The 106,540-nt window shown below is 44.7% G+C and overlaps 4 protein-coding genes across 5 annotated transcripts; 2 read left to right on the forward strand and 2 right to left on the reverse strand.

The window, feature by feature from the left end:
- Positions 1 to 343: 343 nt before the first annotated feature.
- Positions 344 to 2,806, forward strand: NDUFB4 (NADH:ubiquinone oxidoreductase subunit B4). Its single transcript, XM_080603510.1, has 3 exons — positions 344 to 594; positions 858 to 1,004; positions 2,655 to 2,806. Exons 1-3 carry the CDS (start codon positions 394 to 396, stop codon positions 2,712 to 2,714), a joined length of 408 nt encoding a protein of 135 aa, XP_080459636.1. The 5' UTR covers positions 344 to 393; the 3' UTR covers positions 2,715 to 2,806.
- A 3,502-nt stretch (positions 2,807 to 6,308) lies between these two features.
- On the reverse strand, positions 6,309 to 26,212 carry HGD (homogentisate 1,2-dioxygenase). Its single transcript, XM_080603493.1, has 14 exons — positions 26,015 to 26,212; positions 21,304 to 21,375; positions 19,633 to 19,721; positions 18,912 to 19,017; positions 16,305 to 16,364; positions 15,973 to 16,064; positions 15,366 to 15,400; positions 14,431 to 14,510; positions 14,146 to 14,245; positions 11,761 to 11,885; positions 11,065 to 11,169; positions 9,966 to 10,092; positions 7,271 to 7,452; positions 6,309 to 6,672 (listed from the first exon to the last, which is right to left on the reverse strand). The coding sequence occupies exons 1-14, from the start codon at positions 26,027 to 26,029 to the stop codon at positions 6,541 to 6,543; spliced, it is 1,320 nt and encodes a 439-aa protein (XP_080459619.1). The 5' UTR covers positions 26,030 to 26,212; the 3' UTR covers positions 6,309 to 6,540.
- A 10,211-nt stretch (positions 26,213 to 36,423) lies between these two features.
- On the reverse strand, positions 36,424 to 50,698 carry RABL3 (RAB, member of RAS oncogene family like 3). 2 transcript variants are annotated; one of them, XM_080572358.1, is made up of 9 exons: positions 50,540 to 50,698; positions 50,270 to 50,361; positions 48,966 to 49,095; positions 45,869 to 45,983; positions 43,772 to 43,922; positions 42,718 to 42,789; positions 42,073 to 42,139; positions 41,627 to 41,665; positions 36,424 to 39,006 (listed from the first exon to the last, which is right to left on the reverse strand). In XM_080572358.1, the coding sequence occupies exons 1-9, from the start codon at positions 50,583 to 50,585 to the stop codon at positions 38,870 to 38,872; spliced, it is 849 nt and encodes a 282-aa protein (XP_080428484.1). In that variant the 5' UTR covers positions 50,586 to 50,698; the 3' UTR covers positions 36,424 to 38,869. The 2 variants fall into 2 exon arrangements, with proteins under 2 accessions (XP_080428484.1, XP_080428485.1); XM_080572359.1 differs by lacking the exon at positions 42,073 to 42,139 and having other exon boundaries at positions 50,540 to 50,697.
- A 48-nt stretch (positions 50,699 to 50,746) lies between these two features.
- Positions 50,747 to 106,080, forward strand: GTF2E1 (general transcription factor IIE subunit 1). The gene is made up of 5 exons (XM_080572310.1): positions 50,747 to 50,898; positions 60,137 to 60,614; positions 95,863 to 96,064; positions 100,852 to 101,096; positions 104,337 to 106,080. Exons 2-5 carry the CDS (start codon positions 60,167 to 60,169, stop codon positions 104,765 to 104,767), a joined length of 1,326 nt encoding a protein of 441 aa, XP_080428436.1. The 5' UTR covers positions 50,747 to 50,898; positions 60,137 to 60,166; the 3' UTR covers positions 104,768 to 106,080.
- The last annotated feature ends 460 nt before the right edge of the window (positions 106,081 to 106,540 follow it).

Here is a 106,540-nt window from a genome sequence, read left to right on the forward strand (position 1 = left end):
AGGGATCGACTTCCTTTTGCTGTGAGCACCTAAAAAAGTAAAAATAAAGAATAAAAATTCACGTGAGCCCTCCAGAATTACCCCACGAGAAAATGATTAGGTGGGCAGCAGCTTGTGAGAGGAAGGCACAACGATCCTGTTCCCCCCCCCGCCCTCTGCCGCCCCCCTCCCTGCTCCAGCACGCCTCCAACTGCTGCGTGGCGATGTTTCAGCAGCCTTTGTGCTTTCCACCACAACGCAGCCAGCCCGTTTTCGAGCAGCCCCGAACGTGAAACCCCAAGACACCCTAACGCAGCCCCTCCAGGCCGGGGGGCGGCAGCAGGGAGCGCCGTCCCCTCATGGCGGCCCCGCCCGCCGCGGCTGCGCGCTGCTGCCGAGCGAGGGCTGCTCAAAATGGCGGCCGGGCCGCCCCCGACCGCGGCCAAAGGGTACGGGCCCAGCCAGTTCGTCTCGCTGCCGGCCGAGCTCGACCCCGCCGACTACGACGCGTCGCTGGAGAAGCGGCGTGCCGAGGCCGAGCGCTTGGCCATCCGCGCCCAGCTCAAGCGGCAGTACCAGCTGCAGCTCAACAGCCCGAGCCCGCCGGCCGTCATCGTGAGTGTGGGGCGAGGGGCGCCGGGCATGGCCGCCCGGCCTCGGGTCTCGCAGCGGGGTCGTTCCTCGGGGTGCGGGCTGGTGCGGGCGGTGCGGTGCCTTCCCCTCCTCACGGTGACCTTGGTGTCCTCCCTGGCTTCGGGACGGGGATTTGTAGGCCGCGGTGCTGCGGCGGGGGCAAATGGGGTTGTGCGACATGGGGTGCCCACCGCTGGACCCCTGGTCTGTGAGGGCAGGGGTTCAGTGTTGTCCTCCCGACACAGGAAGATCCTTCCTTGCTCCGCTGGGCCCATGCGAAGACGCAGAACGTCTACCCTACTTTCCGCCCGACGCCCAAGACGTCCTTTATGGGAGCTTTGTTTGCAGTAGGACCGATCCTCTTCTGGATAGCTGTCTTTAAGACTGACAGGGTGAGTCTGTTGATGGCACCGAGTGCAAGTGAACAGCAGGTTGTAAAACAAAGACTTTTCTGGGGATTTAATTAGTGGGGTCTCCTTGTGTCTAAGAATGCTTTATGCCAGTAAAGTAACAAGGGAGGGCAAGCTAGTGCTGAATCTACAATCCCAGAGGTGCCTAATAGCTTGCAAATTCCTCATGTGGTAAGAATTCTGTATTGTACCCACAGATACAGGCAGTTAGTTTCTCTGTTCAAGATACTTTGTTATAATAAAGCTTTTCATACCACTGACTGTGTAGATTAATCATAAGAGACTACTATTTTCCGCTGTTGGCACGCTTTAGGTGTGTTCACAACTTAAACGAAGTATTAGGTACTACGATTAGCTACTACGATGGGGAGCTTATGGGTGGCAGGCCTAGCAAGGTCTCTGAATTGTGTGGCCGTTTGTCCAGCCCCATGAAGCAAATGGGGAGGAGTACTTATGCTGAATACAGGGTCGGACCTCACCCAGATTTTTGAGCTTTTGGAAGGCATATCTTGCTTCTGTTCTGAATCCTGAAAGGTGGGTGTCAGAATCTGAGCAATAGTAGATCATTCTGAAGATACTTAGCTATATATGTAAGAAAATGGTAGGCAACTGGCAGACAGTGGCTGTTATTTTAGATCAAATCGTAAACCAGGAAGCACCGATGTCAATTGAAATTAATAGAATACTTGTAATTAATATTATTTTATAGGATAAACCTGAAATACAGGTTTTAACAGACTTACCAAACATGTTAATACAGTTTCTTTTCAGACTTCAGTGTTCCTGCAGTATTTTGTTGCAGTGGTTTTGTTACGTATGCTAAACCACGCTTGCGCTTAGCTAAAAAGTGTGGATTAGTATGTGAGTACTTGAAAATAAACCTGAATGTGTGTGAGGGACATCTAGATATACTTGCCAGGGAATACTTAAGCTGGAGTCTTTGATATAGTCTTCGGGATAATGCATCTTGCTCTATTCCAGTTCCTTTACTGATGTTTGGGGATTTTTCTTTGTTTTACAGTGGAATATAAAGCACGGTAGTAGTCACGCTCCTCTCTGAGGAGTGATTGTTGTGTGTCTGGGAAGGCAGCAGAGAAATTTAAACTGCTAAGTCTTGAGCATTTCTTCTGGATTATTCCAGCAGAAGTAGTTTGGACAATACCTTCTGTGTGCCATAACAGTATTCTTCTGTGGAATGGTACTTGACTGCAAAGTGAGATACAAATGGGCTGAAAGTGAACACGAGAACATTTAGGCAAGTTGCTAAGAAGTTTCTCCATAATTGGGTTTTTAAACCAGATTATTCAGCCAGAAGGAGGAGGTAGAGACTAAGTATATAAGTTAACTGGAACACAGCTGGTTTGGTGAAAAGTACATCAGAGCACTTGGTCTGTGCTGGCCAATGAGAGGAGACTGATCTGCAGAGATCAGTCTGAGCATCTTTCCTAGCAGATAGGTGAAGGTAAATGCCTTATTTGTTTTTATTTTTGAATTATGACTGTTAGCAGTATTTGCGCTTATGTGATGTGATCTTCCTGTATTCCAGGCTGAAACATTAGAATAGCTTTTCTGTTAGCCTAGGCTGATTGAAGCTTCTTCTAATAGAATAATGATGTGTTTTCTCTTCCACAGGATCGTAAAGAGAAGCTTATCCAAGAAGGTAAATACGAGCGACCGTTCAGTGTTTTTTAAGTTGCTGGAATCGCAGTGCTGCTCTTGGGACATGAATAAGATGTACTGTATGCTGACACTTCTCCTTCATAAGAATAAATCTTAATTGCTCATTGGTTGGCTTGCATCTTTAATAATTACGGAAAGTACAACAGTGTGGGATCTTTATATCTAATACAAATAGATATGGAGAGGATGTCCTGAGCTCACCAGTTAAGTTCTTTGGTCTACATACAAAGGCTCCTTTTAAGCTGTGGAAGTTGCTGCTGTCAGAGCAGCTTGGGCTGAAGTTTAAAATTAGTAGCAGGCTAAATAATTAAGCAATCTCACTGCAGTTTCCTAAAGAACTATTGCTCATGTACCAAGTATTTCTTCTGGTGTTGGTTTAACTATGTAGATTGCCAAAATCAGATTATAGGTGACTCCTGTGGTATATTTTAATCATCTTTTTAGGAGCCTGCCTGCATGGTCTTTAAGTTGAGTTGGTTTTTCCTTTCCCTAATAAAATACAAGCCTAAACCCTGTATATTTGTTTATTGCAATAAACTTCTCACTAAAATTGCTGCAGCGATTCTGGAAATGGTGCCTGGGCATCATTGTGTTATATGTGACTAAGAGCATTTTCACTAATTTTGTGATTCTTGTGAGTGGAGGAGCAAAAAGTAAAGATGTAAGGCATTTTTGATTCCTTTACAGTATAGGAGCACTCCACTTATTTATTCCATGGCCCCTGGAAATAGGCTGTGAATTGAAAAATAAAAATACCACATCATGCATGACTGAACCTTGTATCTGCAAAGATATCTTCTCTGCTTATTCTTACAAGAGCACAAATCTCTTCTGCTCAGGTCAACTGGTATAGGGCAGCTCTGAAATTGTCACTGTCCAGGGTAGTGAGACTTGAGTGCGGAAAAAAAATCTTAATTCTGTCTTGAATTTTCACATGGCCTCTAGGTGCTGTCACAAACCAAACCACCCCTGTTCTTCAGACATTGTAAAGGAGTTTTTTTTTTTTTCTGGAATGTAGGGGTCAATGCCAAAAATGCGATCTTACACAAGTTAAAACTCCTGTGTATGCTGTGAAAGCAGCCTGCGTTATTGACTGAAGCAAGAAAAGCTCTGCTGAGCATGCTGCCCTGCATGACTGGGATGTAAATACAGGCCATTGGAAGTCCCTCTCCATCAGAGTGAATCGATGAGCTTCTTCACATAGTCACAGAGCAGCTGGCTTGGAAAGGACCGTTGGGGGTCATATCCTAGCCTTCTGGCACAAGCAGGGTAACCTAGAACGAGTTGGCTGGGACTGTCTGGAAGGCTTCTGAGTATCTCTGGAGTACGAAGGGAGACTCTGAGATGTCTCTGGGGAACCCGTTCCTGTGTTGTCACTGTCACAGCGACAGTGTGTTTACTGATGTTTTAGAAAAGGGTTTTAAAAAGTGCTGTTTTTGCTCTTCACTTTCCTGTCTGGGTCATGAAATACTCAGGCTGGGGGGGGCTTGGTGCTAATTGTGTGCAGCAGCTGCTCAGGACTATGGTCTGCTTTTTCAATCCCGTATGTGCTCCCAGCAACCCTTCTGCACCTGCCTATGACTCGTTCTACCTTAGCTAAAGCACACCCAGATTATTCTCTCTGCAGAACTGCTTCTAAAAGGTTGTCACAAATGATATCACAAGATACGGCTGTGGGTCAATGCGGGAGAGAGGCATCAAGACATGGAGAAAATAGTATTTAGGGAAAGAAATAATTGCTTGTCTGAGCATGCTAAATTAACTATCTTCCTGCTGCCACAAACTAATTTGATCTCCCAGGACCCATTTCCTCGGCTAATTGGAACTTGAGTTGCCACACATGTAAATTCTTCCTCGCAGCTGTATTTGTTTCAGGACGGTTGAACAAATTGTTCAGGATGGCTTGTAGATCAGAACAGCGCCTCTGGACTTTTAGGCCAGCATTTGGTTGGCGTGCTGCACCTGCCTCAGCCCTTGCCTTTGCAGACAGGAGTGCCTGATGCTACCTCCCTGCAGATTTGAACACGGTGCTTGGAGGAAAGCTGCCCTACTTTTCCCTCTTGCTATTTGCAGAACCCCCTGGGCTGTTTTCTTAGGAGGAAAAAAACATGCTGTGCTACTGGGGGTAGGGTTGGTGGTTTGAGTAAGTGATGCTGGGCGAGTAGGGAAAGGAAAGAGGTGTTTCCCTTCAGAAAATGGAGAGTGAAGACAGAAGAGTGAGTGTGCCTGATGGAATTTTACCCTTACTGATGTGTAACCACCCGTGTCTGCTTCAGAGGTGAGTCGGTAGCAAGAGAAACCCAAGCCTGCAGGTCAGTGGATCATAATTTATGTCCCAAACAGAAAACAAGTTTTTCCCTCTGCCTGTGAAACATTTAGATCTCATTTATCCCTGGGTCAGTCTGATTAAATCAACTTCTCTGGTACATTGAACCTCCTGATCATCCACTTCTGAGCTCGTTATTTTAGAGTTTTCCCTGTAGATTTTATAATGTAATACTTTGCTCCAAGCTGGTGCTTTTTTTCCCCCCAGAATCTGGTGCAGATCCAAATCTGGTGGTGGATATAGCTGACTGAATTTAGGTGTTACAGGTCTGCATTTCCTTCTTTTTTGTTAAATTGGAGATCATATCTCTGGGGAAGTAGGAAGCATAGATCCTCATGGTACCAAACGCAGTAACTGTTTCACGTCCTAGACTGAAACACTTACCCAAACCTCCTCTTAGTTTTGGCAGGCTCAACAGAAGAAATCAATTTCACCAGAAGATGAATGAGGAGTGTGAGTTGTGAGCAAACCAGTTCAGCGTATGCGCACAAGAGAGACAAATGGCTTGGTAGCAACATCTATCACATACCTGTCTGGATAAATTCTCCGAATCCTGTTTTGATATGATGAAAAAGTGGGTATGTGCTAAAGCAGAGGCCTGAGGGTTGGGGTGCCTGGTTGTGTGCCTGGTTCCTAGCCTGTTTGGTTGGGGCTGCCCTTTCTGTCTCCACCCTGTTGTGGAACAGGAGAGTGGCTCGGACTCGCCACCTAGGGCTGAGGTGTGAATGTTTCAGTGTTTTTTGAGGTCCATAAAGGTGTGTCTGCACTTGGCCTTTCTTCCAGGTAGCTTCCCAGGAGCAAACGTTTGGGCTGGCCAGACAAGCCCTTTGACATCCGCTGAGCTGCAAATCAGCACTAGGGAGAGATATTGTCAATTGTAGGCAATCAAGTTGATTTTGAAGGATGGCTAGAATGAGATTGAAGAGGAAACTTTCCCTCACTTAACAGTGAAGCACTTTGGATTCTCTGACCTTTTTTAATTTGCAGAATGCTTTTCTGACAGTAAAGGCTCTTCTTGGCAACCCTCCACAGACCAGCAGGTTGAAATGCCCTGGAGGGGCATTTCCTGTAGGAGGCTTAGATCTGGTAGAGCCTTCAGCTCTGTTTGGAAAGATCTTCCCTTGCAGACAGCATTAAATGCTTCGTTGATCTCTAGCTTTTCCCTGTGAAAGACACGTCACACCATATATTCAGGAGGCTCTGGAGTGGTGACTGCCGCCTCGTATCCACCCAGGGTATAGCATTCACACCAACTACACATGGTGAAAGCCATGCAAGTATTTCAGCTTCGGTGTGTCACCAGGAGGGCTTTAATTGGGTACTTGAAAGCTAAGAATAGCGGTTTTTATTGCATTTCCCAAGTTACATAAGCATGATCATTTTGGTGGTTCGGTGGCTGCTGGAAATGCCATTCTTGGAGCACTCGTTACCTGAGTTGGCTGTGCCACCACATGCAGGTACGCTGGATTTGCCTGTCTTTGGTCGTGTATCGCAAGCAACAGGTAAGTCTCTTTACTTGCGGTTGGGGTTGAAATGGCTTTTCAGAGGTTCCCAGCACTTGTAGTAGTTTTTATCTAGGCGGTTGGAGGTCTTGAGGCCCCACTTGGTAACAGCCATGCTGAGGGAAGATTCAAACATGAAGGCCTGGTGGGAACAGGAAAGGTAGATTAGGGCAAGAGAGTTTGAATCCAAGCAAAGGGGCTCTAGCACAAACAGCAGTACTTGGTCCAGCACCACCAAATTCTGCCTCCAGCCTGGTCAGTCTAGGGGGAGAAAGCAACTCCCAGCAGAGATGGTGAAATCTCTTCAGAGCTGGCATTGCAGTACTGATATTAACTAGGACTCTGCATACACTGAACGCCAGGTTGTTCCAAAAGCTCTATTTCAGAGCCTGTTTGTGATCATCATATTTTAGGGGGTAAGAAAGGAGGACAGTCATGGTCTTGCCTTTTTTGCTCATAGGCTGAGACAAAAAATAAATCAATCAGCATGAAAATTCCCAGCCTCCTGCTCAGGCAACAATTTATGTGGGCAGATGATCAGAGCTGCCTGGCATCTAATGTCTCCAGAGGAGCTCCTGGGAGCTGAGCAACGTTGATCAGTATGGGGTGTGAATGCTGCAGCAGTTTGGTCCAAGCACTTTCCAACTTTCCTGCAAGAAGGTAGGCTGTACTTTGGGAGTGCCACAGTGGCAGTATACTGTGTTGGGTACAAAACCTTAGTGGCTCTCTTGGCTCCTTACCATAGTCCCTTCTGCAACCCTCTCAGGCTCCAGCTTGGCTTTGCTCGCCTTCTCGAAACAGTCAGCATCCGGCCCGTGAGGAGTCATCATGCTGTGCAAGCTGGCCCCTCCAGGCTGGAAGCCTTCCTCCTTTGCTTCGTAGTGGCCTTTGATGAGCCCCATGAACTCACTCATGCAATTCCCTGTGGAAGGCATAGAGAAGGGGTTGCAACGCAGGAGGCGCACAGCTGGTGGGGAGCTCCTTGAAACCCACAAGCCTGGCAGGATGTGGAGTGAAGGTTCCTAAGCAGGGCGTCACAAGAGAGGACATCAGGAATCCTACAGGCAGTGCTGTACAGGTTTTATTCCACTCTTAATTATTTGGATTCAGAAACTGACAGCTCCCTGATATGAAAGTGCATTGATGTTGGTAGACCTGTGCTTTTCCTACTGCCTTGAGTTGCGTAAGTACTGAAACTGCGTACAGACTCCATGGGCAACTTGATATTTACAGACTCAGATTATAGAGATCTGAAAGCACTGGAAAGGCAGTTCAGTGTAATCACCTCTGTGTTATAGGCACTGAGGCACAAAGCTCATAGCCTGCAGTCTGGTGAGAGCCTGGTCTGCTGTCCCAGGTCATAAGCACAAAATCATTTTGTTTGATGTTCTTCCACCACCTCCAGTCCAGCCAGACACTTCCAAAATTTATGCTTTTGATTCATGCAGGAACTGCTTAGTTCTTGATAGCCACTGTATGCCCAAAGACAGGGACCCAGATTCTGTCCTTCCCTGAGGAAGAATACTTTAAGCAGACCCTCTGAAACCAACAGTGACATACCACTAACTTAGCTAACAATGGCTAAATCTAATCACACAGTGCTTATTAAGTTATGCTCCCTGCTGAGGAAGTACTTTAACAACTGCCATCCCAGTCTTTAGTAGACCTGATGTGACTAAACGTTATGGCAACTTCCAGCTGCGTGGTCTGATTTTTGCAAAACCAGAGCATGCTTGTGCGGCTCTGCTATATATAACCCTTTTTTTGCCACTAGTTCAATATATGACTCTAGGACACAACCTTCAGGCACGTGGAAAGGTGACCAAGAGAAATCAATATGTATGAGCTGCACGGCCACCTTTGTATTGAAATTGTTCTGGTGTCTAGAGGTGTCTGTTAAGATGGGAAATTTTTGGAACACTGTGTCTATAATTCACACGTGGGCTGAAGTTAAGGCATCGGGAAAACTGTGACTCTGAGTGCACCAAAGCTCTCTGAACACAGGCTTTTTACTGCACATGAGCAGTGCTTGGGGGTTTCTGGAAAAAGAACTAGACCTCTTGAAAAATGGTTGGAAGAGGAGAATTACTGAACAAGTGCTACTCCTACCCCAGAGCTGCTCTGTCCTGCATCTGCAGCGGTACAAGGTTCTTGTCTTGAGAACTGTTTGCACAGGTACTCTTGGCTCACGACATGGAGAAGAGGATGAGAGTTATCTCAGCTGCCTCTTGCCCCACACTACACAAGGCTTCATGTTTGTTACAGCTTATAACGCACAAATTTAGCACAGCTCTGCTGATGTGCAGCAACTTCATCACTGCAAACAAGTGATGTGCCTCACCTCTTGGGGTCTAAAAGAAGAGGTATCTGTGACCTGGCACTAGCCCGGCTGGTCAAGATGTGTTTCCACTTCACGCTCATTATTGGGAATGAAAGCAGAGGGGCAGGACAGGAATTTGCCTATGGGATTTACTCAGTTGACAGCACAGCTGCCTACTGTGCTTGCAAGCACCACTAATTCTGCCAGCCCCCAAGATGCTTAGAAACATGTCTAAGAAGCAGGAGGGAATGGCTCTTAAACTATGGATAGAGAATGTGCAGAAGGCCTCCCAGCACTTCAAAGTGACTGTAGGGAGACCTTGATGGGGCCTTTTATCTGCTGACAGAAGGGCTGCAGGATGGGCAGGCTATCCCCAGACTCATAGGGCCTCATCCACACCCCGCAAGGGTAATCACATGTGGAGAACAGGATTTCTAGCATCCATTCAGTCTGACGGGTGGCTATGCTCAGGGACTACCAAAAAGAAACCACCTCTGGTGGTGGCAACCAAATCACCCCAAATGCAGCCAGTTCTCTGCGAGGGAGTCCAGTTCCTGACCTCTGGCTTTCCTAAATGCTGGAGGTACCTCCACCACCACCACCATCAGCTCAGGAGAGCCAGTTCAGTCCTTCACTGCAAGCCCAATCTCACCCTGTAAGATCTTGGTCAGCTCTGCATCTCTCAGTGCTTCTTTCCACCTGTGCTGTCGTATTTTTGTTTCTCCTGTTCTTTATGAGATGTTCTTAATGTTCTAATGAGATGCGAAGCAATTCATGGCTGGATGACAGGACGATTTCTGATGTGTCTGTGCAGTGCCAAGTTCGATATGCACCCGATCTCAGCGGGAGCCCCTTGAGTACAGACACATCCATCTACGCAGACACAACCAGCCCATCACCTCCGAGTTTTCCGGAGGTGCTGTAAATAGGAACATCTTTGGTTTTGTTCATTTTCCAAGGAGGACTCACTGACTCCAAGAAGCTGTATGTGACCGTGCCAAGGGCAACAAACTGGGCTGCTTCTTCCCTGACCATGCTCTCAAATAAATGGACGCTTGGTTTTTTTATTTTCTGCACTCCTGTACTCAAGCACAACCCACAAAGAGCAGACGTACTGTGGTAGTATGGTGGTCGGAAGGTGTTGTTGGCCACCCCCCATCGCGGGGGGAATATGACAAAGTCAGCAATCGCCACTCCAGGACGGGTCGACTTGGCTGTCAGGACAGTGAAGATGGAAGGGTCCTGGAAAAAAAATAAATAAAAAGGTAAAAAGCACGAAACAGAGCAGGGCTCTGCTCAGGTCATCCCACTGGCAAATCTGACTACTGCAGCCTCTCCCAAGCCGAGGACTTCAAGGTAATTTGTTTTCCCTCCCCTCTCCCCTTAATAGCTCAAAATTCCCCTTTGAGTAGAGGGCAGGGACATCCTACCAGAGGCTCTTTGCCTCACAGCCCCGCTGACTGACAAACATGGAGAACAAAGGGCAGAGGAATTGTCACTCGCTTCAAGGATTTTTGAGGTTTCCAGTCCAGTAAAGTGATTTTCTGGGCTTCGATCCCAAAACCATCTTTCTCCTGGCAGGTTTTTCCGGAGTTTAAACAATACTTTCTGTTAGTTGTCTCGCTAGAAGTGCTCCTGTCTCCTTGCACACCCACTTGCGGAAGCAGTGCCAGGAGATGGCATCGCTGCGGGCACCTCTCCCACTGGGCTGGTTTCCTTTTCAGAAGAGCTGCTCACATTGATTTTGGCTTTAGTTATTTTCCATAAGATCTAGAAATTATTGCAATGAAAGCTGCCAGCTCTTCAAATGAATTTCAGCGCTGGGCTCAGAGGTACAAGGGGAAGGAGCCTGTACAGTTGTAATAAATAAACCAAGGCAATAATTGGAAGCAAAGGTCTTTTCTCAGAGTTGCATGGTGCATATTGGCTCAGTATTCAGCCCTCTTTCAGGGCACAGAAATGCTATACTAAGCTGCATAAAGCAGGTTAAGAAGCTGATCAGCCTCCAGTTCTGTCATGGTACCACTAAAGAGGTTGTATGTCTTTGCAACATCTTGTTTCAGGCCCAGAAAAACAAGCACAAGAGATTTCACACTATTTCTTATAGAACAGCGTATTTTTTTAACAGGCATTGAATCCCTGGAGCTCAGGGTGAATTTGGATGGTACAGCAACCACAAAGCATAGCTCTCCTTTGCCTAGCTCCAGGACTTACCGCGTGGTCAAAAGCAACAGAATTAATGACCATGAAGTTTTCCAGATTGTATTTGTACGGTGTGTAGTTCCCATGCCAGGCTACAACGTTGAAGGGGGAGAAATCCTATCAAAGCAATAGGGACAGAGTCAGAGGATTACCTCCCACAGCCCTCCAACTTGCTGCACATACGCAGGGCACTGCTCTTTCCCAAATTAAAAATGGGTTTAGTGCTGGTGAGAAGTACAGTGAGAGTGTGAAGCCCTTCGGGCACAGCCCAACACTGCGAGGACATGGTTTTCCTCAGCATTTCCACCTGGTGACCCTCAGCCCTCCCTCCAGGGATCAGTCTCTGAGGACTTTTGGATGCCCAAGCAGTGCTTGAACAAGGTGGGCTCCAACACTATCATTTTGGTATAGAAAACTTGGATTTTCCCAGTGGACTCAGTTAGTTTTTTTCTGCTCAATGGGCAAGTGGAAACAGGGAGGCAAAGACTATCGCTGAGTCTTTGGGTTAACCAAATTTCCACAGACACGTTTTCCAGACCGAGGAGCTTCAGCTGGAGAGATGAAGAAGCCAGGAAGGCAAGGCCTCAGCCCTGCTCCACTTCCCCCAGCAGGACGTCCTGGGACTACATGCATGATAGTGAGTTGTAGACCCCAGGTAATACACTGGTGGTCCCTTCCATGCCCTCTGTTCTCCTGGGGCCTCCTCACCTGCTGGGCTGCAAAGAGCTTGCCCTGGTACTTGCTGATCACCGTGTAGCCCCCCGGCACTCGCCGGTCCTCATACCACGCCACCGGCACCAAGAAGTCGCGTGGATTAGCCAGGCCATTGGCTCCTGCGAAAGAAAGAGAAACACCAAAAAATCTTTGGTCAAGGTGCAAACAAGGTGGCTTTGTGGATGCCCTTCTGCATTTTGAAGGACCTTACTGCTTCTTGGCACATCACGAAACCTGTGATATTCGTGTACTTTTATTGCTCCTACAAGTAAGTAATTATAACACATCCTAGCATTTCAGTCCTTGCTCCCTTACGTGACTAAGACAGGTCTCCCTCTGTTCTTTTCTGAACAGGATTAGCCCTTCATCCTCAATTAAAGGCATGTAACAATTGGGAATTAAGCAAAAAACGGAGGATGAATTGCTTTCAGTTCCTGAACATCCAGCTGCTTGGACACTTAGCCACGCAGAGGCTATGAAGCATGTCGTGAGAGGGCCTAATACATTTCTGAACACTTGAAAAAAAAAAAAGTAATAAAATAAGGGCTAGTGATACTTATAGACTCTGGGCATACTGAGGGGTTGGTTGGTGCAAGGAGTGCATTTTCAAAGTGCAAAGCACTGTATGGGTGCTGAAGTATTCTTCTTCTCATTAGGATTATTGTTGCAAAGTGTTTTGAGTTTCTTGGATAAAAATGCCAGACATTACTACCTGCTGCTAAGGTTTAACAGTCAGTGCTTTTCTCCAGCTGTCATTTTTCAAGTGAAAAGTGAAGTTAGAATAAAATAAGAATGAAATACAAAGGATCATGGTCTCTGAGGGGAAGCCAGGTAGGTGGTGAGAAGAGGAGCTCTTATAATTACCATCTCCTGAAAAGATTTACAGGCAAGCACACTCCTTTTCTTTTCTCCAGAAAGTAAATGTTATAACAGATTCCTGCCTTCTTCAGACTCAAAAAAAAAGCTCCTTCCAACAGTGTCTGAAAAACTAGCTAATGGGAAAACTTCTTACCAATAGGCAGGTGTAACAATATCAATAATCAAGTGGAGAAGGCACAGGGCACAAGAAGCATGGTAAAGGCAGGAAATCCCAGCTTGCTAAAAGGAGAGCTGCTGAAAAACCTCTGTAGGCTCAGAGCAGAAAGAGCATGGGAGAGATGCTGAAGGTTGGGTCGGTTCCTGCCTGTGGGAATGGCCAGCACCAGCTCTTGTAGTTATTTTAGCTCTTACAGGGGAAGTGAAGCTTCCCTGTGACAATCTCAGCAGCATTAACCAGGACAAGGGAGTAGGAGGTGTTTGCTCAGCAAGAGATGTCTGGAGGCAAGCCCTCCAGGGATGAGGAAGGTGAAAAAGCCCGAGCCGAGCACCCCAGGGGAGCTGGCTAGGAGATCACAGCGGGGTTCAGATGCTCTCACAATATCTTTGTCATGGCAGCAAGAGAGCGTGTCTGCTCAGCCTGTGACAGCTCACAGGCCGGGAAGCAGCTGGCAGGGAGGGTCTGTGATTGATGGGAGCCTCAGCCCTGTGCCGCCTGGAAGCAGGCCTGCCCCAGCAGCGCAGCGTGGAGACACGGGTGCATTGCTGCTCTGAGCCTTGTGCTGCTCCTCCCACCGCCCCAGACATTAATTTAGAAGTAGAAAATTAACTTAAAATGTTATTTTTCAAGCTACAGACAATTTAGCAAATCTTTCAAGTTCCTTAACCAGAAAGGAAGGTTTCGTCCACCACTGTGGTCCACAAGCAAATGTTAATGAGCTTTAATGGAGAGTGGTGCCTGTATGGGCAGCAGCAAGGTGCTCAGGTTGCACAGGCAAACACTGGCTTGTGCACACACATGGGCACTTTATTTTCCCTCCTTTTCATCTGGCGTTTCTGTTGTGCTGAGGCTCAGGCTGTGCTTTAGGAAACTGAGTATAGCCATGGGGACAGAGGTGTTAAGAGAGGTGGGGAGAAAGATGCTTGATTAAATCTGAAATGGGTCTTCAAGAGTATCTCTTGCCTCTGAACTCCACCTCTCCTTTTACCAGGTAAATTCTCTCCAGTTACCCCATATCTGTAAGTAGGGATCATCACTGGCGGCCTTTTGAGTTGCTTGTGGTAGGGAGAGGTTCAGAGTCAGCAGTCCAGACCAGAAGGTGGAAAAGGGGGGAAATGGGCCCTTCAGCCTCAGGGGAAGCTCAGGATGGCTGGGCCATCACAGCCTTTTGGAGGTTTGCTTGCTCAGTTGAGGGATAACTGTGCTAGGATGGAAAGCACCTTTGGGGAGGAGTGCATGCATGGGAGGATGGATTACACAGGAGATAAGAGGGTGGTTTGGGGCTGGTAGTTCCTCACTCTGTCCCTTTGAAATTCACTGTGGGTCTGATGGGAGATAGCTACCAATGGGTCCCAGGTCAGGCAGCTCAAAGTGTGCCCCATACACCTCCAGGATGTAGCCTCTGGTCTCTCCGAACACCTCCACGGTAAAACGCATTCCTTGCTGGAAAACAAAGGAAGAAACCAGGATCATCCCGGGACTTGGCTGACAAACCAAGGGCAGCTGAAGGCTGGGTTCTTCTGGGTCCATCCAGCTGCCAGAGCTCAGCAGGGGCCATGCATGTTTTAGCTGTCTGCTTCAACACCGTGCTCTGAGCCCCCTCACCTCCCGGATAACACAGCCCTTACCTGGATAACACAGATTTCATTGGGCTCCACTAGCATCTTCCCAAACTCGGTCGTGATGAGCAGTTTTCCTTGCTGGGGCACTGTGGATGCAAAGTGCAGGTAGAGGAGGTGAAGGAGGCTGGCACTGGGTGTGACGGCTTGCAGGCCTTCCTCTCTGTCCCCCGAGATGGGGGCACGTATATTAGGTAGGGAATAATGTCTTCTGGAACTAAAGAGCTCACATTTTGACTTGAAAAACCAGCAAAATTGCAGAACCTGCCCTAGTATTTTTATTTCATGGTAGTGAGGGAGGTGAGCACGAACAACTCAGTAACTATTTTATGGGAGAAATGTTTCTGTTGGTGACCCCAAGGCATTTCTGTCCCTCGGTCAAGAAAGATGTAAGTAAATATCAGGCTCGCAAGGTCCTGATGCTGCTCAGAGCGTTTTTCTGCGTGCGCTCACTGTATGTGCCAAGCTCAGCACTCATTGTGGCAGTCTGGTTGCCCGAGGCTGGTGAAGTGCGGGAGCTGAGCTGCCATGCCAAATCGTCCTGGACTGAAGCAGTGAAGGCGTCTCACTGTAAGCTGTTCAGAAATCCTAGGGCTTCTGTTTTCCAGAAAACCTCCACAGCGTTCCTGATACTGATCTGGGAAGCACTGGGGGGAGATCTCTGAGCACCAGGCTGGGAAAGCTGGGTCACTGCTCAAAAGCAGCATTGGGTTTTGGCATAGATGCCAAAAGCAGCCCTCTGAGCTGCTTGGGAGCCATGGGAAAAGCCTGACAGCCCAGCTGCTGCCAAGCCACCAGATCTGGATGGCACGCGGGTGAAGCCAACCCTCCTCAAGTCCCTGCAGCTGGCTGTCAGGCCCTGGCTCTGGAGGAGGAAAGAGGCAGGTGGGTGGCAACCCAGATATGCTCTGTGGGGGAAAGGAGAAGCCAAAGCATCCACTCACCAATCAGGAAGTCACCGTCTGAATTGTAAAGGCATCTAAAGAAAAAGAAGAGGAAGGTCACGATGTCAATAAATAAATAAATAAATAAATAAAACAGGCATTTGCACACACTGTCACAGAGTCACAGCATGGTTGGGGTGGGAAGGGACCCCTGGAGGTCACCTGGTCCAACCCACCTGCTCAATCAAAGCCACCTAGAGCTGGTCGCCCAGGACCATGTCCAGACTATGACCATAGCTGGGAAGTTTTGAGCTGGGAGCCAAACAGAGATCTCCCCTTTAGCACCAGAAATGCAACTCATGGGTCAGTAAATGCAACACGTGGGCAGGTGCTGTGAAATCAGGGAGGTTTGATGCACATGGTCCAGAACCAGGACCTCTTGGCAAGATTTTAAGATCTCCTTGGCAAGTTCCCTGCCTTTGTGGCCTTGGGTGAAGCAGCCCTTAGTCAATGGGTAGTGATGCCCACCAGAGGCTGCATGTTCACCTCCAGGGAGCAACTCCGGTCCCTGGGACAAAAGCACCTGGACGCAGCATAACCCCACTGGCCGCACCCCCGTGCCCAGCTCCCTCCTTCATCCCGAGCCTCCGGCAGACCAGCCCCTGACCTGTCGAGCATGGAGGTGTTGCAGACGAAGATGTGGACGGCGATGCCGTGGCGTCCTCTGGGCTCTCCGGCGCCGCACAAGGTGTGCAGTCCCTGCGGGCAGACCCCCAGCAGCATCAGGAGTGAGCGGCAGGCAGCTGGCAGGGGCAGCCCCCCTCCTGCCTCATCCCATCCCTTTGCTGGGGCTCACCCCCATTTCCCACAAAGGCACCTGCCTTGCCCCATCTGGCTGTGGCCGAATACGTTGTTGGCTTTTCTTTAAAATCTTTAGGTGTTTTTAGAAGCCCGGGACAAAGCATGGGGGGCACCCGGCTGCCACGGTCCCCCACTTACGCTCACAAAGTCCAGCTTGTTCTGGGGGGCTTTCGGGATCTCGAAGGGTTTCCATCTCAGCTAGGTCGCAGCACACAGAAAGCAAGAAGAGAACACTGGTGGTTATAAAGCAAATGATAATAATTCATAAGAAAGTAGACATACACACCCACACCCCTCGGCTTGCTGAGATAGCTTTCCCTTTCCTCTTTGCCTTGCTTAATTTGGTCTGCAGGTTTCTTTTGATTTATGGAGCTTTTTCGCTTTGAGCTGTAATTTTGTAAAATCATTGGCTGGCCTGTGTGGGTGCCAAGGTTTTTTAAAAAAAATCCTATTTAAAATCTGTCTCCTCCACTATTGCTAACAACATTGTCGAGAGCAGGAAATTTCAAATGATCTGGCTTTCCACAACCAAATTTCCCTGCTCCTGCACTCTGTGCTGCACCAGGCCATTCATCCCTCCATGACTCGAGCACGTTTCTGCACGCTCCCCCTCGTTTTCCCCACACCCAGAGCAGGCATATCCCTGCCCGCAGGACTGGGGGCTGCCAGCTGCACTGATAACTCCTCCCAAAGCCTGCTGAGACCCTCAGGCAGAAGATGCTGGGGGAGTCCAAGGTGTTCATTACCGCTAATAGCATCATCAGGGTCTCTGCAGCTCTTGGTTAACAGCACCACAGCTGAGAGCCCCTCACAGGTGGGATTTTGGTGCAAATTCACCCAAACATCCGAAATCCTCATGACGGGGCTGGCTTTTGGCCAGATCCTGCTGGCACCAACCACTAGAAATGTTCCCTGCACGGATGTGCTGTACCCCAGGTGAAAGTGCCAGTGGTCCTGGGCATCCAAGACGATGCCTTCTGGCTTTCAGCTACAGGGCCTGGAAGGTCTTGGCATGTTTTTGGGCTGGTTCCCAAAGAAAAAAAAAAAAAGCTTATAGAACTGTGTGTCTGTGGCAGCTGTTTCCAAAAATTCTGAACTCCATGGACAAATTTTTGCTCAATTTGAAAGGAGTGAAAAGAGATTCAATCTCCCCATGCCTCAGAGACGTTTTTCAAGCCAAAACCAAAGTGTGGGGCCCCAAGTGACTTGTCAAGCTCTCCTTGCAAGCCTGCCTCGGGGGGAGCAGAACCACTGCCGTGCTGGACCCAGCAGGTGCATCTCTGCACGAACTGAGACAAAGCAGGGGCTCATCGCTAATTAGCCAGCAGCACCCCAGGCCTGGCCCCCAGCTCTGCTCTCCAAAGCCATCTGCTTCCCAAATGATTCTGCTAATGACTGTTTGAAACCTCTGTGGTTGGGAATTGGGAACCACTGGCAGCAAGGACACACAAAGGGATAACAAGAGGAGACACAGAAGACAGCAGGGAGAAAGGCTGAGTGGGGAAAAGAAGAGAAATAAATATCAGGAATGGAGGTGGCCTAAAGGGAAGCAAACTTTCTCACTGGGGAGTATTGAAGATGACGGTAAGTCTACAGGTTAAATAGTAAGTATAGTGCAGTTCCTGTATAACATCTTCATTTTCACTTTGGTCTCAGAGTGGGTCCTTGTTGGGTTTGGGTTTCACCAGTGCAAGAGCAGCAGAACAGGGGCCCTGAGCCAGAAGAGAAGTCCAAGTGGGTGCTTGAAACAGAGACGCTTTCAGTGTTGATTCATTTTCTCCTTGCCTGTCAGTCATAGTTTCCTTTTGTCACCTCTTTTTAGGCTGGAGAGCTTTCTTCAGCATTGGCATTTCTTGCACCCCTTATTTTTTCATCATCTTTGTCCTCTTTTATGTTTTGTGCACTGTATCTTTTATAATTCTACCATTGTCCTTGAGCAAGATTCCAAGTTTAGAGATTTTTTCCCATTGACTTCAACGAGCTGTGCATAAGACGCATCCATATGGTGATCCCTTTAGATGGATGACAGCGGGGAAAGCTCCTGAAGCGAGCTGGGCAGACCACAAAACACCACAGGGAGCTGAGGATGGGCTCTGTGGCAGGCTGTGAGCGCTGCCGCAGCCAGCCAGCACGGCTGCAGCAAGATTCATTGGGGAAGGAGCACCACGGGCACCTAAATGCAAGCCTGTCACCGCTGCTTGGTCAGCGGTTAGAAAACATATTCCAGCAGAAATTGGAAAGTATTTAGACAAATGGCGAGGCTGCCGGGAGGCTGGAAAATGGCTAAAGATGATGCATCAAAGGGCAAAACCTGAGAGGAGCTGAAACCAATGAGCATGAGTTTGTGTTGAGAGGACGGCAGCTGGGGAGAGTCAGGTTAGCAAAGCCAAATGTCCCGGGGCTGGCAGGAAAGAAATTATGATTAAGGATGATGGCGGGGCCGTAACAGAGGAAGACAAATGCTGTGCCTCTCGAGAACGAAGCCTGATTTCCCACGAGGGCAGCCGAGAAACGGGCTGGCAGCCAGCAGCCTCCCCGAGAGCATGGGGAAGGAGGGGACGGGCAGCAGAAGCACAGGGCGGCTCAGCCCCATGATGAGCCTTTAGCAGGGGAAGGAAGAGAGGAAGAGAGAGCAGCCTAGGTGGTGGAAATGAGCCCAGCCCAAATCCTGCACCCCTACACCCATCGAGGGTTGTCCTCCCCTGGCCAGCCGGCGGGCAAGGAGCCAGGCCCCAGCGTGGTTACCTGGTTGGGGTCGGGCTCCACCTCGTCCCAGCTGTGTGTCAAGTGTCCCTCCTGCAGGGGCTGGAAGGGCTTGTGGCAGACCGAGGGCAGGATCCTATAGAGCCAGCTGCGAGGAAGGAAAAGGCGAGGATGAGCCTGGGGAAGTGGTTAGGTCCTCCGGCGGATCGAACCCCTACGGGCCGAAGTACAGATATATGCTGTTACAGCTGGGTAAATCTCTCTATGTGTGTTTACATATGCTTACGCTCACGGACATGCATAGGTATATAAAAAATTAAAAAATACAACTTTTTGTGGAGCTTTCTCCTGCCACTGGCAAAAAAGACACAACCTGTGGCTGAAATAGGGCTATCTCTGGGGTGGGAAGCCAAGGCTACTCAAACGCAGCAGTTCAGATGGGGCAGGGATGAGCACAGTACCTAACTGAAGGCCTAGGAGGGCTTCAGAAGATACAGGGTCACAGCCAGTACCTGGTTTGGGGTGGGTTACTGAAAGCAGCATGCTGAGGCTGATTATACCCATTGAGATCATTAACGAGCCCATGTGGTGAAGACCAGATGGAGGCAGCGCTGCAGGCAAGACGTTTGCTCCAGGGCTCCACAAGCTGGTTCCCAAATCAGTCATGGCTCAAGTAAGCCCTACACCAGGTGATGGTTTTGCCCTCGCTGCGCCAACCTCCGTGCCCCAACGCCCCCCAAAACGCCCCCCTGGCCCGTGGTACCTCCTCCTGTTGGTGGGACGGGGACAGGTGAAGGCCGAGCCCGAGAGCTGCTCTGCGTAGAGGCCGTAGGGGCAGACCTGTGGGTTGTTCTGTGGGGGGAGAAGGAGAAACCAGCAGTGAGGGGCAGCCCCATTTGTATCATTTTATTATTTTTATTATTTATTACACCATTTTTAGTTTTATTTTGAACACCAAACATTCAGAGGGGCTGCCCCAGCACAGGGAAGCACCACGTTTCTTGCTTTTTCCCTTCTATGCACTAAGCATCCCTGGCCCTTCTGTCCTCTGCCCAGGGAGGGATGCCCAGAGCAGGCATTTTGGTGGTGTAGAGCTTCCTCCTGCCACTGGTAATTGTTGCCTGAGAGTGAGAGCAATCTGCATGGGATCCCTTGCTTTTCTGTGCAGCATTAAGGGCATGCTTTCGCCTTTGCGGAGCCATGGGTGCGACTGGCACAGCTTTAACACCTCTGGCAAGTTCATAACCGAAGGACAGACACCTTCTTTACAGAGAACATGAACTAAACATTTTGGTTTAAGTAGGCCAAGCGCCTCTTTGCTTGAGATCAGCAGGAAGCAAAGGCATCTGCGTACCGCAGAAAATGCCCTGGTGGGACAGCCACACACCATTTCCTAGCCCACCTCCCTGCCAGAGGCTCTGGTTCAGCATCCTGTCCCCTGCTGTGGCTGGGCAGAGGGCTCACCCTGCAGCATCACCTGCTGCCCGGGCAGGTGAGCCTGAGGAAGAGGCAAAATGCCTGGCACGTAGCTCCCGACCCTAAAACTTTGTCTTGTTGGCACAGGCGTGCAGCGGAGCAGGGGGATCAATAGCCCTTGTCATTTTTATCTTAGCCAGCACTACTGCAGATGCCAATCTTACAAACACTGCAGAGGAGAAAGGATCCACCCCTGGGACTGGAGATTTTTCGTCTAACTTGCGTCCAGGTTTTCTATTAACTCTTTCAACACCGAGCCCAAACTCAGCCCAGCTGAAGGCACCTCATTCGACCCCGGGGCGGGCACGGCCAGCCTGGAAATTTGTGCTGGAGTAAGGAGACAGGCGTAAAGGAGAGGAGGGAGTTTCAGTTCTTCAGGGGTTCCTCCTGTATCTGCAGACTGAGCGGGTAGCACCAAGTGGGAAGTGAATCTTTTCTTTAAAACAACCCAATATGATGTGTTTTAATCGACCTGTTCATGGCTGCAGGCGTTCCTGTCCCCTCCCTGCAGGGAAGCTGCCAAAGGTCAGTAACCCAGAGGAATCTAAACCCATTCCTGCAGAGATCTGCAAGCGTGAGCACGTCTCTGTGCCAGCCTTGGGCTTCTGCTCCGGCTCATCCCAGCGCCAATTCCCTCGTCCTCAGCGTGCCTGAGCCGCTGTCATTCCAAAATCCTTTCTGAGAAGCTGCTGCTGAGCAGCGGCAAGCCAGGCAAGTCATAACCCCCAGGTGAAACTTGGAGTCTCTCAAGTAACTTAAACATAGAAGGTATGAAAAGAAATACTCAAATCTGATTTTTGCCAGCATCTTATTATTCTTGTCCTGCATAAGGGAGGCTCCTGAAGACTTCTGTGGCAGCAGAGAGAAAGGAAATACATTAATTTAAAAAGAAGCCCAGGGAACAGATATTCATTCCACTCCATGTCATTTTAATAAAGCACTTTAACAAACTCAGTACCTGTCCCTCTGGTAAAGCTCCAGGACAGCGTGGATCCTCAGAAACGTGTTCGTTTCCAAACCCCGACATGTACTGTAAAATAAACCACACAACTCATCAGTGTTTTGAAAACACAAACAAAACCTCCCCAAACAACTCATCCATCCCATCCTCGTCTTTTCTTTTTTTTTTTTTTTCTTCCCATACTCTTTGCACACATTGAGACTTTCCCCAAGCGATCTGCTTGATGCTTTCCATGCTCCATTTTCCCAGCTCCTGGGTTAGGTTCATTAGCTAACCGTGTGGCGGGCTAGGAGGCACTGACGGGATTTGCTCTTCTGTTAGGTCTACGTGTACATTTTGGTGACACTCTGTGGCACGAAGGCACTTGAGAAATATGCCAGATATCTCAGATATGGTCGGACTCCAGACCAACGGGGTGACGGCACAGGAAGAAACATGTCCCAGCATTACGGAGAGTCACCCAGCGGGGTCTGAACTGCCTGCCGTGGCAGCAAGCAAGAATTAGGGTGACGACCTAGGCTCCTCGGGCGATGTGTAGCTGAGGGATGTGTGGAAGGAGCAGAGCTGCCTGCCTTCCTGCGGCTGTGCTCCGAGGGAGGGCATGGCTGGCAGCTGCAGGACCCCAGGGGATGCTGCAGGACCCCAGGGGATGCTGCTCGCAGCTTTGCAGGGCCAAGGACAGCCCTGCAGCAAACCTCAGACATGCAAAGGGAAGAGGCAGAGCCCTCAGCTTCGCGTTGACAGAAATGTGAATACGGCCCCTTCAGGTCACGAAGCACCTCCGCCGAACCCTGCGTGAACGCAGAGGTATTTCGGCAGTGATCAATGAATGGCTCAGCCCCGTGGCCCGGAAGAGAGTTAAATATTAATGCTCCCTTCTACCCTCCTCCTGCTCGCCTGCAGCCTGAAGGCGCTCGTGGTGTTGCTGAGAGAGGGCTTCTTCACTCAGACCTCCCAACTTTAGGTCGACCTTTTTTTTAAATTCTTTACTTTCGTTGTGTAAACCGCCCCCCACCAGAGCACAAATTGCTGCAGCCCCATCTCCCAGGGCATTTAACACTGGTAGATACGAGTTTGCACCAACGCTTGCCCTGCTCTCTGGGACAGCATCGCCCCGGGCAGAGCCTGACCACACTACTGTGGTGCCTGCGTTGATGCCCCCAGGGGTCCTCAGCCTTCTGCAGGCTGCAGACCCCTGGAAATTTCCCGGTGCAGGAGACACAGTGCAGGCTGAGCTCCCCTGACAAAACGTGTGCTTTTCTCAGGTGCCTGTTGGGTATCTGCGAGTAAAGTCCATTCCCAGAGGGACCCGGGCTGGCCAGCAGCCCTGCGTGGCCCGAGCCTTGGTTCCTGTAGGATTAGGAGGATGTTTCTCTCCTTGCACACATCGCTGGGGCTCTGCTCTCCACCCGCTTCTGCGCAAAGCATATTGATATGCAAAGCAGCAGGTCACCTAAGCAGCCTTGGCAAGTGTAGCATGCTGGTGCATTTCTGTCCCATTTGAAGGGAAATGCAGCACTATCTGGTGGGACTGCAGCACTTCCAGCTGAACCCAGGCCTCCACGCTGCATTCTCCTTCACCAGCACCGTAAAGACAGCAGGAGGGAGCTTTTTCCAGCAGGGCAATCTTGGTGAAAAGGGGAGGGAAGTGGGCAGGGGAGGATGCTTATTTCCTGAAATCACAGCCAGTGAGGCCCGCAGATTGCCATCAGCACAGCGAGGGGATGCTTAATGCATCTGCTTCGGAGAATCACCCCTGCCTGCAAAACACTCCAGCTTAAGGCAGGTGGAGAGCGGGGAGGGTACGGCAGGTGGCTTTTTGGGGAGCAGGGTGCTGTGGTGAGGGCACAGAGCCCTGCAGAGCTGGCCTGCCCCGTTAGCTGCACCCCACCTGGGCTCCCCCACAGCCCCTCTTCTCCTGCTTGATGGCGTAGGGGAAGGACTAAAAAAATAAAATAAAAGCTCAGCACAGGGATTTGGTGAGGAAGAGTGTGCATTTGGGGGGTGGTCACATCCCTTTCATTGCTGGACCCCGTGCTGCCATCCCCAGCGGTGAGCGCAGAGAGAAGCTGCTGCATCATTGTTTGGGCAAATCATTTTTTCCCTGCTTAGGAAAAAATAAAAAAATCTTCAGGTAACTGCATTGGAGGCTGAAAAAAAAAATACAATTCCTTCTGCCGGGCAGGACTGCAGCTGCAGGAGGGGAGGTGGTGTCCTGACAGTGATTTATCACCCTGAGGTTTTGTCACTTCAGGGTTTTGCCTGGCTGTTCCATGTGGCTTTTCTCATTCACTCACTTTATTCTGTCTTCCCCTACACCAGAGGCTTGTCTCCTCTCCTTTCCCTCGAGGGTCAGTGCGAAAGATGACGTGGTTTGCAAAAAAAAAAATCTCTCACAAGCCCCCACGTGTAAATGCAGGGCTGGTGAGCTGGAGCCTGCTATTTGCATCATCACATTCTGTCTGGGGGGTAGAGCTTTTGTCTTCTTCCTGATTTTATTTTTCCTGGCGGTTTGTTTTCCAAATAAATCAGTGCTGAGAGGTGGTAAAAATGTCAGAGGGCTCAGATGTTTCATATGGAGGGAAAAACAGTGCTCGGGTCCAGCTTTGAGCCCAGCTGGGGCAGGCTGAGATGCTCCTAACAAATGGCTTTCCTTGTTCGCTGCCTCCAGAGAGTGGCCGCAGTGGCTGTGCCAGCCAGGGGGGCAATGGGGCTGTGCTGGTGCATTGCAACTCATCTTCCTCGCGATCAGCCCTTCTTCTCCACAATCAATCCTTCATCTCCACGACCAACCCTTCATCTCCACGACCAACCCTTTTTCGCTGTGCCCAACCCTTGGTGCCCATGACCTATCCTTCTTCCCCATGACGCAGCACGGGGTTTTTAGTCCAAAGTGACCTTCTGCTGGGTCACTGCTTTCGCTCCACGTCTCCTCCCGATCAGGGACTATTTTGGTAATTGGAGAGGTGGTTTCTCTGTGAAACAAAAAGTTCTCTGCGGTGCTTTACTTCCACTTCTGCTTATAATTACTCTTCTTATTATTTTGCTCCTGATCCCACAGCTTTTTATGAAACAGGATCTTAGGAATTCATCCAATTCCACCTTGTTTTTGTTTTGTTGCTCTTCAGTAAAATGGGAGAGATGAAAGCCCAGCGCTACATAAAAAATTCAGCAAAAATCATTGATTGGGATAACTGGGATGCAAAGCAGAGTGCTCGCAATGGGTGTCACGATCTGACCTATAAACCACAACCTTTTGCTCACCGGATTAGACAGCAGGGATGGGGAAAAAAATGCATTTGAAGTCTGAACACATGGGCTGCAAAATAATTAAGGCCCTTCTTCAAACGCTGCATAATATATTTCTCTATCCGCTGCTGCTGCGGGATGCAGGGAAGTGATAACCATCCCTGCACAAACCACACAGCACCATGTCTCAGCTCGGGTGGGCCAACACGGGCACACCCAACACAAACCCAAAAGGAGGTGGATGAGTACTGGGGCAGCAGCAGGGTGAAATCTGGGGGTTCAGGGTCTGGCAACGGGATGCACGGCAAAATTTTACTGTATGAGGAAGGATCAAAAAGGCAGGACTCTTCAGAGATGAGTAAGACGTACATATATTACATACACACCTATATAAGTAAAATAATGAATGTTGCAGAAGGTGGTGCAGAGCTGTTGTGTTCTGTCACAAAAGAAAAAGGGATGTTCAATGTGACAAAAACACAGCCTGTTTAAAATCAAGCCAAGGAGGGAGGTCTTTTCCCTCACAACTGCAAGAAGCCAGTGGAAACTATTGTTATATGGTATTGCAGGGCCATAAAGGATGGGAAATGTGTGCATGTACATATACGTATATGCATGCATTTTTGCACACAACCACATACATATCTAAGGGATATACTAAAAATGACAGCCCCTGAGTATGGGGAGCAACACAGAGGTGAGCTCTCCACCACCAGAGTGGTCTTGGGGCGAGGCCTCACCAGCTGCAGGGATGGTTTGGGGCAAATGTCCCCCATACTAAAATAGTGGGGTGCTGGCACAAATTGGGATTGCAATCCTATAAATGAACAATAAACCAACACCCCACCCTTCTTCCAACCCACCCTGTGCTGGGAGAGCATGATATGGCTTGCTGGGAGAAGCCAGTGCTGGATTTTCCAAGTGAACTGAGAAATTGCCCCGGGATGGAGCTGCTGCTTCCCTGGGCTGCTGGGGAAGATTGCAGCAAGGGTTGCAACAGCTGGGCAGATGTTAGTGGCCAGATTTCATAGGCTGAGGGGGAAACACCCCCTGGCAGCCAGGGCAGGAGGGAGCAGCGGAAGAACAAACACGGTGATGAAGAGGTCCTGAACTGGCCCTGACCGATCAAGGATGATTTCCAAAAGAGGAGAAGAGAGCAATAAAAGCTCATTCAGGTGAAGCATAGCAAAATCCGTTATCCCCAGAGAGCTTTAAAACACACCTCGAAACAAAAAGAGGAGCACATTAAAACTAAATGAGACATGCTATCTCCGGCCAAAACAGCAGCCCAGACCTCAGCTGCACACCTCAGTCCCAGCCTGAGGTCATCCTACCACTTCATTGCCACCAGCCCCCGTCCAAAGGGACCATGTTTGGGTGGTCTGGTACCAAGCAGAGACACGGGGGGGGGGGGTGCTGTGGGCAGGCAGCCCCACCACCATTGTGCACGGCCCCTTACCTTCAAGCCCAGCATCCTGCTCCTGGTCCTCCTCCTCTTCTAGCAGGTGCAAACCCCAAGCAGACACTTGGCCAATGCAGCCTGACGTGGCTTCTTCAGGCGAAGTCTGCGAGCAGGTGTTTGTCCAGCAAGGGGGGCTGCATTCACCGAGACAGGCTGGCCGTGGGCTGGAAGTGAGAAAGTCCAAGGGAGCTCTCAAACTGTTTGCTCAGCCCAGTCTGTGTTTAATCAAACACCGGCCTTTCTGCCCAGGACCAATCCCACGAGGGATTTGGAGATAAGAAACAGGGGGTGAGGGGGACACCGATTCCTCACCGCTCCTTTTTCTCATCAGCTGCCAAACACAGGATCACCGTTCTCACATATGAGGGAGAAGAAAGGACAAGGCATTTAAGAACAAAGAAAAGACATTTTTGATTTTTTTTTTTATGAGCCTCTTTTGTAAATTATACCTCTGGCACTGTTTGTACATGACCCTCTAAATGAACACATTTGTTCATTTTGCTTCTGAGCCGCACTGTGTCTGGTACTTAGGGGATAGAAAGGATCACATCCCTGCGCTGGTGAAGACAGTGATACTTGTGAAACAGTGTGCGGCAACATTACACAACATTTTGGGGTGAAACAGGGGAGGATTCTGTATTCCCGACACTAGAGCTGGTGAAAAGAACTTGCAAAACTCTGAAATGTTAATATTTCAGGAAAGCTGTTGCTGAGAAAGAAGCAGAAGCACGCAGGTAGCAACAGAATACTAATGAAAACAAGGCCGCATTTCCAGAAGTTGCAGAAACAAAAACGAATGATTTAAAATAAAAACAACAATAACAACAAAAAACTTTGAATTCTCTTCTCTCTTCCAAAAAATAAAAAATAAAAAAGTAGCCATATCTTTTTCCTTCCTGTGGCCGGCTCTAAGGCTTGCATTGAAATTCAGATGTACCCTGCAGTTGATGTCTCCCCCTCTCCTGGAGCACCCTGGAAGCCCAGAGCAGTTACTGGTTACCTCCTGCCGTGGCAGACAGCGAGGGCCCTGGCTGCAAGAAGGTCAGAGTGTAGCAGTTTGTCTTCTCCAAAAACACCCTTACACCACCCTGAATAATATACCAGGGACACTGAGAGCTGCTGCTGGTTAAGGTCTGCAGAGAAGGGGCTGCCTTTGCTTAGTGCCAGTTCTAGGCATAAATATTTCCCTGAAGCAGCTATTTTCTGTGACAAAGTGTATCTAGCTTTGCTGCCTACTTTTCCAGCACCAATGCACCGGCAAACTAGGCACATGGCTACAAAGGAGAAGGTTGGGTATATGAAAACAGTGGTTACTGACTGGACAGAGGGAGAGCTAATTTTCCTTGGATGTCCCCTCTGGTCTTAGGATCCCAGGATCATGCAATAATTTAGGTCAAAAAGGACTTCAGAAGGTCCCTAGACAGGTCTTTGGCTTGAATCAAGGTCAGCTCTGAGATCTGACCAGGACTTTATCCAGTCTTGTCTTGAAGACTTCAAGGATAGAGACTGCTCAGCCTTACTGGGCAGCTTGTTCCACTACTTGATGTCCTCGTGGTCAAAAAGCTTTTGTTCTATGCAGCTTGATCTTCCCATGTTTCAGTTGGTGGGAATGTTTTGGAGAGATGAACTAAGAAAGGAAGTGTCCCATCCTCTTTTAAACTCTTTGGGGACTTTCTGCCTGCTTGGGATCCAGCCTGACCCATTGTCTCCAACTCTCCTTGCTCAGGGACAGATCAGGGGCTGAGCTTAGCTCCTCTGATTTCATGAAACTAGTGTTTTCGTCCCATATTCACCAGGAACAGACCAGCTAATGTGGTTGTACAGTATTAGGTAGCAGTGCCTAATTGACATTTGCTCTAAAACAGATCAAAATTTAACCATATTACAACATGAGTACACTGGCAACAAGTTCACCTAGGAATGTTGATCATTTTATTATGGCAGTACCTGAAAGTCTGAACCACAGACCCGGACTCCCTTGTGTTAGACTCTAGAAGAATATAGACATAGCAATCTCCAAGTTACAAGCCTTCTGTAGGTCTCTGTTATTCCTTCCATCTGACCACATGGCCACAAAGGCTCTCTCGCTACCCTGGCCTCTACCAGCTTTGCCATAAAAAAAAATCTTACCAGCACTATGCAATTCTCCAGCTCAAGGAGAGCTGGAAATAATTTAGTTCACCCTGAGTAGTGATTCATCACCGCCAAAGAAATAAAGTACCCAGCACCTGCCACCTACCCTTGAGACTCCTCTTCTACCAGACAATATGTAAGAGTAGAGTTCTTCTCACATTTCTGACAGTGAAGAATTACCCATTTGACTACAGTTGTGGAAACCAAAGTTGCAGAGTTTCAGGGACTTCAAGATTCCCTGATTCCCTGATTCCCTTATCCCTCCCTGAGCCATGCAGCAGGAGAGGTAATTTTAGCTTACGGTCCCCTTCGAGAACCTACGTTACTCTTTGCTCACACCTCTTTACAGTTGCCGCTCTCTTGTCTTGTCCTTGTGGAACAGGCAAAAATAAAGGTTTGTTTTTTAACTGTGGGTAGACCTACTTCCTGCTTGTTCTTGCTTTCTTCTCTAAAGTAAGGAAGGACATGCTACGATCGCATTACTCACTTGACACGCTATGTAAATGTTTCAAAGCTTATTAGGTTGTCTAACCTTGCTTTTCCATTTCGTTCAGGGAAAAATATAACTTAATGAGATGCTGTTAAACTGACGCTGTTGGCCTTTGTGATTTATTGACCTTCAAATTATATGAAATGCACAAAAGAAGGATTCTTAATGCTTCTGGGATGTTTCTGACTTAGCCCATCACATTTAAGAGAGAAATCATAAATCCATGCTGACTACTCCTCGTCATCTTCTTGTCCTTCATGTGCCTGGAAATGGTGTCCAGGATTCATTGTTCCCCCACCATCTCAGGGATGGAGGTGAGACTGGCTGGCCTGTAGTTCTCTGGAACTTTGCCCTTTAATGTGAGTATTAAGTAATGGTCAAACACCGCAATATGTTGCATGGAGAGGCTGTGTATTCTCCAGCTGTGAAGATAGTCAAAACCCAGCTGGACACGGTCCTGGGCAACCTGCTCCAGTTGACCCTTCCTGAGCATGGGGGTTGGACTGGATGATCTTAGGACATCCCTTCCAACCTCAGTGATTCTGTGATTCAGCTTTAGCCAACTCCCTTAGTTTCAACCAAGTTTCAACCCCCTTAGTTAGGTGCATTGACTCTTACATATAGATCTTATGAAATATTAAGTATAGAGGTACTTCATTTACGTTATAGCAACTACCCTTTTTGCTATATGAATCATAAATATGATTCATAGTCACAGTGAATTGCTATCACATAAACATGATTCATAAACACAATGAATAACGGGTGAAAGAATAAGCCTTAAAAGCGTACAGTGTCTTCTCAGCTATCTTTCTGGGTTTGTGACTTCTGCCTGTGCATGGCTCCATGTAGCCTTTACTCCAAAGAGATTCCAGCCAAAATTTATGACAAGACCCAAGAGAGATACGTGAAGAAGAATGTCACCAGTATTGGCTGCCTCATGATGTACTTGCGTCTCCACGGTACCTGCATACCAGCAGCTTACTGCCAGCTTACTAGGTGAGAGCTATCCTCATAGGCACCGTGAGGTAGCTTTGCAAAGATATGCAAGGAGCTCATCTACGTCAGAGAAGCAGAATGAGAGGAAGCACCAAGGGGCTTGCTTGAAAATGTAACAGCTTGAAAACGGCATCTGGCATTCAACATTTCAACGTGAATGGAAGATGGGGAGAATGGAAAAAGCCTTTTAAATAGAAGATGAGGCAGCTTATATTTCACCAAATAGACAAAGGGGACTCAAATAACTAGGCTTCATAGCATGTACCTTAAAAGACCTTTCATTTCCTGATGAATCTCCTTCAAGCTCAGGGCACTGAGGGAGTGAACGGTCTGGAAGAAAAGGGAGGGAGAGAAAAGGAACTTTGTTTCCCTATGCTCCCCACTACTATTTTCCTGTGCAACGTCGCATGACAGAGGCAAGGCTGTGTGATCTTCCGTGTCCCTTTACATTAACACTTGTCTAGCATGGTGTACATTTTCCAAGAGTAGGGCCTGCACCTTCTTAGGTTCCCATATGATGCCTAGCACAGTGCTTCCCAGCAGGAGCTGCACTCTCTCAGCACTGCTAAGATCACTGCTCACCATCACTTCTTGTAGCAAGTGGATGTCCAACCCCAAAAGCAAAGCTGTTCTGTCCTGTGCGTGTAGATCTGAACCTGCTCACAAGACTTGGAGAAGGGGACTGGCATGAGCAGAGCCTGCTGGGCACATGCCAATGCAGCGGCACAAGGCAGCATGTCACTGGTGCAGGCAAAAAGCCCTGCCAGAAATCCAGTGCGACAGCTTCAACTGGATGTCACACAACAATCAGAACCACAGCAGACGTCATCCCAGATGTTTTGAAATGCCTGGAGATTTTCCTCTGGTAACCTGCCAGATTTGGCATGCGTGTGCAATGTATGTAAGAGGCAACGGAGAGACAGGTCCTTTCTGACCTGGCCATGGACCTGTTGCAATCACCTATTGCTTTTCACAGTGACGTTATCTTACTTCCAAAATGACCAGTCTCTTCCCCTGCCCACCCTTATCCAGCCAAAATGCACTAATTAATGTATACATTTATTAATCTATTCATTCATTCCTGTCTCTGTGATCTCATCTTCCCTACCATGCATTTTTTTCTGCTATTTGTTAACCTTTTACACATTGCCAAATCCTACAGAAGTTCTCTAGAGCAGCTGCCTTTGTTTATGTGCTAGTATACTGCCTAGTACCAGGGGATTTAATCCTTTCTTGGAATCTTTCATCATAATATAAGGCAATAAAACAATAATATTTACATTTTTTTTTTATCACTGCCAACAGCTTTGTGGCAAAAAGGGCTCTTTTTAATAACATGTATTTTTTTTTTTTTTTTTTGTAGAGTGGCTGTTATGAAATATGTCCTTGTCATTTTTCTGGGACCATTCAGCAGCAGATGTCAGACAGGTTAATTATTATCATTTATTTGTGCAGGAAAGGTCATAAAAGTTGTCTGCAGCAGAGAACACACGCTCGTTGTCACCAAAAAACAGATGCTGCATGGAGAGAGGCTGGAGAAGCCACCTGCTCACCTTGTTGTGAAGCTTCTGCCTTCAGGCTAGTAGGACCACTTCCAGGAGTTGGGGGGAAATTCAGTCACCTTGGACTTTTCTGTCCTTCCCCCTGAACAGCCAAGGAGGGTGCTTGTTTTGGACACTCACTGAATTTTGTGATCTGACCTTTTATTCCTCAGGGGTAGGACAGCCCATCAAGCCCATGTAAGCTGCAGCAGAGCAAGCCTTAGGAAGAGAGGATGGTATCAGACAGCAACATAAAAAACTCTGAGCTTAGTCCTAGCTTTCAAAGCTAGTAGGTCCTCTCGTACTTTAATAAATCTTTAACCCAAAGCCAGTAGTCCATTTCCACTTTGTAAATGTTAACTTTCAGGCCAAGGGAATGTAGTGGTGTATGGGTTAATCACACACCGTTTTACTTCATGCCCCTTCTCCTAGTCAGAAGAAATTACCGCTCTTTGGCTTGGATTGTTCACACAGCACTGACTTTCATTTGGTTGATCTAGTCAAGAAAGAGCTTGTATTTTTATTTATGAATTTGACTTGTGTTTGACATCTTGGGAAAAATCTGTGCTGAGAGGGAATTTGCCCATGCAATTTCAGTAGGTATTGAAACAGAGTTTCTGCACATTGATAAGCCCAAGGGACACAACAAGCTGTATCTCAATGATATAATGTCGAAGCAGGGAAAAGAAAACATATCTGTACTTAATGTTATTTGCAGCAGAGGATGGCTAAGCACCTAAACTGTCAGAGCTAGGTTTCACAGTCTGTTTGGAGAGCACAGATAGCTCTGATCATGTAAACCAACCTCCTAATAAACATTCTGGGGGACTTTTCCTCAAAGCTGTGTTAAAGCGCATCTTTCGAAAAACTACTAATTCTACCCCCAGAAAAACTCCAAACAATAACGAATCTGCTTCCCTCCGTTAACTGTTCCAAGCACCATCACTCTCACTGTTAAGAAACCACATCTGCAAATATGGATCTAGTTTCAAGACCTGTTTAGACACAGGTTCTGAGAATCACCGTTTATTGTAGTGCTGCCTGCACAGCTGCAAAGCCCTTACTCTGATTACATTCCCAAGACTTCTTCACTGGGTGTTCTGGTGTGCCATAAGGAGCCACAAAGGGATCCCATGCCCCATTTTCCCCATTTGCTGATCAGATGCTAGAATAAACCCGTAGTAGTACAAGCATATAACATTAAGAACAATACTTCAGTTTGTAAAGTCAGCATTTTGGCTATCTGTTAGGCTCTCACTATTTTAGGAGAACTTTGTAGTTGATTGGATGATTGAAATTTAAGAGGATCGGGACTGATTTTGTCCTCCTTTCTCCTCTTCCACCTAACATCTACCCAATTTTTTTTTTTTTTCTTCCAGTGTCTGTCTGAGGACTTAATGCACGGTGCTGCAGCAAAGCACACCCTAAGGAAAGCTTTACCTCTGAGCACTTTCTGGTAACTTGCCAGCCAGTGACAGGTTCATCAATAATGATAATAGCTTTTTGTCAAAGAAAACTAGCGCACTAAGCCACAGACAAGCTCAGCCCTATAAAAGAATCAAAGAAACTGGCATCCTCTTAAGGAAAGCGAGACAGGAACATGACTTCTAATGGGAAGAGCTGGCTAACAAAAGAAAAGGAAATAGAAGGATTAAGCTCTCTGTGCTGAAAAGCAGAAGCAGCCCTTCTCTCAGCAAAGCCTGTCACCTCCTTATCAACTGAGAAACGATGATTCGAGCACTGACTTCACCATACCGAACTGAAAAATCTACTGACTGCAGGCTCCGACACAGTAGTTTGTATCTCGTTTGTGATAAATGGAGCACATTGCAGCTGTCTCTGCAAATATTATTGTTATATCAATAATGAAAATTGGTATTAAGGTTGCCCCCAAACCCCCATTACTGGGTAAGTTCAAAATGCTTAAAGCCAGTGGCACCTTTGCTACAGATTGCTGCAAAGAGCAGGCAATCCTGTTGCTACTAAGCCAAAAGCATGCATTGAAGAGTTTAAGGTTACTGAAGATACGGTTTTCCTGTATTTCTGTTTGGAAATCAAGAGGGCAGCTTGGGGGGGTTTCCATAATTGGGACATATTTGTGCCCTCAGTCATTCACCTGGACATAAATCCACCAGAAAACTCTGCGAGCCCTCTGGGGAGAAGGGAGGCTCTCTGCTCATTTGCAGTACATTTCACCTATGTCTGCGTCGAAGTCTAACACACCTCAAAAGTACACGCACAAGCCATCCTCCCTGACGCCTTAGACTGACTGAGCATTAGGTACACAGCACCTGGGCACATATTTCTGCCGAGAAAATAACAGAGAGAGGGAGTAGCTCCAGTTTAAAGCAACTAGGTAAAAGCGCCCCAATGTGTAATGTGTGCGCCTATGACACCACAGATAGATGGGAGGAGAGGACAAGGGAAACGGAGGGAGGGAGAGATGATGGGGGGAGAGAAATGCAAAGAGCCAGGAGACAGAAAACAGGTGATCCAGCAAGAGAGACAAAGTGAGGTGGAGAGAAATCCCACAAACAGGTGGGAAGGGGAAATCAGAGGGTGCAGGAGTAGAGCACAAAAAGAGGTGGGACACAGAGGGGTCACACAGGGGGAGGAATTCACACACTGATCTCTGAAGTGGACCTAGCACTTCTTTTAGAAGTAAATGTAACTGTGTTAACATCCGTGATTCTATTACACATCGCGTTGTCCTAAAAGGAAAATAATATGCATGATTGGGGTAACCTGATGAGATCTTAACAAATAAGATACTCAATCTGGACTGGAGACCTGCGTGTATTAAAATAACTAAGATGTTAGATTCATGGCACTGCGTTAACGAAGGTATGAGATGATCACTGCGCCCTAGCTTGTGAGACAAAAAAAAAAAAAAAAAAGAAAAAACAGGGCTGGGCTGCATGATGAATATTTGGGAGAAAGATGAACAGTTTTTTTTAGTGACAATTTAAAACGGATGTTCAGACAGTTTAAGAGAGAGGTCAAGCAGAAGCACAGAAGGGATGGGGCAGTAAGGTTAAAATTGATTAAGAGAACTGGGACGGTCATTCCACATCACTGGATCCTGACGCTTCATATACACCACCGCCAGCACGAGATTCCATCTCTACACACAACAGCATGGGTACAACTATGGTGTGGTGTTAAATTAGTGTCACTTGTGTATGGATTGATTACCTCTGATTAAAACAAAGAGAAAGATGCACCTGATCACACACTCCACCTACTCTGCAGGTTACTGGTGCCTAAAAGGGACTATGCCAATTCCCATGGCTTGTCTAATTTATTATTCTCTACCCATTCTGCACTGCACTATATTTCAGAAAACAGAAGCTACCCCTCCAAACTAAAACAATATGGAGATATTTAATGAGAGCTAAAGTGTGTGTCTGCCATGCAAATGCAAAAACCACAAAACAGGGATACTGCACTTATCCTAACCCCAAGCACAGGAAAACCATGAAATTCAGGGATTATAGAATCATAAAATCATAGAATCATAGAATATCCCCAGTTGGAAGGGACCCATAAGGATCATCAAGTCCAACTCCTGGCTCCACACAGGTCTACCCAAAAATTCAGACCATGTGACTAAGTGCACAGTCCAATCGCTTCTTAAATTCAGACAGGCTTGGTGCAGTGACTGCTTCACTGGGGAGCCTGTTCCAGTGTGCAACCACCCTCTCGGTGAAGAACCTCTTCCTGATGACCAGCCTAAACTTCCCCTGCCTCAGCTTGACACCATTCCCACGGGTCCTATCACTGGTGATTACAGAGAATAGGTCACCTGCCCCTCCACTCCCCCTCGCGAGGAAGTTGTAGACCGCGATGAGGTCCCCCCTCAGCCTCCTCTTCTCCAGGCTGAACAGGCCCAGTGACCTCAGCCGCTCCTCATATGTCTTCCCCTCTAGGCCCTTCACCATCTTCGCCGCCCTCCTCTGGACACTCTCCAACAGTTCACGTCCCTTTTGTACTGTGGTGCCCAGAACTGCACACAGTACTCGAGGTGAGGCCGCACCAGCGCAGAGTAGAGCGGGACAATCCCTTCCCTCGACCGACTAGCGATGCCGTGCTTGATGCACCCCAGGATACGGTTGGCCCTCCTGGCTGCCAGGGCACACTGCTGGCTCATGTTCAACTTGCTGTCAACCACAACCCCCAGATCCCTCTCTGCGGGGCTGCTCCCCAGCATCTCGTGGCCCAGTCTGTACGTATAGCTGGGGTTGCCCCGTCCCAGGTGCAGGACCCGGCACTTGCTTTTGTTAAACTTCACGTGGTTGGTGATCACCCAGCTCTCCAATCTGTCCAGATCTCTCTGCAAGGCCTTTCCACCCTCATGTGAGTCCACAACTCCTCCAAGTCTGGTGTCATCGATAAATTTGCTCAAAACACCTTCTAGTCCTATATCCAAATCATTTATAAAAACATTGAAGAGGACTGGCCCGAAAATGGAGCCTTCAGGGACCTCACTGGTGACCATCCACCAGCCAGATGTGGCCCCATTTACCACAACCCTTTGAGCCCTGCCTGTCAGCCAATTGCTCACCCATCGTATGATGTTTTTGTTTAGCTGTATGCTGGACATTTTGTCTAGTAGGATCCTATGGGAAACCGTGTCAAAAGCCTTGCTGAAGTCCAAAAAGATCACATCAGCTGGTTTCCCTTGATCGACTAGATGGGTGACCTTATCATAAAAAGAAATCGAATTTCTTAGGCAGGACCTACCCCTCATGAACCGATGTTAGCTGGGACCAATGACTGCATTGGTCCCAGCCAACATGGGTTCATGAGGGGTAGGTATTATATTTAAACATAGCTTGAATATGCTAATATCCCTAACTTGGCCCCGATGAAATGCTACAAGAAGAAAAGTAGGTAAAAATACTTGGGGGAAAAGAAAGTGCTTAAGTGCTTTATAAAGTAATCTATTCTAATCTGGGACCACAGATGCTGAAACACTGTAATCATGGTCACATGGGTCTGCAATCATTTTTCAGGGCTACTGACAGAGAACAGCACAGAAATTTAGCCTTTGCCCTTTAGAATTATATCCAAATGACAGATTTCTAAAGGATTTCAGTGCATTAAAATTAACTGTATTGAAGTTTAGATTTATTTATGGCCTGGCAGAGTTAAGGGTGGTGATATCAGAATAAATGTTTTGACAACACAAAACGGCTTGGAACAACTTTGTTTCTCATTTTCTTTAAGTGAAACATCCAGACTAAAATACAAAAAGGTAAATTCTTTAATTCCCAATGTATCGAAAGCACTACAGTTTGATAAACAGATACATCAGAGCCATGCCTCCAGGGAAGCATCCTTCACTTTGCAGAGGAGACAGCAAGACTGACCATGAAGTCACTTGTCACACCATGCAGCAAGTCAGTTCAACAGTGGATGGAAATAACCTGGCCTGGACGATGAATATTTGGGAGGAAGATGAACACAGCTCTTTTGGGTGACAATTTTAAACTGGTGTTCGGAGATTTTCAGGCCAGACTGAGTTTTATGGCTCACAGCTGGATGAGTGAGCCCAGACAAATGTAGCTCAGCTCCAGCAGGAGCCACAGCCTCAAGAAAACTGTCAACCTGCTAACCTTCTACTGCTTGCCCACATGCTCCGTATTTTTCCTCAGTACTGGTCCTTTATCTTCTCTCCCTTCTACCACAAGAGTATTTACTTCTAATTTGCCCCTACATCCTGATTGTCATAACCTTCAGTCCCACTGACACACAGGACCTATGCATCCTGACCATCACAAGGTTTCTCACACTATGGCTTTGTTTCTTCTTTGTGGAGGCTCAGGAGTGAAACACTCAAACACAGGTAAGTTGCAACTAGAGCTTACCCTACAGCATGATAAGCAATGCTCCTTTTTTATTAAGTGAAGAGGAAAAGCTGCTTTGGAAAGCTGCTGCTTCCATATCAAAGACCTGTGCAACCGTTGCTTCATGCAGCACCTTCAACTGAACAGCCTTCCTTACTCTGCAACACTCAATTCTCTTAAAGCTACAGGGTGAAGGAGAAAACAGGCCTAGCTTTCTTGACGTCCTCTACAGCTCCTTGGTAACAGGAGGGACTCCAGAGCTCCACGAGACAGAATCTGACCTTGAGAAAATAATTTCAGCTTTCATTGTCAAAGAAACAGAGACAGACATTCGTGCTGTCATGAGCTGCATAGCTCAGACATGAGTTTTCTGCTAACAATATTTTGCTACCTTATTTTCCTTGGCCATAAAGTAAGTGTAAACTAATAATGTATTTCATACAGGCATCTAAAAGCTTAATGTACTCACATTTGCAAATGTTCTGAGACCTTTCTGGAAATGGCCTAAGGAAAAGTAAAGTATCCATATTTTTAGTAACCTTGACTGGTGCACCTAGCTGTCATTTTTGTCCTGATTAGTGGCAATAGGCAGCTTTCCATTTATTTCCAAGCAGCTGCTAGGGAAGAGCTGCAGGCAGATGTAATCTGGAGACTGCAGAATTCGGCTCACTGTCATTTTCACACCAGCTTTTTACTTTCTCCTACTTCCATTTATTATTAATCTGTAATTATATCTAACTCCAGCTCCTAGTTAGCCTTTGCCAGAGGCTTAACCATTAGCAGTGACTATGAGAAACGAGTGGAAAGGAAAGGGAAAGAAGAAACTGCCATGAATCAGGCTTTCACCACTCCATGTAATCCTGGGGAGTTTGGGCTATTTCGGAAGCAGCTTCCACAGTAGATGAGACCACCCCAAGTGGACAGTCCTGTGTCCTTAGCACTAAATATGAAAAGGAAACATCTTATCAAATAACTTACTTTCTAACCATACTCAGTTTACACTTTTTAAAGGGCTTTGTATCCCTTTTAAATTTCTATCCATTCTAATTCAGCACTGGATGTTCTTATATTTCGTGTTTTCTGAACCTACTGAGTGTTCAGGCTCAGTAAGACCATGTCGCATATGTTCCACATAAGCACTGTATAAGACCACACTTTTTCCAGCATTTTTCATTGTATTGCCTTTTAACTTAAGAACAACAAGACACTCAAGTTTGAACAGAAAAACAGGAGAACCCGATTCACTTTTTCCTCTCCAAAGTAAACCATTTGAATTTAAGCAGCAGAATTAATATCACTTGTTTTCCACTTGTGATTTTTTTAGGCTTCGAATCCTTTTTCATCTCTCACCTATTGCTTTTATCCCTTCTGTTATATAGGGCTGAATAGTGCGTTTCAGGTAAGACAACACCATTCATTTAGTAATGGTGTTCTATTATTTTCCAGACCATTCCTTACCCGTTCTTACATTTTGCTCACTTGTTTTGTTCACTTTACTGCAAATGAGAAGCCCATTCAGTGTCATCTTTCTGTTAGAGGTAAGATGAATGAAATTCAATGCAAAGATTGTCCATAAGCTTCCAAAATAGAGAAAAAGATGTCAAATATATGTGCTATGCATGATAGTTTCCCACAGCAGTGTGGGAGGCACTGAATTTATTGCACACTTTCCCCAAATGTTCCCATATCTCCAGACAGCCTGCAAACCTAAGAAAGACTCTACGTTTCAAATTAGATTTCTGGAAAGTCTTCAAGTCTTTTCCAGCAAGAGTAGCTTCGGCAGTCTACCCAGCCAAAGCATGATTTCATTTTATTCTGCTTGACATAAGAATTATTGTCTTTAAGCATCCAGTGGGAATGGGAATGTGGTCAGAAACTCAGAGAAGTCATCTTCCACTTCTCCTTCAATGTTCAGTCGTAATGAAGGCTCTTCAGCGTTCCTCCTCCAAACCTCTTTCTTTCCGAGAAGCCAGGAATCTAGAGACAGAAAAGATACGTCATCAGAATCAGCAGGAGCTCCCTCTAGACCATATTCATGCGCCTGTTACCAAGCCAACTGCAACAATGCATTCCTCTTCCACGCTGTCTCCAGAATCAGGACTAAAATGCTACCTTACTGCGAGAGGAGCACCATCAATTAAACAAGAGGTAAAACTGGAGCATAGATCTTTTGTCCTGTGGCTTTTGTCCTTAAGGCTCTTTTGGCATGGTTTAAAATGAAAGCCTTGATTGCTCGGGAAAATCTTAAACCAGTTAATTAGAGACTCCAAAGTCTGTATTTTGCCCCAGATTCAAATGCATAAAAGAATCTCTCCTCCACTCATTTTTGAATCTGTAAAATATTATTACTACATTCCATTAAACAACTGTTGATACTTAATGCTGTCTAACCTGAGACAGCAGTACTTCACTGGTAATTGAAAGTACAGTTTTATCAAATGGTGAAGGTTTTGAGAAAGCCATCAGAATAGAAATGGCTGCAACAATGCAGAGGATTAGCACTTCTATTTTCACAGCCTATCTGTATATACTGCTTACACTGTGACAATGACTGCTTACAAAAAAAAAAATCTACTCAAAACCATCAGAAGCTTCTCTGGCTTAATGGTATTTCAAACATATTTGCAATTCAGTGCACCCATGAATCCCCTGAAAGAAAGGGATACATTGGTCTCTAATACTGTGTTAGATGGCTGTCCTATTGGTGGCTTCACAAAACGGTGATAACAGTCCAGAATAACTTCTATGTCTAACTACACATAAGCAGAAACAGCAGACTCAGTAAGCGCATCCATATTCTGATAGGAGATATAGTAAATTAAAATGGAAGGGGTTGGCCAACCATACAGATCATGCCAGAATACGGGCATGTATGGATGATACGGGAAGAGAATGTAATTCACAATACAAAGCAGATTGTGTAGGTTACACACCTCACTGGTAAACTGAGGAAGCTAATGAGCTTATTCAAAATAAAAGCCCACTACAGAAACACAATTAAATTTTAGTTAGGATTTTCAGACCTAAAACACAAACAGATATGCAAGGTATTCATCCAAGAATTATTTTGTTCAAGCCTGAAAAGCAATCAACTCTAAGAGAAGCCAGGCAGTTTTGCACACAGGTTCAACTAGTCTAAATTGCTCTGAGAATTCAAAACAGGAAAAATGAAATCATTATAACTCAAAAGTAGCAAGACACCAGAGCTAAAAACTTAGTTGCTTTAGCATTTTTAATATTAAAATCAGTAATTAAGAGTAACAGTTATTTATTTATATGAGATCTGATTGAGGCCACTGCTACGAGCAATTTGAAACTTATCATTCAATTCATCCTGAGGAATTCTATAATAAAAGTACCCCAGAACGCAAGTGATTGAAGAAACCTATTGTAGAAAACCCAGAAACAGATTCATAAGATCTACATTAAACAGATCACTTCTGCTAATAACATCATGAGGTTACATTGAAATCTCCAGTTCCAATCTGGATTTTGTCTCTTTAAATATGACTGCCCTCTGCTTAAGATTTGTTTTAAGCTTTAGAGCTGTTGTCAGAGAGGCAGATGAAAGTAGCAATCAGCAGGCTGTAATCTTTGGCATGAGGCCATAAGGAATATAAAGTTAATCTCTGGATAGCCACTAAAAGTGATCAAATAAGAAAACAAAAATCTTACGTCATGCATCAAAGACAACCAGCGCACAAGCAGATTTCTGCATTAAGCTATTATCCCCATGAAACAGAGACTTCCTTTCTCTAGGATGAGAGGAGGAGAGGAAAGGGGAGGAAAAAAAAGCAATCTTGCAGAACTCAAACAGGAAAAAGCAAATTTATTACTAAAACGCGTAAGAACACACTCATAGGAAGTAATCAGTTTGTAATTCCAGATTTTTTTTTCACTAGCCCTAAGGGGCTTCAGCACAGCTACACTTTGTGATACATTTGATTGCATTTCATTGGTGCTATTCACTCTAATTTGCAAGCACCTCACAGATGTGATGAGTGGAACCTCACTATTCCCTATATGGAAGGCAATGCATGGAAAAACTGGGGCAACAAAAACTTGAAAGTGACCTGCCCAAATCAAGAGAGTCACTTCTCTTGTTCTTCACCAACTGCACTGAAAACAGTTCATTTAACCGTTTAGGAATGAATCACATGCTGGTATCATACTGCTGTTTTTCCTGTGGTTCCACACGCTCTATGATAACTACCTGTACAAAGCATATAATGCTAGTTCTAGCTGTGCAAAAATGCTTTTTCATTGACCTTCAAGACAGCATCTCTGGCCTAAACATGTAAACAGGCAGCTTGAAGCTGAGAGATCTGAAAGAGATCTTATTTGCCCATTCTACCTCTACTAGGTTAGCATACTTATTGCACTGCTGATCACATTACAGACACATATTTCAGCTGACAGAAGTCAGGCATTTTTCTTCCTATCCAAAGCAGCTGTGCTCCCACAGATTTAAAAACTCAACAACCAGCATAGATTAGCATTTAAGTCACACGAAGCCCATGGTTTAAAAACAGCCTCCATCAGCAGTTCACATGACACAGGGAAAAACAAAACAAAAAAGTATGAAAAAACTACAAACCTGACTGCCATCTCTTAAGAAGTATCTCTTCTCTATGACCTGGGGAAAACAGTGAGAGAATGATCTTAGCAGGCACAACATATGCATAACCTCAGATTCTAACCAACGCTTCACACCTGAGCACTGAAACTCATGACTAACTGGGGAGAAGTCTGAACCCAAGCCCCTTGCCCGGGACCTATTGCTTCAAGTGCAATGCTCTGTTACACATAAAGGAGTTACCACCTCCAGTCATTCCTAGTAAAGTTGGGTTATCCTCAACTTCTATACACCTAATTAAATTAGCCCTCGTTTAGCAGTGGGGGACTTTGGTGTCTCCTTGTTGCGTTGAAGGCAATGTTATTCCCACCCCTCTCTGCAGGTGCAGAGGTTTTGAGCACTAGCAGAAGCTCGTTCTGCTGTTGCCCCCCAGGCATTAGGTGATGTTTGACACAAGGCAGCCTTACTTGGTCTCTGAGAATGATGCACACACTGTCTGTGTCGAAGGGCACCTATGGAGCCAGCACCATCAATCTAAGAATCAAAAAGCGACCTGTCTCACTTTGTACAGTCTGCACCCTCCTCCAAATAAAATCCAGGCCAAATTTCCTCTTTTTAAAGAATGATCTGTTACAGGCACTGATCTGCTCCACAGGGAATGCAAAGTGCCTTAAAGCACTCCTGTCATTTTCACAGTAGGCCTTGATGCTCTCCTGTGCAGAAGAGGCATGTGCAAAGTTTCTACATTCCTGAAGTTTGCTTTAAGGAGGAGCAACAGAGCTCACCAGAGTCCTGTAACTCCCCACATTACTACTTCAGCACACTGCAAGCCCTCTGGCCTGCCAAAAGACTCCAAAAGCATATGCAGAGTGTCTTTGCAGAGTTGTGAGTTCTTCTGCATTGCTCTATGTAGATCAAAAATCAAACTTTCAAGTGAATCAGCTACTTTCCAGTGGTCTCCAAGAGCAGACCAGTCTTCAGCTTGCCCATACCTAGCTTGAACCAACACAAGAAGCAGAATGTGAAAGGAATACCTTACTATTGTTCCGTGATGACATCAGACAGCGTTCAATATATAGAACAATAAAACCCATCTAATTGACTTGACTTACCTTATCAAAAAATCTGCTTAGCTTGACAGCGTTGGAAGAACCTGCCGCCAAGTAACGAGGATTGGTGCAATCCTAGAACCAACAAACCAATCACACGGAAATCAATGCAAGGAAGCCATACACATGGAAATCAACATACCATTTTCCCCCAAACATGCACATACAGTCAAGCTTGCATGGTGATATGTTTTGAATTTGAGACCAAAACAGTGTTGGTAACACCAATGTTGTGGCTATTGCTGAACAGTGCTCACACAGCATGTAGCCTTTCCATTCCTCACATCGCTCCACCCGCAAGCAGGCTGAAGGTGGGCAAGAAGCTGGGAGGAGACACAGCTGGGACGGCTGACCCCAGCTGGCCAAAGGGACATCCCATACCACAGGACGTTATGCTCAGCCATAAAAGCTTTGGGAAAGGAGGAGGAAAGCAGTGATGTTAGGAAACATGGCATTTGTCTTCCCAAGTAACCACTATGCATGATAAAGTCCTGCTTTCCTTGAAGTGGCCGACCATCTGCCTGCTGAGGGGAAGTAATGATTGAATTCCTTATTTTGCCTTGCTTGCATGCACAGCTTTTGCTTAACCTGTTAAACTGTCTTTACTTCAACCCACGAGTTTCCTCACTTTAATCCTTCTGATTCTCCCCCTCATTCCACTGGGGGGGAGTGAGCGAACAACTTAGCTGCCTAATGGGGTTAACCCACACCACACATATATACACGTGTTATATATACATATACAGAAATAAGTAATAGGGTCTTGACGTTTCATTCAAAAATACTTTGGGTCAAAACCAAGAAAGGGAACATTTAAACCCCAGCCATTGATTCCAAGCTTCGGTGACCTTATCTAACCCCCTCTACCTCCCTGTAGTGAAACAAAGGCTATCATTGCATCAAGTAACTGAGACAAATGATCAAAACGTGCATGACTCCAGCACTACGGAGAAAATCACTAGAAGCCCAATTTTTGTAACAACATCTCTACTTAACAAAAAAATCAGAATCACTCCCATTTAAAAAGAAAAACAACATTGGTGACAAGGATACTAACCAAATTTATCTCTTCAGCATTGAAATCCTCAGCCAAGAAAGCTGTTCTGGTCAAAACTTCATTACGCTTAGTTTCTGGGATCTGGTCCAGCTTAGTTCCTATTACCAGCAGTGGAATCTGGTTATCAGCAAACTGTTCACGGTCATAGTCACTGTTGAAGGAAATAAATACAATCCCGAATGGAGTGATGGTCATCTAAGTGGGCACAGGGGCACCATCAGATTCCCCAACCCTTTCAAGTAAGTGTAATTTACGGAACATTATTTATTTAAGTGAGAACATGCTCTATCTGTAAATTAAGGAAGGGTTTCTACATCTAACGCTCTACACAGAAACTGAAAGGAAAGAGAAAAAAACATGATTGGATTTCTTCTCTGCATAGAACTGCAGGTCAGAAAAATGCTAGATAATTTACACAAGCAGGAAAGAAACAGGAATTCCAGTACTGTACCAAGCATACATGGCCATCAAAGACAGAGCAGGAAGCTGGCAACTCTGTCTGACCAACCAAAGTTCCTTAATATAGAGTTTTTAAGGTAGGGCAATGAAATAAATTGCAACTGTGAAACACATTCCATGTTAAAGCAGGTTGAATGACACTTCTGAGGTGTCACATTACTAACTTCTTCCAGAGAAGGGCTACGAAGCTGGTGAAGGGCCTGGAACACAAGTCTGATGAGGAGCAGCTGAGGGAACTGGGGCTGTTTAGTCTGGAGAAGAGAAGGCTCAGTGGAGACCTCATTGCCCTCTACAGCTACCTGAAAGGAAGGTGTGGGGAGCTGGGGGTTGGCCTCTTCTCACAGATAACTAGTGACGGGACTAGAGGGAATGGCCTCAAGTAGCACCAGGAGAAGTTTAGGCTGGAAATGGGGAGACATTGCTTCTCAGAAAGAGCAGCCAGGTGTTGGAACAGGTTGCCCAGGGAGGTGGTGGAGTCTTTGTCCCTGGGGGTGTTCAAGGAAAGGCTGGGCGCTTAGAGACATGGTTTAGTAGGGTGATGGTTGGACCAGATGATCTTGGAGGTCTTTTCCAACCTTATTGATTCTGTGATTCTATATTTAAGTAAAGGTAGCCACTACAAGCTGAATACCAGCAAGCTTTGATTCGGATATGAATAATGATCAAAGATAGCCTATATAAAATTAATACTATTTTAATTAAATGTCATTACAAGTCCAAGTTCCAACCATTGCCCTTAGGATGCCTTTCATTTTTACCGAAACCAAACCTTACAGAAAGTAACTTTACAAGTAATAACAACTTGATCAAGTGTTTGCTAAGGGTCTGAGCATCCGTCCCTGACAGAAGTGAAGCTTTTGAAAATTAAAAAAGTTGTGAAAAATCTTTCTGTAGAAAAACTGGAGAAATTTTCAGTTTACATAATGCAAACCCTGTCTTTCCCTTCTCCCATGTTTCTATAGAAGCACCTGTGCACCAGCACAGGCATAAATAATTGATTCTTCCCCAGAAAGCTGCCCGTTGCATTCCTGCTCATGCATGTGGTTTATCAATGATCTGAAAACCTCCCTGATTATGTGTATAACGGGAGCACAGAGATAACAAGAGGGCATACTTGACAAGATGTTGTAAAGCTAATTATTAAAGTGCTCTTTATGCAGCGTTCTTCAAGCTCTTTTTTTTTGGCACACTCCTGAAATCACTCCCACCCCTCAAAAAGTGAACTTCCTTGGTCTGGGTGCATTGAAGGGAAGGGTTTCGGAACAGAGACCAGCCATCCCATGATACTTACTGTACAAGTGCTTTGCATCTCTCGGTACAGACATACAAGCCTTCAGGTATCAGGGAATGGACCTACTCTCACAGAAGCCTCAAACAAATGAAAGACACAGTAAACATCTTTTTCCTTAAAGCAAGATCTACTGTTTGGGAAGCTACCAACAGAATGGCCTGATCAGCAGTGTGAAAAGAAAAGAACAGCAGTATTCTTTGATACTCCCCTATTTTTTTATTTCTTTATTAAAAGTTCAGACACACCAAACATTGTGTGGTTTTCAAGTAGCCTTAGGGATGAACAAAGACTTCCATAACAGCCTGGAATTACTGTGTCTTAATCGTGCACGTATGTTTTTCACTCACCCATTTGTCACAAGAACTCCCGTTGGAGCAACATCTCTGTTGAGTGCTTCCAAGGTCCAGCGATACAAATTCTGGGATGATTTCTTGTTGGTTAAGTCATGCACTAAAATTATCCCTGAAGTGAAAGAGTAGGTAGCAAGATGTTATTTAATGATACATATTTTTTTCTTATCTTCAGAAAATGACATCTGCAGGTTCCTAGATATCTGAGAATCAAGAAAGAGAAGTATAATCGGTAAAATAAATGAGTAAAGCTCACAATATCAGGATGCAACTGTTTTTTTAAAGCTGCTTATCATGTATTGAATAAGAGCTAAGAGAAAAAACCTCATGAAAGGAGGAAAAGAACAGCCATCTCAGGTTTAACCCATAAGAGGTTTGCAGGCATTCCCTGATTCTGCTTCACTGAGTCCTAAGGATACCCAAACTCTACCACTGCAGCAGAGAATTCAGCCTTTCTCTGTTTTGTGTAATTAGTAAACATTTTTTTTTGTCACACCATCTAAGAAGTCTAAAGGCTGTTTCTTTTTTTTTTTTTTTTTTGAAGGGTTTACAGAGCACTGTTGCTTTCCTGCATTTTCAAAAACTGATGCCAAGTACCTGGGGAGGTACCCAAGGGGAAAACAGACAAACTTTCACGGTCCACCAAAAGGCTACTAGTTAAATATGAATTAATATGATGTCATGCATTATAGCTTCCGTCATTTTTCATTACTACAATCCTTCAAAATGTAAATTCTGAAACAGGAAAACTGCCAGACAAATCTAGCTGTACTATTAACAGACGCCCACTTCTGACCACAGTTCCTAACTCAATTACCAACTCCTGCTAGCAAATTTCTTCTATTTATTCGCACCTTCTGCAACCTGTGGAATGCTCCCACTTCCTCTAGACTTTAAACCATCATTAATTCAAGGACAAAATGGCATTATACCTTTTATCTTCATCGGGGGTTTGTTCTCAAAACACCTCACACCCCACAGATGTAGAAAACATGTTAATTTAATGTTTATTTTATTATTTTTAATTGTAATTTTTTAATTCTTTCATTTAATCTCAACACCCAAAGATACCACCCACTGTATACACTAAAAACAAACCACATTTCCACACGCATTTTCTGCCACCCCACGTCACTGTGCACAGAGACTCACTGCTATGAGAGTTCCTAGCATGTCACAACCATATCCCTACTTCGAAGCATTTATCTCAGTAAGGGCATAAAAAGGCAACTAAACCATGTGCCCATCCCCAGCACAGTGAGAAAAAGCATGACACAACGTAACCTGGCCTATGGCAACAGACTGAGAGGCATTGCTGCATTGCTGTGAGAAACATGCCCCACCTCCTGACAGTCTTCCCCAGCTGTGTTTTTGATAGGTCAGTTCCCTTATCTGTTTCACTGAAAACTTACACAGAGAGTTGCACCAGCAGAAAAGACTGTCAACATCAAGGAAGAGTGGACAGGACCAATGACCACTCAAGGATACGTTCCTCCCACATAAAGGTCTGCAAGCCGCAGCCTTGCTGCATTTTCATTGTCTTAGACTACCACAATCCATGCAGCGGAGGCAGGGACACTGAAGCTGAAGATCTGTGATCAAATGAAGAGTAAACTGTATCTGACCTCGAAACAACCAGGTCTCCCTGACAGTCTGCACAGACACTGCCACAACCAAACATTAACCATCTTTTGATGTCAGGTTTTTCAGATCACCGCAAGCCTAGAAAGGACATGCAGTCAGGCAGAGGGAACGCATTCATCTTCTCTTCTTACATCAGGTCAAACTGGCAATTTGTGAGACAAGCTCTAATGAAAGAATTTATCTAATGAAAGAAACCAGAGCCAAGGCTAACTACCGACGCCAACGGTTTTCATACGCGAGCTGGCTAATACTATCTTTTGGGCAGTGGAGATAAATAACTCTATTTTAATAACTTCATCAATTATAGCTCAGATACATAACTTTGAAATTTCATCTCCTAATGTGCTGTTCTAGGATATTTCCAAGTCTGACCCACACAGGCTGGCACACTGTGAATTTTGTGTCAAAAAGAAATCCATCTTTTTCATGTACCAACAAGGCTTACTTTGTGAGCACAAATCAACTCAAATCTTATTTAGAGAGGTCTGGTTAACAATATAAGAGATACCTACACACAGTTTTCCCCCTCGAAAAGAGGAAGAAATAGCTACTTAAACAAGCACAGAGCAAAAATGTTTATTGTATGGCTTAACTCATTATTGAAGGTCCTCAAATTATGAGAACAAAGAATCACAATATTTGAGGCAGATTTTCAGAAGCGGATGTTAATCTTGCATACATTGATTTTTGGTGAACTACTCATGGATGCCAAAAATAACAACTGAAATACTGCACTATTATGTTTATAATCTCTTATTCCCTACTTTAGTGGTTCAGATGAACCACCAGACCTTTAACTCAGTACCTCAAAGTCAGGGATGCCATCCTTTCAATGGAATAAAATATTACTTTCCATCATCAGCAAGTTGCAAGATTCAAGTACTAAAAAGTAACTTGGCAAACTGGATGAGCAGAGGGCAAGATGGTTATCAGAATATTGCAATCTTATGGAAGAACAGTTGAAATTTGTCAGAGTGGGATATAACTATCAAAGTTCCTACCATAAATTCAAGTTCATACCATATCATAAATTGAAATGTTTCTCAGCTATAGGTTTTGGAACTGAACAGGCGAGAAAATATTGATGATATTTCTGTATGTCTATAAGGCCTGGAAAGGTGAAGGCAGGCTTTTATGTCTGCAAGCATAGCTGGAAAGGACACCACCACAACTTCAAAGACTCCCTATTGCACCAGCTGCACAAGACTGAAGGGAAAGGTGGACGAAGCTCATTTGTACAGGTTTGCATAAAATAGCTTTCCAGTTTAAAACTGAATCCATAAATTCTCTCTAAGAATGGCATCAGTTTCTTTCTTGTATAAACGTACTGGAATCAGAAAAAAGAACAGGATAGCCCTCAGCCAGACTTAAAGGAGTCCTGCTCCAGAACCAAGAGAGAGCTCTTAACAGAAAAAGACACAGAAAAAAGATTTACACCAAGCAAACTTACCATTCAGTGAGTTATAAAATACTGCTCGTGTGCTTTTTACACTAGTGGCACTACCCACTGAACCTCCAACATCCCACAGCTCAATATAGTACGTCTTCTCTTCTGGAGTCCCTTCTTTGTAGTCATGGATCTAGTGGAAAATTCACATCATACATAACCACAGCATCACCTTGTAGAAGTTAAGCCATACAACGCTTTCATGTTCAGGTGAAATACTGCACTATTATGTTTGCAATCTCTTATTCACTACTTTAGTGATACAGATGAACCACCAGAACTTTAACTCAGTATCTCAAAGGAAGGGATGCATGGATAGAAATTTGCAAATTTTAATATCGACAGAATTTCGAACCTTTCAAGTGGGAAGGGACTGGATGGATTGAGTCAAGCGGTGGCCAGTAGCTATCATAGTTCTTTCTCCCACGAGATGGAGTTTGGCAAGTCAGCAGGGTCAGTTCTTTCCGCCCAGATATTAACAGACTTTACGCCTCATGGTGTACTTAGAAAGAGTGCGTTGCTAAAGCAGATGTAAAGACAAGGGCATGACTTCTTGTGCTTGTTAAAACCTGTGTGGTAGTACTGCAGGACTAAGCGTATTGACACACTGGATTCCAACTCACTGCATCAATTTCCTCCCCAAATTCTCACTGCCATCTCAACTGAATTAATCAAGACCAAATTTTGGTTTACGCCCCAAATGGATTGCCGTGTTTCTTCCCCCAGATTTTGGAAACATGTTTTGGAATTCTTTGAGGTGAAACCCATAGGCAATAACATGGGACTGCTCCTAACCTATGTCACAGCATTCCAAGGAGAATGCAGCAAATTATAAAGGATGAAAGTGTTTATTGCTATGCCACGTAGGGCTGAAAGCTTCTTGATGAAGAACCTCATTCCTCTGCAAGGAGCAGACAGCACAAAAGGTCACGCTCTGTACCCTCCAAGTAAAACAAGTTAACGCTTTTTTCCCCAGTGGGTTGGGCTGACAATTTAATGGTGCTCTGACTGTTTCTTGGGTAAGTCCTGTGCCTTCTGACTTAACCTGGCCACTGGGCAACCTGCAATGCGCTGGTGGCCGCAGCAGCCAGGAGCTGCTGTGAATTCACTCTCAGCAACCTCCTCTTCTTATTCAGTGCTTTTTGTTTCAAAGGACTGTTTTCAGCAAAACAAAACCTTGAAGCACAGCTCTTCCTGAGGTGGAAATGAACACAAAAAGGGTGAAAATAAAAGCCACGGCCCTTCACCCTTTAAACTCCTTCACCCTTTAAACTTTTACTTAGCGAGGGGCCCAGCCCGACACCTACTCGGACGTCCACCGAGCAGCCCACCGTCCACGACGGGTTTCCCAGCACCTGGTTGTGGCACAGCAGGTGCACGAGCGACGACTTCCCCACACCTGCAACGGCAGGAAGAAAACGGGCCCGGTCAGCGCCGGCACCCAACGGCCGCCAGTAACGGCCCTAACGGCCCCAACGTCCGCCGGCCCCATGGTGAGGGGGGACAGCGGCTCACTGCGCATGCGCCGCGGTAGCGGGCGGGAGGGGGGGGGGCGCCCCGGGGGTGGGCGCACTCACCGGAGTCGCCTAGCACCAGCACCTTGACCCTGTCCAGCGCGGCCATCTTAGTCTGCCTAGCAACCGCGCCGCCGCGCCCCGCCTTCTCCCATCCGCCTGCCAATCGCTGCTCGCGCCCTTTCGCTTCCTCTCATTCCATTGGCTGGCTGTTGGAGGAGCCGGCGCGGTCCTCGCTTCCGATTGGCTCCGCTCGCCCGAGGGGGAGGTGGGGGAGCGTGCGGGCCAGGCGCCATGTTGTGGAGGGGCCGGGCGCCATGTTGACGCGCCGGGCGCCATCTTATCGCGCCGGGGGCGCAGGGCTCTGACGCGCCCGGCGGAGGCGCCGCCCGGCGAGAAGGGAGAGCTGGCAGCCGCAGGAGGTCAGTGCCGGCCCCGGGCGGGCCTCGCCGCGGCTCCGACCCGTCCTCCGGGGGCCCCGCCGTCGGCAGAGCCCTCCCCTGAGGCTCGGGGGTCGCCCCCCTCAGCTGGCTGAGCGCCTGCCCCCGGCCCCTGCTTCGCCTCGGGCTCCCAGCCGGCGCCCGCCTCGCTTCTTGCGGTCTCTGTGGTGGTTTTTTTTATGTGTTTTTTTTCTTTTTTTTTTCCCCCTTAATTTTTCTCTTAGGTTATCCTGCTGAGCCCCTCGTTCATCTCGTAGGGGGTCTCCGGAATGAGGTGTTTAAAACCCCACGTGTAACAGAATGGGGAGGGTAGGATGCAGCGTAAGGGGGTTTCTGCTGAGCTCGGGTCTGTGTCTGCGCGCTGGGTCAGTGCGATTTGGGATTTGTGACATTTCTGGAGGCTGAGGAGCAACCGGTGCCGCCACAGCTCTGGAGAGTCAGCAGCCTGCTGCTGCCAGAAGGCCCGTTTCTAACCCCGTTCTGTTCTGCCAGGTTTGGCCATTGACTGAGGCTGTGTTGTGCAACCATTCAGTTCACTAGGTCAACAAGATACTTTGTGCATTTATTTTCTTCTGGCCTCACAAGTTTGATGCTTCCCAGAGGAGCAGGGGAGCATCACACCTCATAGTGGCAGTGAGCTGTTAAATTTGCCTCACGTGCTAAACTTGTATTATCACAATTAGCTCAGAATAAATAAGAAAGATCAATATAATGAAAAAGGTGTTCATCAGCGCATAGTTAATGTACAACTTAACCAAATACAGATGATTTAATATCTTTCAACCATGAAAGGGAGTTTTTTCTCTGATCTCTTTCCTGCCCTGGCATCCTCTCACTTCTGGCTCTGTTGCTTGTCAGACTTTTCTACTAGCAGATTCGGTCAATTGCACTGTTGAAAAGCAAACCTAGCAAAAGAAAAAGAAGGATATTTTCCTGCCTTGAGTGCTTTAATTGGTGCACAGAAAGGTATTGCAAGTGGCAGAGTTGGCATGAGAGAAGACAGAGCCATGTGCTTGGGACTGGAGCAAGTATCTGTCTGACAGGATTAAGGGATGATGGGAGTTTCATTCCTATCTACCACTCCCTTTAAGGTGCTACTTACATGTCACATTCATGCAGGATACTTTAGGAAATTCTTCCAAACAAGAGGCTATAGGAATTAAAGCTAATCTAGTATCTTGTAATTATTTAGTTTCTGCTTCTTTATTGCTTATGTCCACAGAATATACACCTGTTTGATACACCCTGAGAAACTAAAACTTTTCTGAGGCTAATACCTTCCTGTATTATTGTTGCTACTTTGCGGAATTCCTGAAACTCAGGCAATATCACTCGCAGCATTTCTCTTGCTGAGAAGCATGGTATTCCAGGTCTCTTGAATACAGGGTACAAAGGAGGATTACTGCTTCCATCCAGTCTGAAGCTTACCAAGAAATGCTAGGTTAAGCCCACCGAACTCTAGTATAATCACAACTTAGGTTTGATATTTTTGTAAAAAGGTCTTTTTTTTTTTTCCATTCTAAGAAAATGAAAGCCTTACCACTTGATGATGAGGACCAATTCTGAGAAGTCTCAAAAATAATAGATGTACTTCTGCTGGTATACGTTCAAGTAACAGTGTAGATTGTGAGTGTGATGTCCATGGTTAAAATGTACTAGTGGCTGCACATTGGAACCCAGTCAATCTCATCTCTTTTTGCCACCACCTGGTGAAGGCTCGCTCTTCCATATCCTTAGCCATGCTGCCTTCTGTCTGCTTTGCATATGCTCTAGTCTGGCAACATAAATTATTCAGTTTGGGAACTTTTCCCCAATGCCCTCCGTCTGAAATACCCTAGGTTTTCACTTTTTATCAGAATTATTCACCTCACTAAGTAAATAGCTAACTGTCAGCATGGAATGGGGGCTGGGTTGTAGCTGAAGGCAGCAAAGGAAGAGGAAGACTTCTCTCTGTATAAGAGAGAATAATTTGACCTAAGCTGTGACAGAAAACTAAACCTTCGTTATTCTATCTGCCAAGTGTCACCTTCAGTTAACAGCGCACTCCATATTGTCTATAGGTGCAACTGTAAACAGTTTTTTAGTGGTAATATTCATCAGAAGTACTTCTGAATACATTTGTTTGTATATATATATATATGTGCATGTAGGTATTCCTTTAATTTATTGATATCTTGCTGTTATATGAGGTGTAGATGACGAATGTGATGAAGAATGCAGGCTCAATGTAATTCTTGAATTTCTGCATTCATGGTCTGACCATGTTGCCTTATGTGAAGTTCTGTATATTTTGAGTGAGAAGATTAGGTGAAAATGACCTAATTTTAGCCAGGCTTTTCAACCTTTCTGTGTGCAGCAGCACAGTTTTTCATTAAACGTAGTAAGCCCTGTAATACACGTGGCCACTTGTTTTCAGTTTATGGAATGCCAAAAAGAAGGGAGGATTTTAGTGAAAGCAGACTGTTGTGGGTTTATTCCTTCTCTAATACTTGAGGGCAGGTAGGTTTTGCAAACAAAATTAATTACTTCACATCAAGATAGGGCAGTGATCCTGCAGTCTGCAAGAAGTGGTAAGCTTTTGGTGAAACGTCAGAAGACTTCAGGTTTGGAAGTTGTGTGTTATAAAGGCAGTTCCGGATAATAGGGACATGTTGCGCAGATCATGACTGATGCCATTTTCTGTGATCATAGAATCACCTAAGCTGGAAAAGACCTGCAGGGTCATCAAGTCTCCAACCATCAGTCTGACCTACCAAGCCCCATCAGTAAGCCATGTCCCTTAGTGCCACATCCACACATCTCTCAAATACCTCCACAGATGGGGTCTCCACCACTTCCTTGGGCATCCTGTTCCAATGCTTGATCACCATCTCCCTGATTCAATTCTTCGTAATGTCCAACCTAAACCTTCCCTGGTGCAACTTGAGACAACAGCTGAGGTTACTTTGCACACAAATTTAAAACCTTGATGGCATGTTTTCCTGCCATGGTCCTGAAATTCGTGCTTTCCTTCTCTGTGCTCAGGAAGATTCAGAATCACTCCTGTCAGTTCAAACCCATCATCTTCTGAAAAGCAGTTTTTAATTTTATTGGAGTTGGAGATTATAAAACTAGACTTGGAGTTTGCAAGTGACTGCTGGAGTGTGACCTGGCATATAGGAGCTCCCAAAAGCCTGTCATACTTAACCACATACAAAAGCAAAGGACTCTGTCCTTGTCATCTGAGTTTGTAAAGCTCAAACATAAATTACAAGATAGGAAGTTAATAGGGACTGTTTATGGTGAATGATTTGCTTGAATTAATGAATCAAATAATAGGCTGATGATAAGTTCTCCAGAATTCATATTTTGGACAAAACAAAGGTGGTTTTTTTATTTTTTTTATGAAAAAAAATCTCTTGTGATTTAAGTCATTGCCTACAATTTTTTTTTTTCCTAGCAAATCAGCAAAACTTGGTCCTGAAATTGTTAGTGAAAAATAGCGTAATTTAAATTATGTTTGGGGGATGGGGGCTGATAGGAAGCAAGTTTCCCTTCCCAAGTGAGAATGCTATGTCTGATAGATCCTCCTAGCTAAACCTGTAACTTTGAGTTTTCCTCCAAAAGAGATTTGGGGTGTTTTTAGGGGGTTGCATACCCCCAGAGAGTCTGAGGAAGATCCCAGTTTCAAAATATTTACATTACCAGATTTATGAACAGTGAAACTTAACAATTTTTTTGTGTGTGGTAAAGCTCCTAGTGGAGTCAATATAAGCCTCAAAGTTATATGCTAAAACAAGGCAATGATCATTTGCAGTATTGGATATAAATTCAGGTTAATTCATTGGCTGAGTTGCATTTTCATAATTTGTAGTTCTAGTTTGATCTGTTTTGTGGCTTCTAGGCATCATCTTTATAGTAGTTGTCCTCTTTTGTCTCAGCTTTTGTCAGGAAGAAAAACAGATGTAACATCCTTAGCATAATTCCTGTTAGAGTTCGCAAAACTCCTGTTATGACAACATAGATTTACCTCCTTCATGTACCCATAATACTGAATTGTATTCATGCAATTACACAGAACAGTTCCCTAATAGTTACTTCTCAGTGAAGTCTGTTTATATTTTGAAACCATGTTTCTGAACATCGTCCTGTCTAGTGTGCTTTGTTGGTGGTGCTGCAGATGCTTATTGCACAGTCGTTCGTCTTGGCCACTGGGTTTCTTTTTTTTTCCCCCAATAATGTTCCTTAATGTTTGTATGTTGTTAAGGGCAGTACAGACATCATTACAAAATGGATGCACGTCCATTTAAACCTTGTTAGATGTTATCGTATTTCTTTGCACATGTAATTAATTCACGTTTGACTTACTGCTTTGATGGGAGGTGAAATCACTGCTTAAGAATGCAGAGAATGTCCTTTGCTTTTGAATCTTAAAATTATACTCCTGTGACATTGGATTAACATTTGTGAGCTGGATCTTGGCTGGTGAAGGGTAGTAAGGATTTGGAGTTCGTGTGCTGTGGCCTGACATTCTTCATGGTGTGGTGACATCAGCTTCTAAAGAAATAATGCTAGGTCCTGGCCCGGTGAGTTCTGGCGATGGTAATACACTTTCATACCACTGCCTTGTATCACATCACTTATGTGAAAATATAATTAAGAATGCTGTTGCAAAATACATCCTTCATCCAACGATATGGATCTTGTTTGAGGCCTAATGCCTGAGTGACCAAAGACAAGGGCTCAATGTCATGTAAAACTTGTTTGACCGTGTGTCCATACTGATGCTTAGAGCTAAGTTAGATACGTTCAGCATTGTTGACTTTCATGTAGCAAAGCTTGGCCAGGGTATTCTTTGACAGCTTATTTTCTTTAATTTCCTTAAAGCTGACACTAGGCATTTTTTTCACCCAAAGACTTTCTTTTGCAGGATTTAGAATTTAATCCTTGTTAATCAACTTCCTGAAGTGGAGTTTGATGGGGAAGAATGGTTTGTGGTGTTTACAGAATGCTTGTATTTCCGTGTATCCATGCCTGGAAGAAAACCAATGTTACACTTGAGACAACAGCTATTACCTGAGGATAGAGGGGAGTTGGATGTAACTATAAATTTCTAGTAAAGGAGATGAAATAGTATGAAATAATTGGGTGAAAACTCCTGGCCCCACTAGATGGAGAGGAAAAGAAATCTAGCATTTGGCACTGAGAAATTGAATTAAATCTTTCCCTTGGTTCTCAGCAGTAGTTGAAAGTACATAGTCTTACAGGAGGTTTTGTTTATTAGTGCATTGTATTATTTGTTTATTAGTGCCTTTTAGGTCTAAGTGTAAGATTCGAGTGCATTATTCAGGAAATTGTACCTTAAACCTGTTGGAAAGTGGCTGTGGAAATCTGCAGCTGTCTTATCAGTGAGATTTTTTGCAGAGAAAATGCTTCGCATCAACTCTCAGGCGATGTATCCAGAGTGAGATGTGCTTGCTTAGAATCATAGAAACCACTTTCTGCTTTTTTTTTTTCCTCCTTTTAGTAACAATTGATGTTCTGAATTTCACTCTGCCCACTAAAAGCTTCATTCCCGAGCTTTTCTGCAAGGACTTCTTAGGGGGCAGTGAATTGATCAGGAGGGAGATTTTTGCTTGTTTTGAGGATCAACATTTAGAAACCTTTTAACTTCCAAAATTTGTCTCCTTAATTCACTTCTGGGGTGCCAAGCATGACTTAAAGTTGATCTTTGTATTAATGTCATTCCGTGCCTAAACTTTGAGTAAGTAAAATTAATCAGTTTAAATTAATAAAAGCTTCTGGCTAGACTCTGCATGGACATAGTTTTGTAGTGTCTGTACATTGCTGGCAGATTCAGTCAAAACCAAGGTTTAGCTCTAAATGATGGTAATATTGTCAAATACCAACAGAATGAAATTGATTTTCAGGCACAGTGTCCTGTGACTGTATTCAGGTTGACTCCGGCTTCTTTAAAAAAAGGACAGTGTTTTCAGTGCTGCATGGCTAACTCATCCTGGGGCATCCTTGATTACTGACACTTTTATCTTTACCTAGTTTAATGCAAAGCTCCATTAAAAATGGCCTTTGTGTGAATTAAACCATAATGCATGCAAAGAAGGCAGACTCAAGAAATACGTGCATCATGGCTAATTCATGCAGGGATAAACAAAATTGAATTTCCTTGAAGGGAAGTTGGAGCTGGACATCCAAGCATTGTTTTCTGTAAGCTATTCTCAGCATGCCATCAAACAGACAGCAGATTTTGTTAAGTTCATTTCGGTTTGAACACTGTGAGTAACACTTGGCCTTAAGACAGAGAAAGAGAAAAGCTGAGGCAGGAAAGTGTTTTAAAAGAAAATAATAAACGTGTTTTTTTTTTTATTCAAATGGCAACAAAAAGCAGTGCAGCCTTAATTTTTTCAATAGTAAGCTCCACAGTGCAAAGCCTGATTGCTTTGTAGTTGCACTGGCCATTACCCTTGAGAGGAACATACCTCAGTGTGCAGAGGAGGGTGGGGGTTGAAGAGAAGTAAAGCTTCAATGGGTAAGGTTGCTTAAAGGTTTTGAGGGGGAAGCATTTCTATAAGTGATAACACATTTGTGAATAGACTTAGATGATGGAAGTGAGTCAGCAGCTGCTGGGTAAATGTAGATGCTGGTTGCTAGAACAGTTTGGGTTGGAGGGGACCTTAAAGACCACCCGGTTCTAACTCCCTGTCATGGGCAGGGACACCTCCCACCAGACCAGGTTGCCCAAAGCCCCATCCAGCCTGGCCTTGAACACCTCCAGGGATGGGGCATCCACAGCTTCTCTGGGCAGCCTGTGCCAGTGCCTCACCAACCATCTGAGTAAAGAATTTCTTCCTAATATCTGATCTAAATCTACCCTCTTTCAGTTTAAAGCAATTTCCCCTTGTCCTATCACTATACTCCCTGATGAAGTGTCCCTCCCCAGCTTTTCTGTAGCCCCCTTTAGGTACCCCTTTAGGTAGGAAGGCCATTGTAAGGTCTCCCCAGAGCCTTCTCTTCTCCAGGCTGAACAACCCCAACTCCCTCAGCCTGTCTTCACAGGAGAGGTGCTCCAGCCCTTTGATTGCCCTTGTGGCTCCCCTCTGGACTTGCTCCAACAGCTCTGTGTCCTTCGTGTGCTTGGGGCCCCAGAGCTGAACACAGCATTCCAGGCGGGGTCTCAAGAGAGCAGAGTAAAAAGGGGAACATCGCTTCCCTTGCCCTGCTGGCCATACTACTTTTCGAGCAGCTGAGCATAAGTCTGGCTTTCTGGGCTGCAAGTGCACATTGCTGGCTTATGCTGAGCTTCTCATCAACCAATACCTGAGGTCCTTAGCAGAGCTGCTCTCAATCCATTCTCCACCCAGTATTTGTGCTCGGGATTGCCGTGACCCAGTTGCAGGGCCTTGCACTTGGCCTTGTTGAACTTCATGAGGTTCGCACAGGCCCACCTCTCAAGCCTGTTCTGGTCACTCTGGATGACATCCCTTCCCTCCAGCACGTCAACCATACCATAGAGCTTGATGATTTCAGAGAGATGTCTCAGTGTGGGGAGTATAGCAAAGTGCTGTAATGGTGTTTGCTAAAACAAAAATATTATGGGTTTTGTGATAGTGATGCAAAACACAAGATACTTACCAGATTCTTTCTTCTGCTGTCTCTCTCCCCGTTGCTTTATTTGACACTTCAATGCTGGGGAGGTACGTGTTCAGTGAGTGAAACATCTAACAAGTGAAAATTGAGATTGTCATGATTTTGTTGTTAATGACATTAGCTCACAGATTAAAATTAAAACGAAGAACAAACAACTTCAGGTGTGGTCGGTTGGTTTTTTGGTTTTTTTTTTTTTAGTTGAGGTAACCTTTTGCTTAAGAAATGGTTATTCATTCCCAAACAGCATGGAAGGCTCTTACTAAAATAGTCTAGACCAAGGTTTATTTGACGTTAACTGGAAGTATGAAGCCCTGAATGAGTCTTTCAAAAGTGCCTATATGTTCCATGCGTATTTTGGGCCCTTTACACATGGAAATTCAAGTTCATTGACTGGAAGGAAATTCTTTTATTGCCTGCAGATGTATAGACTTGAAAGAGTGGAGAGAAAATGCACAAGACCTTCTCATGAAATGACAATAAACCTTGCTCTTTGCCATATGGAATTGCTTCCCATTTTAAATCCACTGGACAAATGGATTCCTTCAGAAGGGTCACTGCTATTCGTTGCATGCCGCAATTTGATTCTGGGTTATGTCTGTGGCAGAGGTGACAATATGAGGAATTCCTCGCATGATCTGATCCTATGTGTTAATCCTTGTATGGCACAGAAGTATGCAGTTGATATGACTACTTGTGCTACTTTATGTTGAGGTAAAGAAAAACGAAGTGAAAATACAGTATTTCGAAATCACTGCCTTGTCACAGCACAGTAAGTTCATGAAGTATTCGTCTCTTAAACAGATAATCTTGCCATGTTCAATATGTCTTGATTTTTACTTTGCATTACACGTGGGCTTCTAAGGTCTGAATGTGAGACTTAAAATGTAGGATCAGTCCTGTGGAAGGACATGTGTGCCCACCTGTGATGAAGGCTCAAGTGGTCTGTTAGGTAGTAATTGATAGTGGTAATAGTTTTCATGCTGCAGACTGCTGACTAAGATGTATTTATCAGAAAGTAAGGAAAAAGTCTGTCTCTTCTGATGGGAGCTTTTGTTTGAATGTGTACCAGTCTGTGCTAGCAAGCTGTCCTCATGTAGTGTTGCTATCCAGTGATGTCTGAGAAACAGAAGCAGGCAGGGATATTTATAATGTGATGAAGTAACATGAAGTAGGGCTGTAGAACTATCCCACTTTCTCAGGCCACCTGAGGTCCTTTTTTGCTGTAGTCTTTCTACTTCTACCAGGACACAAGTCTCAGCTGATCATGAAGCTGTCTACTGGAGCTCAGCATCAAGAAAGTTTTCTTATTCCAGCTTTGAGTAGAACTGAAATCTGCTGAATGTTGTGGTAGTAATTTGTGTGCTTTTGTTTTCCACCATCCTGTTATGAATTAGAAGTACCACTTCCAAGTTCTACTTCTGTAGAATAGATATTATTAACATCTAAGGGGAAAGATCAGTGTTGGGGAAAGGGAAATGAAGAGCATCCCATCCTTTTCTTAGCTGTAAGAAAGATGCATGAAAACTGCTAAAGTCAGAGCACTAGTTAAGAATCCATATGCCTTTTTTCATTGCAGTATACATGAAGCTCAAGATCTGAACCTGCTATGACTGACCCAGACGTCCTCACTGAGGTCCCTGCAGCTCTCAAACGCCTTGCCAAGTATGTTGTGCGTGGGTTTTATGGCATTGAACATGCTTTGGCTCTGGACATTCTCATCCGAAACCCCTGTGTGAAGGAAGAGGACATGTTAGAGCTCCTTAAATTTGACAGGAAGCAGTTGCGGGCTGTCCTCAACACCCTCAAGGGTGACAAGTTCATCAAATGCAGGATGAGGGTAGAAACAGCTCCAGATGGCAAAACCACCCGTCATAACTATTACTTCATCAACTACCGCCTGCTGGTTAACGTAGTGAAGTACAAGCTGGACCACATGAGGAGGAGGATTGAGACAGACGAAAGAGACTCCACCAATCGCGCCTCTTTTAAATGCCCCATTTGCTTCAGCACTTTCACAGACTTGGAGGCCAACCAGCTCTTTGACCCCAGGACAGGTAAGATATGGTAACAGTGCTCTGGCTTTCTGCTTTGTTAGTGCCAGGCTTTAAGGAAAGTCTTAGGATAATTCTCCTGAGGTTGGCAGAAGATCAGGATACTGTTTCTGCATGTGGTAAGTGTCTGAATACCAAAGTACTGTAAAATGTTGCAGAAAAAGAATGTCGTGTTTTATTGCCCTACTGGTATTTGTTTTGGTAATGGTTACAGTAGTTCTTGTAGAGTTTGTACAGGCAAGTAGCAATCTTGGTAAAATGCTTGTAGATAAGCTGAGTGACAAGCAGTAGAGAAATGGAAGTCTTATCCCAATCAAATTCAAGGATGAGTAAGGCGAACTGCCCTTTTTGGAAGAAGGTGGCTTTTTGGTATAACCTGGTCTTGCCTTTAAAACTGCATGACTTCTTTTTTGCAGAGAGGACACATAAATCACTGAGTTTTGTATGCAGGAAATTTGTACTGTAGATATGGGCATGCGGGGAGTGAACTGTTACTGTTTAATTTGCTTCTAGCCATTTCATTATGCTGTACAACCTGGCTTCCCTAGTGTAAACCATTCTCACAAAAGTTAAATTAATTCCAGACTTGTCTGTGGTTGGGAGTAAACATTTTTTTTTCCAAGTGTGTGCCTCAGTGGAGGTGTGTATCTGTCTCACGCATATGAAATCAGAGTCATTTCTGGGTGTCAAAGGGGCTTCTGTGCTAGGGAAGAAAAGGAAAAACACCCGCACCTGATGAGATCCTACTTTTCCTCTCTAATCTGGGTTTATTCTGGGGGGAAGACAGGGAACAGAGGTTGGGTGTCAGGCCTCTACCTTCTGAACTAGTTTCTCGGTGCTCTTTAATGTTTCCTTTTAAATTCTTTCTCCTACGGACAACTTTTATTTTTTTCAAGTTATGTTGCAGTGGATTGTGTTGGCCACATGCCTCCACTGCCCTCTGGAACTTCCTCTTAGAAAAGACCTGAGACCCATTTGGGTCTCTCCCTCAGAGGACTCTGGAAAAGGTGTGTGGAGGAACCAGGTTTACTGGACTGTTCCAAGGATGCCTTTGGCCCTTAGTGCTGCGCGTAAACCTCTCCCACTCGTGGACGCTCATGGCAGTACAACAGCTGAAGGGTAACCGAAAGCCTTATGAATTTCAGTCAGGGCTGACCTGGGCTGCAGCCACATTAATAAAATGTTGTGAATCAAAGTGCAGGGCCAAAGAGGTCCATGAAGCAGGTAGAGCATGGAAAGCATCCTCTCTGCTAGGCTAGACCAGGCTGCACTTGTCAGCTTCCCTTCCTTATCAGTGATGGTAAGAAGGTTTTGAACCTCTGTGCCTGTAATCGTTCTGTTTCGATTTGTGAAGTGTGATTTGTGAGCTCTGTCCGTACCTTGGGTTTGTAGTGCTCTTCAGTTACCACAGCATCTCTCTCTGTCTCTCAGCTTTAGCAGAGGTCTATTTTGTATAGGTTACCTATAGGATACAGGCCCTCAAATGGAGGTCTTGCTTCAGATCTGTTTTACTCCATTTGTGAATATAATTTCTGAAATAATTTTGAAAAAAAAAAAAAACCACACCATGAAGACCACAAAACAACACCTACAAAAAAAACCAAACAAAAAAAAATGGGGCAGACAGCAGTTTTTGTAGGCTGTTTTTTTTTTTTTTCCCCTGTAAGAAGTTACTGAGGACATGCAAAAGCTAATCTTTTCCCAAGTCATATTACCTATGTACTTTACTGGGAAGAAGTGCAGTGCTGTACTTGTGCTGTGTTTGTGTCTTCCCTGTGCCTAAATGTTGGGAACTTAACTTATCTGAGAATCTCTGGCCATCTTCTGTCTTTTCTTCTGCTTTCCTGGAATTCAAAGTTAAAAACTTAGAGCATTTTTAACCTTCTATGCCAAGTGATGTAAGCAATGCAAAATAAGTTCAGTTAATGTTCTGACTGTACTTGGAGAACTGGTAATAAAAATTAATAACATTTATAGCTTTCATTTGGATAAATTCTGCTCTTAGTGAAATTGAGATGTAACCAGTTGCCCTTATGCAGGTAGGGTTGTGCATTACTGTAGAGTCCTGCAGTGATGACTTGGAAGTTGCATCTATCTTTCCAGGCTTTTCCTGTGTAAGAAGGTGAATAACCTAGAGTCCTGCAGAAGAGAGTATTTTTGTGTATATAAGATTGGACTTGTTTCACACAGCTTATTGCAATTAAAAACCTGTAGGAAGAACTTTAGATTCATGAGGTTTCAGGTTTGTGTTCTACCTATTGACCTGACAGCAGGCTTGTCAGGAATTGCTGCAGACTGGCTCCCTGTGCTGAGCTGACAGTTCTCACCCACTTTGAATGTGTTGAGATCTACAGAAAGAAAAAAGCGAATGCTATATGAATGAAGTGTTACTTTGAGCCTTGTGTTTCAGATGGGTTGACTGAGAAAGGAAAAAGATTGTAGTCTTCCTAGAAGATCCTGTTACGAACACTTGAAAAACTGATCGTTGCCTTTTCTTTGCGTCACCAACTGCTGTCTGACCTGTGCTCTGATATTTCATCACTTTGTTCTGCATACATGCTAGCAATCATTTGCAGTTGCTACTGCGATGAAGCCTCATGCAGGTAGAAAGCTGCAGCCATTCCCTTAAACAAGGTAAAGGCCCTCTCTTGAGGCAGAGATGTAGAAGAAAAAGATTAATTGAGTAACAGTAAGAAAAGTCAAGTGTTAAACGTGTGCTGTGAATAACAGAGCCAAACTGTCTGTTTCCAGACCTGGGCTGACAACGGACACTGACATAAGGGACACTGGATTTTCAAGTGCTTCACCTACAGATAGGATGCTCTTTCATCTGGATCTTCCACAGACTTTGGGGAAGATTTTTCTTCTTTATGCTTTTAAGTGTAGAAACTACAGAAGTTTCTGTAGGGCAGTTCCTGAAATTATAGAGCAGTCTAAGCCATTAGATGCTATCGTGTGGATTGGTTTTTAAAAAAATCTCAGAGGTTTGAGTATGTACAAGTATGTTCTGTGGAGGGTGGGAGGGGGGATCCAAGGAGCTGCATTGTCTCACCCAGTAGAGGGAGCTGTCTTCTTTCCTCTATACATGCCGGCTTGGGTTGATTAATTTGTTGAATGTCACAAAAATGGAAATTATTTTCATGGATATGTGTTCTGTAGCATGATTAAGTGGGCCTGGTTGAGGAAGATCTGTAATGTATCCTGTTCTCGTACCCTAATCATATTTGTAAATCTAGTGTAGTGTTGGAGTTGCCTGTCAAATTCAAGGTCAGTTTGAAAGAAACTATGTGACTGGAAACTGGAATAGGGAGAGTGGGGCTGAAATGAAGGAGTGAGAGAAACGAGATCCTGAAGTGCATTACACTGGCTGATACTAAGCCATGGATTTCCTTATGTATTCTAAATACTAAACTGTATCAAGATATCCACCAGGGTAGCAAGTGAATTTAACATTAGAAAGAAGATACAGGCTAAATAAAGTAACTTTTCTGTTCTACCTTTGTAATGCAACTTTTATGCAGTCTTGTGTTTTCTTTCACTTCTGTTACTGTGAAGAATAGTCTTGATGTTAACAGTGAATGTAATTACAGTTGGTCTCTTCCATACATCCAGGCATAAGTGTCCTTACCATAATGTTCAGTTAGGTAAGACATGAATAATAGTGGAAATAAGAGTATAGAAGGTAAGTGGATAACATGAATTGGAAATATGATGCTGTTGGGATGTTTTTAATTGTGGCTGTACTTACTAGAGTCTTATTGGGAATGATAGCAGCTGAGAACTTACCTGCACTTTGCCCTCTCCCAGTTTGGGCCTGGTTTGGACCAAATGAATGACTTTGGGTATGGCTACCCTACTGCTCCTGAAGGTGCATTGCAGTAGTAGTATACTGCGTATCCGAGTCTTACTCTGTGTGCTGATATCAAATGTAATTTGGGAAGAATGTATTGAAGGTGGCAACATTAGTTCTCTAGAAGGGGAGACAACACCTTGAATTTCACTTTAACGGCACTTGTTTTACTGTCACTCATGTAATTTGTGTACTTCATGACAGACTTGCATATAACGTTCAGAGGCTGGCTTTCTTATCACGCGCACTTTATTATCACATTCAAGCAGCGTGCATTCAGCTGAGCTTTTGTATGACTTGGGCCCTGTTATTGAGATTGGGAATTTGACCAGTCCTTGATTTTTGCCTTTGTCTTGTGTGTACATTTCTGGAGCTACTGCCTTCTTCTTCTGAGTACTCAGTTCCTTGCTTCATCCCCAGTGAGCTATTCAGAACACATCTGACTTCTCTTCTTGTTCTGAATTTCTGCTTCCTCAGGCAAGTTCTTACACTATCTTCAAATCTTCCTGATCTGATTCAAATTGCTTCTGAGCCTGTTCTTTTTTCTTATGTTCCCCCTTCTCCCTGTTTTTTTTTTTTGTTTTTGTTTTGCCTTGCCTTTTTCTTCAGGAGCTCACATGTCCATTTCTGGTATATCTCTTTGTATTCTCTCCCTTTCAGCCATTAGAAAAAAAAATCCTGAAGAACTATTCATTCCACATATTCATGCTATGTAGTGAATCCTATATTTGTTCTTTTTGCTGTTGATTCTTGTTCTTTAGGTTGAATGATTTTTCAGAACAGGCACTCAGGCTAGCTTCATCTGCCCTGTACTGCCATGTATGTGTTATATCATATTACTGCTACAGCAGTTCACAGCTTTACCTGCCCAAACCAGGACTTAGCCTTTGTAAATTGTTATACCAGAAACTTTCCCCGAAAAAGGAACAGTTGAGAGCAATTCAGTTTGAGTAACGTTACATTCTCTGAAGATTTTTCTGTCTTTTCGTTAGCTTTCCAACTGTATGTAAACCCTTCTGTGTGATTTTTCTTGACTTTACAGGCACATTTTGCTTTTCTGTGCTGCCACATAAAGCTTTTGGCAAATACCAACAGAGGGAAACTGCCCATACTCTGCTTAGTTTCACTGTTTCTATTCAAATTTCTGGCAAAAGCTGCAGGAGTACTCCTGTCACCTTTACTCTGCTTCAGAATGATAAAGCCTGGAGCTACAGGGAAAGAAAAACTGAGAAAAACATCAGAATTAATGCAGGGTTTTCTGAAAGTAAGAATACTCTTCAGAATGCCTTACAAGGGATGTGTAGATTGTATCTGTAACCTGAAGGGGATGAGTACAAGCTGGATGCTTTTTCTGAAGTACCCTTTGGTCCCACTGTGGGTCACTCAGCTTGATGGAGAAATGGGTGACAGTAGTGCTGGTGCTGTGCTGAACATGAGGGCTGTAAGGGCCTCTTTGGAGGTGGAATTAGAGACTCAGTGGAGCTGTTGCCTGTAGACTGATGGCAAGTTGATTCCCTGTATTCCAGATTGTCTTCTGGCTGGTGTGCTGTCTCTTTCCAGATTGTCTTCTGGCTGGTGTGCTGTCTCTTTTTTTTTAATCTATCTGATAAATGCAAGCCCATATTTATAGTATTGATAGCATTTTTGTCTGCAAAGGACATCTTATTATTAGAAGTGCAGGAAATAGTTGCCCTTCAAGTAACGGTTATCACTTTAACTTTTCTTTTGGCTTTACAAATTGAAATAGATAACAATAAGATCTCTAGGATCTGTGAACGTTGCAAAACCATTTGCAGTGATATCCTGAAAGCTGGACAGCAGCGTTCCTATCTTTTACTCTATTAACTTGCTGTTCTTTTGAAACTGCATGTTAATAGCATCTGCAAAGTGTCATCCTTATGGGCACGGCCATCTGTTTTTCAGTTGGATCAGGAGCACATCTAGAATCCTGTTACTCGTGTAGTGTTTCTACAGCTGGATGCAATTTGAGGGAATACTATGTGGGCCTGCTTGGTGTTTTGGCTCCGTTGTCTTGGTTGGAGTGTTTTTTAAAACAACAAAAAAAACTTAGGAATTTCTTTGGGTACTTCTGTCCAGTTAGGTCTTTCTGTGCTCACTGTCTGGCTCAGCCTGTGCATAGTAGGACAGGAGGAGGAACCCTTTCAGCTTGGAGCTGCCGAGGTTGTACTTATGAGCTGGAGTAGAAATGGCTCTTACTAAGAAGAGGACAGCATTCCTCTCCCAGTTTTATACTGAATATGTATTAAATCATCTGGCACTCCTGAACGATCATTAAATTTGTCTAATGCTGTCCATTTTTTGGAATGTTTAATTTACGTTTTCAAGAGAGGAATGTCTTTCACTGTTCAGAAATTGTTACATTATTTTTCATGCAATTGGGCTAAAAGCAGCCAGCACACTGAGATGAATGAGTAACTCATGGTGATCCTCTATGTAACAGCAAGTGGTTCTGAAGGTGCTTTTTTTTTTTTTTTCAAGATACTAGATTTCTCTCCTTCTCTAATTGCAAACCCAGGTCAGCAGGAAGGGAGAACTATAGCATGAAATTCAGTTTAATGTTGTTTTTCTGTAATGCAGCACATCAAATTTGGAATTTGGTCGACACATTTTAAACGACAGAAAATTTGCTGCTTAGACTATGCCCGCGAAATACACGCATGTGGACAATTCTGCATATACATTGCAGCCTGTGATCAAGTTGCTGTTTCGCAGCTGAGGGAGCTACAGCATTGCCGTGCCCTCAGAGCACCCTGCCTGCTTCATTCTGCACTGACACCTGCTATGCCCTCTGACAGAGCTTATTAGCTTGTTTGCCATACAGTGTGCTTGAAACTGCTGACTGGGTCCCTGGTCTCTCTGCATAGCTGTGAAAAAGCTATTGCCTTTTTGTTTTTCAAATGAAGACCTGCAGTGTGTTTTCTCCCCAAGTGCTGCTAATTGGGCAGAGGTTGGAGGCCCCGGTGCATCCATCCCGTACTGAAAGAGGTCTCGCAGCGCACGTGGCAGGTAGGCAGGGTGCTGGTGCATTGTCAGTGCTGAGAAGGCGTAGCAGTGCTATGCTGACGGTGGTCAAAACCAGTAAGCTCCAGTGAAGTAACAGCAAAATGGAGTAGGCATCTTTGTATCAATCTTTCATGAGTCTGTAAATACGTCTTATGACATTGGGAACTAGGTGGTAATGGGGCTTTCCTACCAAATGCTTCGTTGTGTAGATTTCATTAGCTTCAGTTCAGCTATTTGCAAGTCCTAGAGAGGGAGGTGGAGTGGCGAAGTAGCTTTGGTCATCTAGTATTTCTTCAAGAAGAAATAATTTACTTGAGGGTTTTTTGTTGCGTTTTTGTGTGGTTTGTTCATTTTCTGAGTTTTCTGCATGTATCTCTCTCTGATACACCAGAGCTGTCTGTTTTCTAGGGGAACACACACAAACTGCTTGCCCACCTGACAGTAAGTTCTGAAGGTGTCTTTTGGAGCCACGAACAAAATGCAATTAAAAAAAAATGGATGTAGAAGTAGTCTTGAAAACATTACTAAGCTGTACACAAACTCTAGAAGACAAATGAAAGATGCCTAGACTGATTTCCTAAAGCCAGTTCCGTGTCTAGAGGAGTTCTGACTTGTTTTGAGTATGGATTATAAAAGAGCTTTACTTTTATTTATTTTATTTTGGATGAAAAGTAGGTCCTCTGTAGGCAGAAGTAGAAAGACATCGAGGCCCTCAATAACATCCAGAGGAGGGCTATGAAGCTGATGAAGGGCCTTGTCTGAAGAAAATTACTGAGATTTTTCTCACAATTACAAGTCCCATGAGGAGCGGCTTGAGGGAACTGGGGTTGTTTAGTCTGGAGAAGAGGAGGCTCAGTGGAGACCTTACGGCTCTCTACAGCTACCTGAAAGGAAGGTGTGGGGAGCTGGGGGTCGGCCTCTTCTCGCAGATAACTAGTGATAGGACTAGAGGGAATGGCCTCAAGTAGCACCAAGGGAGGTTCAGGTTGGAAATGAGGAGACATTTCTTCTCAGAAAGAGCAGTCAGGCATTGGGACCGGTTGCCCAGGGACGTGAAGGCGTCACTGTCCATGGTGGGTGTTCAAGAAAAGGTTGGACATGGTGCTTAGGGACATGGCTTAGTGGGTGACATTGGTGGTAGGGGAATGGTTGGACCGGATGATCTTGGAGGTCTTTTCCAACCTTAATGATTCTAGGATAAGTAGAAAGCATAACATCATGGGTTTTGCTTCAAGTTCAGTTGCTTCTTGCTGAAGGAGGATGTCTTTGGAGGACCCAACATACAGTATGTGTAGTGAAGTAATCTTCCGTTCTTTGATCTTTTCTTTCAGTGTCTGAATTTGAGAATAACCAGAGGAAAAGTGGTTATGGTGTGGAAGAATGAAATCTCTTACCCTTTTGAGGGGTGGGAGGAGAGTCCTTCTCATGCCAATCCGGTATAGTGCTTTTAGGTTGTGGTGTTTTTTGTGGGTGGGGTGTGTTTGTTTTGTTGGGGGGGTTGTATTTTTGCTTTTTTATACTTGAAAGGAATGTGTTTTTTTTTTTTGATGTGTTGAAAAGAAGGTCAGAGTTGGTCCTTATTGTCACTCAGTTCTGTGCTTAAGGGGTATGCATTTGAACCTTAATCTGTGAGCTCGAACAAATATCCTTTGCTACTAATCTGTTACACTGTCTGAAAAATTAACAACTTCCCCTCTGGCAACATTCAAGCTGTTCTTTCTGTTATCATGTCAGTTCAGACTCGTTTTCCAGCTTACGAAGAAATATCAATTGCATGAATGAGTGAGAAACATGGGGTTTCTATAGCGATCTGATCAATTGTGCTGCGGGGGTGCCAATGAGAACACAGTTTCTCCTAGCCAGTTTCCAAAGCAGCTGAGTATTGTGAGGCACAAGTTGCTTGCAGAAGCATGCCAAATGAAACTGCGGCAGGTGTCCTGATGAAATGCTTGATAACTGGCAATAATGCCATCACCGTACATGCCAAACATACACTTCTTGCAGTTGCAATCCACGTGTGCCCTGCCAAATCACAAGATCTGCCTCCTTTCATTTACAAGAATAAGCATTATTTATGTCCCGACCAGATTTGTTCTGGGTCTTAAATGTGGAGGATGGCGTTGAGGTCACTAACAGCAGCCTCGAGTTAAAAGCAATATTGAATTTGGTTTTAATGGAAAGCTGCTGGTTCCTTCTACCCCTCTAATGTTTTGGGACAAGAAATTGGACAGCTGATTTTCCAAAGAGTGGGTGACTGCTGTGAAGTTGCGTGTGCTTGCGTTTCAGATAATGCTGATGTCAGTATCATCTATGGAGAAATATAGGCACGGCATTTGGGAGACTTGTCCAGAGATTTCAGAGTGAAGTATGAAGTTCTAAAGTGAGCTTTCTGTTGAAAGGGAGCTTAATCTTCCACTGTGCCTGAAGTTATTGCATGTTTCAGAAAGCGTAGGTGTATTGGAATATTGTCCCAGAAATACTCTTTCTGACCCTGGACACACTGTCTACCAGGCAGCCCTCTCAAGAGCTCTGTGGCTTGGAGTTTCTACATAGATAAGGCCTAATCTGCATGCCTATGGCAAAATGACGTTTGAAATAAGGTGGTGGGAGGCACACAAGTGCAACTTCTGCTTAAGAATCCTTTCTTGCCCACAGACTACATGTTGGTTGCCATTGCTGTCTTTACCCAGAAGTGCTAAAACTTGCACAACTGAAATGGAGAACCCACTGCGTATGCCAGCATTGGACAGTCTTGTATTTAAACTACTTGAAGGGACAAAACTGTTCCACAAGCAATGGTGCTCATTCTGTTTCCTACTAACTGTGTTTTCTGAGGAATAGTTGCAGTTGGGATAGCGTGTGTAGATAGTCTGTTCGTTGCTTTTTTTTTCTTTCTTGAGTTCCATTACAAAATAAAGCCAAAAATAACGTAAGGTTTAGTATTGTTGAACATGCTGCTAGTCAGTTATCAGCTCTGAACGTGAACATTTCTGTCTGAATTTGTTCAAAGCTTAGCACTACCAGTAACAGTTTATGAAATCTACCTTGTCGTTGTCAAATAGTGTAAATTTCTTAATTTCTGTTCCAGAAATGCAGAAAAAAGTCCTCTTCTGTCACCATACAGCTGCTCATAAACACATTCCTCCCTGTATTTTTCAGTCTTGCTTTAACCATGGTAGTGATTCTGTGTAGCCTTCATCAGTGACTTCATGTGAACGTCCTGCGGCATATAAGATTTTTCTCTGGAGAACTGTCCTGCTGCACAAAACAACTCTTACTTTTGGAAGTAATTACCCTTTTCCCTGCATCATCCCCCACAACTGTGGGCTGAAATTAAAGCAAAAGAACAAAACTATGCTTGGAGCCTTCATACCGACGTATTTGCACCACCACTGTCCCCCGGGAGAGTAAAGGTTCACCATTTTCTTTTTCTCTTGTCCTGTACCAGATTATGGGTCTATGTGCTTCTTCCTCATTCTAATTACACTCCTTTTTAATTAAAATGCTTTTCCCATACTCTCCAAAAAGGAGTAGAGGAATATTTTTTCTGTTAATGTGAAAAGATGTGTTTGGGCTTGGTCTTTATGCTGTTAAGGTCTCAACAGTTAACAGAAATAGTTGATATATGAAAGAAAAAAAATCTGTGTAGCCGTATTGGCTATGTAGATAAGAGAATTAATGATTTTGCTGCTGGAGGATCAAGCTTTATTGTCACCTGGAGGTAACAGAAGCTTTTTTGCTTCAGAAATGTGAGATTTGGGAAGGAAGAAAGATGAAAATGAGAGTGGGAGATTAGGGGGTGGCAAGTGCAAGACAATATTCATTTTAGAAGATAAGCAATCCTTTTGCTGTTCCACCCCAATGTGCTCTTCAGGGAAAAGCAACAGTAGCAAGAGGCATGAAACCTATTTGGTGAAGATTTGCATTTCAAAAGGATTGGCAAGGCTTTTAATTCCCTCCATCAGGAATGGCCAGGAAAGGCATTTCATCAGAACACAGCATCATGTCTTCAATGATTAAAGGAAATCTGGGAGTCGGAAGGAAATAGGCAGCTGCTTTGGCAGAACAGGAGCAAGCTCAGTAATATAAAATAGCTCAGATAAAGCCCATCTGAAAATGGATCATGGAAAAAAAAAAACTTCCCCTTCACAGTCAAACATTTTCTTCCTCTGAAGCTGTTCAGTAGTCTTATTCTTATTCTCCTGCTTGTTCCTGAGGAATTTAATGTGCCTAATTTGCTTCTCGGTTGCACTGACGTGTGGTGCTAAGGCAGGCTGTCTTTCCTGTGTTACTTTCGCTGTTGGTCTCTGCTAGTGTGGCCCAGCTTGCTGAGTTCAGGCTGAGAAAAAGGGTTAAACTGCCCTGCTTCTGAGCACGCTCTTAGTGACAAGAAGACAAATGCGTTAGCAGTTTTACTGCAAGACTGAGTATGAACTCTAATGTCGGTGTTCATGGGAATATTTGAATACTGCAGTTTTAAGTTGTGAAGAGATCATTAGCAACTTCTGGATATAATTCTCCAGAGTCAAGAGTAGAGACTTGCGTTTTCATTTCCATAGTAATTGCATTCAGTTGGTGAAACTGATTTTAAAAGGTGTTTGCTTGCCTGTCCCCACGCCTAAAACAAAGCACATGTACACCGTTGCAGTGAGTGGAGGACAAGGTTATAGCTTGACCATAAAAGACAAAGGATTAGGTGATTTGTGATGCTTCACTCAACCTAAAATGGAGAGATGGCTGTCTTAATTGTTCTCTTTGCTTTACGATCAAGATCATAGGAATAAATCACATTTATTGTTGGGAACAGACTACATCAATTTTAAAAATCCCCATTTTTATATGAGAAGTCAGTAACAGTTATAATTAAGTTGGCTGGTATATATACACAAATAGTCTTGTAAAATCTTTAAAAATACATGTTGCAAAGAAACTAATGAAGCAAGAGGAAAAAGGAAATAATCCTCACCTGCTATATTTGGTTTTATGTAAGCTAAAATTTTCAGAAGGTGCTGTTTCTGTGCAGAAGGGCTGTTTCTGTATTTGGCTTGATTCTTTTGGGCATTTTAAGGTACTTAACTCAAGGCAATCTGTGTGTGCTCAGCACAGTTAGCATACATTTTTTACGCATATAATTTTTTATGTAATGACTGAACCTTGGGTGGCCACACCAGAATGTTTCTGCCAAGGTGTGTGTTCAGCCTGCACCTCATCCTTCTTCTTGGCCAGGGGGTTTGTGGCTGGTAAATGTCTTGGTGGTTCATCTTAGTCTGCCTGGAGCTGAAAGCCGTAACTTGTAAAGCAGACAGGAACTTGCTGCTTTCAAGGAATGAAGGTCACCCTGCAGTTTAATATTATCTCTGAAATTAAATCCTAATCATGTCAATCTATTGTACATTCGGTAGTCTTGAGTGTTAAGGGTTTGCTGCCTTGTGTTATCAACTCTGCAGCGGTGACAGTCTCATCCAGGGACAAATGGCTTCAGTTGTGAAAACAGAAGATGCAGCAGAGCCTCAGCTTGACCCATGCCCACATCAGCATGCAGTCTGGGGATCCTCCTAAATTTTTCTGGGGTGGCTGTCATTTAGGTGCCACAGTAGAAACTTGCAGATCAACACACTGGGCATGACCTCCAGAGTTCCCCCTTCTACCACATTTGCATGGCTTTATAACTTAACAGTTAAGGTTTCCACGTTCAAAAATGGGAAATATTAAGACACCTTTCTTCATGCTTGCCTGATTTCTCTGGTTAGACTGACAGCTTTACAAGCAAAGTTTTTCTCAGTACGTCTTTTTTTTTTTTTAGGGCTCCAATTCTATGTGACTGAGCCTCTAGATCCTACACAAGTAGAACTCACGTCTTAGAAATACCGAGCCTCCACTAGTCTTCAGCACTATTGTAAAATTTCATCTTTGTTGTTGATATTTAACTAGAAGACAAAATGTTTGCAAATTTCTCAGATTCTTTTCTCTCTTTCTGTCTTCTTTTGGATTAAAGAGACTTTGGGGCAGAAATGAGTCTTTTACGCTCTGCTTCTATCCTTTTGGAGTACAGCTGATCCAGCTGATCAGTTCTATCACAAATCCAGGTTCACTGCTGGTCTTACTACCTGTAAAGGAAAGGAGTCAGAGCTTATTTCTGTTTCAATTTTAGGTACTACCTCTCTTATATCAAATAAGGTGAAGTATTAGTTAAATCTGTTCACAGTGCATTTCTAACAGAAGGAAATTCACATGCCTCCTTGCAGTTGTGCTAATCCTACTTGCTCTGATGGAAGTGTTTATGATACTGAGGATGAGTATATACTTAAGGAGATGAAAGGCAAAAGGAAGTAAACAACACATTGGGCCTTCTATATGGAACTCGAGAGCTGTGAGAGCTCAGATATTTGTAATTAATGTCAGTATGTTTGTTCATAATCAGTTCTGGAAGGAACATTAAGACCCTGCAAGCTTCTCAATATGGGAAGCCAGGAACATCAGTTTGAGAAATGTTTGAGAATTCATTTTAGTAGGAGGGGTTTTTTTCTTCAGATCACTGACTGAATCAGAATATGTGACAATTTCAAATATGCATTTGCTGAATTTTTTTTTTTGAAGGCTATATAAAATCACTTTCTTTAATATATGCCAGTGTTTGCATGCAGGTATGCAATACAATTTCTCAGTGTCAAAACATTGATTCATCAACTTGTGATGACTCTTCATTTAAGAACTGCTGTCAGCTGTGATGCAAAATCCTTCAATACATCTTTGATATGCTTTTTATTTTTCACATTATAGCAGTTAGAGCTTGAAATTGCTATCTTACTCAGAAGTTACCTTGTTGGAGAATATCTCCAATGGTACAGTCAATCACAGGCACTCACTTTGATCTTGTCCATGTAGGTCCTTGTAAGTGTCCTGAAATTTCAGTGTCTGAAAAATGAAGTTATGACATACCTGTCTTCATCCCTATTCTGTCAATCTGAAGGTGCCTTTATACAGTTTATAACTACTTTTCTTTGGCAGTATGGAAGAGAAGGTGCTGGTATAGGTGAGTAATACAAAAGGTGCGATGCTTTGGACTTCAGTAAACTTCATCTGGTTGACTTCTGACAATTTCTGTAGTTTATAAAGACAGTTTTGCATTCTAATTGTGATTTATACAAAAAACCTTTTCCAATTCTGTCTCATTAGTACATTTAGTACGTTGCACATGTGTATACTGTTCTACTTCCAAAATCTTTAGTAGAAAGTATGAAATTAAGTGAACCAAGGTAGACCCTTGAAATGCCCTTTCTGGCTCACAGCAAACAGTCTGGAAATGGTGTTCTTCACCTTTTATGCAGTCATTTTATGATGAATTTATCTGGACCACATTTCTTCAGTTTCTTAATGAGTCTACGAGATGGTTGAATGTCCTCCCTTCCCCCCAGTCAAAATATTTTGCTTCCCATTTCTCCTCTTATCCTCTAGCACCTCTAAAACTTAAGATTGGGTTCACTCTTTTTCTGTAATAACCTATATTCATGCTCAGTGCCCTCTATACCAGTAAATTCTTTTCTGTGCTTTGGCCTCCAACTTCCAGTTTTCCTCAAGTGTCATGATGTGTAGCCCCTAATAAAATAAGCCATGAACCTTAGGTCTCCTCCACCCTTCCCCAGATCTGAATGCCAGTTGCTGGGCTTGCTGGGCTTGCTGCCATCGTAGTTGGTTATTTCTGCTTTAGCTCAGGGCATGTGCTATTTCTCACTGAGCTGCAAGAGAGTACCTAATCCTTTTTGGGGGAGGGAGGAAGATAGAAGGCCGTCTAGAGCAGGCTCCAGATGGGGCCTGTGCAAAGCAATCCATTGGGGGTCATGAAGGAAATATTTTTCTATTATTTTTGTACTATTAATAAAATAAATTGTGTTAATTTTGGTTTTTATTTCATCCTTTTGAATTTTTATTGCTTTTTTACATTATACGTAATCTGTTAGTCCAGTAGTACATGTATAAAAATTCAAAATTGGTTCACGTTAAAAAATAATAAAATTACTGATGGGGTGAGTGATCAAAAAAAGCTTGGGGGACCAATCTAGCATATTTCTGGAGCTTCAAACATCCTCCCTTCCTTTCTGAAAGGAACTTGCCTAGTGTCAGGATGTTCATCTTGGATTTTTGTGTGTGTGTTGGGGGGATCCAAAGCATTATCAATTTGTTATTTAAGGGTTGAATCAGACTCCAGATTTGTTTTTGAATTTGAAAGGCAGTGTTTGGGGTTTTTTAGAAGATTTGTGTGGTTTTTAATAAAGTACCCTGATCTTTCACTGACTGCTTTTGTCCAAAATCTGAACATTTCTACTTGCTTTCACTGCAATTTTTTGTCTGTCTTTCCTTGATCCTGAAGTAAATTCTTTATAAGTGCTCAATGCTTTGTTGAGAAATGGAGAGACGCTTCTCTTGCATCTTTGATCTGTATTGCCATGTTTTTGTGACGTGCATCAAGCAGACAATGAACAGATGAAATGGGGATGGTTATGACTTTCAAGTGATGAACTGTCTGAAAGTTAGTCCTTGGAGCGCACAGAGACGGATGCCACTAACTTTGTAGTGCTGTTCTTCATCTTGTACCCAAGGAGAATTAGGAGTATTCTGGTTTGGGATTGCAGAGATAACAAGTGATTGCTTTTGTGCCTGCTTCCCGTAACAATCTCTGTTTTTCATAGTGCATCAAGTGACTGGTGCAGATGCCAGCGGAGCGAGGTTACGTGGTTTGGGGTTTTGTTTGTGTTTTTATTCTCTGTTCGCCTCATTTAGTTGTAGCTCTGAGGCAAAACATCCCCTGGTCCCTGTGTGTTCACATGGAACCAGAACGAATTGCTTCATTCCCCAGCTCGTAGTGGATGAGGTAAAATTAGTCTGAAAATATGTAGAGAAGTCAGAGTTTTGTTCAAAGGAAAGCTAATGCAAAAGTGTAGAGAGGATCTTGGATTGAGTAAGTGGGGAAAGACCCTTGATCTGAGTGGGAAGAGAAATTCTTGGTCCTTGCTCCATAAAAAGAAGTATATTTAACAGGAAAATAGAGAAGTACTCAGGATACCATTTCTATTAGAATTTTCAAAAATATATACATTCCAGGAGGCAAGACAGAACAGAGAAGAAAATTTACTCCCTTGAGACTTGAAGACGTTCAGTTACTGCAGTGTGGGCATGTAAGATCTAAACAGACAGTCCTGGAGCCTTCTGGCTTGGAAAAGAGGGGACGATTGATACTCAAACATTAGGAAATCAGCAATGTTAGGGTAGAGTTGCAGTTTTATTTACTCTGTGCACGTGCATCCAACTCTGTGTGAACGCCATTTCTTAAAACATGCAATATATAGTAATTTACTACACATTAGTTTACTGCCTTGTATGCTGTATCAGACAGTGCATGCTTGCACTAAACTATGGTGGTGGTTTCATGCTGATGGGCAGCTGAGCTCCACCACACCCCTCTCCCACTCCCTGTCCTCAACAGAACAGGGAGGAAAAAATGATGAAAAGAAAGTTTGTGGGTTAGTGTAAGGACAGGGACATTACCCACCAAGTACCTCCATGGGCAAAACAGACTCATTACAGGGAGACTAATATAATTTATTGCATATCACTAGCAGGTTAGAACAGTGAGAACTAAAAGCAAACTGAAAACACCTTCATCTCCATCCAGCTTCTTGTACCTCTTCCCCCCAAGCAGCACAGGGGAATGGGGGCTGTGGTCAAACCCTAACTCTTTGTCTCTGCCACACCTTCACGGTCCCTCTCTGCCCCTGCTCCACGCGGGGTCCCTCCCACGGGATGCCATCCTTCCCGAACGGATCCTGCGGGGGCTGCCCACAGGCAGCAGCTCCTCAAGAACTGCTCCCACATGGCTCCGTACCACGGGGTCCATCCCCCAGGAGCAAACTGCTCCAGCACGGGTCCCCCACGGGCGGCAGCTCCCCCCAGACCCCTGCTCCTGCGTGGGCTCCTCTCCACGGGCTGCAGCTCCGGCCCGGGGCCTGCCCCTGCAGGGGCTCTCCATGGGCCGCAGCCTCCTCCAGGCCACATCCACCTGCTCCACGGGGGCTCCTCCACGGGCTGCAGCGTGGAGATCTGCTCCGTGTGGGACCCATGGGCTGCAGGGGGACAGCCTGCTCCACCAGGGGCCTCTCCACAGGCCGCAGGGGAACTGCTGCTGTGTGCCTGGAGCACCTCCTGCCCTCCTGCTGCACTCACCTTGGGGTCTGCAGGGCTGGTTCTCACTCCTTTCCCCCAGCTGCTGTTGCACTGCAGCTTTTTTCCCTTTCTTAAATTGGCTCTCCCAGAGGCCCAACTAGTCACTCGTGGCTCAGCTCTGGCCAGGGGAGGATCCCTTTTGGAGCTGGCTCTTATCTGATGTGGGGCAGCTTCTGGATTCTTCTCACAGAGGCCACCTGTGCAGCCCTCCCTACTACCAAAACCTTGCTGTGTAATCCCAATGCCAATGCTTTCATGTATAATAAAATGTGCTGGCATTTACTGGCAGCAAAATGAATGAATTAATTAAAATCCCAATAGTTGTGTCAATGTTCTTCTCTAAAGGAAATAACTGGCAGTGTTACAATGAAGTTTTGTGAAGTTATTCACATGTATGAATGTACATATCCATCCAACTTCTGTGATGCATTTGTAATTGGTAGTAACTTGGTGTGACAAAGCTAGGAAGAGGCTGAGTTGAGACTCAGTTGCCGCCTTACAGGTTTTCTCTGAGGATGAGTTATCATTCTCCTCCCCAAGTCACAGTTGGAATCTGTAAAATCTTTCATCTGCCTCTGCTGCAAAATACCGACTGTAGGATGGCATTCTTCATTAGTTATTACTGCTGAAATAAGAACGAAAGGCAGCCCAAGAAATTAACGCAGCTAACATTTCTCCTATTTTGAAGACTTTGGAAGGAAGCTAAAATTAGTCTCAATGTTGGTTTTGCTTTAAAACACCCTTGCAGAACATTGGATGTTCCCTTAACACAACTGGATAAATGAGAGAGAATTTCCTCCTAAACACAGGCGCTGAAACTGGACAAGGTATTCATCTCCCCTGGCTGGGTGTTTGCAGAGCAGGCATGCACACCTGAGCTGGTTACCCAGGCTTTCTGAACACCCATGCGAGAGAGGCACTTTAAAGGACGGCTTGGCACCTGCTGAGGCAGACATTGAATCTGGTCAGAAGTGGTCTGTGACAGAGCTTCTGCCTCACCACTGCCGGTAAAGGGAGCCCTGCTGACCAGTGAGGTAGCCCGTATGTTCACGTCTGCGCTGTAAATGTCTTATGTTCAGTGGGAAGAATCCTTCCTAGCCGTCACAGGCACCAGATGAATGCTAAGCCTGCCAATTTTGTTCTAAGACTCTGGAGGACCTATTAAAGCGGCACATGTTAAAATCAAGCTCACATATGGTCTGATGTAGTTAAACTTCTCTTTTGTATGGAACAGTCCGATCCGGAGAGACATGGAGCTGTTGTACAAAAATAGTAGGTTTTGGTTTTATTAAGAAAAAACTACGCATTTAAATTTTGTATTTATTAAAAATAATAAACACTATATAATATATAAAATAATTAACCTACTACTTTATCAATGACTGGCATAAAATATATTTATTATTCTACTCTGCTTATTCTGATTTGTTAACCTGTAGCAAACTGAGAGCCCAGATATCTTGGCTTAGATTCTGTTGTTCTCAGCATGAAGGTAGCTTTTGGTGCCTTCTACATCTGTACATTTTTATATTCACCCTTGAAACATCTTAAAAGTTTCATGGATCAAGAATGTTACTGGTTTGTTGTGTTTTTTTGTGTGTGTGTGTGTTCTTTTTTTTTGTGGTGGTCAGTTAGTCAAATTCAAGCTGAATTAAGCTCTCTTTCAGCATTCCTCCTAAGTGAACACACTAGGAGCAGCAGAAAATGGGATGATCAAGAACCGTGTGTAGGAATCAACCTGCAGTCCTCTGTTTTTTGTTTTCAGCCTGTTTGTGCAGGAGACTAGGAAAGCAGGACAAGAGTATCATGAGATGTTCAGTGCTGAGTCATGCACGAAATATTGTGTTAAAGTCAAAAACATTGCTGTGACTTTAAGTTAAACAGGTTAGCAGATGGTCTGTATCAGTCATGTGTAATGTGCTGGTGCAAGTGTTTGCTATGATTCCAGTAAGAAAGGCACTCAGACTCGGTGAGGTATTGATTAAAATGTCATTTATTGGAGCTAATGAGAAAGAAAAGGAGAACAGATAACATTATGTCCCTTGGGATGCTGGGAACCCCAGGTTGTGCGGCATTGGACAGATTTCCAGTAGGGCACCACATGGCGTGCAGAACCCGGTCTCTTCACCAGCATTTTGGTCTTCAGAGTTCGTACAGGATTTTCTTAGAAGACAATTTCATTGATCACTTCTGCTGCTGAGCAAAATAAAGTCTGAATTCAAGCATGCAGTTTAACTGTAAGATGGTAAGACAAGGGTAGGCACTGGTGGTGTAGTCGCTGGTGCAAGCAGGAGCTGCCTTCAGAGTCCTCTGGTGTGATTCACTGGCTGTCCCTTCGGGTACTGTGACCTGGGCTTATGGCTTTCATCAACAGCACAGTAGAAAAACATGCTAAAACTGGAAATTTGATGATGAAAATATAGAGAAGAAAGCCTAAAACAAGAGATGGAGCATTTGTTTGTGGAACAGAACAATGATGCAGAACCAGATTTTTCCAAGGAAAGCAATTGTTAACTGTTGTTACTTATCACACAGCCCTCAGCAGTGGCAGAGAAGTTCTGCTTAAATTTTTCCTACCAGGTTATCTGTTTCATGTTTGTTGCGGCTTTAAAAGTGTTGTGTTTGTTTCTGCTTTGAAAAGTAGATGCAAATACATTAGGGAAGGAGCAGACAATAAAAGACCTAACTGCCTTTTAGTGTATGTTGAGAACTACTTGGACTAGGAGAGAGAGCCTGTCACCCCATTCTGAAGCAGGATAAATTTAACCTCCGAGGCTAGTACACTCCAGTACTCCTTATCCTCCCTTTTTCTTAATATCCTAACCTAAAGTTTTCTCACAGAAAATGAAGAACAGTTTCACCACTTCTGTTGCTTTAGTGTAGTAAATACCCCAAACTTGCCATGCACTACCTTCTTAAAACCGAACAAGTCAGTCTTGCCCATTTTTTTTTCCTCATGAAGCATATGTGTTAAACTGTCACTTTGTTCCCTTGGAGTCATTACAGTATCTGAAGCTGCACTCTGTTTATCACCACAGGTGGTCATAGGGCAGAATAAAGCAGGATAACATAGCATTGTCTCATGCTTTACATGACATAGTTGTTAATATACACAGCAACCAGACTTTCTTTTGCTGCCTGCAGCACAGCACTGTTGATTCCTGTTCGTTTTGTCCTTCATTGTGAGCCAGAGATTATTGCGGCGTGTTGCCTGGACAATTAGCCCTTTCTGCTCCCCCCCTTTTTTAAAACCAGTACAGTATCTTCTACCTGGCTCTAATGAGTTTCATAATGTGGATTCCAGAAGTTTCTTCATTTGGATTAGCATTGCTGTCTCCCAAAGCATTTTAACCCTCCTCTGCCCTCTTTTTGTTCATGGAATTTGTTTATCTGCCAGTCACTAGAAATGTTAGCTATCATCGGGACCTGAGCAGACGTTGAGTAGGGTTATCCCAGCTGATACTTAATTATTGATACGTACTCACTGAGAATATTTTTCAGGTGTGCATCCTCTGTGTTGTCAATTCATCTTCAGCCTTTTTTCCCCGGTTTGCTTAGGAGGATGTTTTGCAGGACAGCCTCAGCAGTCTTGCTAGCATCAGTGCCATCCCATCTAATAGCTGCCTTCCAGCACTCAGAAGAGATGACCGACACGGAGCCAGGCTCTTCACAGTGGTGACTGCTGGGAGGACAAAAGGCAAAGGGTGTAAATTGAAACAAAAGGGGTTCCAGCCAGGTATGAGATGGAGCTTTTCACTACGAGGATGGTCAAGAAGCGCAGCAGGTTGCCCACAGAGGCTGTGCACACTTGGAAGTGTTCAAGACAAGACTGAATGAAGTCATCAGCAGCCTGGTCTGATCGCAGAGCTGGATCTGGTTTGGGCTGGAGGCTGGGCTAGAGACCTGCAAAGGTCCCTTCCATCCTGAGCCACCCTACGATTCTAGTCTTTTTCCCATCCCTTGTAGCTATTCTTTTTGCCCTTTGTGTTTGTCCTTCTGAAATTCTTGTTCATATCGCAGGGACTGCTTTGTGCAGCTCCCTGTTTTCTGTGGGGTAGTCATCAGAGCTTGCTGAGAGTACATGAAAGGTGTACGGCACATTGCACCAGCTGCACAAAACTTCAGGCTCCACCTGATTTCTTTCTAAGCCTGTATTACAGCCTGACATCCGTTTCCAAATGCATCGTATCCCTGCAGTCTGCTGGTGGCATCAGCACTTCTTAACAGTGGCATGGCCCCAGTGAGTCTGTAATTGCACTGCTGGACCTGAAAGAGGGTGTGATGGCAGCGAGCAGGGTCCTGCAGTTACTTGATGAACCTCCTCGCTGCCTTACGACTTCCGCAGGCAGTTCTCGCGTCCTTCTGGTGGCTCCCAGCTAGCTTCTCGTGCTGATGTAATGTCTTGGTTCTCCTCTTCGAAGGAAGTTATGGATCACGTCCACGCGACATGGGATTTTGTAGGCTGAAACTGACTGCCATGGCAGCATTGCTCCTTTGGGATGGTGCCTGTCTGTAAGCACTGCAAAGCTTTAACCATCCGTTACTTTCAGAAGTGAACCAAAGTGACGAAGAAAGCTTTGATGTTGAAATCTTTCACAGGTCTCAGGAAATGCAACGTACATCGCCTCCCACTACTCCTGCTACCGCCATGCACTGTCCCACATTATCGGACCTGCTGAAAAACTAAGAACAGTGGGGCGCTCTGCCCGCTGGGGAACAGGCAGCTGCCTGCCCCTGCGGAGAAGCAGCAGGTCTTGGTTCCTCAGATCCTGCGCTCACCCATGTGTCTCCTATCCAACGCAACGCCCGGTGGCACAGGACCGGACCCGCCACCATGCCACCACCCTTCAGCACATCGCCCCCAGGGGAAGGGTGCCGTCCCTGCCGCACCAGAGGGAGCAGTGGCTGCTTAAAAATAAATCCGAGAGCAGATGGCGAGGCAGATTATTGTTCATCCTAGGGCGATGATAATGATGTGCCAGCTAACTGCTGGTTGTCTATCAGAATTAATCAGGAGATGTTGTGGCACATGATCAGCGAAGCCACTGCTCCCCCTGGGAAAAGGGAAGGAAGAGGAGAGAAGCAGCTCTGTAAAATGAGTTGTCAGAGATGCAGTTGTCTCCAAAGATAGGAGAAGTTTCCTGTGAAGGGGAGACTATTTAAAAAGAAAAGCAGGAATGTTCTTAGGGTTTTGTTTTATATATGCACGCATGCTCTTTTATATAGCTGCACTATGCCTAGCTCCTAAAAAGCAACTGGGTGAATGTGATCACTTTCTCCTTGCTTTTGTCTCACTGGAATTGTAAAACATCTGAAATGAAAACATTCAAGAGGTTTATAAAACCTTTATGGATAGTAGCTGTATAGATAGCATGAACCATGATGCATGCATATACTTGGTTTGGATTTCTGGTCTGTGTCAGAGGAAAGGACTCGACACTTGCTGTGAGCACTTCAGAAGCAATCACTCCCTGTATACCCACAAAATAAACTAGGCAAAAGCTGACTCAACCCATTGAGCTGAAAGACAGTAACAAAGGTAAAACTCCAGAGTTTTCATGCTTTAGCAGTCTGAAGGGTAGTTTACCCCTGGTGTCTTTCTTTATTTTTTTATTTTTTTAAACTGTTTGACCAAAGAGGTTAATGAAATGGTATAACAATTAGCAGATGTCGTGTTTTGTTTCATCAAATTAAGAAATAAAACAGGGAGTACCTTGTGGGTTGTTGTTTCTGTAATGGAAGTCAACAGTAAATTCAGGTCACTTAGATGAGCTGTCAGTCTATTTTATTAACTCAGTAAAATTTATTAAACTAAATTTCTTATTCTGTGTCTTCAGTTTTTGTTGTCCAAGCTACTTGTCATGGCACATCTTTTCCTCCAAAGATACGTTTTTCTGGGGTGTGATTTATGGAGAACTTACGTTATTGTTTCTGAAGATGATTCAGGTGATACATTAAATACCTCATTATCTAAGGCTGTCAAGCATGGACAGTCTACTTAAAGACCACATTTATACAAACATACATCGTGAGATACAAAAAGTGGGATGAAATTCTCTTTTTTAACTACTCTTCTTTCCTTTTATACTTTTTAAATGTTAGCCTAGTTTTAGGTTGTTAAAGAGAGACTTGCCATGTCAAATAATCTGAGGGCTTTGCCTGTACATAGCAGTGAGTGAAAGGCAAGGCTGAATTAAGCTTTTTTGGCTCTTATTTTTCAGGTGATCAAATTTGAGGTGTTAGCAGTAAGGGGAAATCACCCTGAAGCAGAAATAAGATAGAATGACGTGAAGAGAGGTAATCCCTCTGGACTCTCAAAATTTGCAAATGTCAAGGAGGCTTTTTTATTGCTTTGCCTGGCATTACTATAAGCTTCATCAATATATCTCCTCAACAGCTCCATGAGCGAGACAGCAAATCACCAGCAGGTTATCTGAGACAGCAGGATTCTTTAGGTCAGAGACATTCTTAAAACACTCCTGATGCCAGCAAGTCCTTTTCTCTTGCTTGTGTTGCAGATGATGAAATAAATAAGTTTACTGGTTTATCTCTTGTTAGGTATAGGTCAGGCTGAGCTGGAAAATTTGTCTTGTGGGCTTTATTTCTGATCTATTCTACTGTGTGCCGTTGTGGGAGGGCCAACTCTTAGTATTTTACATCTCTAGCACCTGAAATTTCCCATCTTAGTTGTCTCTTAATAACTGAAATAATCTTGGGAATTAGTTTATTTCAGTGTCTCTGCACTTCCAAACTGCCTTTTTTTTTTTTTTTTTTTTGGCATGCAGGTTGCTAGAGTGAGACAGTAATTTAAAGTTGTGTACTCAGGGGATGGTCTCTAAATCTTAAGTATTTGGATGCAGGTAGGAATGGGTGGTACACATACTCTGCAGCGAGAAGATTCCCATTTCTTCTGGTCAGCATTACTCATTTTTACCATGAAACCAGCGATAAGAGATCACAGTGCAGAAAGCAAAAATTGCCCTTAGCTGTAGAAGGTTTTTCCCCCTGAGAAGAGCACTAATTGAAAACATCCCCCCCCTTTCTAAGTACGAAGTATAGGTGAGAGTGACAAGAATTTGGTCTCTGAAGGGTTGTTAGCAGAAATGCTTAGTTTTTAACATGTGCCTGGGGCACTACTGCTGTCTCACCAGACCATGCTATCATTTTAGTTCATTTCCCTCACCTGCGTAGGCCCGTGTGGTTCTCATTGCGTGAGTCAGAAGAGAAGGGATAGGTCAGGTTGTTCTCTGGAAGGTGAGAGAGAAATCCACCCCCCCACTCCCATTGTGCTTCTTTCTCTGAAACCATCTGAGAGGTAGCTACCCAGACCTCAGTCCAGGCTTCTCTAGGGGTCCTGCTCGGTACCATGGGCCAGGATTGTATTCTGGACACTGGTCTTATCTGTTTCTGCTGTACATTTCGCCCTGTAATTCCCCTCCTAGTTTCTTTTTTGGGGCATTTTGGTAGGCCTAGAGTGTGTTAGGTTTCGCTGGTGCTCCAGGCAACGTCCTGGAATCTCTGCGATTCTGTCATTTTGAAACTGCCAGCTTTTTTCTCTCCACAGTAATTCTGGTACCTTCCTACAGTTTGGCGCTCGGCTCAGCCCCATGGTGCCTCTCCTTCCATTTGCTCTCTCTTTCCTATTTAATGAGAAAATGAGGTCCTCTCGCCAGTCACTGCTTTGTGCTACGAAGCTGTCAGGGCTTTCAGCACTGTTCCCTGTTGCAGCGATGGTCAGTAAGAGAAGGGGTGGAAGAAGGACAGGCAGGCACCGAGTGCACCATCTTTGGAGGAAGCTTTCCCATTTCACTCCTTTGGATGTCACTAGCTCAGCCGTAATCCTTCCCTAGCCATGAGAGGTGGCCCTTTGCGTGGCATGACTTGGAGCAGTTCTGGCTGCCTCGTTGGAAGTGCCCTGTTTGCACAAGGTAGGGAGAAAAATAATTCATCAGAAAGTGAAGAGCAATAGTACAACTTTCGGACAAAGGAGCTTTTAAAAGGCATTGCATTAAGAAGAAAAAGAATGGTGTGGGGGTATGGTGGTACAGAACAGCTAAAGGTGCAAAAAAGAGTACATGGATATTCCAATTTTCTTGATTATAGGACACACATGAGTTTTAATGTCATGAAATATGACAAATTAAAAAAAATTATAAAAATACTCTGTAATGCAGCAGAGTTAGCAGGTAGGAATTCCAGGCAAAGCATACGTGTGCACGTGTCAGAAGGGGATCTGTTGCCTTTTGAATGAGTGAGAATACAAGGTAGTTGATAAAAAATGCTAACTTGCATCATCCTTTGTATTCCCAGCAAAAAGTGCATCCCAAAAAGTCAATTGGAGAGTGATACCCATTCTTATCTCATGCTGTTATATATTGTGGCAGTGCTGGGGCACCTTTCAAAAACTGCAGGCTGGGAGCATGATCTGTTACACCAGTAAATAGCAGATAAGGTGAGTGCTGCCTGTTAGCTGCTCCAGACCTTTAGAAAGGAGGATAACGTGACGTCTGCTCTGCTGATAGACTGGCTTTGTTCTGAAGTAACCAGCATCTGAAAAACCTGCTTTGTTCTCGTGAAGGGCCTCCAAAGCCTCTCAGAAAACAAAAAGGGAAAAGCAGACGGAAGAGCAGCGTGTCCTTTCTGTGCTGGCCCATCTTGCAGTGCCATTGAAAAGAGCTGGAAACAACGCACTGGCGCAGAGCTCACTGTCTTGCTTCCTCCTCCTTGGTGTTGCCAGCTGCTGCCATCAGGCTTCCAAGGCCCGCCGCTGCTTGAAGCACTGGTATGGAAATACACGCTTATGACATTGGCCTGTTGGCTCAAATAGTGCCTTGGGACGATGGTTTAAGTATTTCATTCTTGCTCTTTGTTCTTAAATAGATTTCTGGTGGGTACATGAGCAGATTTGCATGAAATGCAAAGCCTCAGCATCCCTTGTGTAACCTTCTTTTCAACTGGAATTTATTATAACGAGGAGAAAATGACATTTAATTTATTTATTTTTTTATTAATCTTCATTATTCTCTGTTGGAGGTCCTCATAGCTTTGTGGAGGAAAGTCATGCAGTAGGGAATTTTCCTTACCGCCTACTAATTCTGAAAACAGTTTGGAAGGAAAAATTTTTGGTTATTGGCATTTCTGAACCATCTTCTATTGAAATGGTTGCCCTTTTTGACTACAGGTGGCACAGGAGGTGTGTCAGAGTTGTAAATCCCTCTTCTCAGGGAATATGTTGCTAAAGGGATTCAGTAGTTAGAGCAAACGTGGAAGAATAGATCTCTCCCAGAAAACCAGAAGTGCCGATGTGGGTTGACAGATTGATCTCAGGCATGGGAATTATTTCATGTTTGCCGTTGCCTGACACAGGAGGCTCTTGAATGAGTCTCAGGACATTTCTCTGCTTCTTTTTCCTTGTCCCTAGGTGCTTGAGATTTTCAAGGAAGAGAAATGCTGTCCTTACGTATTCTAAGGTGTTGCCAAGGGTATCTTACCTCAGCAATTCCTATTTTTATTGTTAACAGCAGGGTTCATTTTGTGCCGAGAGGGTCCAGAAGAAGTGCTGGACACTATTTTTGGCCATCTGTAATAACATTCTAGCAGCACCATTTTTCCAAGTTATGCCTAGGATAATGTAACTGCCTGAGTAAAATCCGCTCTGCAGCTTAACAGAGAGACCTTCTGTTTCCAGGACTGCCAGTCCCTCAGTTTTTATACATTTACACAGTGCTCTCAGGGAGAATAAATAATACATGAACATATGCACCAGCTAAGTGAAATTTCCTTCTGATTGTAGTGAGACACTGGTTGATGGCAATTACAGAATATATTTCCTTCACCATTTGCTAATACTGCTGTGTGTCTAAGAGTGTGCCTTTATCTCCTTTGTTGTCCTTGTTGCCACAAGTTGCCATCTTCTTTTTATTTTCTAAACAAATTGCTTTGATCGTTCTTCGTATGTTGGAGAATTGCGGTTTTGAACCCTCTTGAACACGTGTCTTGCAGTATTACCTCATCTGAATCAGAAATAGTGCTACTGCCTAAGTGCCCTTAAATGCTGTGTCTGCTGTATCTATATTACAGTAATAGAAGCTTTGAAAAGAAACCGATTGACATTAATCCCAAATGAAGTGTTTACTCTCTCTTTAATACCTGGTGGGCAATTCACTACTCTGAATCCATATTAAACAAGAAAAATGTTTAAGAAGCATTATTAGGGCTCAAAATCAGGTACTCAGAAGTCAGAGCTGTACCTTGGTATGCATATATTATGAAATGGTGTTGAATTGTATGATCAAATACTGTTTTTTAAACTTAGCGAATTCCCAAAATAAACCTTGTTTGGAGGCTGATTTGGAGGAGAAGTATTTGTACAGGAGAAGTATTTAAGACTGCTTCCCAAACCTGTTGTGCGTGTGGGTTAGACAGAGAATGCTGTCCTGAGGAGCAGGGGAACAATCCTCGCTCTTTCCCAAATTCACACAAACCTGTGTTAAAACCTTAAGGCCTGGTGCTGAGAAGTACTGATCTCATAGCTCTTAACTCGGTGGGTTTTGTGCTAGAATATGTACATACCTAGGAGAAACTGGGTCTAGATTTGGCGTATTTAGTGTTAAAAAGAACTTCACTTAATTTTTGGTTCTTGATTTCCCATTTGTGAACTGGAGATAACACAACTTTCTTAGGAATTCAGATGATACAGAAAAATTCACAAAGAATTTCAGATTTGAATTCAGGTGTTAGGCATATTATTTGTTGCTGGCCCCATTTGTAGCTGAACTAAATGCACGCTCCACACACGTCCCTGCTCATTTGAGGCAGAATTATGACATGAAAGATGTTTTTAACAAATTTCAGTCTAGGGTCTGGCAATAGGATGTGTCAGGCAGCATTTAGTATTGATTGTTTCTGTCCTCTCTGCCCATAACCCGAGATGTATGTACCTGGTAGTACCTCTTCAGAAGAGGGGGAGAGAGAGAGGAGATGCTGTGCTTCCCTAGCCTGCTACTAAGAGAGTTGTCAGCTCTGGGGGACCCGCTGCTGTATTTATCACCAGCCTCATCTGTCTTGTGTCTCTGTGGTTGTAGTGCCTTTCTGAGAGGTGCTGCGCGCTTGGCTGCCAGCTGCAGCCACTGCACTGACCCTGTTCTCCTGGCCAGCACCTGCACGCCGAATTTTCAGTTCTCTGCTTTCAGCCATCCCCAGCCTGTTCTGCCTTTGCTCTGTCACTGCGTCTGACCAGCGTTAGGTAGCTCAGTTGCAGTCTACCTTGTCTTCTCTGCAGCTAAATGTTAAAGCAAACTTCCTCAGACTGTTGGGATAAAGCCTGCTGCATTTTTGGTTTCAATGGCAACACTAGATGTTTCACTCTGGAATTTGGGTTACCAAATCTTCCCTAAACGGTGACTTTTCCTACACATGGTCCACTGTTTGTACCAGAAGAAGCTTTAACAGTAGCATGTGCTCTGGACTGACTGGGGTGTCCAGACAGGACTGATAGAAAAACGAACACTTTCTGTGTCACATTTTGCAACAGAGCACTGCAGTCAGCCTTGGGCTGTGGCATGTCCTCAAGAGCTGGAGATCCAGTGGACCATGAAACCTGTCTTAGAAAGATGAGATGTGGCGTTACATTTTATATAACACACTGCGCTCTGTAATTGGCTTTTTAATGCATTTATAGAAACATTGAAATACTTGCAGAGAGAATAGTATTGCTGTGGTGTTCAGGAGATGTTTATTTGGCATTTTTTTCAGTTCTTTGCCTAAAGCAACTGGGTTTTTGGAAGTCATATGTGAATATAAATGTACTTGGGACTATAGGTCTCCACTATGGGGAGAAAAGAGAGATGGGGCCAGGGAAGGCTAGGCGATAAAATTGAGAGGAGACTCATCTTTCCTTGGGGCAGGAACGCCTTTCCCTCTCAGACACATCGAATTGGTTTCTCATTGAGATGCTAAGGATGCTTTAATGAAGGCTGAGCAGTCCCTTCAACTCCAGGAGTCACTAAAGATGAACAGCTGCTGAAGTCTAATCTGCATCATCATTAATGCAGTTAACCAACAACTGTTTTAACAATTAGCTCTGTTACTAGCCTGGTTCATTAAAGTCCTTAAAAGTCTCTTTGCTTCAGTTTAATCCCTCAGGTTGCCACTGCTCGGAGGTGAATGTCCTTACATCCTAACATGGAGGTTGTTGTGGTAAATAACGATCCAGGCCTGCTGTAGCCACTCAACCTACTATTTCTGTCTGTAATGATTCAGGAGAGAAGTGCCTTTAGGTGCTGTCGTAAGTAGTCCTCTAAATCCTGAAAATCAATGAGAAATGAAAGGAACTTAATTATAATTTGTACTGACAGCACTGCCTATTACTTAGGGTGCTAAGTATTGCCATCAAATGAGCGTGGATTGTTTGTGGAGGGAGGGGATAGGACTTGCTCTGATTTTCCCCTTCCCTTCCCTTCCCTTCCCTTCCCTTCCCTTCCCTTCCCTTCCCTTCCCTTCCCTTCCCTTCCCTTCCCTTCCCTTCCCTTCCCTTCCCTTCCCTTCCCTTCCCTTCCCTTCCCTTCCCTTCCCTTCCCTTCCCTTCCCTTCCCTTCCCTTCCCTTCCCTTCCCTTCCCTTCCCTTCCCTTCCCTTCCCTTCCCTTCCCTTCCCTTCCCTTCCCTTCCCTTCCCTTCCCTTCCCTTCCCTTCCCTTCCCTTCCCTTCCCTTCCCCTCCCCTCAGAAATTTGTCAAACATTTACTTTATGCTGAGGTTTTCCATTCTGTGCATCCACCTGAGCTTAAACTGCGTAGGAAAAACTCATCAAAACCAGTTTGGCCATTTTAAAGAATGGGCTGAGAAAGCAGAATAGGAGACAGGAGACATGTATATTCCTTTGCCTGTGCTGTAATGTTCTGAATGACAGGTTTTGCTGTGAAAAGATCTTTCATCTTCTGTCTTGAAGCAGGAAATGGATTTGATGACAGGCCAGGGCTCCTATTAAGCAGAACTGATGGATCAAAGAGCATAGGTCAGAGAGCTGTGGGAGTGGGAAGAGGCTGGTACTGGAAAAAGCCACCCAGGGAAAGAAAGTTGGACAGGGAGGTCTGAGAAGTGAGAGACTATGGAGTCCAGGCTGAACAAGCAGGACGAGGTAGGCCAGGACTTGCTAGCAAGGAGAACAGGACCATCGAAGTGTTGGGAGTGGGAAGAAGCCAGGAAATGGGATAGGGACACATGGGAGGAGCTGGCTGGGAAGCCTCGGGCTTGGGGCTAACAGGTAGAGTAGCAGGATCCCATAAAGCACATTTCTGTTGAGAAGCCAGAGCAGGACCTGAGGTGTTTCCATCTTATCACCACATGTTGCCAAGAAGAAAGATGGCAAGACACCCTGCTTCCGCCTGCAGCTGATCCACGCCGCGCTAGCAGGTTGTCGTCTTCTCTGTTACTCCATTCAGTCAAATGACAGAGGGCTGTGAGGAGCAGAGGGCTTCGCATCTGCTGATGAACCTTGCAGGTGTCAGCACAGCATCACTTGGTGATAGGCACCCATCTGGTTCCCTGTTGGTAGGAACCTAGGAAGCTCTGTCCTTTCCTCGAGATATTCGGTAGTCCCTTTATAACATCACATGAAGCACTCAGGGTTAGGAAGTGCTGAAATTAATGTTGCTTGCACATCCTATAACATTTTCTCTACCACGGACTTTTTTTCCAAAACAATTGTGCTTTGCTCAGTCAGAAAGATGAGCTGTGTGCATATAATGGACTTTTTCTCTGGTTTGCTGCAGAAGAACTAAAAACGTGTAAAAGTCAACCATTTACTGGAAGAAGATGGCTCCAGTAGCCACAGGAACATGATCTGATGACCCTTCAGGTCAGCTGTGTTTCTGTCTTGTCTTGGACTGGTCATTTCTAGGTAAATTTCTCTAGGGCTGTCATTAACTGTTTTTCCTAATTCATTTGAGATGCCTGATTCTGGACCCTGGAAGATAATGGGTAAAAGCAATGCACGCTTATTGCAGAAACAGAAGTTCATGAGAAGCGTTTCTTAGGCATTACAAACCAAGTACCGCTCAAATCTGCAGATGCTGCTGAAATTTTGCCATCTGTGCCTTAGATCACCCTCCATGTAATTGTAATAATGCTTCTTCTAAAAGAAGCTTGTAGGAGATTTTGAAAATAAATTACCTTAATGTTTTGTGGTTGCAGTCAAGAATAAAGAACTGGATGAGGATGAAGGCTGGAGTAGTAAAAATGAGCTGAAAGATTTCAGTGAAGTACAGTGTCGTGTACCCAGCATCTACTGCAAACGTCTCCTGTGAACATGGAGCTCATCAACTGGAAAGTGCAGAGGAAGAAAGGTCTGGAAGCACTGCAAGATCTTGTGATAATTGAGGCAGCACTTTCATGATCTTAAAAGGTCTCAGTAGTTATCCCAGAAGCACTAATGCCATTGGGCTTTTGGGAGATTTCATCTGGAGAGTTGTATACACTGCAGCTTTTCCTGTGTAGCAGAAAGGTGAGAGCAAACTGCAGAAAGCGTGTAATGAGCCTGAAAACGTGGTCAAACGAATGGGTGGCCACTTTTATAAGGGGAAGAAGAATGTGTGGCTTATTTAGCCTTGCAGAATGAAGGGGGAGGGGATGAGTAGGACAGCAGTTTGTAAATATACCTGAAGGGTTAACAAGACGGAAGCTAGCTGAGGTGAGGTACGGTTTGCAGCGCAACAGCGAATAGGTTTGAAATGAATGGGAGTAAATTTAGGTTGAAAATTAAAGAGTTTGTAAGTATCAGAGTAGCGTGAGTCTGGGACAGTGTCCCAAAAGACAGAGTGGAAGGAAGATGCCTTTGGGCTAGAGATGAAGTTGGATCCTTCCAGGCCCTGGCACAGGCTGCCCAGAGGAGCTGTGGACGCCCCATCCCTGGAGGTGCTCAAGGCCAGGCTGGATGGGGCTTTGGGCAGCCTGGGCTGGTGGGAGGTGTCCCTGCCCATGGCAGGGGGCTGGAACTGGGTGGTCTTCAAGGTCCCTTCCCACCCGAACCATTCTGTGATCCAGCAGAAGACCTTCTTTGTGTCTTTAACATCCCTGGCCAGATTCAATTCCAGTTAAATGTGTACATATGTGACGAGCCAAACTAACACAGTGGGATCAGTGTTAATTCTGATGTCTCCTCTCTTCTGGAAGCTCCTCTTGCACCATTGCATTTGTGCGTACAGTCGAATTAGAGCAGATGTAGCACGCACGTTTGGACACTGTGCTTGTAACGTGTGTGGGTGGTTGACCTTTTCCTTCTCTCGAGTGAAATCAAGTCATTAGGAATTAGCTGCAAATATTCTGTCCCTGTGCTTCAGAGCTTGAGCTGCGTTAATCGTAGCACGCCTTGGGGAGCCAGATTACCAGTGTATCAGTCCTTGAGAGTCAGGGAGCAGATGAGGAGATCCCTTTCAGATGGCTGGTTTTTAACATGCTGTCAGAGAAGTCTGCTGTGTGCCTGAGCATGGAACAGCTAGGTGTGTGTGGACAGAAGGGGATGCACGTGCTCTGTGTTGATACTTCCAAGGTGCAGGGAAGCTCCGGGTTGTCTGTTTGCCCTGGCTTATGCAGCATATTTGCATGGAAAACTGTCAGTTGTGTCCAGGCTGAGGGAAGAAATACATCACTGGAGTGGGAACATGGCCATTCTCAGCCTTTGGATGGGCTCCACTTCATGTCTGTCATATGCAATACACATTTGTGAGGAAAATGTGTCACTGCTGATGTGATGTGCCATGTCATAAAAGCTCTGGTGACATTTTGTGACCTCTTAATGTCTAACAGAAGAGGTTTGCAACGCATAAATGCCATCTGCCATGGCAAGCCAACTTCTCGGTTCTCTGATCACATATGCCTCTTATGAAATGCTGCATCACCTCAAAAAAAAAGAGCATATTAATGGAGGAAGCTTGTCATTTCACTCATTCCCAGATTCTTTACATAATTAATCTATTAACTTTATTTTTTTGCTTATGAAGAACCCTGAGGGGTGGAAGTTGCAGCAAATCCACGATAGCTTCAGGAGTCCCGTTTCATTAGAGCTGTATTTATTGTCTGATTTTTTGGTCCTGTGAATTGGAACCATTCTCCCCATGGTTTTAGTCTTTAGCAAATACTTAGAGTGTTCACAAACGGACATGCGAAAAGGATGAGCTGTCTCAGGAACATACAGCAGGACTTCGGGGTGTGTGGTGAGGGGGTAGGTTGTAAAAAGAGGAGAGGTTTCTTTGTTAGCCTGTGTTTGTTCACTTAGTCCGTTATGGGAACCGAGATGTGCTAATTATTTTAAATTGATTCAACTTGTGCCAATTTGTCATGCTGATAGCTTCAGATGTGGGATAAGGAGACCAAACTTTGGCTTCAATTTTTGCCGGGCTGACAGCTTATATAATTGTTCCGTTCTTGAATCAATAGTGGCAATTTTTGCAGGATGAAAAAGTAAGCACAGTGTTTTGTGCTTGGATGGGAGAGGAGAGCACTTTATTTACTTACCCTTTATGTCACATACTGCAGTTGTTGGGTGCTTTAGCATTTAGAGAGATGTGACAAACTTTGCAAAGTGACTTTTTTGCGGGAAGTTTGTACATGTTACACTCTACATAGACAACACACTTGGATTAATTTACAAGTAACAATGAGCAAAAGCTATTTCAGATGGTGCCAACATAGAAAATTGCATTTCTGCAGACTGTGGTGAGAGGCAACAGATTCTGCCTCCTGTCATAAACAGTGCTTTTGTGCGTTTTCCAAGAACTGTGGAAGCATTGTCTAGCCCTCACAGCCACCAGTGAAGAAGTTAGGTCTGTTTTTGTCACTCTGTTACAGGCAGAGAAGGAGATACACTCAAAAATGAAGTGACAAGACCAGCAAATCCGTGAAAGCAGCAGAACGAGATACCAGAAGCCCTGGCTTGCAAGCCTGTCCCATTACGTCATGCCCAAGTGCCCTGGGCCAACCCCATTCTTTCAGCTGTATTTGTACCTGGTGTCAGTGATACAGCAGGCTCCCGTACCGATGCTGACACTGATTGTTAGACAGAAACATGCCCTTTCCCTGACGCAACCTGTCCTTAGTCTCCCTGTTAGTAAAAAGACAACTTTTTCTTTCTTCATTAGGGTACTGAGAGATGATACTAGATGTGTGTAGGTGCCACGGGAAGGATAAGTTAAAAAAAAAACCACACAGGGCCAAGAGAAATCCTGAGGTGTGAGCACAGCGTTTGCAGACACGTAGCTGTGTCCGGCATTTGTAAGGACAAGTCATTCCACTGTGCCGCTCCCCTCGCAGCAGACCATATGGTGAGGTCCTACTGCGCGTGTACTTCCCTAAGGTTCCTGCTCACAGATGGAGCAACGAAACCGAAAGGCCTGCTGTGCAGGAGTTCAGTAGGGTGTTTTTTTTGTAACTGCATTGCCATGCAACCGTTTCAGTTGCCTTTGTTTGACCTGTTTTTCTAGCTCCTGATGAGGTCTGTAAAACAAGCTTATTCTCAGTTGCCACTCATACAACTGTTAGCTTACTATTCTTAATTTCAAGAAATTAATACGGGGGTGAGGAGGGATATGCTTTTGCTACTCCACAGTAATGACTAGTCTGCGTGCTTTGGCCGTACAGCAGAAGGAGAAGCCATCTTTTTGCAGTAATTCCAAGGTGAAAATAGTTAAACTAGCAGTTACTGCAGAGTAGTTGGTGCAATGTAAAACTACACCCTGCTTCATTGTGAAATTGAATTGTTCGTGTGGCCTGGGAGATAGCGATGTGAGTACCTGGAGCAGATGATATTTGAACTCCTCGGAGTGTAATGTGAAGCTTTTTATCACAGTGCAGCCGTAGATGACATTTTAAATGTCTAGCAAGAACGGGCGTGAGATTAGGAAATGTCTCAATAGTGGTACTGTAACACATCTGGGCAAGAAGCTGTACCCCAGTCTGGGTATCACTGGGTGACATCAAAGTGCTTGTTGCTTTCTTGTCTGCTTAAGTAATAACCAGGTACACTGTGTGTGGGAAGAGATTGTCAGAGTGAGAAAAGCTATTTAGCATTGAGCAAAGAAAACAGTGAAGCACCCTTGTTTAAAACGCTGCACAAAGAGCTGGGCTTGTTGCTTTTCTCCTGATGCTTAGCAACTTTTTTCATTTTAGGAACTTTCCGCTGTACTTTCTGTGAGACTGAAGTGGAAGAAGATGAGTCGGCAATGCCCAAAAAGGATGCAAGGACACTCGTGGCAAGATTTAATGAGCAGATCGAGCCCATCTACGCGCTGCTTCGTGAGACAGAAGATGTTAACTTAGCCTATGAAATCCTTGAACCAGAACCCACAGAGATTCCTGCCTTGAAGCAGAGGTGGGAATGGGCCCTGGTTTCTCTGACTGCAGTGCTTCCTCATACCATGTTCCTCTGCTCCGTGAGGTTTTCCCAAACCTTCTGCAACCTCTGGCTGCATTAGGATCTTACTTGTTCTGCACCAAGGGTGCAAATGAGTGACAAATTCACCAAGGAATGTGTGGTTTATAAGGAGATAAAGGGCCACAACCACTTTTTTACTAAACCAGGCAGATTACTATTCTTCTGGTCAGTAATCTGCATGCAGTTTTCTTTGGTGTGGTACATGAATCACCTGCTGCTTCCTTTGCTAGTATATATTCCAACCCCTTGCCCCAGTATTTAAGAAATGCAAACTGCAGCCATTTTGCAAAGCTCCACAGGTGCATCTAGTCTCCAGAATGTATTTTGACCACCACCTTGCTGCTTCACTCTCATCTTTCTCTCAAACCCTTGTCTTTTGTTTATTCCTTTTGCTTCCACACAGCTTTTGAAAGTAAGCTAACTGTATTCTACACTTCGTGTTTCAAATCCATATATAACAAAACTTCTTTTTCTGATTTTCTTCTACTTGTTACACAACTCTTTTTTGGGGGGAGTCCACGTTATAGTCAGAAAATCTTTAAAATGTTCCTGCCCATGGGAAATGACACTTTCTTTCAGAACATTCCTAGCTGTACAAAAACAGATGATGTTTAAATAATGCAGAAAGATGTGGGGAGCTGTCAGTTTTGTCAGCTATGGTGAAATGTGATGCACTTCTCTCTGTTTTAAAAAAAATAATTAAACACACAAGAAAAAAATCTGTACCACGGGGAGGATGGGAGAAGCATTCCCACAATTCCTTGGGGTGCTTGGCTTTTGTTAATGGGAGAGCAAGCAGGATACTTTTTTTTTTTTTTTTTTTTACTTTCAGGCTAACCTTGAGAGAGAATGTTCATCATATATAGTAATGCTGGACAGTTTCTAATTAATATAATAAAAAATTACTTGTCTCTTTCTAGCCTAGAATATAGCTGATTTTGCTCATCATTCTGATAGAAAAACAGAAGCAATATAGGGAGGGGAAGAGATTTTTCCAAGGTCATTCAACATGTCTTTGTTGATATGGGGAGGCTTTGAAGCCTTTATTCCCAAGCTGAATCACTAAATTTTGCTTTAAAAACCTAGTTCTGTAGTTTGTGTAGTAGAACCAGGATAACCCCACCAAAAAGAGGGTCATTTCTCAGTCTTCCCATGGCTACCTTATCTCAGCGCACAGGAAATTAGCACAGCAGAAGCCTGGTGCAGTCCCATGATTAAATAGCAGCACCCACTTAGTTGACTCTTAAATACTTAAAAAACATTGTAAATGATTAATTACTCTGAGCAGGGAATGACAAAATAAATAGGCATTTTTAAATCCTTACTTGAGCACAACTTGCTTCAGCACATACAATGATTTAATTATTTATTAACTCTTATTAATTCAAAGCAGCTAATTGCATGAAAGTGCTGCTGTGAGATTTTTTTTAGAAAGTGCCAAACCCTGGGTTATTTATTCTCTCCATTTTATGGAGCCTTGAGTTTCTGAAATCATTGACGAAACTGGCATTTGATGCTCCTGAAACAAACAGAAAAGGTCACAAAGTGCCTGCATCTTCTTTTTTTCAGAGACACAGGCAACTCGTGTTTCCAGGAGGGTGGTAGCTCTAACCAGCTGCACTGACAACGTGTAGTTGGCATTCACCTGACAATGGGAAACTGGTCACATCTTCATTTATACTTTTCTAGGAGACAGTTAATTTTCTTAACCTTGGCAGAGCATTAGTTAGCACCAGAGGTTTCAAAATATACATGCTTTACCATGGTATCCTAAAACAGATGAATTTTACTATCTCCTTCATTTTCTTATGTCAGAATAACATGATGTTATATAACGTAAATCTTTGCAGAATTCATTTTTGTGGTTATGCTATCAAGGACCATGGGTTGTTTCCTATGAAGCTGAAGCTCTTAAGAGCAGCTAAATGAAAAAGTGCTTTATTTCAAACACAGCACAGAAAGGAGTTATCCCCATTTTACAAGACCTTTTATTAATAGCCTGGACAGGATTGAGATGAAGATTTCAAGTTGTTTTCCCATTGCACAGTGTGGTTTCTGTGGGCCATACCTCAGCTATGTCAAGGATTATTTATGTCACCTTTGAAGGCAGCTTAACCACTTAGTAAGCGATTTCCATCAGGGTAAAACAACAGAGCAAATGTAGCCAGATCTGGGCCCCTGAACTGCCACTGTCTGCGCAGGGTGGCCATGCGATGCCTAGAACTAGGAGAAAAATGCATCTTGGATCTAAGAGACAGAAATTACTGGAAGAGTGCACTCCCTCCATCTGTTCTCTGCTGCCTGTATGGCAGCTTGCACGTCTGGCCCTTTGCTGGTGCCTGATCTAGGGTGTTCAGCCTCATCCTTTGGAACAGGTGTGCTGAATAGCAAGGTCTCTTCTTGCAGTAAGGGATGTTCCGCTGGTCACGCAGTCTTGAGGTCATCCACTCCTAGCAGTACGGTGAAGATGCAGTTGCACAAACAGCGCAGTAAGTTGAGACATGTTTACAAAGCTCACTGGGGTCAGAGAGGAGATAAAAGCTGTCTAGATTATTCCATGCAAGTGTGACACATTGCAGTAGATGGTTTAAAGTAATTCATATTGTAGGTGTCTCTTACAGCTGTTACCTTCATCTTTGAATTGCTCCTGACGTTATGGAATAAGTGTTTTGCTACTAAATGATACTGCGTAGGAAAAAAGTCCATTTCAAATACACTTATGGGGACCTCTGTGCAAAAGTATTAGGCAGCTCCTGGCACTACCGAGTATTTAGCTGTCACGCTGCAGTCATGGAGAGGCAGAGGCTGGGGGAGAGTTGCATTGTGTATCTTGTGAGGAAAGTGGATTACATAAAATTGTCAGGGAAACGCTAGTTACAGATTTCTATTGTGTGGGAAGCAGAGCGGTGCTTTTCACAGAACACATGCCTGTCTTGGAAAACTGAAAGGTACCAACACTTGAAATAACGCACTGGGAAGAAGGTCTCTGTGTGGTTCCTTAGGTTATATAAGCAATATACAGGCACAGGTCTTTCCTTCAGCCCAGAAAATCAAGGCTGCTGGGAAGCTTTCCTGGTGGGGCTGGCTGTGGGAGAGAACCAGCTATTGTGTGGACACATGCTAACACAAATATTGTGAAGTATTTTGTGAAGAGATCCCAGCAAACACACTATTAGGAGGTTGTGAGTAGCCCTGAATCCAAACAGAGACTGAACACACCGGTATTTTGTTTATGGGGAAGAAGGATGATCACCTGCCTCTGTATTTCCCCCTCATGGTTTACACCTAAAAACTGGGCACACTTAACTCACCAAGCAGTGGTTAAATCCATGCTGAATTAAAAAATTGCATATTGCTCAGGTCTCCAACTGCAACCTTATTTTCAGCTTCTCCGTTGGAGGAAAGGTTGTTGGGCAGATAGCAGCAATTGAACCGTGCGTGCTCACAACTTCTGTCAGCTCAGCTGATAGCAGCTGGCAGCAGAATGAGGACACTGCTGGAATCCTTCATTGATTTCCTCTGGACAAAAGGAGGGATCCAGGCAGGGCTGTTACCCATGAAAAGCCTTAGCAGCCTCAGCCATTGGCAGTCAGATGACTGAAACTGTATGGTATCTGATAGGGGTAAAACAAAATGCAATTTTGGAGTAGAGGAACAGTCACCTTTGGCTTTCCCCACCTGGAGAGCAGAGTTTCCATTCTGCTGCTTTTCCTGATCAATACATACGTAGCCAGAGAGTGTTTTCAGCTCATTGCCATCAGCATGCAGAAAATATTCCACCTGATGTCCTCTTTCCATCAGATCCAGGCAGATCTGTTTCCTCTCTTCGTCAGGCTCCTCAGTTAGAAGGGAGCCTGGAGGAAAATGTGCTGGCAGCAGCTCCTCTCAGAAAACAAAGGAGTGCTAGACTTTGACTGTCCTACCCTATGCATCAGTTATCACCTTTCTCTCTCTGGCTTTCCTGCTGTGAAGACAGCTCTGTCTTCTCTCTTCCCGCTCCCCATCACCACACAGCCCTTTGCCCAGCCCCAGTCCTCTGTTTTGAAGGTATCCTCTCAGCTTCCTCCTCTGCTTTGAAGGTGTCCTCTCAGCTTTCTCTTCTGCCTGGATCTCCCACTCCTCCCAAGGCTGTCTCTGAGGATAGTGCAGATCTCCTGTGTAACGCAGGAGATGTGACTTTCCAAGGGCATTGCAATTCACAATTCAAGCAAGAGTTTGAATGAATTGCATTTTTCATGGAAAATTAACTCCTTCATGAGCCCTGAGACTAGTGGTTCACAGATCTGAGCATGCTGGGTCTCTGAGCCAATTATCTGACTTTAAATTTTAGTACTGGAATTGATACAGTATGGTATTGAAGCAGAAGAGCAAAAAAGAGACCAGATACCAAGCACCAGATGATTGTTTGACTGGGTTTTGCTGCTGTGACTTTTATTTCAGGGTATTCTGTAATGGTATGATTGTTTTTAGATACATGTATCAGCAGCCTTATTGTTACCTCTTCTTTTCAGCATCTGTTGTAGAAGCTGCCATGACCTCATGTAGGGTTTCTCATTAGAGGTGCCAAGGTCCCAAAATCAGCGAGCTGGTGTAGGAATTCCTGGCACCACCATGAAAACGGCAGTTCTTTCTGCAGATCGTGGGAGATAATCTAGTGTGTTACAATGCTGGCCAAGAAAGGGCTCGTTCTGAGTGCTGTTTTTCTCTCTTTGACTTTTACATAGCAAGGAACGTACAGCTGGTACTGGTTCAGGGACAGCTGGCCTTACAGGCGGACACCATCGGGAAGCATGGACTACAAAAGGACCATCGTACGAGGACCTGTATACCCAGAACGTTGTCATCAGCATGGAGGACCAGGAGGATATTAACCGGTCTGCGAGTGAAGGGAAGCCAGCCAGAGAGAGGCCAATTTGGCTCCGGGAGAGCACGGTGCAGGGGGCTTATGACCCTGATGAAATGAAAGACGGTAAGGAAATTCACAGAGCACAAGTGCTGCTCTGCTTGTGTGACGCCCTTGGAGTGCTGTGAAAAATAGGTTCCCTCGTGTGTGTACAGCTGTTGCTCCCAGCACTCCAGATTTTGTCTGCTCCCCTCTGCTGTGCAAAGCACCTGTGTGTAGGTAGATATAAAAAATGCCAATTGATTAGATCCAGGATTGAAATGTAGGTCAGCAAAGCTGAGTTGCCCACAGAATTGTATGTGCTTCTAAAATGTTATTTATCTGTTACCTCTTCCTGTACCCTTAGTAATAGATGTTCTTCTACCTTGAGAGTTTATTGCTTTTCGATGAGGTCTTTCATCTAGAAAGCTGAACCCCAATAGGACACTGCAGGAAAATAGCATTTATTAACATTTGGTGACTCTGAAGCCTACAAAATCTACCAGCAGTGTTTTTGTGCTCCCAGTATCCTTCTTGCCAATTATTTTTCAAAATGTTTCATGTGAAAAATATGTCAGAAAGAAAGCTTCTGGAAGCACAGGAGGAATGTCTGCCACAGGTGAGTCCTTACTGCTTTCTATCTGTTTTTAGTTTTCTTTGCCTTTATTTTCATTCATGTCGAGGTCAGGTTGTTGGTTGACCATAGTCAAGATCTTGTAGTGACTAGAAGAAACGTTCTGCATTGCTAAGTTTGCTACTTAAGCATACACACTAAAAATGGGAAATAGAGACCTTTTATCATTGGTGTGTTAGTGAATCAATAGATAAAATCTTCCAAGTCACTTGAGGATTATAGAATGACACTGTTGGTGTCCTAGGGAGAGAAGACGGCAAAAGGGAATCGTGTAAGCACGAAGCCCTGAAATCGTTCCTTTCCCAGTACCCAGAGAGGAGTGGAGTACTCTAGGTATAGTGAAAATAAAGAAAACAGATGTGAAAAAATGGCCAAAAGATACCTGATTATGTTGCTTGCATGTAGCATCTTCAAAACAAATGGATCGTAAAACATTTTCCAAATAGATTACACAAAGTGAGGTGATTGAAGGAACCTCCTCCTGCATTTTGTAGCAGATGTTGCTACTCAGGAGCCATGTTGAATTCTCACCCTGTTTTTCTGCTAGACATTCAGTCCACATCTTCTTTTAAATTGGTTCCTTGAGATGACTTTTGGTGTACGCAGCATAAATGTTTCTCAGATGCTGCTGAAGGATGTTGAGGGGGAGTATATGTCCTTGGAGCACAAAGGCATCACTGCATAACCTCCAGCACTGCTGGAGATCGAAGAGGGAGCTTGTGGAAATAGCCTGAAGTTGTTGTTGGAACACATTTCTGTGACTATTGGACGATATAAAGAGGAAGGAAGAAAACTTGGGACCATTGACAGTAAGCATTCACTGCATGGATCTGCCAGGAACAGTTCTCAAGAGCAGGAGACAGCCCCGCTATTGAGCCACGAAGTTCAGACTTTGTGGAGCTGCCCTGGGCTGCTGTTGCTTCACAGCTCTCCACACGATGAACTGTGATACTGCTTGACAGAGATGGTCTCCAGTAGCCTCCCGTGCTCTGCAGTCACAAGCAACGAGCTGAGCACCAGGCTGCCAACACAATGCTTTTGTTCTTACTTTCTTTCAAGAATTTTGCCAGTGTATTAAAGGTAGTAGTTGCAGCCACCACCTGTTACTACAGCTTCATTTACAATAAAAACATGAGTCCCGTATAGTTAGGGATGGGTCTTTAGGCCTTAATTATACCACAGGAAAGACTCCCCTGTCTTTTTGTGCTAAATGCAGAACTTACTTTAGTTTACCTGTTTGTCAGCGTTTCTTCGTCTCAAGCAGGAACAAGTAGCTAGTGCATTTTTGACCCTGGAGGGAAATGCTTGGATGTCAAATGCCTGGATATGGTGCTCAAACGATGAAAGCTCAGGGATTGGAAAAGAAGTCAAGTGGTGTTAATGTAAAGCCATCCACCTCAGTTCCAGCAGTTGTTTGTATGCAGCCTGTTTCGGTGCAAGACAGCAAGTTTTCCATGGGGAATCTGTTGTACTTTTTAGGTCTTTTTTTTTTTCTACTTTTCTTTCTTTTTTTCTTCATACAGCCTGTAGGTTTATTGATGCTGGGTGGACTCACAGTACTCTCAGCAAAAGTGGCATTGAGAGAAGTTTTCTTCAGAATGCCACTTTTTGAACAATAGTTTTATCTTTTGAGTCTGTAAGCTGCAGACACCCTGCCTACCTGGACCACAACAAACCCTCTCAGCTATTGTGTAGCCAGGTTTACTGAAACAAGAACAGAGACCTTGCATCTGCCGGCTAGGAAAATGCAGTCCCCTTCAAATAAGAGAACAAAGTAGGGAGCCAGAGAGACTGGCCTCGCCGTTGTGGCTGGGCTGTATTTCGGGTTGGAGAGTAGCGGCAGCTGTTTTAACACAGCCCTGCACGCTGTGCTGCACAGCGTGGCTGCAGGCTGTGAGCTTCATCAGCTTTGCAGGAGAGATCCTGCTCGTCGCACCATGATCCTCTAATGAACTTTTCCCCTGCAACCCCGAGCTTACCAGGCTCTGCTGCTCTGAGCATGGTTTTATAACACACAGTTTCTGCCTGGATCCATCTGCTTCTCCGTCTTAATCAGTATAGATGGGGAGCTCAGCAGGGCAGGGCCAGGTTTTGGCTCTCTGTTTGTGGTCCCTGCTGGGAGCTCCCCGTGGTCTTTGCCGTCAATACGAGTCCTCCAGGCTGTGGTCATACCACCTAGAAGCAGAGGCAAAAAGACAACAGGCTGTGCTTGTTCACATGTGAAACAGCGCTTGGGGGGGCGTTGCTGGATCTCTGACAAGCTTCATCAATAGGTGTGTAGTTTGGGTATGTGGAAGACCACATTTAGATCCTAACGACTGCGTTCTGCTCCATAGTGTGGAGACTGCTTCAGTCCAACCGAGGGGCACCTGAGTTTGACACCTCTGGGGAGTGTTTTCCAGGTGCCTGTCCCTCATGCACTTGTCTTCTCTTGTGATGAGCTCCTGATGTGTTCCCAGCTGGGAGCTGCTGTGACTGGAGTTCCCACCTCCTAGGAAATGTCGGTACTTGCTCTGCCGTTAAGAGAAACACTTCACTCTGTCTTTTAAGGCAGAAGAGGAGCTGGCACAGAGAAGGCTTCTGACTTGGCCAAAGGTGCACGGTGGCAGCAATTACTTCGGATCCAGAGAGCCTTCAGGGCCAGCACCCCAATCACTGTGAGGAAACTCTCATTCCCTTCTGTCTCTTTGCAGGGGGCCGGGATCTGGACACCTTCCAGGAGCGTGAGGAGGGCCGGGCAGCTCTGGATGATAACGAGGAGGTGATGCGTGCCCTGCTCATCCACGAGAAGAAGACACCCTCTGCTTCAACGGTCACCGTTGGAGGTTCTGCTCCTCTCTCTGGTGCCAACGCCAGTGACTCCGAGAGCGAGACGAGCGAGTCGGAGGAGGAATCTCCTCCCCGCCCTCCTGCCACGGCCACCACAGCGTACGGGCTGGAGGATGAGGAGGAGGATGAAGAGTTTGAGGTGGTGGCAGAGGACCCCACGGTCACAGTGGCTGGGCGCCCACACACTTACAGCCAAGTGAGCCAGCGCCCCGAGCTGGTGGCCCAGATGACACCGGAAGAAAAAGAGGTTTACATAGCCATGGGGCGACGCATGTTTGAGGATATGTTTGATTAACTGCTTCCTGATGGGGCCTTTTTTTTTTAAATGATTTTTTAAAGCCAGAGACTCCCTTGTAAAACAGAAGACTAAAATGCATCTTTCCTCCCCTGTGCGCAGGGACACTGGGGCTCGGAACTGCTAATCTCAGGCATCTTGCCCACCAGAGAGGGGGAGCAGGAAGGCTGCATGTGCCAAAACAGGTAGGGGAGGACAAGTTTTAGAAGTGAGGATGCTTGCAAGGTAAAAATTTTAGGGTTTTAGGGTTCCCTGCACACAGGCACTGGTTTAACCCTCTCCAAGGCCCAGTAGCTGCCTCCCCCAAGTTGTTTTGGGTTTATTTTTGCTGCAGATTCTGGTGAACTCCATGTCCCTGCCCTCAGAGGACGTAAGTGCTCCGTGGTCTGATCAGAGTGCTCTGCAGAGGAAGGTGTCAGTAATGTTACAGCCCGGTGAGGAGGGGAGCAGTGGTCTGCTGGTGGGCTCGGGCAGGGCTTGCGCCTGACCTCCTGCCAGCAGCCACTGGCCACGGAGTGGTTACCGCTAAGCAGCCCCGTGGGCAGCAACCTGTTACTTTCCTTGCTCCCCTTCTCTTCTTAGTCACTCTCAGCACCTCAAGGTCAGGTGGAACTTGAAACACGCAGAGTGAAAGCCTTGGCAAGCACACACAGTCACTTTTTGTCAGTGTAACAAAAGCCCTCCGTGCATCTGAGCTGTCAGAGCGCTCTGACTTACCAGGAGATACCTTCATTCTCCAGTAGTGCTGCCTGTCACTTCTGCCTCGCTCTGTCCAGCCTCCAGTGTTGCAGACGGTTCGTGGCGGGCAGGGCTGCAGTCAGGCAGCACCAGAGAAATAGCATAGCTAGCTTTTATTTGCAGTCACACCACGGTTGTATCATTTTAAGAGGAATTATGCAATTTTAAATTCTGCTTTGGCACGCTCTCTTCCCGCAGAAAAACATTTACCTGTGCCTGCAGAGCAATATCAGATTTGTAACGTTTTCTCTATCAATTGAAAGTGTTGCTTTTTTAAATTGTTGTGTTTTCCTATCCGGCAGGACAACAAAATGATAAAGGAATTTTGTGTTTCAGAGGGTAGGGGCAGTATTACGCGCTGCTCGGTTTCCATGGGCAGCATAAATTTGCTGTTCATTGAGACTGTAAATCTGTTTTATACTAACTATGCTTTCTAGGTTCTGCTAACCATGTAATGCCTCCTCTGTGGTTTTATTTTCAGTTTCTTGATTTTTGAACTCCCTCTTTTTTTAGTGTTTTAAATTTGCTTTTAAGTCATTTTAAGGTGGAATAAATAAATAGAAACTTGTTCCCTTTGTTGTCTTCCAGTTTGTCACGTGTCTAGTCAGAAATGTAGTTTGCCTGTCATTTCGATTTACTTGATTCAGGAAAACAGCCAAGTTGAGGCCCTCCTTTGGGGTAAGGACTATTTGAAATCCCACATGATATCTCTGCTCCACATTGTTTCTCCTCACCAGAGCTTACCTGAATGCCTCCTGTTACCTTCCTCACTTGCAGGAAAGATTCTTCATTAGAGTGGTGCTTTCGTGGGCTCTTTTTGATCAGAATCCATTCCTTTCCACCTTCCTCTGGGGATGTGTACTCTAGTGAAAGAGGTCTCACAGACTTTTGTTCCTAGTTAAAATGGTGCTATTGCATAAGATGGACTTCTGGGATCCAGTATGAAGCTTCTAGATGTCAAGCCAGACATAGCTGATAAGTCAGATTCAATGATCAGCAAGCAGAAAAAAAAGTTCTTCACCAATTCTGTCTAGA

The sequence above is a fragment of the Anser brachyrhynchus genome (genome assembly GCF_964034855.1).
Source record: "Anser brachyrhynchus genome assembly, chromosome: 1".
NCBI lineage: Eukaryota > Metazoa > Chordata > Aves > Anseriformes > Anatidae > Anser > Anser brachyrhynchus.

Bases quoted from the DNA above. Each gene is read 5' to 3' on its own strand.
- NDUFB4 (XM_080603510.1), top strand. From the start codon at position 394: ATGGCGGCCGGGCCGCCCCCGACCGCGGCCAAAGGGTACGGGCCCAGC. The intron at 595-857 runs GTGAGTGTGGGG...CTCCCGACACAG, and splicing joins CGAGCCCGCCGGCCGTCATC to GAAGATCCTTCCTTGCTCCG. The intron at 1,005-2,654 runs GTGAGTCTGTTG...TCTCTTCCACAG, and splicing joins CTGTCTTTAAGACTGACAGG to GATCGTAAAGAGAAGCTTAT.
- HGD (XM_080603493.1), bottom strand. The intron at 11,170-11,760 runs GTGAGGAGGCCC...TTGCTTTGATAG, and splicing joins AGCTCTTTGCAGCCCAGCAG to GATTTCTCCCCCTTCAACGT. The intron at 7,453-9,965 runs GTACGTCTGCTC...TGCCTTCCACAG, and splicing joins CCGACCACCATACTACCACA to GGAATTGCATGAGTGAGTTC.
- RABL3 (XM_080572358.1), bottom strand. From the start codon at position 50,585: ATGGCCGCGCTGGACAGGGTCAAGGTGCTGGTGCTAGGCGACTCCG. The intron at 45,984-48,965 runs GTAAGTTTGCTT...CTTTCACTTCAG, and splicing joins ATTTTATAACTCACTGAATG to GGATAATTTTAGTGCATGAC. The intron at 43,923-45,868 runs GTGAGTGAAAAA...TTCCTTCAACAG, and splicing joins GGAGTTCTTGTGACAAATGG to TGACTATGACCGTGAACAGT.
- GTF2E1 (XM_080572310.1), top strand. From the start codon at position 60,167: ATGACTGACCCAGACGTCCTCACTGAGGTCCCTGCAGCTCTCAAACGC. The intron at 60,615-95,862 runs GTAAGATATGGT...TTTTCATTTTAG, and splicing joins GCTCTTTGACCCCAGGACAG to GAACTTTCCGCTGTACTTTC. The intron at 101,097-104,336 runs GTAAGGAAATTC...GTCTCTTTGCAG, and splicing joins CCCTGATGAAATGAAAGACG to GGGGCCGGGATCTGGACACC.